General features: G+C 44.6%; 2 protein-coding genes across 4 annotated transcripts; one reads left to right on the forward strand and one right to left on the reverse strand.

Moving 5' to 3' along the window:
* Positions 1-6,474: 6,474 nt before the first annotated feature.
* Positions 6,475-44,966, reverse strand: LOC120924335 (ADP-ribosyl cyclase/cyclic ADP-ribose hydrolase 2-like). Of its 2 annotated transcripts, XM_040335223.1 has the most exons (9): positions 44,815-44,966; positions 35,396-35,603; positions 30,297-30,426; positions 27,073-27,208; positions 19,158-19,240; positions 17,057-17,133; positions 10,579-10,671; positions 8,869-8,955; positions 6,475-6,672 (listed from the first exon to the last, which is right to left on the reverse strand). In XM_040335223.1, the coding sequence occupies exons 2-9, from the start codon at positions 35,566-35,568 to the stop codon at positions 6,525-6,527; spliced, it is 927 nt and encodes a 308-aa protein (XP_040191157.1). In that variant the 5' UTR covers positions 35,569-35,603; positions 44,815-44,966; the 3' UTR covers positions 6,475-6,524. The 2 variants fall into 2 exon arrangements, with proteins under 2 accessions (XP_040191157.1, XP_040191158.1); XM_040335224.1 differs by lacking the exon at positions 35,396-35,603.
* A 13,142-nt stretch (positions 44,967-58,108) lies between these two features.
* FBXL5 (F-box and leucine rich repeat protein 5) lies at positions 58,109-104,939 on the forward strand. 2 transcript variants are annotated; one of them, XM_040335225.1, is made up of 12 exons: positions 58,109-58,346; positions 71,995-72,210; positions 75,437-75,532; positions 76,827-77,013; positions 78,601-78,603; positions 78,859-79,041; positions 83,843-83,968; positions 86,193-86,347; positions 86,430-86,512; positions 88,331-89,008; positions 97,330-97,478; positions 104,678-104,939. In XM_040335225.1, the coding sequence occupies exons 1-12, from the start codon at positions 58,263-58,265 to the stop codon at positions 104,752-104,754; spliced, it is 2,037 nt and encodes a 678-aa protein (XP_040191159.1). In that variant the 5' UTR covers positions 58,109-58,262; the 3' UTR covers positions 104,755-104,939. The 2 variants fall into 2 exon arrangements, with proteins under 2 accessions (XP_040191159.1, XP_040191160.1); XM_040335226.1 differs by lacking the exon at positions 78,601-78,603.
* Positions 104,940-124,959: the final 20,020 nt, after the last annotated feature.

Raw genomic sequence — 124,959 nt, forward strand, 5'->3', positions numbered from 1 at the left:
TCAATGGCGCGGTAAGGAACAGGTTAAACATACAGAACACTGTTTTCTGAAGTCATTTGGCCGTTTCACGCCTTTATTTCAACATGTTTCGCCAAAAGGCTTTTTCAGGAAATGGCTTATAATCAAAGCTACTGAACAGATAAAGAAGCACATGTCAAAGATAATTGTACACTAAGCTTGATTACAAACAAGTTTTAACCACATTTATCATAAAACAGCAAACATAACAATGCATCCTCCCATTCAGACAAAAGATTCCCCCATATAGCGGCTTCCTACCTCAATCGATGAAGAGGTGGAGCCACTTAGCAACAAGTGAAAGTAAAGGAGTCCATACGTGATGGCCCAGCACATCCAGTCACTCACATATTGATTGTCCACATGAGCCAGAAGTTCCCCAAACAGGGATATATGGTGATAAAGGCAGAAAAAGGAATAGAAGCGCCGGGCAAATCCTAGTGCAGCATTTTGTTATTTATATTTACAATATAAATTGACAGTATAAGGTGCACTTACAAAGTTACAGCTCTCATCCAGTACTCTAGACGGCGGAGATACAGAGGTAACGTGTCACCCAAAACAAACCAGCAGCTCCTTCGGGGGTAGTGCTACACCTTTCAAATGGACCTCTGTGCAGCTTGTGTTTCTTGAACCACTTAGGTTTTTTTATAGCCCTGGTTCTCCATAATATCTTTAAAATCAAAGAAAACAGCAGCCTAGCGTAATACCTTTGCGACCATTTATTGTTTAACCACTTAAGACCTGGACCTTTAGGCAGCTAAAGGACCCGGACAGTTTTTGCAATTCGGCACTGCGTCGCTTTAACTGACAATTGCGCAGTCGTGCGACGTGGCTCCCAAACAAAATTGGCATCCTTTTTTTCCCACAAATAGAGCTTTCTTTTGGTTGTATTTGATCACCTCTGCGGTTTTTATTTTTTGCCCTATAAACAAAAATAGAGCGACAATTTTGAAAAAAAATCAATATTTTTTACTTTTTGCTATAATAAATATCCCCCAAAAATATATATATATATATATAAAAAAATGTCCTCAGTTTAGGCCGATATGTATTCTTCTACCTATTTTTGGTAAAAAAAATCGCAATAAGCGTTTATCGGTTGGTTTGCACCAAATTTATAGCATTTACAAAATAGGGGATAGTTTTGATGCATTTGTATTATTTTTTTTTGTTTTACTACTAATTGCGGCGATCAGCGATTTTTTTTCGTGACTGTGACATTATGGCGGACACTTCGGACAATTTTGACACATTTTTGGGACCATTGTCATTTTCACAGCAAAAAATGCATTAAAAATGCATTGTTTACTGTGAAAATTACAATTGCAGTTTGGGAGTTAACCACAAGGGGGCACTGAAGGAGTTATGTGTGACCTCATGTCTGTTTCTAACTGTAGGGGGGTGTGGCTGTAGGTGTGACATCATCGATTGTGTTTCCCTATAAAAGGGAACACACGATCGATCACGGCGCCACAGTGAATAATGGGGAAGCTGTGTTTACACACAGCTCTCCCCGTTCTTCAGCTCCGGGAACCGATCGCGGGACTCCAGAGGCAATCGTGTCCGCGGGTCCTGCGGTCATGGTCACAGAGCTTTGGCGCGACCCACAGCTTTGGCGCGTACCCACAGCTGGGCACTTAAAGAGGACGTACCTGTATGTGCTTGTGCCCAGCCGTGCCATTCTGCCGACGTAAATGTGCAGGAGGCGGTCTTTAAGTGGTTAAAATGTGTACATTATACTCACATTTAAAAGGCATATGTCAAGCAAAATATTAAATCCACCAGATGCACCATTCATCAAGGTCCGTTGATGGTATTGTCAGTGCTTTAAGTGGGCCAAAAGAGGTGCCGGTACTCTATTAGGCGCCGGTGCTTCCCCCCCCCCCCAATACTGAACATGAAAATATATATATTTTACAAACCCTCTCTTAGACAAAACCTAACATTTGATTTTGCTGCTAAAATTACATAAACCAGCTGATGATGTCAGAAACTAAAAAAAGAGAAGATAAAATGGGCACAAAGCATGACAAGGGACAGACACCACAGAAAATAGATAGAATAATGGATGTTATTCATCAGTCTGAGCAGTCCATGTGCAAGCTTGCAACAATAATCATACAATGAACATCTTCCTACTTTTCAAGACAAAACCGAGAAAATAAACATAAAAGGAAAATAACAGGGCAAGTCTGCATGGCTGTCTGAAACGAGCCATGATAAATTGCAGAGTTCCTAATCTCTATAGGAGGAGACGCTGTGAGATGTCATTCCCCATCACCTCTTCATCCTTCTGGTGTAATACACAGGTACCATGCCATGTATATTACAATCCTGTGAGATGTCATTCCCCATCACCTCTCCATCCTTCTGGTGTAATACACAGGTGAGTCCATGCCATGTATATTACAATCCTAACCGTTGACATCTCACAGGATTGAGGCAATGTCCCCATCAGCATAGCAATGTCCCCATCAGCCATCAATGTCCCCATCAGCCATCAATGTCCCCATCAGCATAGCAATGTCCCCATCAGCCATCAATGTCCCCATCAGCATAGCAATGTCCCCATCAGCCATCAATGTCCCCATCAGCACACCAATGTCCCCATCAGCCATCAATATCCCCATCAGCATTGTGCAGCACATTTACCTCCTCTCATCAGCACATCAATGTCCCCATCAGCACATCAATGTCCCCATCAGCCTTCAATGTCCCCATCAGCACACCAATGTCCCCATCAGCACACCAATGTCCCCATCAGCCATCAATGTCCCCATCAGCACACCAATGTCCCCATCAGCACACCAATGTCCCCATCAGCACACCAATGTCCCCATCAGCCATCAATGTCCCCATCAGCCATCAATGTTCCCATCAGCACACAAATGTCCCCATCAGCACACCAATGTCCCCATCAGCCATCAATGTCCCCATCAGCCATCAATGTCCCCATCAGCATAGCAATGTCCCCATCAGCCATCAATGTCCCCATCAGCCGTCTAGTGCGGAGGCAGGAGGTAAATGTGCTGCACAACGCTGATGGGGACATTGATGGCTGATGGGGACATTAATGGCTGATGGGGACATTAATGGCTGATGGGGACATTGATGGCTGATGGGGACATTGATGGCTGATGGGGACATTGATGGCTGATGGGGACATTGGTGTGCTGATGGGGACATTGGTGTGCTGATGGGGACATTGCTGTGCTGATGGGGACATTGAAGGCTAATGGGGACATTGCTGTGCTGATGGGGACATTGAAGGCTGATGGGGACATTGATGGCTGATGGGGACATTGCTGTGCTGATGGGGACATTGAAGGCTGATGGGGACATTGCTGTGCTGATGGGGACATTGAAGGCTGATGGGGACATTGCTGTGCTGATGGGGACATTGAAGGCTGATGGGGACATTGCTGTGCTGATGGGGACATTGCTGTGCTGATGGGGACATTGAAGGCTGATGGGGACATTGAAGGCTGATGGGGACATTGATGTGCTGATGGGGACATTGATGTGCTGATGAGAGGAGGTAAATGTGCTGCACAATGCTGATGGGGACATTGATGGCTGATGGGGACATTGGTGTGCTGATGGGGACCATCAGCACACCAATGTCCCCATCAGCCATCAATGTCCCCATCAGCATTGTGCAGCACATTTACCTCCTCTCATCAGCACATCAATGTCCCCATCAGCCTTCAATGTCCCCATCAGCACAGCAATGTCCCCATCAGCACAGCAATGTCCCCATCAGCACAGCAATGTCCCCATCAGCCTTCAATGTCCCCATCAGCACAGCAATGTCCCCATCAGCCTTCAATGTCCCCATCAGCACAGCAATGTCCCCATCAGCCTTCAATGTCCCCATCAGCACAGCAATGTCCCCATCAGCCATCAATGTCCCCATCAGCCTTCAATGTCCCCATCAGCACAGCAATGTCCCCATTAGCCTTCAATGTCCCCATCAGCACAGCAATGTCCCCATCAGCACAGCAATGTCCCCATCAGCACACCAATGTCCCCATCAGCCATCAATGTCCCCATCAGCCATCAATGTCCCCATCAGCCATCAATGTCCCCATCAGCCATTAATGTCCCCATCAGCCATCAATGTCCCCATCAGCGTTGTGCAGCACATTTACCTCCTGCCTCCGCACTAGACGACTTCAGCTGTTCTGTAACTCCTGACTCCCGCCCGCTGCTACACACGCAAAGGATCATTATTTCAAACAGCGGGCGGGAAGAGGGGAGTGATGTCACTGGTTGCCGGGACATCGGCGGTGACGGTCCCAGCAGCCAATCCAAAAGCACGGCCTGGCAGCATGGGCGGGTGTGCGGCTTTGTTTGCAGGACCTGTCAGCTGTGTGCGGGCGGGCGGATAAAGCACACGAGCGGGCCGGGGGTTTGGAGACCCCTGCCATAGACTAGTCCTCCTGCGTCCAGGCTGCTCTCCCCCAGACACTGCCACACTCCTACCGACCGGGCAAGCTACATGACTCGTCTCACCTGCTCTTCCTCCTGCACACGATATACGCTGCCTGGATGAAGTGCGTTCCGGTACGGGAAACCCACATACTCTGCGCACGGAGAGGTGCTGGTACTCTCCAGGGCCATTAAAAAGCACAGGCCCAGTTAAAGCACTGGTATTGGTCATAAAATAAAAGTCCTAAGTGTTTGGATTTTTATTCCACGACTAATACCATCAGTGGACCTTGCTGAATTTGCTATTCTTTTTTTGTGTTGTCTCCATAATATCTTGTAATTATGGAGACAACACAAACTTTGTAATTTTATTTTTTTACCTTCACACAGATGAACAGAGCTCACCGTGTTTGATCCTCCTCAGCATTCTATAAGAAGAGATAGGGGAATTGTGTTCTTTTTAAAGATTAGCCCTGATGCATAGCCCCCATAAATCAGAATGTGAGTCTGTTCTTTCTCACTGTCCAAAATAGAGATTACAGTGCCTATATGGACCTCAGGTTTTGACTAAGCTTTGTAAAATAAATACTGTACATTGTTACATAGTTAGGTTGAAAAAAAAACACAAGTCCATCTACTGTAGTTCAACCAGAAAAACAAGATAACCTCCATATGCACAATCCTATACCCACAGTTGATCCAGAGGAAGGAAAAAATAAAAACAATAAAGCATGATCCAATTTGCTCCAGTGGGGAAAAAACTATTTCCTGATCCCTATAGGAAGTAATCAGATATTCCCTAGATCAACTACCCCTAGAGGTGTTACTTATAAATGTTATTATCCACATATAATATCAGAAATTAAAAATTTGGAATGAATTGAAACAATTTTATTTGTGGACTTGGGAATAGTCCAGAGGCCTGGCTCGAGAGGAGTCCAGGGGTCTGGATCGGTAAGAATTCTAGAGGTGCAGCTCAGAGGAAGGCAAGGCTTGTAAAGAGCAGATGGGCCCAGCTCGGGCAGGCAAAGAGTCACCTTATAATGAGTCCAGGTGTTCAGATTGGTGGAAGATGACTGACTTTTTACGAGTTGAGGGACCTGTCTCTGGAGCATGCAAAAGATCAGGCTCAAGAAGAGTCCAGGACCAGGTTCAGGGGCAGACAAGGGGTCGAGTTTGGGATATGTTCTGGGGCCCTGTCCAGGGACTAGCAAGTGATCCAGCTCAGGGAAAAGTAAAGGTCCCTGGCTCAGGATGAGACCAGGGGCTTGTCTCAAGATGAGTTCAAGGACCCAGCTCAGTGGGAGTTAAGCAACCCAGCTCAGACAGAGTACAAATGGCCCAGTTCAGTACATGTTCAGGGATCTGGCTTCTGGGGCATGCAAGGGCTCAGTTGCAGTTAATGAACCCAATTCCATAGCAGTCCAGGGGCCTGGCTGGGTAGCAGTCCATTAGCTTTCTTGCTAATGACTGGTGACTTGATGACTAATGGTGTAATGCAGGGCTGTCCTAATGAGAGGGCACACCTGGGCATTGCCCAGGGGCCCCAGCTGCATGGGGGGGGGCCCTGCACTTTCCCCAAAGCAGCTGGTCGTGAGCCCACACTGCCCCGAAACTGGGGGCCCCATAATGGCACTGAGAGTGATAGATAGCCAGGAGAGACAGTCTCCCTCCTACTTACCTGATGTTTGTTTACCTGCACTATCATCATTGTAGGGGCCCCAGAGCATTACTTTGCCCAGGGGCCCATAATGCTATTTAGACGGTCCTGGTGTAATGAAGAAGTATCTGGAGAGGTGAAGGAAGACGCATTCATAACCACAGAACCAGCTAGCGACGTATGCAGGCAGTAAATTCTGAACACCGAATTAGCATGTGTTGTCCGGATCATAGGCTATCATGCGGAAGCTATTGTCTCATCATGATAGCCAGGCAACTAACATTTTAAGAAAGGTTTGCAGATGCACCCCCCCCATAGTTCTTCCAGCACAGGTTAAAAAGTTCAAATGCTGAAACGCACAGTAACAGTTTTATTACTGGAAGCTTTATTATTGGCTGAAGAAGAAGAATTTTTAATGACAAAAAATATCGACATGATTGAAAATTAAGGTGATAAAAGAGAGAGTCATCATCATCCACGATGAGGCGGTAAACATGCTCCTATTTGTTGTACAATCCGGGTGATCAGGGAAGTCCACACACTGCAAAATCCTGACTGGTCTGCGGGCAAGAAAGAGCAGCGTTACTATAACAGGAGCATATCTGTTCCCAAGAGGTACATTAACCACTTGCCGATCAGCCGCCACAGTTTTACTGCGGCAGCATGGCATGGCTGGGCCCTGTGGCCACTAGGGGCGTGTGCGCGCCGCTGGAGGCACGCTTGTGCGCCTGATGCTTGCCCCTGGAGCGGATGCTAGTGCCCGGCGGGTGCAATGACCGCTAGTGACACAGCGAGAATCGGATCTGTGTGTGTAAACACACAGATCCCGGTTCTTTGAGGGGAGAAGAGACTGATCTTGTGTTCATACAATGTATGAACACCAATCTCTCTCTTCCCCTAGCAAGTCCCATCCCCTACAGTTAGAACACAGAGATGGAACACATTTAACCCCTAGTGTTAACTCCTTCCCTGCCAGTGACATTTTTACAGTAATCAGTAAACAGACAAAATATAGAGGTACAAGTTTAGACATAGTATGCGTCAGGGGTCAAGTCCTGGGGAAAAAAGTGTGGGAACTCCCACCCAAGATCCACTCCCCCACCAAAAAAAAAAAATGATACGCTCATATGCATAATTACTAAACCGCATTTTTTTTTTTTTTTAAGCAAGTTCTTTCTATATCCCGCGATAACTCGCGGTAGACCCCTGCAATGTCTCCTGGGAACAATGACAAAAAGCTCCCAGGAGACATTGCGGCATCGAGGAAGTGACGGAATACCCGCACACTACCCGATGAATCCATATACAGGAAGCGGCCAGTAACATAAAGGATTACTAAGGTTCGCCTGCCCCTGACAGTGACTCGAGCTGGGCATCGCCGCTCAGTGAAGGATTGGCTCGGGCGGCTCGGCTGCTCTAGTCCTGCAAAGGGAACTGCATTCCTGTTGTGAAAAAAGTGCAGGAACTCCGTTCCCACGCGTTCCCGCAGGACTTGAGCCCTGATATGCGTGCCATGTCAACAACCCACTGTATAAATACTCATGAAAACACCACATAGTAATGCCCCCAACCCACTCTATATGTTTCTCTGGAAACATATATTTACATTATGTATATATTCAGTTTTTCCCCCCTCCACCTATATCCCTCAACCAACCTTACTCCTTTAATTTCAACATACAGTATTTACATCCAACGACCTGAATCTGGACGCCAACTGAAGACAGCACATATTGCTTTGCTAATTGAAGCTTTTGAAATGAATGTCAATGTAATGACTGGGGAAATTTGTGACCCCAGTCATAACATTTTCCATGGCATCTCTTTTCTTTGAATAAGATTATATAAGAAACACAAACGTTTGCACTTATAATTGAATGTGTTTTGTGACCTAGTGGCAAATGAGAAGAGATACCATGCTCCGTTCCATTGCTTGCTCCTGTACATCCTGCAGCTGCCACAGATCACCACTGATAGTGGAGTGGGAGAAGGGTAAATGGAAATGGACTTCACAGGAGAGTTGCACCAAAGTATTTGAAGTTAGATTCATTAAAATGGGCCAAATGTGATGCGTGGGATCTGGTTGGTAGGAGCATCTCAGGCTTTTTAGGCTAATTCTTCTAAAGCCCTGTACACACGATCGGTTTGTCTGATGAAAACGGACCGATGGACCGTTTTCATCGGACGAACCGATCGTGTGTGGGCCCCATCGTTTTTTTTTTCCATCTGTGAAAAAAAATAGAACCTGTTTTAAATTGTTCCTATGGTTAAAAAAACGATAGAAAAAAAACAATCGTCTGTGTGGAAGTCCATCGGTCAAAAATCCACGCATGCTCAGAATCAAGTCGACGCATGCTCGGAAGCATTGAACTTAATTTTTCTTAGCACGTTGTAGTGTTTTACGTCACCGCGTTGGACACGATCGGATTTTTAACCGATGGTGTGTAGGCTAGACTGATGAAAGCCAGCTTCATCGGATATCCGATGAAAAAATTCATTGGATTAGATTCCATCAGATATCCGATCGTGTGTACAGGTGCTTTTTGCATTTTGCAGATTTGCACTACAGAACGTGTTCCATAGGAAACCATGGTAAATGGACTGTAGTGCAAATCTGCAAAATGCAAAAAGCACTAAATTTGCATAGGTGTGAATCCAGTCTTACACAGAATGCCGGGTGTTATATTTTCTGTGTGTACTACATACTTACACAGTATTTCACATAATAAATGCTGTGTATTGCTATTGTTACTTGCCTGTAATTGTCGACACACTTGTATGGAAAATGTCTTGACATTAAAATAGACTCCAGTATCGCTGTACTGTTCTTTCCACACGAGTCTCTGAAACACATAATAAACAGTGTAGGTTCACCTTCTCGGAAAAAAATGAAAAGATGAGCTACTGTAACATCGTAAATACCTGAAAGTTTACATTCGTACTCTATCAGAATGGAAGTTCTCCATAGGTTTGCATGGTGATTGGGGCATGCATGTAAGAGCAAAGTGCCAGAATTGGCCCGGATGGGAAGTGTTTAACAGACCCAAATGCTCCTTATAAGGCAGCAAATCTTTATTTATTGAATTTAGATTCACTTTATCCATTCTACACTGGACATGAGGCCCTTAACCACTTGGGACCCACGCTGTAGATGAAAGGCGTCCACAGCGCGGCTCTCAAGTGCCGGGTGGACGTCCCTGGACGTCCTGTTGTTTACATTCCCTGTGCGCGCCGCTGGGGGCGTGCAGCGGGGAAACACTGTGCCCGGCGCATTGCTGGGAAGCAGATGCGAGTGCCTGGCGGCCGCGATGTCCACCACGTACCCGCGATCGGCAGTGACAGCAGGGACGTGGAGCTCTGTGTGTAAACACAGAGCTCCACGTCCTGTCAGGGAGAGAGGAGACCGATCTGTGTCCCTTGTACATAGGGACACAGCATCGGTCACCTCCCCCAGTCAGTCCCCCTCCACACACAGTTATCCTGGGTGTGCCCAGGATGCACATTTAACCCCTTCCTTACCCCCTAGTGTTAACCCCTTCCCTGACAGTCACATTTATACAGTAATTAGTGCATTTTTATAGCACTGATCGCTGTATAAATATGAATGGTCCCAAAATTGTGTCAAAAGTGTCCGATATATCCGCTACAGTATCGCAGGCCTGACAAAAAAAAAAAAAAAAAAAACGCAAATCGCCGCCATTACTAGTAAAAAAATTAAAAATAAAACCAGAAATCTATCCCCTATTTTGTAGGCGCTATAACTTTTTCGCAAACCAATCAATATACGCTTATTGTGATTTTTTTTAACAAAAATATGTAGAAGAATGCGTTTTGGCCTAAACCGAGGAAAAAAATATATAAAAAAAAAATTGGGGATATAATTATAACAAAAAGTAAAAAATTTTGTTATTTTTTTCAAAATTTTCTGTCTTTTTTTGTATATAGCGCAAAAAATAAAAACCACAGAGGTGATCAAATACCACCAAAAGAAAGCTCTATTTGTGGGGAAAAAAACGATAAAAATATAATTCGGGTACAGTGTTGTATGACCGCGCAATTGTCATTCAAAATGCGTCAGGGCTGAAAGCTGAAAATTGGTCTGGGCACAAAAGGGGTTTAAGTGCCCAGTAATGAAGTGGTTAATAACTGCAAACAGTCGTAATTTTGAAACGTTTGCCTCCTCTGAGAGGTCACAGTCACTCACAAAATGCACCTGGAATATGAAAACTGCAACCTGCATAAGTGTGAACCAGGCATAATGGGTGACTTGACTGGTTTTGAGGAATGCAGTCTTGCAGTTATAAGGAGTCATAAAGGTCATTACTTTTTAGTGTATAGGTCGTGGGAAAATTCAAGTTGTTTTGTTATTTTTTTTGTAGTGTGGACACATAATTGTACCTTTGTGCGAGTGACACATACATAAAGGTCAATACTACTCAGCATACTTGCTAAAATTTGCTACTTACACATCAACTCCGCCAATGTCATCCATCACCCAGATGTTCATTTTGGTTACCTTGTCATCTTGAAAATTGGGAATTTCATATTCTGATAAAAAGCTAAAAAAAAAGACTTACATAAACTATCATGACATCGGCTGTGAGTAATAAATACATCCCGTATGCCGTAGACTTGGCCAATGAAGATGATTGACCGCCTGTTCTTTCGGGCCGCACCTGCGTCTTGTGTACTCTCTTATGCCACAGCTGCTGAGCTCCTCATAGGTAACTAGGGAGTGTACACACTGAGCATGTGCAGCCCAAAAAATGGTGTAGCGCTCCCTCCCCGTGGAACTAGGGGGTACTGAGCCCAACAGCTTCTCTGTCCTCACAATGAATTCGAACAGAGCCATCACAGGCTTAAAGGGATTTTAAAAAGCCTATTTTAAAAGCATTTTTGGATTACATTCTATAAACAGAAAGGGAGCCCTGGCTGGTAGGTTGGATTAGCACACCATACTGCCATACCCATATGGGAAAGCCCACCTTTTTACTTACACACACAGATGTGTTGGGTAGGGTAATAGTAGATCTAAAGAAGAGTATAAAATCAGATTGTATAGTGTATGGTCAATGTACACTTTCATAGATTATTAGATTTAGGGGTCTTCCCAAATAGATTTCAAACACTATTCCAGGAAGTGAGACCTTAAAGCGTGAGTTCACCCCCAAATCAACTTTCTGACATTAGTTCCAGCATACTGCTAACATCTGCAGTATGCTGTTTTTTTTTATTTTTTTTTTCGCTACTTATCGTTTTATGAGCCCTTGTTATCCGGCTCCGAGCGGGGAATCCTGCGGGGAGTAGGCGTTCCTAAGCGAAGAGGAGTTGATTGACGGGCTGCTAAAGCGCGTCACGGCTTCCGAAAATACCCAAAGTGACACTCGGGTGTTTACGGCGTTAAACAGCGCCTGCGCCTGCCGTGTAGAGCTGACTGCGCAGGCGCTGTAAACACCGAGTGTCACTTCGGGTATTTTCGGAAGCCGTGACGCGCTTTAGCCGACCGTCAATCAACTCCTCTTCGCTTAGGCTGCATTCACACCTAGGCGTACAAAATCGCAGCGTTTTGTCCCGCGAATTGCGGCGACAAATTGCGGCGTTTTGTATCGCGATTTGCGGCGACAAAACGCCGCGATTGTGAATGCAGCCTCACCCCCTCTATGGAGATGGTTCACATCTCCTATGCCGAACGCCGAAAGCCGCCTGAAAAAAAGGTCCGGGACTTTTTTTCAGGCGGCAGGCGTTCGGCGTGGAGATGTGAACCATCTCCTTAGAGGGCAATGTGTTTTCATCCCTCCAGCGTCTCGGGGCTGCTGCGGCGTCACACTATAGGTGACAAAACGCCTAGGTGTGAATGGGGGCTTTCGAACGCCTATACCCGGAAGCGATCCCCGCTCGGAGACGGATAACAAGGGCTCATAAAACGATAAGTAGCGAGAAAAAAACCCCCAGCATACTGCAGATGTTAGCAGTATGCTGGAACTAATGTCAGAAAGTTGATTTGGGGGTGAACTCCGCTTTAAGGTGGTTAAAGTCCAACACCAAGAAATGTGAAAATTCATCCTGGCAGTGGTGTGGATCCCGCACTCAGGGCCAGGACAAGGGGTAGGCAGGAGGGGAAGCTGCCCTGGGCACTGTGGTATCATGTGAGGTGGAGGGGGGGCACAAGGAGATAGGGGAAAAAGGGATTTGTGTTGAAAGGGGGGATTTGAAGGGCAGCAAGGTGTATTGTTCTAGGATGGGAAATTTGGGGGGGGGGGGGTGCTAAGAGTGGTAATTTAGAGGATATGTGTTGGGAGGGGGGTGGAGGGAAGATTTGTGCATGGAGGGGGGGGTTGGGAGGAATTTGTGCTGGGAAGGGGGATTTTAAGTTGGGGAGAAGATGTGTACCTCTCCTATCCTATGGAACTCCCTACCACAATCTGTCCGACTATCTCCTACTCTGTCCACTTTTAGACAATCCCAGAAATCCCTCCTGTTCAGAGAAGCCTATTCTGCCCCTACAAAATAACTGTACTTATATTTTAAGTTGGGGAGAAGATGTGTACTAGGAGAGGAGACACATAATAGGACACTGGAGGGGAGAGGGGGGGAGGAATCACTGGAGTGGGGGGGGTCAGGACACAACCCTGGAGCGGCGGCAAAAGAACACTTTAGCGAAGAGCTGGAAACAGGACACAGTAATAGGAGGAGAGAGAGGACACAACATATTCGGACAGATTGTGGTAGGGAGTTCCATAGGATAGGAGAGGCTTGGGAAAAGTCCTGTGACAAGGGAGCTAGAGAGCAGGAGGTCTTGGGAGGAACAAAGGAATGAAGAGAATGAGTAGATTAGTAGTTTGAGACTAGGTTAGTGATGTAGCTGGGGGCTAAGTTGTGGGTGGCTTTGTAAACTGTTGTTAGTATTTTGAATTTAATTCATTGGGTAAGTGGAAACCAGGGGAGGGATTGGCAGAGATGAGTGGTGGACACTGAAGGGTTGGACAGGTTAATTTGGTCGGTTGGCAGACTGGTTGGAGAGTTGGGCTATACTCAACTATAGCTCAGCTATAGCTCAACTCACCAACCAGTCTGCCAACCGACCAAATTAACCTGTCCAACCGTTCAGTGTCCACTACTCCTCTCTGCCAATCCCTCCACTGGCTTGCACTTACCCAATGAATTAAATTCAAAATACTAACAACAGCTTACAAAGCCACCCACAACTTAGCCCCCAGCTACATCACTAACCTAGTCTCAAATTACCAATCTGTTCTAGTGTACTCTGTTTTAGTGTACTAGCCTAGAGGCTAGTACACTGCTGGGTTCTGATGAAGAAGCCTTGAGCTTTGAAAAGGGTCAGCCGGTAGTGGTCCTCATCACATCCTCCATGATCTTTCGGAGTGTCGTTTGAGTTCTAGATGCGGCAGCCATTTGAGGATACTTTGTACTGCTAATATTTCTACTACAATTGTGAGTAGTTTTTTTATCTTCTATTTTAATAAAATGTATCCTAACAGTAATACACTAGGCTGGTGCGCCTTTGTTGTCTTCGTTAGGCCAGTGTCTTCGTTATCGATCATGCTTGACAACCCACTCATGCGCAGGAGCGTTTGTTTTTTGCCATTTGTTTGTTACTGGTGTAAATATGGTCCGGGGACACGCTGCCACTGTGTGATGTGCGTCCAGTGTGCTCCTGCAGGCCCACCTGCCCCTCATCTATCCATTTAATGCATGTGCTTCCATTGTGGAGACGCTCATAAATTCAGTAGCGTTAGGACTGCAAACGATACACAGGGTGCCGTGAAGAGGCCTTGCAGCTTATGCATGCGTTTGCAGATGTGTGCTACTGCTAAATAAACCCCGGTTATAACGCAGACTGTTGGACAGGTTCATTTGGTCGTTTGGCAGACTGGTTGGTGAGTTGAGATATGGAATGTTCTGTTTTTGTCTTTCAGTGGTTTAGGATAGTTTTTATAAAAGTTGTTCTTTATATTATGCTCACTGAAATACAGACTGTTCTAAACACTCTATAGCAGTGGTCTCAAAGTACCGGCCCGCGGGCCATTTGCGGCCCGCGGACCGGTTATAAATGGCCCGCAGGCAGGGTGGAAGTGAGGGGAGCAAAAAAAAAAAAAAAAAAAAATTTTTTTTTTTTTTTTTTTTTTTTTTTTGAGCTGGAGCCATCTGGTGGTGAGCCGTTGGTATTACAAGTTATTACCACCAGATGTGAGCTGGTGCCATCTGGTGGTGGCCGTTGGTATTACAAGTTAAGCATTACAAGTTAAACAGCAATTCTAATGTCATTTTACACTATTTTCACTGCCATATTCTTCCCTCTAATTAGAACCCCCAAACATTATATATATTTTTTATCCTAACACCCTAGAGAATAAAATAGCGATCGTTGCAATACTTTCTGTTACGCCGTATTTGCGCAGCGGTCTTACAAGCGCACTTTTTTGGGAAAAAATTACACTTTTTTAATTAAAAAATAAGACAACAGTAAAGTTATCCCCATTTTTTTTAATATTATGAAAGATAATGTTACGCCGAGTAAATTCATACCCAACATGTCACGCTTCAAAATTGTGTCCGCTTGTGGAATGCCGACAAACTTTTTTACCCTTTAAAATCTTCATAGGCGACGTTTAAAAAAATCTACAGGTTGCATGTTTTAAGTTACAGAGGAGCTAGAATTATTGCTCTCACTCTACCAATCGCGGCGATACCTCACATGTGTGGTTTGAACACCGTTTACATATGCGGGCGCTGCTCACGTATGTGTTCGCTTCTGCGCGCAAGCTCGTCGGGACGGGGTGCGTTTTCTGGCTCCTAACTTTTTTAGCTGGCTCCTAGATTCCAAGCAAATTTGTCAAACCCTGACTTACACCAGTGCTGGTGGTAATAATGCGCTCGCTGACACCAGTGCTGGGGGTTAATAATGTGTTCGCTGACACCAGTACTGTTGTTTTTGAAGTTTGAAAGTTTGCATGCGGCCCCCCATGGCATATGAAAACTTGTCTTGTGGCCCTCAGGTAATTTGAGTTTGAGACCCCTGCTCTATAGGATATTACACGTGCATTAAGACTTGATCCCACCTAGTGCATTGAGTTCTGTTGATCAATGCAGGCTTAACGCAAAGACACAGCAAATACAGTTGCTGTCTATGGGGCAGATCCACATACAATTAGATGGGCGCAGCCATGGGCGTCTGCTGAAATGTTTTCAGGGAGGGGCGCTTCGACAGCAGCAATACACAGTTGCATTTAACCCTTTCTTTAAACGCTAGCGGGGGTTAAAAGCACCGCGCTAGCGTCAAAATAGCGCAGCTAAAACGATGGTAAAGAGCCGCTTTACCGATAATATGGCCAGCTGGCAGTGTGATATAGCTCTTAAGATAATTCATCTTCACTCCATGCCCATATAAATATAGCCTAGAGAATGTACAGACCCCCCTTCAGCACAGACCCCTCCATTCAGCACAGATGGACCCCCCTTCAGCACAGACCCCCCATTCTGCACAAACCCCTCCATTCAGCACAGATGGACCCCCCTTCAGCACGGACCCCCCCCATTCTGCACACACCCCTTCATTCATCACAGACCCCCCTTCAGCACAGATGGACCCCCTTTAAGCACAGACCCCCCCCTTCAGCACAGATGAACCCCTCCTTCAGCACATACCCCCCTTCAATACAGACCCCAATTTCAGCACAAACCCCCCTTCAGCACTGACAGACCCCCCTCCCCCATCCCATTCAGTACCTCAGATCAGTCATCAGCACTGCACAGGCACAGCAGGTTCCCTGGAGGGGAGACGGATTCACTCTGCTCGCTGTGCCTGTGTGACATCCGGCCCGGGACCGCTCAGACAACCCGCGGCTGCAAAACTCTTCAACACCTTCTCGATTTTCCAGGGGGGGTAAATTGCCCCCCCTTGCCCTATGGAGCGGACACCCATGGGCGCAGCGTATGTGAGATACGCTACGCCGCTGTAACTTACTTTTGGCAGCTTTGAATCCACAAAGAATTTGCGTCGTAAGTTACGGCGGCGTAGTGTATCTCTCGCGGCGTAACGGCTCCTAATTCAAATCGGCGAGTAGGGGGGTGTGTTTCATTTAAATGAAGCGTGTCCCCGCGCCAAACGAACTGCGCATGCGCCGTCCCTAAATTTCCCGCCGTGCATTGCGCGAAATGACGTCGCAAGGACGTCATTGTTTTGACTTGGATGTAAATTACGTCCATCCCACGATTCACGGACGACTTACGCAAACGAAAAAAAAAATTCAAATTAAACGCAGGAACGACGGCCAAACTTAACATAGCAGGTCTAACTATACGCCACGAAACAGCAGCTTTAACTATACGCCGGAAAGAGCCGACTAGAGACGATGTAAAAGAATGCGACGGCCGCTCGTACATTCGTGGATCGTTGGAAATAGCTAATTTGCATACTCAACGCGGAAAACGACAGGAACGCCACCCAGCGGATGCCGAAGAATTGCATCTTAGATCCAAAGGCGTACGAAGATGTACGCCTGTCGGATCTAACCCAGATGCCGTCGTATTTTGTTTTGAGGATTCAAAACAACGATATGACGCGGGAAATTTGAAAGTACGCCGGCGTATCAGTAGATACGCCGGCATACTCTCTCTGTGGATCTGCCCCTATGTGTCCAGTTCACACCATTGCATTTCGTTGGTGTGCGCTGAGAAAAAAATCTATACAAAAATTGTCTATACATGCTGCATTATTTTGCAACACACAAAAATGCTTTACAACACACATTAGCACATCAAAATGCTCTGCTGTGCATAGAGTTAAAGTAAGTGTAGGTTCAATTTTCTTCCTCACACAAGCCAATGTGGTTGCAAAAGCAATCTGATGCAACTCAACAGCAACTGCAAGCTAGTTGCGCCTGTGTACATAACAGAATGACTGATAAAGTTACTTATTTATACCTGGGCACAGGGAAAGCACCTCCTGGTGTGGATCCATTGAGCAGGATCTGGATTTCCCCAGAGCTTCCTCTGGCATACTACAAATTGCAACAAAACATTCACATATTACATCAGCAGCATGGACATCAAAACAAATATTTCTAATAATTCTTCATGCATTTTTAAGCTGAGTGTCACGACGTGGATCACTTGCTGATGGCACTGTGCATCCCAGAGTGGGAGGTTGTAGTTCCCATGTCCACCAGCAGGTGTCTCCCAGCAGCCAGCAGATTCCAGTAATCAGTCTGCACCTCATGTTGGCTGCTGGGAGGGTATTTAGTCCCTCCTCTACTATTACACTTTGTTCAGGGCTAGGTAACACCACATGCATTCCAGTGGGGGTTTTTTCTACATCCAAAATGCATTGAATGTAGGCTACATGGTTTTCAGTGGCATAGTTCACACCCATGTTTGCCGTTCCAGTTATTCCAGTTCCAGGAAAAAAAAGGTGAACATTCTGCATTTTTCCTGCACAGAACTGTACTGGTATTTTGCTTGCTTGCCATATATCTTGCTCCTGTCAATTATCCTGTACCCTGCTGCCACTTATCTGCTCCCCTTCTTCCTGATCACAGTCCTGGTTCCCCCTTCCTATCTGTTCCCTGCGTCTGCAGTTTACCCTGTTGATCCGTGTTATGCTTTTTGATCCCAAGCTGAGCTGTCAGCCGTAGCTTCGTTGTGTAGGCGGGTGCAGAGGACACATTTGTCAACATAAGCCCCATAGTAAGTCTATGGGTGACGTCACTTCCCATTTATTTCATTGCCATTGTTGGACATTTCCTCTGCAGAGCTTCCGCCGCTGGAGATCGGAAAGGATTGCCTGCAGACAAGTTATGTATACTATTTTTTTCTTTTCAGGGCAAGATAGGTCAGTGTAAGAATGTTGGTGGCTATAGATGCAGGGATTTTAGTTTTAGCCTCTAACTTTCCGGTCACTTCTGCACTGAAATTGTAGGCAGCATCATTAGCCCTCCGTGAGTACTCTGTTAAAGTTATGTTTATCCAAAACACTTTTTTTATTGTTGTTTTTCGGGTGTAACTGCTACTACTACTTTTACTACTACAATGGGGGATATGGGGGGGATTTGTGCTGGGAGGGGGTATAAGGAAGTGACAATTTGTGCTGGGAGTGGGAGATTGAGGGTAAGGTTTTTGCTGAGAGGGGTAAATTGTGCTTGTAGGGGGGATTTAGCGGAGGGTGGGGGGTTTAAGAGATTTGTGCTGAGGGGGGCTTGGGGGGTATAAGAGAATTTGTGTAAAAAGGAGGGGTTTGGGGAAAATGTATGCTTAAAGGATTAATATTGGGAAATGTTGCTGAGAACGGGGGATCTGTCCTGGGAGGGGGTGGTGTGAGGGATTATTAATGCTGAGAGGGGGGATTGGGGGTGTAAGAGAATTTATATAAAATGGAGGGGCTTGGGGGATTTATGCTGGAAGGAGGGATATGAGGGTATTTTTTGCTGACAGGGGGGTTTGTGCTGTGAGGGAGTATAAGAGGATAAGAGGGTGACAATTTGTGCTGAAAGGGGGTATTTTTGCTGGAAGGGGGAGATTGAAGGGAAGGTTTGTGCTGAGAGGGGGGGGGTTTGTGCAGGAGGAGGGGATATATGGGGCTATTTTGTTGAGAGGGGGGATATGGGTGGGGGGTTGTGCTGTGAGGGGTGATTTAAGTGAGTAAAACGATTTGTTCTAGAAGTAGGTTTTGGAGAGGAGGAGGATTTATACTTGAAATGAAGATTGGGGGAGGGATTTGTGCTGGGAGGGGAAGTCCTCTACCTGCCAAGGTGACCCCCAGCACATACACGAAGACTGGGTTGTTTTTAACCATGCCCATTAAGCCCCTCCCCCTGAAATATTTGGCCACACCCATTTTGCCATAGCAGGCTAAGTGCGCTGCAGGCTTCTACCTCCCTCAAGTGTCATCTATTCTAAAGTTTGCAAGCTAGGAGGTATGCACAACGTGGTATGTCTGGGCCCCCATCTGTACAGATGACCACTGTGAGCTGTTCATCCGACCAATGCATTGATCATGGAATAAAGCAGTTTCTCTGAATCAACTTACAGCTACAGAAGCGATTCTCCAGAAGGACTCCTCTGCATTGTGCTCACATTCTGCTGTAGTGGGACAGGAGACGTAGTCAATCCCTGAACACAGAGAGGAGAATCAGCATTAAGAAAGAACACATCACAGCCAACTCCATGTTCTGGCCCATCTGTCCAACGCTATAATCTCTCTTCACCAATGATATCACCCCCCCCCCCCCCCCCAATGATATAATCTATCTCCAATAATATAATCACTCCTCCAATAAAATATCTATTTGCGTTCATATTATCTCTCCCAATCAATAATATAAACTCTTTCCAATGATGTAATCTCTCCACCAATGACATAGGGCCAGATTCACAGATATCTGCGGCGGCGTAATGTATCGTCTTTACGTTACCCCGCTGCAAGTTTTCAGCGCAAGTGCCTGATTCACCAAGCACTTGCGTGTAAACTTACGGCGGTGTAACGTAAAGCCGTCCGGCGCAAGCCCGCCTAATTCAAATGGGGCGTGTACCATTTAAATTAGGCGCGTTCCCGCGCCGAACGTTCTGCGCATGCTCCGTTAGGAATTTTCCCGCCGTGCTTTGCGCGAAATTACGGCGCCCCGACGTGTTTTTTGAACGGCGACGTGCGTAATGTAATTTCGTATTCCCGAGCGTCTTACGGAAAAAAAAAAATTGAAATTCGATGCGGGAATGACGGCCATACTTTAACATGGCTGTTCTAAATGTAAGCCATGAAAAAGCAGCCTTAGTTTTGCGATGGGAAAAATCGACTAGCGACGACGTAAGAGATTGCGACGAACGCGCGTATCTTCGTGGATCGCCGTAATCAGCTAATTTGCATACCCAACGCTGGAAAACGACGCGAACTCCACCCAGCGGCCGCCGGAGAATTACACCTAAGATCCGAAGGTGTACGAAGCCGTACGCCTGTCGGATCTTAGCCAAAAGCCGTCGCATCTTTGTTTGTGAATTACAAATAAAGATACGACGCGGAATATTTGAAAGTACGCCAGGGGTATCAGCAGATACTCCGGCGTACTAGTAGAGGCGGGGCCTCTAGTAATTTGGGGGGCCCTTCCCAGCTTTGCGGGGCCCTAAGCGGCTTGCATAGTGAGCCTATAGGGTGGATCGGCCCTGCAAGGCACCATATACAATCTGGGTTTAGGATCAAAGGGGCACAGAGATTCATTTAAGACTAATATGGGCCCTTACATGCATAACTAGGTATCTGCACTTCTGCAAAATAGTTTAACATGGCGGATCATTAAAGGCACAACACAAACCTACAGTTAAAATCTTATGCCGCGTACACGCGACCATTTTTCATGATGAGAAAAATGCAATTTTTTTTAAATTGGTCATTAAAAACTATCGTGTGTGGGCTCCAGAGCATTTTTCTCAACATGAAAAATGGGCATTAAAAATTTAGAACATGCTCTAATTTTTCACGTCGTCGTTTTTCACGTCAAGAAAAACGGTCGTGTGTAGGTTTTATTGATGAGAAAAAATGAGCATGCTCAGAAGCAAGTTATGAGACGAGAGCACTCGTTCTGGTAAAACTAGCGTTTGTAATGGAGATAGCACATTCGTCACGCTGTAACAGACTGAAAAGCAGGAAGACTGAAAAGCGCGAATCGTCTCTCACCAAACTTTTACTAACACAAAATTAGCAAAAGCAGCCCAAAGGGTGGCACCATCCGAATGGAACTTCCCCTTTATAGTGCCGTCGTACGTGTTGTACGTCACCGCGCTTTGCTCAAGCATTTTTTTTTTCACGATCGTGTGTATGCAAGGAAGGCTTAACAAGAATCACATCGAGAAAAACATAGTTTTTTCCATGACATTAAAAACGGTTGTGTGTACACGGCATTAAAGTTTATTGTACTTTAACAAAATTACTCATTGAAAGCAGTCTCATATTGGATATAGGTTTAAATTTTCCATGAAAAATAGACCTCTTTTCATGAAAGGATCCCAGTTAGAATACATATGTGTATAGTCCAACATTTCACAAAATCAAACTAGCATGTTAAAATATTCTTCTCCGTATACTCAATAGACATGTGCGGTTCGTTTCATACGACTCGAAAATTTCAGATCCAAATTTTTAGTTTTTCTTCTGCTGCTGAGTGAGGGTTGGGAGTGGGAGACTGGTACTGGTAGTCGATGGGAGATTCAGAATCAGACATGGTGGGAGCCTCTCATAATAAACACAGCAGGGGCAAAGCCCCAGGAGGAAGTCAGCACAGCACAGGGATGATGGGAGCCCCTCATAATGAGCACAGCACAGGGATGGTGGGAGCCTCTCATAATGAGAGTCGACGACTGCCATATTGAGAAAGGTATTGAGAAAGGTATTGTAGCCCCGCTATTTTTTACTTTTTACCATAATAATTATCCCCCAAAAATATATAAAAAAACTATTTTTTTCCTCAGTTTAGGCCGATATGTATTCTTCTACATATTTTTCATAAAAAAATCGCAATAAACGTTTATTGATTGGTTTGCGCAAAAGTTATAGCGTTTACAAAATAGGGGGTAGTTTTATGGCATTTTTATTAATATTTTTTTTTTACTACAAATGGCGGCGATCAGCGATTTTTTTTTTGGTACTGTGACATTATGGCGGACACTTCGGACACTTTTGACACATTTTTTGGGACCATTGCTATAAAAATGCATTGATTACTATAAAAATGTCACTGGCAGGGAAGGGGTTAATACTAGGGGGCGGGGAAGGGGTTAAGTATGTTCCCTGGGTGTGTTCTAACTGTAGGGGGGGTGGACTCACTAGGGGAAATGACTGATCGCTGTTCATACATTGTATGAACAGACGGTCAGGCATTTCTCCCCTGACAGGACTGGGAGCTGTGTGTTTACACACACAGCTCCCGGTTCTCGCTCTGTAACGAGCGATCGCGGGTGCCCGGCGGTGATCGCGACCGCCGGGCACGCGCGCGAGAGTCAGGAGCGAGTGGGCAGCAGGCACGCGCCCCTAGTGGCCGCTTCACGAGGTGACGTAGAGCTACGGGCTCTCGCACAGGAGAGCCAACCTGCCGCCGCAGTTCTAGAACTGCGGCGGCTGGTCGGCATGTTAAAAAGATTTTGAAGAGGCGAAAGTACCTACCGCTCAAAAGTACATACCGCTCGCGTCGTTAAGCTGTATTACCATTTTGAGCCGTAGGTACTTTTGCCTCTTCACTTGTAATCTCCTAGGCTCTTAGACTATAGTTTAATCATGGAGTGATCTTTGAAGTTCCTTCTATTCGTTTTATTTTTATTTTTACTTTTAAAGGTCCCATAGAGATCTGATTGGTGGGCCTTTGAAAACATACTGAAAGAAATAGGTATAGGAGAATTTTATGGGATTTTTTAGGGTGCAAAATTAGGTACAGTAATCTCAAGAGATAATGTAAAAAGTTTTATTCAAAGACAAATAAAAAATTGTTTAAAAACAATTATGGCAAGTATGTAAGACACAGTTTTATGGATACAGCACTTTTGAATGGAATTCCAAACATGTTTCGCCCATATTCCGGGCTTCTTCAGGGAATGCTGTCCATTTGAGGTACAAGCTTTCCAGGTCTCTTGAAATATTGTATACGATGATCAAGCAACTATATGGGTCTGCCAGCATCAAGGAGACCAAAAGCTATAGATGACCCTAGGGAGCATTCAATGGCCAGCTGGTGTACTGCAGTAGCATATATGTCCCTGTGGATCCGACAGCCTGTGGTCTTATGATCAATGTGCATTTACTACTTATTTCTCTGAAGCCTGCAGAGCATTGCACTCACGATGTGTTATGGATGCAATGTACAGGGACTATCAATTTCTACCTCCATCCAGGGCCTTTTTTTAATACATATCTGCTGTTATGAGACTGTGGGGCTAAAGGATATGCAGCTGTGTACTACAGGAGGTATTATGTGGTGACATTAATGGCTGTGTGTTGAGTTATTTTGAGGGGACTGCAAATTTACACTGTTATACAAGCTGTACACTCACTAATTTACATTGTAGCAAAGTGTCATTTCTTCAGTGTTGTCACATGAAAAGATATAATAAAATATATATAATAAAATATATATAAAAATATATATAAAATCATAGTTTGTAGACTCTATACCTTTAACAAAAACGAAATAATATACACTGATTTGGGTATTTTTTTACTAAAGAAATGTAGTAGAATACATTTTGCCCTGAATTTATGAAGAAATATGTTTGCAAAATATAACAGAAACGAATGCTTTTTCAAAATTTTCTGTCCTTTCGCATTTAAATATCAAAAAATAAAAAGCGCAGTGGTGATTAAATACCACCAAAAGAAAGTTCTATCTGTCTTTAAAAAAAAATGATAAAAATGTAATTTGGTTACAGTGTTGCATGACTAATTAATGAGTAATTGTCATTTAAAATGTGACAGCGCTGAAATTTGAAACATGGCCTGTTCATGAATGGGGAAAAAGGGTTTAGTCTTGAAGTGATTAACAACTAGGAAAAAAATCTTTGCAAAAAGATGGTGTACCTAATTTATAAACATATGTACTACATTTTTTTTTATTTCAGATAGGTGTCCTTGTTAGAGATGGTGGAGGACTTATTTTAGAATGGTGCAATGCTAGATCTGGCCACCAGATGGAGACAATTTACAAGAAAAGCTGCAAGGCAGAAGTAAATACATCCCAACTTTGGAGACTGAGGGGGGATTTCTTGTACATTCACAATCCTAAACTGTTGGAATACATTGCTCATTTTTACATAAAAGAAAAATAGTTAATGTAATAAAATTGGGAAGCTTTGTTATCTTAAGTTCTACACTCTTGGGCCCAGATTCACAAAGCACTTACGCCGACGTAAGTGCCAATATGCGCCGGCGTATGTGTGCAGCAGACCCACGAACCAACATGCGCCTAAAAATAGGCTACACCTAGCCGGCGTATCTTGCACAGCGCATGGTACGCGAGATGCGCGTAAGTTGTATGTCCGGCGTAAAGTTATTCCCCATACATGAGGTGCAACCCGGCAACAGACATGCACAGGTCTGCATCAGGGAACACAAGCCGGCGTATTGTGCGTTGGACGTGTGTCTGACTGGGCGTACGTTATGTTCACGGCGTACGTGGTGATCCGACGTAGCTTAGGCAGTTGTGCCGGCGTGGTTGTGAGCAGGCGCAGGTGGGTGATGTGTATGCGTCCACGTCACGGCGCATGCGCAGTTCGTGATACGTACCTGTCTGGCGCACGGCCCATCATTTGCATGGGGTCACGCCCACTTCCACCTATGCCGGTGTGCGCCTTCGAAACCTATGCCACTCTGGTGCAGCGTTGGGAGCACTGGCATGCTGAATGCTATGCTTGCCTCTCTGCGCTACGTTGGCGTGGCATACAGTGTTTGCTCTATGGCGGCGTAATGTGCGCCTTGCTCTCTGTGAATCTGGGCCTATGACTTCTGTGAATGAAAGGTGAACAATGTAACCATTGAAATTGTTCTTTAATGCAATTATTTATTTAGAGATTTATTATTTTTAGTATGTTTTGAAGAACCCTTTCTTTTATTCATCTGCAACAGTTTTATTCAGTCATTAGTGCTTTAACGTTGGGCCCAAAATGGCTGTATCCTCAGAGATGCTTAGTAGCATTATGAAAACAGCTGATCAAAAAGGATTCTAAAAATGGGAACCTTCTGTTGTACCTAGAGGATGGGGAGGTTCACAGCACTTACATCATGTTAATTGATAATGCATGCTCACACTAAATCTACTGACATCAAAGGCTGGTAGTATACTTCTAGTTCTGTCAATAGTGTTATGCCTTGTACGCACAACCGTTTTTTAAGACGAGAAAACTGCAATTTTTTATATTGGTCGTGAAAACCGGTCGTGTGTATGCTCCCTATCAGTTTTCTTGACGAAAGAACTGCCCGCAAAAAATTTAAATCAGCTCTCTTTTTTTCTCGTTGTGTTTCCCGTTATTTTTTTTCTCATCACGAAAAATGGTTGTGTGTATGCTTTTCTGAGGGGAAATAAAACGCGCATGCTCAGAATCAAGTATGCAGCCCAAAAGCAGCCCAAATGGTGACGCCATTTGAAAGGAACTTCCGCTTTATAGTCTCGTCGTACGTGTTGTCGGACGATTTTTCGCATGAACGTGTGTGTGTGCATAGCGCTTCGGCAGCAGCGCTTTGCGGACATATGTAACCCATTATTCGCCCACTAGCAGGGGTTAAAAGCGCCCCGCTTACGGCTGAAAAGCCCTGCTATTACAGTGGTAAAACGCTGCTATAATTAACAGCACTTTACCGCTAACGCCCCCCGCCCCAGTGTGAAAGTAGCCTAATGGCCCGTACACACAATGAGAATATTGTATGAAAAATGTCGTCCGAGGAAGAATCGTACGATAATCAGATCGTTAGTACAGGGCTTCTGTGAGCCGATCATGACAGTTCATCCGATATTATTTTATCGGACATGCACGAACATTTTCCTTGTACGATACCAGATCGTACGATTTTTGTTTAGTCAGTACAGTTGCCGTCCGAAAATACAACACAAATACATTACAACACATGACATCACTTCCGATTTTTTTTTTCTGTCGTACGAGAATTTTCGTGACTTTAGTAACCTATTCAATTTCTACTTGCGACTAGTAAACGAAAAAAGTTGGACGATCTGTGTCAGCTATAAGTCGCTGTTTGCCACCATTACTAGTAAAAAAATAAATAAAAATACCCCATAGTTTGTAGACGCTATGGCCCGGATTCACGTAGAATGGCCTATCTTTGTGCGGGTGTAACGTATCCTTTTTACGTTACGCCTCCGCAACTTTTACAGGCAAGTGCCGTATTCTCAAACGAAAGTTGCGGCGGCATAGCGTAAATAGGCCGGCGTAAGCCCGCCTAATTCAAATGTGGTAGATGTGGGCGTGTGTTATGTAAATTTAATGTCACCCCACGTAAATGATGCTTTTTACGAACGGCGCATGCGCCGTCAATGAAAGTATCCTAGTGCGCATGCTCCAAATTAACCCGCAAGAAGCCAATGCTTTCGACGTGAACGTAAATGACGCCCAGCCCTAATCGTGAACGACTTACGCAAACAACGTAAAATTTTCAAAATTTGACGCGGGAACGACGTCCATACTTAACATTGGTACGCCGCATCTACGCCTCATATAGCAGGGGTAACTTTACGCCGGGAAAAGCCTAACGTAAACGGCGTATCTGTACTGCGTCGGCCGGGCGTACGTTCGTGAATTCGCGTATCTAGCTGATTTACATATTTCTAGGCGTAAATCAGCGTACACGCCCCTAGCGTAAATTCTAGGCGTAAATATGCAGTTAAGATACGATGGCGTAAGAGACTTACGCCGGTCGGATCTAATACAAATCTATGCATATCTGATTCTAAGAATCAGGCGCATAGATACGACGGCTCGGACTCAGAGTTACGCCGGCGTATCTGGAGATACGCCGGCGTAACTCGTACGAGAATCCGGGCCTATAACTTTTGCACAAATCACTATATACGCTTATTGGGATTTTTTTTACCAAAAATATGTAGCAGAATACATAGTGGCCTAAAAATTTAAAGAAATTCGATTTTCTTTTTAAAAATTTTTATTGGATGTGTTTTGGAGCAGAAAGTAAACATAGTTTTAGTTTTATTTTTTCAGAGTTGTCGGACGTTCTTTGTTTATAGGGCAAAAAAATAAGAAACACAGAGGTGATCAAATACCACCAAAAGAAATCTCTATTTGTGGGGAAAAAAAGAACGTAAATTTTGTTTGGGTACAGTGTCGTATCGCAAAAAATGGCCCGGTCAGGAAGGGGGGTAAACCTTCCGGAGGTGAAGTGGATATATAGTAAAATAAATATAAAATTCACACTACATATTATTCTACATCCCACAGCTCACCTGTCCCAGTGAGTGATCCACAGAAGCTGAGATCATCTGCCACCCATCCACTTAGCGTGTCACCAAGGCCCATGTACCGCTTGGTCTTGTCTGTGTATTTGTTCACCAAGCCTTTGTTGTTTTCCCAGAAAAGTGACTATGATAGATAAAGAAAATAACTTAGGATAATTATATTTTTGCATACAAAATATGTAAAAAAGCACTATATCTGGGTACAGTACACCACCCCTGCCCAAACACCAACACATACCCTAAAATCATATTTTAATACAAGGGCCTGGATTCAGAAACGAGATACGAGGCGTATCTCCGGATACGCCGTCGTATCTCTGAGTGTACGGGGTCGTATCTATGCGACTGATTCAGAGAATCAGTTACGCATTGATTTCCCTAAGATCGTATCTTAGGCTGCATATTTACGCTGGCCGCTAGGTGACGCTTCCGTATAGTTACGCAAGGAATATGCTAATTAGGTATTTACGCCGATTTAGAAACGTACGTCCGGCCGGTGCATTTTTTACGTTGTTTACGTTAGGCTTTTTCCGGTGTAAAGTTACCCCTGCTATATGAGGCATAGCTAATGTTAAGTATGGACGTCGTTCCCGCGCCGAGTTTTGAAAATGTTACGTCGTTTGCATAAGTCGTTCGCGAATAGGGCTGTGGCGTAATTTCGGCGTAATTTCGAGCATGCGCACTGGGATTTTTTCACGAACGTCGCATTCGCCGTTCGGAAAATACATCAAATACGTGGGGTCACAGTGAATTAACATAAAACACGCCCACATCATCCCCATTTGAATTAGGCGGGCTTACGCCGCCACAAATAAGTTCTGCTGCCGTAACTAAGGGCGCAAGTTCTTTCTGCATACAGAACTTGCGCCCTAAGTTACGACGGCGTACCGTATCTGACATACGTTACGCCGCGCCTGCAGATACTGCAATGTATCTGAATCCGGTCCAAAGTGTGTAAATACAGATCATGGGGCCCCATTGCAAAAAAAATGATGGGGCAGCCTGGTGTCCTCTCTCTGTGGCACTTGGCAGTGTCACCTGTGACAATACTGTCACTGAACTTAAAGAATGATTAAATTAGGGACAAACATCAGGAGAGAGGTCAGCATAGTCGGTACACTACTAGGGACCAGTACTATACGTTTTTGGGTAATAGATGGCAGCAGTGAAAGGAATTAACTTTTCATTTTTCAGCAAACTACTCAGTCAGTACTCAGTAGTTCCCAATGTTTTTGAAGACACAAATCTAAGATCTCATGAACTTAGTGTAAACTCAATTGCCCTCCAACCCCCAAAGCAAGCAAGTGCAAGTTCTCCTCTCTGTTCCAACTGTTATTCTAAGGGCTAGTTTACACTTGCTTCAAAACATGGCTTCGGACACTCTTTGTTAAAGCTCTCTGAATGCCAGTCAAAGCTCCTGTCACTAAATAAAATGGTTAGTTTACAGTCCCGTTTACACCTTGCTTTTTCTTGGTGCTTCCATGAGGCTTTGGTAGGGCTACGATGAGGCTTTGTTGGGGCTTCAGTGAGACTTCAAGTGAGCTTTGCCATAGACTTCTATGGAGGCTTTGAAGAAGCTTTGAAGCACTGCTAAAGCTACATGGGGTATCATTTTTGAAGCGAAGCTGAAGAAAAGCAAAGCAAAAGCAAGGTGTAAACAGGACTTTAAGCTAACCATTTTATATAGTTCTCATTTAGACTTACTTTGGCTTCAACACACATTAACGGCTAGTTTGCACTTGCTTCAAAACATGGCTTCAGACACGCTTTGTTAAAGCTCTCTGAGCGCCAGACAAAGTCCTTGTCACTAAATAAAATAGTTAGCTTACAGTCTTGTTTACACATTGCTTTTGCTTTGCTTCAGCTTTGCTTCAAAAATTATACTCCATGTAGCTTTAGTGATGCTTCAAAGCATCTTCAAAGCCACCATAGAAGTCTATGGCAAAGCTCGCTTGAAGCCCCACAAAGCCTCACTGAAGCCCCACCAATGCCCCACCAAAGGCTCATCGAAGCCCCATCGAAGTTCCACCAAAGTCTCATTGAAGCACCAAGCAAAAGCAAGGTGTAAACATGACTATAAGCTAACCATTTTATTTAGTTACAGGAGCTTTGACTGGTGTTCAGATAGCTTTAACAAATTGTGTCCAAAGCCATGTTTTGAAGTAAGTGTAAACTATAAAAACATAGGGCCAGATTCAGGTAGAAGTGTGGCGGCGTAACGTATCGTAGATACGTTACACCGCCGCAAGTTTTCATCGCAAGTGCCTGATTCACAAAGCACTTGCGATGAAAACTATGCCGACGGCCTACGGCGTAAGCCCGCGTAATTTAAATGGGCGTGTGCCATTTAAATTAGGCGCGCTCCCGCGCCGGACCTACTGCGCATGCTCCGTTTCGTAACTCCCGCGTGCTTTGCGCGAAGTGACGTAATTTCTTCGAATGGCGACGCGCATAGCGTAATTCCGTATTCCCGGACGGCTTACGCAAACGACGTGAATTTTTAAATTTCGACGCGGGAACGACAGCCATACTTTATACAGCAATACGTTTGCTGTGTAAAGTTAAGGCACCAAAAACGACGACTAACTTTGCGACGGGAAACTAGACTAGCGGCGATGTAGCGAACGCGAAAATCCATCGTGGATCGCCGTAACTCCTAATTTGCATACACAACGCTGGTTTACGACGCAAACTCCCCCCAGCGGCGGCCGCGGTACTGCATCCTAAGATCCGACAGTGTAAAACAATTACACCTGTCGGATCTTAGGGCTATCTATGCGTAACTGATTCTATGAATCAGTCGCATAGATACTCTGAGAGATACGACGGAGTATCTGAGATACTCCGTCGTATCTCCGCTGTGAATCTGGCCCATAGGTATTACCCATATGGACTTTATATGAGGTGTGCACAATTGGCCAATGAAATTGACAAATATAAATACAATAAAAATATTTATTACAGAAATTATCAATTTTGTTTTGCCCATACACATGGAAGTCTTGGAAGCCTAGGGATCTGCATTCTCTTAATTCAAATCATCACAAAATTTCTCCATACGTATGTATAACTGAAATAACTCTTTTCTCCAGTAAATTATCAATTCCACTGATTTTCTTAAATGCTGGAAATTTGCAACCAGCTCAAATGTTGTTTTATGTACTTGATCATTTCCATATTGCTATCACAGTTACAAATAAAACATAATGTACCTTATCTGTTGGGATATCATGGTGTGTCATGTTGATAAAGAGCTCATAATCAGATGGAATGATAGAACAGGGATCCTTGCTGGCAAAGGCACTCTTAAAAGCGGCCCATATAGCAGAGCAGTTTTTATCACTGTAACAACAAAAAAGTATAATTAATCTGTGATCTAAATATAAACTTTATCGTTTTTAGTTACAGAGTTGATAAGATCTCAGAATATATCTACAGACATAAATTGTCTCAGTGATAGTGATGCTCCAAAATAATTGAAGGCATTCTCTACTGGAAGCCAAGCCAGTGCAAGAGGGTTTCAGAGCCTAGGGCCTGATGGATGTTCAGGGGCCCATCCACAACCTTCATCCTACTGCAGTAAACCGCGGGAATAGTTCAACTGATCAAAGTTGTGCACTTGTAGGCATTTGGCATCTGATGGGGAGGGCCATGCCAGTACATAAAATAAAAATAAATAACTGTGCAAACCAAGTGAACCTCAAATTAATTTCAGCGTGGCAGCCAACATTAAGAATGTGTCCTCACAAATGGATATATAAAAATAATGAATGTGGCGCTAACTCAGTAGGTATAAAAAAGTGTGTAGTGAAAAAACATGAAATAACAAAATCAATAAACAACAAATCCATAAATAGTCCAAGATATCATTAATGTGTACAAAAGTGCATGTGCAAAGGTGAATAAGTATCCACACTCTTTAATATCATCTAGACATATGGAAGTAAACGGTGCAGTGATCAAGTGCAGGAAAGTTCATCCAATCCTAAATGTATAATCACACTCTATTCCACCATTCGTGATCCACAAAAGGCTCTTGAGAAAGTTACGTGATCTGTGACGCAACGCGTCGGAAGGAGTCGCATGACGTTTTACTTCCAGTTGCGGCTGAGATCGGAAGTCCTTAGGGTTGATTTACTAAAGGTAAATCCACTTTGCACTACAAGTGCACGTGGAAGTGCAGTCGCTGTAAATCTGAGGGGGGCATGCAAGGAAAATAAATAAATTGCATTTTTGCCTGTAAACGATTGGATGAAAAAAATCAGCAGAGCTTCCCCTCATTTCAGATCTTTCCCTCAGATCTACAGCGATTGCACTTCCAAGTGCACTTGTAGTGCAAAGTGGATTTTCCTTTAGTAAATAAACCCCCTTGTGTTTATCTTTGCTGAATACTCTGGGCCAAATCCTCAAAAGGGATACGCAGGCGGAACTGCTGTTCAGCCTGCGTATCCCTGTGCCTATCTTTGGAACTGATCCTCAGAAGCAGTTTTCCAAAGATAGGCAGAAGATCCGACATCTGTAAGAGACTTACACTGTCGGATCTTAGGATGCAGTACCGCATCCGCCGCTGGGGGCATTTCGTGTCGAAATGCCGCCTAGCGTATGCAAATGAGGACTTACGGAGATCCACAAAGCTTTTCAGCTTTGTGTTTTCTGCGTAAGTTTACGTTTGCATACGTAAAATTAGTTCTGCTTTTACAAAGTGTAAACTAGTAACACCTTGTAAAAACAGACCTTTTTTTCGATCGCCGCGATTTTTTTTAAATTTTGAATTTTTTTTCCCGGCGTGTAACTTTTTTTTTACCCGACGCAACTTTATTGTCCCGTCGCAATTCACAAAGCCCGACGTAACGTAATTTCGCGCGCTGCCCGTCAGGAAAATGACGTCACGAGCATGCGCAGTACGGCCGGCGCGGGAGCGCGCCTCATTTAAATTGTCATCGCCCCCTGCAGAAGAGGACCGCCTTGCGCCGGAGACATTTAAGTTACACGGCCTGAAATTTCTAGGTAAGTGCTTTGTGGATCGGGCACTTAGGTAGAAATTTTAAGTCAGTGTAACTTAAATGGGAAAAGTTAAGTTAGGCAGGATTTTTGAGGATTTGGCCCAAAGATTTTAAATGTAAGTTGCTGCTTTGAAATAAATCTTTTTTTACTGAATTACTACACCGTGAAGATTTCTTTTTTCTTCTATGAGTTTTATATAGAGAGAGTAGAGGAGTTTAAAGGGGTTCTAAAGGTATAAAAAAAAATCCCTAAATAGCTTCCTTTACCTTAGTGCAGTCCTCCTTCACTTACCTCATCCTTCCATTTTGCTTTTAAATGTCCTTATTTCTTCTGAGAAATCCTCACTTCCTGTTCTTCTGTCTGTAACTACACACAGTAATGCAGGGCTTTCTCCCTGGTGTGGAGAAAGCCTCTTGAGGGGGGAGGGGGCAAGCAGGAGTGTCAGGACGCCCACTAACACACAGCTCCTTCTCTATCTGCAAAGTAGAGAGCGTCCTGACCTTACAGAAGAGAATTTCTCTTCCTAGGGGTAGATTTCCTCTCACTTCCTGTTGTCTCCTTCCGTTTGCAAGTAGGAGTCGTTTGTAAGTTGGATGTTTGAAAGTAGGGGCCTGCCGTATATACTCTGCAGAAATTTGGGCCCTACGTGTTGGTGTTGCCACAACACTGTAAGCCCTCACAGTTAGTCTTGGTGGGCGCTGGAACACCCTGCTGTGTGAACTATTATATCAAGAACTGTAATTACATGCCATTGTTGAACAGTGGTAGAAAAATTGGGCCTTAGGCACTGGTGCCACAACACTGCAACCCCTCACAGATACTCTTGCTGGGCGCAGGAATGGGCCCTGCTGTGAAATATTAGATCAAGAATTGTAATTACATGCCCCTGTTGAACAGGGGCAGAAAAATTGGGCCTTTGTTGGTGGTGGTGGTGGTGCTGGTACCACAACACTGCAACCCCTCACAGATACTCTAGTTGGAGCGCAGGAATGAGCCCATCCCTTCACTATAGACCAGTTTTATTAACGAGAATGTAGCCTATCCCTTCACTATAGACCAGTTTCATCAAAGAGAATGTAGCTTATCCCTTCACTATAGACCAGTGACATCAATGAGAAATTCTCATTGATGTCTAGGGCTAGGGAAGGAGTGAGTGATGCCATTGAGCAGAGGGAAGAGGCCACGTTGGCAGCTGCTTTGCTAGACAAAGTACCCTGAGCCTGGGTGAGAGGATGAGGAGGATGAGGACAGCTTGGTCATTCACTCTACCATATCTTCGGCATGTTGCGGCTCAACACGGCCAGCTGCTGAAAAAAAGGACGAGCGTGTCCCACGGCCACGTGCTGATGAGGATGCACCGTGTCCACGACAAGCACTGTTGCCTCTAGACGCAGAGCCTGCTTGCCCTCTTTTATCGGCTCGTGACTCTCTGCCTCTCCTTGTTGTCCTTCCAGACATACTAATGGCCTGCAGAGGACACAGATAGTACACCACCTGAAAGTACTTGCAGCAATATCCCCTGCCTGTAGTATTATTATGAGCAGATCCCTGCTTCTAGGAGTAAATATGAGAAACACCAGCTTTTCGTTAGGTGCACAATGTGCAGAGAACAGACAGTACACACACCACGTAGCTTTAGGTGCACACTGCAGAGGACACAGACAGTACACACACCACGTAGCTTTAGGTGCACACTGCAGAGGACACAGACAGTACATACACCATGTAGCTTTAGGTGCACACTGCAGAGGACACAGACAGTACACCACGTGAAAGTACTTGCAGCAATATACCATGCCTGTAGCATTAATATGAGAAGATCTCTGCTTCTAGGAGTAAATATGAGAAACACCAGCTTTATGTTAGGTGCACAATGTGCAGAGGACATGGACAGTACACACAACACGTAGCTTTAGGTGCACACTGCAGAGGGCACAGACAGTACACCACGTGAAAGTACTTGCAGCAATATACCCTGCCTGTAGTATTAATATGAGCAGATCCCTGCTTCTAGGAGTAAATATGAGAAACACCAGCTTTACGTTAGGTGCACAATGTGCAGAGGACACAGACAGTACACACACCATGTAGCTTTAGGTGCACACTGCAGAGGACACAGACAGTACACACACCACATAGCTTTAGGTGCACACTGCAGAGGACACAGACAGTACACACACCACGTATCTTTAGGTGCACACTGCAGAGGACACAGACAGTACACACACCACGTAGCATTAGGTGCACACTGCAGAGGGCACAGACAGTACACACACCACGTAGCTTTAGGTGCACACTGCAGAGGACACAGAGAGTACACCACGTGAAAGTACTTGCAGCAATATACCCTGCCTGTAGCATTAATATGAGAAGATCTCTGCTTCTAGGAGTAAATATGAGAAACACCAGCTTTACGTTAGGTGCACAATGTGCAGAGGACACGGACAGTACACACACCACGTAGCTTTAGGTGCACACTGCAGAGGACACAGGCAGTACACCACGTGAGAATACTGCAGCTGGCACAATCACTTGCCTGCCTGTCAGTAAATTAGGAAGAGCAGATCTAGCTAAACTATACAGTGTATTAATATATACAGGTATACAACACCTGGGATGCATATATATCCTCTACACACTGTAACTATAACTGACTAGCCTGCCTGCTCTATCTACCTGCAATAAATGACACTCTCTCTCTGTCATCTTTTAACCACCGCAACACACTACACAAGGCCGATCCTGCAGGCGGCCTTATATAGTGTGGGGCGTGTACTAAACCCCCTGAGCCATAATTGGCCAAAGCCACCCTGGTTTTGGCCAATTATGGCTCTCCGTTTTTTGCAAGCTGTAATTGGCCAAGCATGCGGGTCATAGTGCATGCTTGGCCAATCATCATGCCGCAGTGAATTATGGGCCGTGACACGCCACTCAAATTTGGTGCAAACGGCCCGTAACGTTCGTATTTCGATGAACTGTCGAACATACGATGTTCGAGTCGAACGTGAGTTCGACTAGAACACGAAGCTCATCCCTGCATGCCAGTACATACAATGCAGATTGGGGGTTTCTCTATGCCTATTGCAAATCCTTATTAATATCAATGGTAAGGATGAGGAAAACCAAACCTAAGGCTCCATTCTGCCTGTCCCTGGATACTACATGCTGTACTTTGCGTGCTGGTGTCTACAGTTATTCTAAATAAGCCAATAAGTGCTCTAAAAAAATTTGAACACATGCTTTCAACTTAGATCTCTGTATTTTATGCACTTGAGCTCATTCAGAACAGTTAGATGACAGTGCTTACCCCACAGAAGGATTCACTATTGCAATGTAATCAGAACACCGGCCAATAATAATATCTTCTAGGTTGGGGGTGGTACCTCGCCCCTTCCATTTTTTCTCTGCAGCTCCATTCAGCTGAATCAGATAAAATATATTCAACAGCAAACTTCCAAGAACACACTGCGAAATCTGCATTCTGGATCTTCGGTGACACAGAAATATAGGACCACCTGAAGAACACAAAATGCTTCAATGTGCTATTACAGGATACTGCATGTGTCATTACCAATGAAAAAAAAATTACATATTATAAATCATGTATATATTATTTAGAAATCTATATTTAGAATGTCTATGCATAGACTGCATGTGGCACCATAAGAACTCTATTGCCGCGTACACACGCTCGGAATTTCCGACAACAAAAGTTCGATGAGAGCTTTTGGTCGGAAATTCTGACCGTGTGTAGGCCCTATCGGACATTTTCTGTCGGAACTTCCGGCAACAAAAATTTGAGAGCTGGTTCTCAAATTTTCCAACAACAAAATCCGTTCTTGTAAATTCCGAGCGTGTGTAGACAATTCCGACGCACAAAATTCCACACATGCTCTGAATCAAGTACGAGACGGAAGCGCTCGTTCTGGTAAAACTAGCGTTCCTAATGGAGATAGCACATTCGTCACGCTGTAACAGACTGAAAAGCACATAGTTGAAAAACGCGAATCGTCTCTCACCAAACTTCTACTAACACGAGATTAGCAGAAGGAGCCCAAAGGGTGGCACACTTGCTATGGAACTTCTGTTTTATTGTGCCTTCGTACGTGTTGTAGGTGACCGCGTTCTTGACGGTCGCAATTTCCGACAACATTTGTGCAACCGTGTGTATGCAAGACAAGTTTGAGCCAACATTCCGTCGGAAATGTATGCACGGTTTTGTTGTCGGAATGTCTGATCGTGTGTTTGCGGCATTCGAGTGGGTGTGCTATATCTGAAGATCAGCGCACAGTAAGTGCAACGATTAGCATCACACTTATGCAACAAGTCCAACAAGTGACTAAGACATACCAATTTCATTCCCTGCACTCCATTCTCTAAGGCCCCATACTCACGAGCAAACATGTCTGCTGAAACTGGCCCGCAGGCCAGTTTCAGCAGACATGTTTGGTCGTGTGTGGGCGCGAGCGGGCCGAATTCCAGCAAACATTTGCCCGCCGGGCCTTTTCCCAGCGGACAAATATTCCTGGACTTGTTTTAAAACAGTCCGCTGGAATCCTGCCCGCTCGGACATGTACGGTCGTCAGTACAGACCTACCGTACATGTCCAGGCGCCCGCCGTCCCTCGCATGCGTCGAATGACTTCGACGCATGCTTGGAAGCATTTTAAAGGCGGGCCGCCCACGTCGCCGCGTCATTGTCGCGGCGACACCGCGTCATCGACGCGGCGACACCGCGGACACGCCCCGCGTATTGTTTACGCGCGGACTTCTGTACGATGGTGTGTACAACCATCGTACAGAAGCCCTCTGGCAGACATGTATGGTGAAAACGGTCCGACGGACCGCTTTCACCATACATGTTTGGTCGTGAGTACCCGGCCTTTCCGTTCTGAATTAGTTATTGGCTCCATATAAAGGCGACTTGCCTGAGAAACTTGGAGCTGCAATGCAGACTGCCAGGGTGATTTGCACTAGCTAGGCAACCTAATGATGAATCAGGAGTATGGAGGCAAGTGGAATACAGATCATTACACTTACTGTGGCCTGCCAGCTCAATTTCTTTAAAATATTGGGATGTACACCTTATGTTGCCTTAAAATGTAGAGTGTACAATTTTGTGGCATCTGGAGAGAGCGGCTCGCACTGAGTTTGATGTAGCATGTATTATTCACCAGTGTCCTCACTCGATCTGGTCCTATGAAATCCAATTGGTGTACCAACTGAGAATATACTGTATATATTATATGTGATACACATTGGCTGTGCGGCGCTGATGGGGCTGCACAGCTGACTATAAGACCGGGAGGGATGGAGGGCCGGAGGCTACAAAATAAGTACGAATAAAAGACATAAAAAAAATTATTAAACAAAAATAAGTGTGCATGTCCCCTTTAAATGCAGTCAGAAAGTGAAACAAAACCCCAAAAACATCATTATAAATAATAAAAGCAAAGCATAAATACATATGTGCCTAAAAGTCCAAACATAATATCAAAAGTCAACTAGTGACTCAAGGTGCTTTAAGTCAATATAAGTGCTTCCAGTGTTCAATGGGAGGTGTTTCTAACTGTATGGGAGATGGGCTGTCTGGGAGAAGAGAGAGATCGCTGTTCCTGATTACTAGGAACAGCGATTCTCTCTCTCCTCTGTCAGAACAGGAATCTGCCCTTGATCGCCCCCTGGTGTTAACCCCTTCCCTGTCATTGCCATTTTTATAGCACTGATCACTGTATTGGTGTCACTGGTCCCCAAAAAGTCTCACTAAGGGTCAGATTTGTCTGCTGCAATGTTGCAGTCCCGCTATAAATCGCCGCCATTACCAGTAAAAACAATAAAATGTCCCTAAATCTTTCCCCTATTTTATAGATGCTATAACTTTTGCACAAACCAATCAATATACGCTTATTGCAATTTTTGTTACCAATAATATTTAGAAAACTACATATTGGCCTAAACTGATGAATATTTTTAATTTTTTATAGCAGAAAGTAAAAAATATTGTTTGTTTTTTTCAAAATTGTCGCGATTTTTTTGTTTATAGAGCAAAAAATAAAAACCACAGAGGTGATTAAATACCACCAGGAGAAATCTCTAGTTTTAGGGGAAAAAAAGGACATACATTTTGTTTGGCTACAACGTCACACAACCGTACAATTGTCAGTTAAAGCGACGCAGTGTCGTGTCACAAAAAATGGCCTGGTCAGGAAGGGGGTAAATCCTTCTGGGGCTGAAGTGTTTAAAGCCGAATTACACTAGGGCGACTTTGCACTCTCTTTTGTGTTTTATTCCCCCTTCAACACTGTGTTGATGGTGAAATTGAGCGATTTGGTGGAAGGAAAAAAAATTGAGTAATCTATGGTCAGCCCTACAGATAAACAAGCATTTTTTTGTCTCTCCTGCATGGCACTCAGGGCTAAACTTCATGGATTATTATTAGTCATGTTAGCACTAATCGTGCACTTGACAGCAGATTATCACCAACATACACCTGCATACACCTGGTATGAATTTAGGGAGTTTTTTTTAAAGAGTAACTGCAGTCTGCTTACATAATTTGTAATAAAAACATCTTTGCTAACTGTGGGCAACCATTTTAACTGTGGGCAACTGAAGCTGCTGCCTGTTCACTTATTGAATTTACACAGACAGAGGCACACCTCCAGCTCTGCAGCCCTGCAGCTCTCATTGGCCCTCTTATGTCTCACCCCCCTCCCTTCCTGGCAAACACTCAGGCGAGATAGAGCTGTGCATGATGTCATAAGCCAATGCTTTTTACCAGACAAGAAACAAGAAGTGGGCTGTATAAGGCATTTACTGGCAGAAAAAAAATGTTTTACTATCCAAAGTTTAACCACTTGCCGACGGCTGGATGTCTAAAGACATCCAGGGCTTTGTGGTGGTATATCTGAATGATGCCTGCAGCGACGTTTTCAACCAGCGATTTCCTACACCATAAGAATGATCATAGCGGCTGGTCAGCCACTTGATTGCGCTTACCGGCGGCATTCCCGTTTTCCGCCGCCCTCCAGTGCTTCTACCGACTCACCTTTCCGCCGGCCCCGGATGTCCACCATAGAGATTTGCGGTGGACCAGATGGTCACCAGAGTCTCTATGATAGTCGGAGGCCGGGCGCGATGTTATGACATCACACCCGGCCTCTGTATTGAAAAAAATTGCACCGCCTTGGCTGGGAAGCTCAGATAGTTTTTTTTTTTTTTTTTCAGGCTTCCTAGCCTAGATTGTATTTTCTAGGGTCTCTGCTAAAAAAAACATATAATGTTTGGGGCTTCTATGCAATTTTCTAGCAAAAAAATAATGGCCCAGATTCTCAAAAGAGATACGACGGCGCATCTCCAGATACGCCGTCGTATCTCTGTCTAGCACTGTCGTATCTATGCGACTGATTCTTAGAATCAGTTACGCATAGATATTCATTAGATCCGACAGGCATAAGTCTCTTACGCCGTCGGATCTTAAATGCAATTTTTTTTTTGCCCGCTAGGTCGCGCTTCCGTCGATTTCCCCGTCGAGTATGCAAATTAGCTAGATACGTGAATTCCCGAACGTACCCGTGGCCGACGCAGTAAAGTTACGACGTTTACGTTAGGCTTTTCCCGGCGTAAAGTTGCCCCTGGGTCTATGAGGCGCAGCCAGTGTTAAGTATGGCCTTCGTTCCCGCGTCGAAAATTAAAAAATTTACGTCGTTTGCGTAAGTCGTCCGTGAATGGGGCTGGACGTCATTTACTCTCATGTCAAAACCAATGACGTCCTTGCGACGTCATTTGGAGCAATGCACACTGGGATATTTGACGGACGGCGCATGCGCAGTTCGTTCGGCGCGGGGACGCGCTTCATTTAAATGAAACACGCCCCCTACCCGCCGAATTTAAATTCCGCCGGGTGATTTACGCTACGCCGCCGCAACTTTACAGGCAAGTACTTTGTGAATAAAGCACTTGCCTGAAAAACTTGCGGCGGCGTAACGTAAATGAGATACGTTACGCCCGCACATTTTTTCGCCCATCTACGTGAATCTGGGCCTATGAATTTTACATGTAGGAGAGAAATGTCACAATTGGCCTGGTTGGCAAGTGGTTAAAAAAACAAAGGCAGAAGATTTAATAGATGGAAAGTTGAAAAAATGACTAAAGGTCCGCTTTAACTTGAATGGGTAAGAAAAGGGCAGGGCTTTTTTTCAGGGGGAACTTGGGGGAACTCAGTTCCACCACCTCTGGCTCAGACCCTTTGGTGCCTGCTTACCACAATCACTTGAAAAAACACAAAAGTCTGATTTCTGTGTTTACAAGTGACAGCTCTGCACTCTGTGTGTAATGCAATCCTGGTATTTAATGCCCCTTTAAGACCCTTCTACTGTTTTTGAAATTTGAACGGGGTCGTGGTTGAGTTCCTGCACCTATTTTCTGAGAAAAAAAACTCTGGAAAAGGGTATAGGAGAACTTTCTTTGGAAGTTGTTATGTTTAAGGCCCCGCTCACACTAGAATGCAAAGCACAAAAGCCACATTCCCGCGCACCTTCCCACACCATATTCCAATTGCCCTGCCCTTGTGATCTACTGTAGGGGGTCAGTGCACAGTTCATGATACCCAAAACGCAGATGATCGCAAATGCAGTGTGTTAGCCCGCACTGGCCTGCACCGGATTGCATGGTGCATGCACTACTTTTGGTGAGGTGTGATTTCAGCCCATTCAAAATCAATAGGGCTGAAATCGCACTGCACAGTTCTGCATGTAAATCGCAACAAGACATGCATTTTCTAGTGTGAATGGGCCCTTAAAGTGTATCTATTGCCAAAGCATTTTTGATTTGTTTGTAGTTTTGGATAGAGTACAGACATAGGTGTGTGCAGCCTATTGCATTAGGGTGTGCACCCCAAAGCACCCCAAAGCTCTGTGCTGCACAGGGTGATGAGGGTGTATCTGGGAACACCCGACACACCCTGTGCACACGCCTATAAGTACAGAACAGCCATTATGAACAAGGGTTTCTCAGAAGGTTGATTGACCTTCATTTTGATAATGCCTGCATACTCCCATGGGCCAACTACACTTGTCACAGTCAGAGGCACGACACCAATGATCTTTAGTGATGGCATTCTGACCACAAACTGTAGGGCCTTCTTCTAACCAGCAATGTAAGGGGCAGTTTTTCCCACTGACTCCCAAGGAATTGGTTTTAGCAAAAGGGTTCCCCCGAGACCTAAACATTTTTCCTTTAGAGTAGGAGTCTCCAAACTATGGCCGAGGGTCAGATGTGGCCCTTTGCTAGCCTTTATCCAGCCCTTGGGGCACTATTCCTCCCACTAATATGAGGCACTATTGCTCCCACTGACACCAAAAATGGGGCACTATATTAATTCCACCGATACCAATGATTCCCTTTATTCCTTTTATTGATAGGGACACTACTCTTACTCCTATTGACCTCCAATCTTAAGGCCATATTTATTCTCACTCATGCCGGCCCTGTGACATTTTCTGCCCCTGCTGGCCACAATCCAGCCCTCTTAGTGGAGGTTCACCCAAAAAGTTAATTTTTAACATTAGATTGAGGCTCGTTTTGTCAAGGGAAATCAGGTGGTTTTTTTTTAAATTGAAGCAGTACTTACCGTTTTAGAGAGAGATCTTCTCCGCCGCTTCTGGGTATGGGCTGCGGGACTGGGCATTCCTATTTGATTGACAGGCTTCCGACGGTTGCATACATTGCGTCACGATTTTCCGAAAGTAGCCGAACGTCGGTGCGCAGGCGCCATATAGAGCCGCACCGACGTTCGGCTTCTTTCGGCTACTCGTAAAGCGATGTATGCGACCGTCGGAAGCCTGTCGGAAGCCTGTCAATCAAATAGGAACGCCCAGTCCCGAAGACCATACCAGGAAGCGGCGGAGAAGATCTATCTCTAAAACGGTAAGTACTGCTTCGATTTAAAAAAAAAAACACCCGATTCCCCTTGACAAAATGAGCATCAATCTAATGTTAAAAATCTTTTTTCGGGTGAACTCCCACTTTAAGCCTGTAGGCCCTTTGCTTGAAAAGTTTGGAGACCCCTGCTTTACAGTAAAAAGGATGAGAAAGGCTGGTAGAGAAAAAACAGAGACTATTTTAGGTGTTTACTGATCTTTGTCCCCACTGGGGAGGATCAGGAATTGTATGGTGTCAGTGGAACAAGAAGTAAGGGGAATTCTACCAATGAAGACATCCATTCCAACAACTGTCTAAAATGTGAAATCCCTTCTTTGGGGAGACTTGCTTTCAGAAAAGGTGAGGTGAAAGAAAATCCCCCCAAAAGGGACAATAAAAGTGACAGGGGTTGTATCCATTCCCTACTCCATCTATGCTAATAGAAAGATCTATAATTTATACTTTAAATATTTTATTCAGATTTCTGTATAACTTTGTTAATGACTCAACTACTCTAAAGCCCTGTACACACGATCGGATTTCTGATGTTCCCCTGAATCTGATGTTCAGGGGACCTACGTCCGGGGAGCACCAATTTCTCAAATCCGGGCACCCCTTTCTATAGACTCCCATGTTAAACGGTAATTTCTCCGGTGACTTTGGGGACCCGGTACCGGCCGGTTATAGGTCCTCTGGATTTGGAACTTGGCACACATGTAGACCCATTTCTCTACAAGTGTGCAAAGTTTGTTGTCTGGTGGACCTACGGCTGGGGAGCTTATACTCGATTCAATATGCTTTCCCCGATGGATCGGATTTCTGATGGAATCAAATCCAATGTAAAGGACTACGACGAGCCGAAAAAAATCAATGCTTCCCAGCATGCGTCGACTTGATTCTGAGCATGCATGGATTTTTCTCCGATGGAGTTCCACACAGACAATCGGAATTTCCTATTGTTTTTTTTATCCATAGGAAAAATTTAAAACATGTTCTATTTTTTTTACACCGATAGAAAAAAGACCGATGAGGCCCACACACAATCGGTTTGTCTGATGAAAACAGTCCATCTGTCTTTTTTCATCGGACAAACCGATCGTGTGTACACGGCTTAAGAGATAAAAGTATGAATGCGGTAATATGTAATATGTGTCTGATACCATTTAGAAGTGTGCTTTGAGCTGAGAGCTTAGGCCAGGAATTTCCAAGAGAACGTCACCCACATCCTGGCGTGTGTCACGCCCAGCCTCCTACTGCCGGTCTAGTTTGGCATGGCAGCTGGGTTTTAGAATTTTGTTTCGCTCCAGAGCGCTTTGATAGAACTTTGAGAAAATGATTTTGGCGTCTTTGCTCGTCGCGCAGTTACAGTAGTTATCAGAACACAGTTTGACATGATAAGGGGAAAGTTAAGAACATAATCCCTTGTTATTTGGACTAGGTAAAATGTTCGCTTTACCATTGGGGAAGGGGTGGGGGTGAAGAGGCGGAAGTTCAAGTGAGGTTAATCTTTAGGAATGTCGGTAATCCTATTATTTGTTCTGAAGCTATACTCAGTGTTATCCACCTTCACAGGCAAGGTTTTATTTCCAGGATGGGATGTATATCAATAAGTGTCACTCATTCATCTAATTCCGAATCTTTGTTCTAACAGAGATTTATTGCCCCAATGAGACATGATCTCTCTTGTGCTCTTCTTTGTTACCCATTAATTGTCACATGTTCACACTTATTATTAAGGAACTGTTCCTGTGGGATTTTTTAGTGTTGTTGTGGTATCCAAAGGTAACATGTTAGCTCTTGTATAGTTTATTCGCTAAGATGCAGCATATAAATTCATGTTGGATCTTAGGCTGTTTCCTAGAAAAAGGCACCATTTATCTTTTTATTACCATATATACTCGAGTATAAGCTCAGTTTTTCAGCACATTTTTTTGTGCTGAAAATGCCCCCCTCGGCTTATCCTCGAGTCACCTTTTTGTGCCTGATCTCCCGGATTTTGGGGTCGTAAGTCCCCTGGACCCCAAACTTGGCACACATGTAGCCCCACTCTTCCTCTACAAGTGAGCAAAGTTTTTTGTCCAGGGGACCTACGTCTGGGGAGCACCGATTTCTCAAATCCGGGCACCCCTTTCTCTAGACTCCCATGTTAAACGGTAATTTCTCCGGTGACTTTGGGGACCCGGTACTGGCCGGTCATAGGTCCTCTGGATTTGGAACTTGGCACACATGTAGACCCATTTCTCTACAAGTGTGCAAAGTTTGTTGTCTGGTGGACCTACGGCTGGGAGCACCGATTTTTCAAATCCGGGCACCCCTTCAATAGACTCCCATGTCAGTCTAGTCATGGGCAGAGTGAGGCATGGGCAGAGTGAGGCATAGGCACAGTGAGGCATGGGCACAGTGAGGCATGGACACAGTGTGGCATGTACACAGTGAGGCATGCACATGGACACAGTGAGGCAAAGTGAGGCACAGTGAGGCATGCAGATGGACACCCTAGGCTTATACTCGAGTCAATAAGTTTTCCCATTTTTTTGTGGTAAAATGAGGTGCCTCGGCTTATATTCGGGTCGGCTTATATTCAGGTCGGCTTATACTCAAGTATATACGGTAACTAGATTCTGTTTTGTAAGACTGATGCTAAGATGCTTGGCAAAAAAAAAAGCAGTTGAATGTGCATTGACAATGCACAACATGATATGTATGATTTACAAGATAAATGTCAGTACACACCGATAAACAGCAATAGGTTACAATTAGAGCAGAATTAAACCCAAAAGGAAACATTTATTATATTGGACCTTACCAATTATTCAATGAGATTGCTGTATCAGTGTCCTTTTTTCGACTTTCTTTCTTCTCTTTTTATCTGGTGATCCAGCCAGCAAGTATATTGTTTTTTAAAAGCACCAGCTCTTCAGCAGAATGTATCAGTTTACATGGGTGAGACAAATCATTTAACACTGGAAGAGGTAATTAAAATTATCAGCTTTCATTTATTCATGTACAAGCTTTATCCCAAAAGAAAAAAAAAACAGTTTGCTGTAACTGATTATAATGCGTGAGCTGGGATTTGTCTTCAATTTGTTAGTGAATCTAAATCTGCTTGTACATCTAAAGCCCAACACACGGGCACAATTTTGGGAGTCATTGGCCGGTTAAAAGAAAAAAACAGCCCGATATTCAGCCGGTGTGTATGCCACCCTGTCCGGTAGAAGCCGTTTGGCCGGCTTCTGTCAGACAAGCATGCTGGTAAACCAGCAACCAAACGACAATTAGCACTCCCAGCCAAATGGCGAAGAGCACTGTTTGGAGTGTTCTGGTGGGGGGCCGTCCCCATGTCAGAACACAACAGCTTAGCAGGGGAGATCGCTGTACTACCTTTGCTTAGTTACTACAGCGGCTCAGAACAGAGTTGACCTAATCCCCTAATCCTCCCAGCACAAGACCAGTCTGGCGCCCCCGCTCACCAGCGGTCGTAAATTGTTAACTAGGAACAGTCCACTGCTGGACTATGGGGGAGCTCTGTTTTCCAGTGGAATGAAGGATCAGGTGAGTATCAGCTTTCTCCTCCCCCTTGCTAAAACAAGCAGTTGCCCCGTGCAGTGCAGGCACAGCCCGAACTGCATGGGAAAACTTTTTTTTTTTGCCCAGAGTTGGGCTTTAACTCTAGTTTAGAACATCTTATTTCTGTGAATCAGGACTTAGAAAGTGTAAGCTATGCTTTTGCCTAGAATGATACAAAGCACTGAGCATCCAAACGTCTGACTTTATGTGATTAGACCAATCTGCACTCCACACTGAGTTTCTCTAACCTAATAATGTAAAAACAATACATTACGACAGATCTAAAAGTAGAGCACAATAGAATGTCTTGCTAGAAAAGTGACACTCACCCTCACCACTGGGATTCTTGGGAAACTTTCACGCAGCTCCACGTAGTTAATAATGACTATCATTGCACTTTGATCCTTTGGTCTGGTAAACTGGCTGTATCTTTAGAGGTTGTCTTTAAATTCACATTCATAAGGATTTGACATTTACTTATCAGCTTTATTGCTTTTATAACGTTTCCTAACAAGAATGACAAATATGAAATAAATGTATTTTCCTCTTGATTTGCAGTGCTCCCTGTGTTGCTAAACCAGCTCCTGCCACATAGCCTACAGTACATTTTCAGTAATGGAGGTTCCCAGACTTGGTAATGAAATAACCACTTCTGTTCTGTTCATTTAGGCCACGCTGGAAAACACCCGTACAAACACAATAAGAGGGACACCTCTGTTTCACCTGGGCTTACGTTACATAGGAGTTCCAGGGTACTGCCACGTGGCATTACAGGGCGAACCTATTTATCACTGTCAGATAGGTCTCCTTCACCAGACTGTAGCTGGCCAGCTAAGACCTGTCCTAGGTTGCTAATGTGACTTACATGCATATACAGCTAGACCTGATAATAACCTTAATACAGTTCATATGCTCATATGTGAGAGATAAAAGAGTTATTTACTGTGACTTTATATATGGATGTCATGAAACAGTTGTATATTGTGTTCACAGAAGCAAAAGAGAGAATATGCCTTTTAAGATTTGTTGTGTGACTGTAAGGTAAGATCAATGACCCAGCAGAATTGAAACCAGAAAGCATAGAGTTAAGCTTTTGTTATTCAGCAGGAGTCTTGGCCAATCGCAGCCAATCTCACATTGAGCAGGGGTATTGGCCAATCACACCCAGCCTTACACTCATTCTGTCTGGAAAGTTCCCAGCAGACTAGAAGTCATTACACCAGAGAGAGAGAAGATCTGAACAGACACACACCACTTAGGCCCCATACACACGGGAGGATTTATCCGCGGATACGGTCCAGCGGACCGTTTCCGCGGATAAATCCTCTCGAGGATTTCAGCAGATTATAATGCGATGGAGTGTACTCACCATCGCATTCAAATCCGCGCCGAAATCCTCTGGCGATGACGTGTCGCGCCGTCGCCGCGATTATGACGCGGCGACGTGCGCGACGCTGTCATATAAGGAATTCCATGCATGCGTTGAATCATTACGACGCATGCGGGGGATCCCTTCGGACGGATGGATCCGGTGAGTCTATACAGACCAGCGGATCCATCCGTTGGGATGGACTCCAGCAGATGGATATGCATGTCAGCGAATATTCGATCTGCTGGAATCCATGCCAGGGGAGATATATCCGCGGAAACAGATCCGCTGGCGTGTACACACCATAGGATCTATCCGCTGAAACCCATTTGCTGGGATTTATCTGCGGATGGATTCTATGGTGTGTACGGGGCCTTAGAGTTCAGTTTTATTGAAGCAAGTGGCCAAAATAGGTATTTAATACAGTTATATATGTTCCTATTGTTAATAGTGTGATTAACTGCAATAGCAAACAGTCCAGCAAACAGCAATATAGAGTGACTGAGTAAAACTATTGAATAAACTTCAGAGAGATCATAAAGTGTTTAAATAACTTAAATTGAGAGTACAGATATTGAAGAAAGAAATATATCTACCATTTTATGCAGAATGACAAGATTGAACAGTTGAACTGCCATTTGTTATACTTTATTCAACACATGTTTGTACATGGACTGCCTGCTGCGGAAATGTCAGTGTTATATATGAAGAAAAGTTGAAGTTAATAAAGAAGTTATCTCAAGAGTTTGGTGTGCTCTTTAAACCTACTGCTTCCATAGAACGACGCTAGAGGAATTATAGAGTAACAGATAGTCTTGTTTGGACTGAAAAATCTGAGAAATCAAAATTCTAATGCCACAGCGCATAAAGGCACTTCATAGTGCTGCGTCTGCCACACAGACCTCCACCCATTTTCCAACTGAGTCAGTCCACATCCTCATTTAAATCCTCTTTGCTGTTTGGAAATCTGCATAACATCAGTTATCAGGCAAATATTATTCCATCTTGCATGGATAGCCAAGTCTAGAAATCCACAAACAAGGGTTTCTTTTGTTGGTAACCTCAAACTATCCTGGGGGTTCTCACGTGGGAGAGAATCAGGGGCTTTTCTTAGGTGGGTCCAGGGTCGCCAACTGTCAGTAAATTTACAAACAGTTTCTAAAATCCATAACTTTAACCTATGTCCGTGACTGTTATAGACATGCAGACTGCATGTCTGAGTGGACATTCATGGACAGATGCAAAAATTACAGATTTTACAAACTGTAAATTTACTGACAGTTGGCAACCCTGGGTGAGCCTTAGTGCCCATTCACACCTGAGCGTTTTGTCGCCTGAAGCGCGACGCTCCAAAACACTAGAGGGGAAAAAATACATTATTCTCAATGGAGATGGTTCACATCTCCACTCCAAAACGCCTGACGCTGAACGCCTGAAGCTCAAACAAGTTCCGGACCCTTTTTTATCGCGCAAATGGGGCGGTTTGGGCGTTTTTGAGCGTTTGTATTTCCCATAGAAAGTAATGGAAACGCTTGATTCAAGCGACTAGCGCGACAACGGGCGTTTGCTACTGGCGTTTTGTCGCTTTAATCAATAGAACATTTCACCCAGGCAGAAGATAAAAAAAATCTACCAACATAGCAACAAGTGGTGAAAAGATGATAATTTTTCCTATTGGCTAAAATAAAAAACGTCGAAGTACAAAAACGTCGGACGACGCTGTATGCAAACGCGCAAATACACATGAATACGCACGACAAAACGCCGGAAAAAAACGCCCAAAAAAAGAACCAAATAAGCTACGCTCAGGTGTGAATGCAGCCTAATACATTATCATGGCCAGGCCCCAATTTTCCCATAGCGCTCAATCCAGACTTTCCATCTTAAAAAGCTGATGACTAGTCTCTTACTCTACCCAGTGCCCAGGACTAGTAGGCTTTGTACAGTGGATTTGGCTCGTCTAGGGATGAACTTTGGGATTAGACTGAAGCCAGGTTCAGTCCAAATTTTACATGTTTGGGAGTTTAGCCAAAACTCACGAAGCAAACGCAGAGGCTCGTTCTTTTTGGATAATATATTGCTCCCAGAATTGCCTCCAGAGCACAGAGACCATTTAGACTCTGATCTCACTCTATATGAATAGAAGCCCTGTGACTTCAGACCAATCATTTCCCAAAGACAAGGGAAATTATATATATATATACTGTATATATATATATATATATATATTTTTTTTTTAATAAAGAGGAAAATAAAAGAGTAAAGGGAAAGTAATTCAAGGGAGGGAAAATAGTATTAAAAGAATTCCTGATTAGGCCAACCTACCTATCTTACATTGATCCCTTGGGTTTGGTGGCAGAGACTGAGATGCTAACTATGCAACCTCCTTACTTCCTCCGGTCCTTCCGCAATTTTGCCCCCCCCCCTTTTTTTTCTCTTTCTCCCTCTCCTTTCTCTCTCTCTCTCTTCATATTTCCCTCTCTCTCTCTCCCCATGTATAGGAATTATATCATGACCTACATCTAATAGTGATTGATTCTATGATATTCCAATGCTCGACTGGCCTAACCATACGACATACAGTCGAAGATTTACGTCCAGAATCAGTTGTTACCATGCTAAGTTTTTATCCCCCACCTTGATTCAGAGATTGCTACCTAACCTCTATTAGCACCAGACAGAAATAGTATTCGTATGGTAAACACTATAAACTAGCAAACCTAGTACAATCATACAGTATCTCTCTTGCAGAGATCCACTCTGTATTCTTGGTTTTGAAATATTTTGTAATTGATGTTACTTGCTTCGCTGTAAGATAGTATGTTATTACTAGTGTATTGTAATTATTACAAAAGTGGAAAAAATACTGCGCTGGTCACAAACAGTGTGAAATTGAATAATGACACTGCTATAAAACAAAACAAAACAAAACGTGCTGCAGCAGCAAAAATGTCAGATAGAAACATTGGATGCCATAAAAATTATATAAGCTGCGCTGCACAAATCATATAAAAGCAAGTGAATTAAACACCATATAATTGTGTATAAAACCTGTACAAGGTGAATAAAATAAGTATTCAAACTTATAAAATCGCAAATAAATAGTTCATAGAAAATTGTCCAAATTTCTGTGATGTCCAAAAAGTATTTATCTTGTGAAATACATGCAAAAAGCAAATCCAGGAGCCCGGTGCAAGAAAGTAGGATAGATGAGACCTCCACCTCTTATTTCTAATCTGCTTACAGACTCAAAAGAGATTAAAGGCATATAAGGCTAACAGCCCTGGTGTATTTCCATGGACCCCTTGTTCATTGATCTCCTATACGTTCCACCTTTATGTTCACATCAAGGTTTTCTCATTGGAGATGACCCAAAAGAAAGAAGGTACTGACATAGCGTGATAACGTCTAAAAGGGTTTATTTAGGTAAAAGCAAAGGTTGCACTCACATGACAATCGAATAAAAAGTAGAGTGTAAAAATTTGCTGAAGCTCACTATCCGCCCGCCCTTCCGGATAGCAGCGAAGTAAACTGTGGTGACGTCAGCATGCCGCTCCTCCCTACGCCGTTTCGTCAAACAACTGACTTCTTCCAGGGGCACTTTTTTTGTATTGTAATTATTGCCTTACGCACTTTGTTTGTAAACATGTAATCTTTTTTCTCTTTACAAATAAAATTTTGTGGGGGAAAAAAAGAAGCCCTTGTCTCTTTGTCCTCAAACAAAACTCCTGGTGCAGATGGTCTTCCAGCAGAGGTCTATCTCCCAGCCATACTCTCCTACTCTCTACATACACTCAGCAAAGCATCCTATCAGTAGCTATATATGAAGCAATTATAGTGGCCATTCCAAAGCCAGATCAGGTCCCCCTCCAGCTAGACTTCTACCAACCAATTTCACTGCTGACTACATACTGTATATTAAAGTATAGCTAAAACTTTAGCCCTTTGTTTATCTAAAGTTGTATCTAAATTAGTAGCCTACTTTTAATCAGGATGTATTCCCAACAGGATTGAAGGCAATGAATATTCAAAGGGTTTTCATTAACATTCAATATACCCTGCAAAATATGGGATCAGAGAGATGCTCTTCTTCAATGCTGCCAAAAGATTTACCATCGTCAAATGGGACTATATGTAGGAGGTACTCTGAAAACTGGGAATTGGCCCGAAATTCATTAAATGGGTACAGATTATGCCCATGGCTAGAGTTCACCTTTTCATTTTTTTCTGAAAAGCTGAACTATCCCTTTAAGTGTACAAGCTAAACCTAGAAACTGAATGATTACTAAGTGACATATCAGCACAGATGTCACGCCACTTCTTCAAACTAAGGTAGGGTGACCAGACATCCCCGGTTTCTGGGAACAGTCCCCGGACAAAGTCTGTCCCCTGTTTTGTCCCCGGATTGGATTTGAACAGGGGCTGGGTCAATTTCAAAGACAGTCAGTGCAGAATAAAAAAAAAAAAAATCTGAATTATTATATATTTTTTTCCATTATCTGTGCCCCTTTCTGATGATCATATGCTGGTCGGAGCGGAGGGAATTTTTCAACAGTTTCAGGTGCATGCCCATTCAGCTGCGCTCGCATGTTCTTCTGCCTTGGCTCAAGTCCCGGCCAGCTGCCTGCCTGCTTATCTTCTTGCCTTCCCTTGCGGAGTAATCTTCCTCCATTCCCCACCCAGTAGTAGCCGAGGCCTGGAGAGTGAGACTTGACAGGCTGTGAGGCAGGCGGCGTTGGCGGCGATGGGCAGAGAGTCGCTGATTGCCGCCGTTACTAGTAAAAAAAAAAAATATGTCCCCGGATTTCATTTAAAAAATCTGGTTACCTTAAACTAGGGGTGCAACGGATCGAAAAACTCACGGATCGGATCGATCCTCGGATCAGGAGTCACGGATCGGATCATTTTTCGGATCAGCAAAAAATAAAAAAAAAAGACTAATCTTGTTACACCCAACAGAGTTTTAGATTCAGTTATTTTCAACACAAAATATAGTTTACATGTTAAATTTTAAAAGCCGCAGCAAACCTTACATGTTTGAAAATCAGAGGTGTTCTGTCACATTAGCAAACATGTAAGGTTTGCTGCGGCTTTTAAAATTTAACATGTAAACAGTATATACGTATGTGAGATTTTATATAAATATACACAGTTTTTTTTTTTTTTTGCAAATTTGTAAACTTAATTTTCTTTTAAAAAAATTGCCCAAAACCTTTTATGGCTTCATTTCAAGCTCTATAACTGCTCCTGGGCTACATCACTGACCTGTGCCATCCTTCCTATCCACCTGGTCTGTTTGCAGGAGAAGTTTAATCAGTGTGCAGGCAGATTGCATGGAGTGTGCGTCACAGTGTATTTTACAGTGGAAGCCAAGGCACCGGAATGAAGACACATGTCAGCAGAGATGATTCCCAGAGCGCGCCAAGTAAGCCAGCCAATCCGGGCAGCTCATCACGCGGGCCAATCAGGTGCAGAGACCGGACATCCCATCCAACCAATCACAGCCGATCTGTGATTGGTTGGGGTGGAGCAAGAAGCTCCGGAGCTAGGCCGAAGCCGGGGACTTTCCTACGGCCGAGGCTCCGGAGCACTCCGCGGATCGCCTAGTGTGCCGATCCGAACGGGGTGACCCGTTCGGATCACGGATCGGTGACGATCCGTTGCACCCCTACCTTAAACTAAGGGAACTTTCACACTGAGGCGCTTGGGCATCAGCAGTAAAGCTATAATCACTTTAGCATTAGGTGACCAGATTTTAAAATGGAATTCGGGGACATATTTTTTTTTTTTACTAGTAATGGCGGCATTCAGCTACTCTCTGCCTGTCGCCGCCGCTGCCCGCCTGACAGCCTGTCAAATCTTACTCTAGGTGGGGAGCAGAGGAAGATCACTCCACCAGGGAAGGCAAGGAGATAAGCAGGCAGGCAGGTGGCCGGGACTTGAGCCAAGGTAGAAGAACATGCAAGCGGAGCTGAATGGGCATGCACCCGAAAATGAAGAAATATTCCCTCCGCTCCGACCAGCACATGATCATCAGAAAGGGGCACAGATAATGGAAAAAAATACACCCCCCTAAGCTAGTTGGAACGGCGGAGCGGGGGGTGTGTAATTCAGAATCATATTTTTTTTTCTGCACTGACTGTCTTTGAAATTGCCCCAGCCTCTGTGCATATCCAATCCAGGGACAAAACCGTGGACAGACTTGGTTCGGGGACAGTGTCCTCAATCCAGGGACTGTGTCCTCAATCCGGGGACTGTCCCCTAAAACCGGGGATGTCTGGTCACCCTACTTTAGCAGCACTTTTCGGCCACTAGCGGGGCACGTTTAACCCCTGCTAGCGATCGAAAAAGGGTAAAAGGTGCCCGCAAAGCACCGCTGCAGCGGCGCTTTGCCCGCGCTTCAGTGGCTCTGCCATTGATTTCAATGGGCAGGGGCGCTGTAGGAGCGGTGTACAGTGTTGCTCATCTTACTTTTAAAAAGTAATTAGTTACAGTTACAAATTACTTCTCTGAAAAAGTAATTGCGTTAGTGACTCAGTTACTACATTGAAAAAGTAATAGTTACTCAGCAAAGTAACTGTGACTTTTTTTATGAATGACATGAGGAGGTCAGTACCGCGGACAGCGCTGACAGAAGCAATTAAAAAACAGACCCCTATATGGCGCTACAACAATGTGATTCGAGATACAGTCCAACCTGTGAAATAAAAGACATACAATACTCGGTGCAGCTGCCAACCACTGGAAGATGGACACAAGAACAAAAGAAGCAGCGCCATAGTAAAGTCTATGGCCCCGTACACACCTCCGAGAAACTCGACGGGCAAAACACATCGTTTTGCTCGTCGAGTTCCTTGTGAAGCCGCCGAGGATCTCGGCGAGCCAACTTTTCCCATTGACTAACGAGGAAATAGAGAACATGTTCTCTTTTTGGCCCGACGAGATCCTCGTCGGTTTCCTCTGCGAAAAGTGTACACATGACCGGTTTTCTCGGCAGAATACGTCTCCCATCGAGTTTCTTGCTGAATTCTGCCAAGAAAACCAGTCGTGTGTACGGGCCTATGAGTAAAGTTGTGTAACTTTATAGTCTATTGAAATTAAAATAACATGGGTATAGACACACACAAAAATAATGTACAAATTCATGTATAGAAGGTATAAAACAGTGAATCCAATAGGGTGCGACTGAGAGGAGTCCTGTGATGGAATGGTTAGTGAACACCAGTACATCTTACTATACCGCTGAAAAGATGGTACGATACTACACCCAGGATGGATGTAAACCACTGGTGGAGTAGCTGCAGTCAGTACCTCAGAAAGTCAGGTGGCCTGCGAAGACAGGAATGGCTGTTGTGAAGGGCCCAATGCAGGAGGTGACCAGTAGGGACAGAGCTCCACGGGAGATAACGACGAGCACCGCCGCTGTATGTACAGGGTGGACAGGCCTCACCGGGAAGCCGATGAACCGATGACCCCGCCGCACTGCCGCGTCAGATGGTCACGTGCAGCGTCACAGGGGGAGGAGGAGAACTGACGTCTGGGCTCCGGCTCCCAGTGATGATGTGACGGCAAAGGACCGGATCGGGTCCTTTCTTTTGTTCTTGGGCAGAAGCAATTACTCTGCTGCCATCTAGTGGCGGTAGATGTAATTGCGGTAACGCCGCCCAAGTATTGGGAACGGCGTTACCATGAGGGGAAGAGTAATCAGGTAGATTACTCGTTACCTTCAAAAGGGGCTGCGTTAGGTAACGGCGTTTATTTTAACCCCGTTGCTTACAACACTGGCGGTGTATACACCGCTCCTAAAGTGCCTCATCCTGCCAGCGCACCGCTCCAGTGTGAAAGCCCTCAGGCTGGCTTTCACACTGGAGTGACAGGAGTGGTGCTTTACAGGCACTATTTTTAGCGCTATAGAGCCTGTAAATCACCTCAGTGTGAAAATAGCCTAACTCCTTCTAAAACCAAATGTAGAGCCCCAGTAAGCTACTTTTGTTTAAATTTCGTTTTTAGCCTCCTTGTAGTCAGGGAGAGCAGCAATTGTTTAACTACTTGCCTACTAGCCACCCTCGTTATACGGCGGCAGTTTGGCTCCCCTGCGTGTATCACCGTAGGTGTATGGCACCGCTTTAAGGGGTATAGGGGGTGTCGTGCTCGCCACGTGACATAGGAGCCGATGCACATGCTTGGCAGCTGCGATGTCCACTGGCCACCCGCAATCGCTCCTGACAGAGACAGAATGGAGATCTGTCAATGTAAACAGTCCGATCACCGTTCTGTCAGGGGAGTAGAGAGTGATTGTCCGTTCCTAGTAATTAGGAACAGCGATCGGTCTCCTCCACCCGGTCGGTCCCTTTCACCCACAGTTAGAACACACACTGAGGGAACACATTTAAGCCCTTGATCACCCCCTAGTGTTAACCCTTCCCTGCCAGTGACATTTATACAGTAATCAGTGGCTGTTTTTAGCTCCGATCGCTGCATAAATGTCAGTGGTTCCAAAAAAGTGTCAAGTGTCAAAAACAAAAATTACATAAATCTATCCCATATTTTGTAGACGTTATAATTTTTGCTCAAACCAATCAAAATATGCTTATTGCGATTTTAACAAAAATATATAGCAGCCTAAACTGATGAAGAAATTTTCTTTTTGCTTTTTTAATTTGGGGCTATTTATCATAGCAAAAAGTAAAAAATATTGTGTTTTTTTCAAAATTGTTGCTCTTTTTTTGTGTAAAATATAAAAACCGCAGAGGTGATCAAATACCACCAAAAGAAAGCTCTATTTGTGGGAAAAAGGGACATAACTTTTGATTGGGTACAGCGTCACACGACCATTCAACTGTCAGTTAAATCGACGTAGTGCTGTATCGCAAATAATAGCCTGGTCATTAACCTCTTAAGCCCCGGACCAAAATGCAGCTAAAGGCCCAGGCCAGGTTTTGCGATTTGGCACTGCGTCGCTTTAACAGACAATTGCGTGGTTGCGTGACGTGGCTCCCTAACAAAATTGACGTCCTTTTTTTCCCACAAATAGAGCTTTCTTTTGGTGGTATTTGATCACCTCTGCGGTTTTTATTTTTTGCGCTATAAACAAAAATAGAGCGACAGTTTTGAAAAAAATGCAATATTTTTTACTTTTTTCTATAATAAATATCCCCCAAAAATATATAAAAAAACATTTTTTTTCCTCAGTTTAGGCCGATACGTAATCTTCTACATATTTTTAGTAAAAAAAATCGCAATAAGCGTTTATTGGTTAGTTTGCGCAAAATCTATAGCGTTTACAAAATAGGGGATAGTTTTATTGATTTTTTTTTTTTTTTTACTACTAATGGCGGCGATCAGCGATTTTTTTTGTGACTGCGACATTATGGCGGACACTTTTGACAATTTTGACACATTTTTGGGACCATTGTCATTTTCACAGCAAAAAATGCATTTAAATTGCATTGTTTATTGTGAAAATGACAGTTGCAGTTTGGGAGTTAACCACAGGGGGCGCTGAAGGAGTTATGTTTCACCTAGTGTGTGTTTACAACTGTAGGGGGGGTGTGGCTGTAGGTGTGACGTCATCGATTGTGTCTCCCTATAAAAGGGATGACACATTCAATGCAGCCGCCACAGTGAAGCACGGGGAAGCCGTGTTTACATACGGCTCTCCCCGTTCTTTAGCTCCGGGGAGCGATCGCGAGGGGGTGGCTAGAAACGAATAGCCGCCCCTCATCCCGGATCGCTCCCAGACGATTTCCGACCGCCGCATATACCGGGGGGGACCCCCGACCCATGTCTAGGCAGGGACGTACGGGTACGTCTATCTGCCTGTACGTCCCTGCCAGTGACATTTATACAGTAATCAGTGGCTGTTTTTAGCTCCGATCGCTGCATAAATATCAGTGGTTCCAAAAAAGTGTCAAAAGTGTCTGATCTGTCCGCCGCAATGTCGCAGTCCCGATAAAAATCGCAGATTGCCATTACCAACAAAACAAAAGTTACATAAATCTATCCCATATTTTGTAAACGTTATAATTTTTGCGCAAACCAATCAAAATATGCTTATTGCGATTTTAACAAAAATATATAGCAGCCTAAACTGATGAAGAAGTTTTCTTTTTGTTTTTTTAATTTGGGGCTATTTATCATAGCAAAAAGTAAAAAATATTGTGTTTTTTTCAAAATTGTTGCTCTTTTTTTGTTTATAGTGTAAAATATAAAAACCGCAGAGGTGACCAAAAGAAAGCTCTATTTGTGGGAAAAAGGGACATAACTTTTGATTGGGTACAGCGTCACACGACCGTTCAACTGTCAGTTAAAGCGACGTATTGCTGTATCGCAAAAAATAGCCTGGTCATTAAGGGGGTAAATTCTTCCAGGGCTGAAGTGGCTAAAAAAGAACTCCAGGTTTTTACACAATTTACATCACTAAGAATAAGAATTGTGAGGTTTTTTGTATTTAATAGTCTTATTTTTTAATTGATATTTTAATCCATAATAGGTTTCTTGTTTGCAACCACACATATCCAGATCAATCACAAAAAGTAAAACATGCAGCATTTTTCCTGCACGGGGATGCAGTAAAATGCAACATAAAGCGCACCAGAATGCACTGGCACGCATTGAAAACATACTGAAGTGCGGTGAAAAAAAAAGCACATGGAGTGTTTTTGTGCTGTGATCCAGCCTTTATAGATGATTGTTCCAATCAGCACCTCATATTTGAACATTCAGCCATCATTTGTCTATGGTCAGGGTTAGGCACTGTGCTCAGCACTCTGTGCCCCACCAACACCAGGGATGATGGCACAGCAAGCGCGCGGTACAGTAAAACAGCACGCATGCGCACTACAGACCACAGCCAGCACGTCACGTGGGCGAGGCAGAAGGAGCTGACCAGCACGATGCCAGAGAGAGTCGCATGCGTGGTAAAGCGATTGGAGGCGACGCTTTAGCGACCACTCACAGGGCGCATGCGCCATGAAATGTAAACCGATGTTTCGTCAGATTAGGCGGCCCATCAGAATTTGTAACGGAAGTGACGTTTCGTCGCCGCCATCTTTCTACACCCCACACTCGTCCACAGTAACGATACACTGAGAAGGCGGTAAGCGGACACCTTGTTACACCCACCGGAGTCTTGCATTTCACACTTGTGAGGTGGGGAGGGAGGGCTGCGCGTGCGCAGAGTGTGTTAGGCCGTAGTTGCGCACTTGTAATGAGGAGGAGGGTTGTTGCTGTTGGCAGATTCCTGTGAGCATCGCTGGAGCCTTCGGTGGGCCGCCTGAGGACTCCGGACGCGCAGAGCTCTGTATGGAGAGTGGAGAATGGCTCCTTTCCCGGAAGAGGTGGATGTGTTCACCGGGCCGCACTGGAGGATGAAGCAGCTGGTCGGGCGCTACTGTGACAAGGTGAGGGAGCGTTGCTGGGTACGGGGGAGGTGTGTGGGATGGTGCAGGCCATAGGTGGCTCTCAGGTCATCATATCATCTGTAAAGGTGTATATAAGGTGACCATACACTGTACAATCTCCTCTCTATCTACCAGCTGTGCGATCTAGTCCTGCTGCGATCTAGTCCTAGGCTAGTCCTGCTGCGATCTAGTCCTAGGCTAGTCCTGCTGCGATCTAGTCCTAGGCTAGTCCTGCTGTGATCTAGTCCTGCCGCGATCTAGTCTCGGGCTCGCACTGGTGCGATCTAGTCCTGGTGCGATCTAGACCCGGGCTCGCACTGGTGCGATCTAGTCCCGCTGCGATCTAGTCCTGGTGCGATCTAGTCTCGGGCTCGCACTGGTGCGATCTAGTCCTGGTGCGATCTAGACCCGGGCTCGCACTGGTGCGATCTAGACCCGGGCTCGCACTGGTGCGATCTAGTCCCGCTGTGATCTAGTCCCGGGCTCGCACTGGTGCGATCTAGTCCCGCTGTGATCTAGTCCCGGGCTCGCACTGGTGCGATCTAGTCCCGCTGTGATCTAGTCCCGGGCTCGCACTGGTGCGATCTAGTCCCGGGCTCGCACTGGTGCGATCTAGTCCCGGGCTCGCACTGGTGCGATCTAGTCCCGCTGTGATCTAGTCCCGGGCTCGCACTGGTGCGATCTAGTCCCGCTGTGATCTAGTCCCGGGCTCGCACTGGTGCGATCTAGTCCCGGGCTCGCACTGGTGCGATCTAGTCCCGGGCTCGCACTGGTGCGATCTAGTCCCGGGCTCGCACTGGTGCGATCTAGTCCCGGGCTCGCACTGGTGCGATCTAGTCCCGGTGCGATCTAGTCCCGGGCTCGCACTGCTGCGATCTAGTCCCGCTGCGATCTGGTCCCGGGCTCGCACTGCTGCGATCTAGTCCTGAGCTAGGACTTCAGATCTAGTTGCACCCCCTTCCCCCTGGTATGACAGATACCCGGGTAAGAATGATTAAGATATTTGCCAGCACACCACAGATCATCAAGTTGAGTCCAAGGAGGTGTTTTTATTGAAGCAAGATCACATCATAATAAAGTCAGTGCAACGTTTCAGAGCCATGCAGGACCCCTTTGTCAGGTATGTGATCACATCGTTGCATACCTGATGAAGGGGTCCTGCATGGCTCTGAAACGTTCCACTGACTTTATTATGATGTGATCTTGCTTCAATAAAAACACCTCCTTGGACTCAACTTGATGATTCGTAGTGTGCTGGCAAATATCTTCATTGTGGCTTTCTGATCCAGTCTTCAGCTGGTGGTTGCTATAGCACCCAAAACTCCAAAGCGATGGGAATGTAGCGTATCACTTCCAGGTGAGATTACCGCAGCAAGGTATGTGTGGCCCACCCCCTCTGTCTTCTGGGACACGCACAGATTCACTGCCGCTTTCCCTTAGACCCTGTTCCCACTGGGTCGTTTTGCAGGCGCTATTGTGCTAAAAATAGCGCCTGCAAACCGACCTGAAACAGCCACTGCTGTCTCTCCAGTGTGAAAGCCCCGAGGGCTTTCACACTGGAGCGGCGCGCTAGCAGGACGGTAAAAAAGTCCTGCTAGCATCTTTGTAGCGATGTGTATACCGCTCCTGCCCATTGAAATCAATGGGACACCATGGCTATACCGCCGGCAAAGTGCCTCTGCAGAGTCGCTTTGCGGTGGTTTTTAACCCTTTCTCGGCCGATAGCGGGGGTAAAACTGCCCCGCTAGTGGCCAAATAGCGCCACAAAATTGGTGGTAAAGCGCTGATAAAAATAGCGCCACTTTACCGCCGACACTAATCCCGCCCCAGTGTGAAAGGGGCCTTGGCAAAAGATGCAGGCTCCTGCACCAAATTGAAGAATTGGCTTGGGTGAGGACATCGCTGGATTCCTGGACATGTAAGTGTCCTAATAAAAGTCAGTGGTTACAGTATTTGTAGTGGCTGACTTTTTGTTTGTTTAGGGGCAGACTGGAGCTCCCCTTTAAGGCTGCTTTCACACTGGGGTGGGCATTGATGGTAAAACGCTGATAGTTTTAGCGACGCTTTACCGTAGTTTTAGCGGCGCTAGTGGGGCGCCCATGTGATGCTGCTGCCTAAGCGCTTTGCAGGCACTTCAGCATTGGTGTCCATTCACTGTATAAACTAGGGTTGTCCCGATACTAGTATCGGGACCGATACTGAGCATTTGCGCGAGTACTCGTACTCGCGCAAATGCTCCCGATGCTCACCCGATACTTTTTTTTTTTCTAGAGAGCGGGCGGAGAACGGAGCAGAGCATTCCTGAAAGAGAAAGCCAAGCCCCCCCCCAGCTTTCATTTGAATAGCTGTGTGTTCCCCGCCTTGTCATATATAGCCCCTCCCCCTTGTCCGGGCACTTTGATAGACAGATCACCCATCCATTAGATGGGTAATCTGTCTATCAAAGTGCCTGGACAAGGGGGAGGGGCTATATATGACAAGGCGCGGCGTGGAACACACAGGTTCTCTTCCAGGTTCAGGCAGCCTGAGTCCTGATGGCACATTGCAAGGTTCCTCCTCCTCGTGCTGCTGTGTTGACATTCATATCCCAAGTGACTGTAGGAGACCTAAGTATCGCCTGAGCAAGAATGGAGGCAGGGGGTGGGGTGGAAAAAAATGTAAACATAAAAAATTGCATGCATCTTGGAGGGGGATAGATTTCAATAAGGTGAGAGTCCACTTTAAGTAAGCACACTTCAACAATCCTCACTCATGATCCACTGATTGCAGGCTCCTGTATGTTGCTGTTCCTGCAAAAATGTCAAGTAAACTTTGCCTTTAAACACTTCATTACTGGGCACTTAAACCCCCTTCGTGCCCAGACCAATTTTTAGCTTTCAGTGCTGACGCATTTTGAATGACAATTGCGCGGTCATACAACACTACCCAAATTATATTTTTATCATTTTTTTCCCACAAATAGAGATTTCTTTTGGTGGTATTTGATCATCTCTGCGATTTTTATTTTTTGCGCTATAAACAAAAAAAGACAGAAAATTTGGGGAAAAAAACACTATTTTTTTACTTTTTGTTATAATAATAATATCCCAATTTTTTTTAAAAAATATATATTTTTTTCCTCGGTTTAGGCCGATACGTATTCTTCTACATATTTTTGTTAAAAAAAAATCCCAATAAGCGTATTTGATCGGTTTGCGCAAAAGTTATAGCACCTACAAAATAGGGGATAGATTTATGATAATTTTTTTTTTATTAGTAATGGCGGCGATCTGCGTTTTTTTTTTTTTGTCAGGCCTGCGATATTGCGACGGACACATTGGACACTTTTGACACAAATTTGGGACCATTCAGATTTATACAGCGATCAGTGCTATAAAAATGAACTAATTACTGTATAAACGTGACTGGCAGGGAAGGGGTTAACACTAGGGGGTGAGGAATGGGTTAAATGTATTCCCTGGGTGTGTTCTAACTGTGTGGGGGGGAGGGGACTGACTGGGGGGGTGACCGATGCTGTGTCCCTATGTACAAGGGACACAGATCGGTCTCCTCTCCCTAACAGGACGTGGAGCTCTGTGTTTACACACAGAGCTCCACGTCACCGCCGATCGCGTGTACCCGGCGGAAATCGCGGCCGGCAGGTACACGCATCGGCTTCCCAGCGATGTGCCGGCACAGTGTTTACTCGCTGCGCACCCCCCAGCGGCGCACGCGGGTAATGCACAGAAAAAGACATCCACTCAGCACTTGAGAGCCGCGCTGTGGACGTCTTTTGTCTATAGCGTGGATCTCAAGTGGTTAATGCAGTTGGATTGTGCCCTCTATGGTCATTTTAACTTGCATATTCAGTCATAGAAATGCATGTTTAGGGTTTTTCAGTACATCTCAGTCAGAAATCCACTCGTGCTGATTCATCCTCCGCCATCACACAAGAATGACTGTAGACATCGTGATCACTGACGACATGCTCTGCTGAAATGGACAAGATCAGGTGACTGCCTTCAGTAATACTGTGTCAGTCACAATGACTAGTTGCAATGGGGTCAGATAGCTTCCAGAAGGTCAAGGAGTGCTGTCAGTGAGCCTTTGTTTGTGTTTTTTTTTGTTTTTTTGTTTGCATAGCCTTGTATGAGAATGCAGTCATTGACACATGTAGTGGAAGTTGCACTTTTTAGGGCTTGATTACACTTCAAAACAAGGCTCCAGACATGCTTTGTTAAAGCTCTCTGAATGCCAGTCAAAGTGCCTGTCCCTAAATAAAATGGTTAGCTAACAAGCCTGTTCGCACCTTTCGTTTGCTTTAAAAATTGTATCCCATGTTGCTTTGGTGCTTCAAAACCTCCATAGAAGCCTATGGAAAAGCTCGCTTGAAGCATCTGCAGCTTTCAAGATGGTTTAAAGGGGATGTAAAGGCAATTTTTATTTTCTAAATAACAAACATGTTATACTTCCACTGTGCAGCCAGTTTTGCACAGAGTGGCCCCGATCCTGGTCTTCTGGGGTCCCTCGGCGGCTGTCTCGGCTCTTCCCCGCAAAAACTAACCACCTTCATGGGAGCGCTCTCACATGGGTGTTAGTTCTTGTGAGCGTGCTCCCGTGATACAGCCGGCGGCTATAGCCACTCGCTGTATCACTCGGCGCCAGTGCGCTGCGTCATTGGATGTGAATGACAGCAACGCGAGCCAATGGCTGTGCTGCTTTTAATCCATCCACTCTAGCCAATCACGGCTAGGCTGAGCGGCGAAGACGACATCGGGGGTGAGCGCAGCAGGTGAACGGGCTCAGGTAAGTAAAACTGGGGGGGCCGGTATTGTCGGATGTTTTTTTCACCTTAATGCATAGGATGCATTAAGGTGAAAAGACATGGACCTTTAGTTTGCCTTTAATTCAGCTCCACCGAAGCATTACAGAAGCATGTTGAAGTGGTAGGTGCTTTAATGTGTGTAGGAGTCAAAGCAATTGTAAATGAGCCCTTAGAGTAGCTACCATGTTTTTTTCTTGATCAATTACTTTTATTTTTTTTGTCATTATTCGTTTCAGCTTTTTTGAAGTTGGCAGGTAACCATATTTTTGGTTGGTGCATTCTCTTAAAGTGGTGGTAAAGTTAGAGTGAAAGCTACAAAAATGGGCCCCCCCGCAGGTACCTAGTATGCACTGCATACTAGTACATTATGATAGACTTTTCGAAAAACTCTTCCATGTTCATTCATTCTTCTGGGTTTTGGATGCTTGATTGGCCGTGGTGATGCCACTATCACGCATGTGTATGGGAGTCACATTGCTAAGGCACAGAGAGCAGGCCGTAAATGTGAGCTATGCATGAGCACGGCTTAAATTGGACCTGAAACGGTGAACCAGCACGCACCGGTGAACCGAGCCTTAAAGAGACGACCCTTTTCTGACCCTTGCTGCTTACACGTTAAAATCAAGAACCCCCGGTCAACGAGGAGATGAACTGCACACATGGTGGTCTTGCCCCTATCTTGTAAGATTTTGGTCAAGGGTCTTTGGCCTACTATCCTCCCTATTTCATGTTCCCTTCCGTAAGGACCCCAAATTTGCATTACTCCATTGCCCGATCCCGGGCCTTTTCTCTCACCAGCAGAAACTAGCCATATACTTATTATGATCCATGAAAAAATATCCAGTGTCCCCCACGACTCCCATGCAAAATTCCTTAAGGTATGGGCCCCGTGGTGGTCCTATACACTCCCTAATCCACACCCTACTAGTCTAGGACTCTAAATTTAATTTGACCCCATCTCCAGCCTAGGGGACTCTCCTTTCTCTTTCCCACTCCTTCTTTGCTTCTGGGCCTTTTGCTCGCTGCTTCTTTTTTTTTTGTTTCTTCATTATTATTTTATTTCCCCCCCCCCCCCTCCCCCTGTTCTGCGGTCAACTCCGCTCCCCCTTGTCTGCCTTGGCCCCTGGGTCTTATGGCTCAGGCATAACGCAGTGACCCCCGGCCCTGGCTGGTGGGTCTGTGTCAGTTTATAATCTATACCCTTATAATATATTTATCATGTACTTTTACATGTATCTGTTTCTCCTTTTTTCATATTTCAATAAAAACATTGTACCAGAAAATCAAGAACCCCCAAACATAATAAAATATATATAATGCATCAATGTGAAAAAACATGAGACTTTACAACCCCTTTAAAGCGGATGTCCGCTGAAAAAAAGTAAATATTAAAAGCCAGCAGCTACAAATACTGCAGTTGCTGACTTTTAATATTAGGACACTTACCTGTCCTGGAGTCCAGCGCCGTCCGCAGCAGAGGATGAGCGATTGCTCGTCACTCTGCTGCGCCCCCCCGCCATCCACGGTGAGGGAACCAGGAAGTAAAGCGCTCCGGCTTCACTGCCCGGTTCCCTACGGCGCATGCGCGAGTCGCGCTGCGCCATGCTGACTGGCTCCCGCTGTGTTCTGGGAGCCAAGTGTTTCCCAGAATACACTGGGGGGGGGGGGATATGACATTTTGCCCGCAGACTGTGTGGCCGGAAGTGGGTGCAAATACCTGTCTTTAGACAGGTATCTGCCCCCCCTCCCCCTGAAAGGTTTCAAATGTGACACCGGAGGGGGATGGGGGAGGGTTCCGATCAGCTGGAGTTCCACTTAAGGGTGGAGCTCCGTTTTAAGGCCAATTTTTTTAGCAGAGACCCTAGAGAATAAAATGGCGGGCATTGCAATATTTTTGTCACACCATACATGCTCATGTAACATGCTCCCAAGGGTAAACTTATCCGCACACTGCTGAAAATATAGCTAGTAGTAGTGACATTTGAAATGAATTTGTTCTGTATTGCTGAAGACATTTCTCATCTTCTCTAAGCCGCTTCTTGCTTTACTGTTTTGCATAAACTATGAAACGACTTCAACATTATACAATTTCAGTTCAGCGTGTTAATCCATAGACCTAGATAAATAAGAACTTTTACTGACCGCTGCAAGTGATACGAAGTCCAAGGAAACATTTATGGGAAATGTCACATTGTACAAAATTGAGACATCGGAAGGAAGTGATGACTAATGTTTTCAAATGCCAAAACCCGTATGTCTTGAACTACCTCAGGAAAACAAATCTATCAGAACCAACTTGGTAATGTTTTTTCAGTAAAGTTTATATACGGATACTGCAGAATGAAAGCATGTGTCGTTGGCACAGCCTTGTGCGTTCTGTAAAGTGCCCCAAGTTGAACAGGGTAATGGTACACAATAGTAAAAGCCAGAAAGTTTTCATGAACGGGGTGTATGCAACACATCTGAGGAGGAAGACCTTGGATAGCTGTGGCCACCATGCAAATGCATTGCAATGAAAGGGTGTCAGCGGCCACAGCTATTCATGGCTGCTCGTATGACCAGCCTATACCTGTGGTGATTGAAGCTGGATGCAGTGTTTTCAGGCTTCATTTGGCTGCTTGCTTGTCCTAGGAAATTGAATAACTTAAAGTAGAAGTTTGGTCTAAACTTGTCTAATCTTAAACCTGCTTCCACTCCCATTCTAAGTCCTATACTAACAAGCCTGTGTATACTTATCTATTTCCTGGGCACTCCGCTCTGGTCATGTGATCTTCCCAGTGGCTGGCATCCGGGGAGAGGAGAGATTGGTGACTGGCTGCAGTGCCTGGGTGGCGAGGTCACCAATAGGCTTACTATAGGGCATCTGTTGTCGGCTGCCACTCTTCCCCTGAACCCAGCGCTGGGAGCTGATCACATGACCGGCTAAGAGCTCCCTTAGAATAGATAAGTATACACATCTTTCATCTACAACAGTGGTTCTCAACCTTCTAGTGCCGTGGCCCCTTGATAAAATTTCCCAAGTTGTGGGGACCCCTAACAGTAAAATTATTTGAATAGCGTGGGTTGTCAGCACCCAACCCACGGACATTTAGCGCTCCCTGATCTCTTCCCCTCGTAATTTATTAAAACATCTTATGGTACATTTTAGGATGTACCTCTCTCTTCTCCTTTTTTTCCCTTTCAGCTCTCTCATTCCTGATTTCTTGTTTTTCCCCCCCATCCCTCTCTCTAGCCATCTTTCTTGTTCTTCTTTTTTTTACCCTTTTTTTTGTTCCCCCCCCCCCTCTTTTCCTCTCCCTTCCATGTATTGTTTATTTTATTTCTTCTCTTACTCCTTGGTGGGGGCAATGGGATGAGTGGCAGTGCTGGTGGGGGCAATGGGATGAGTGGCAGTGCTGGTGGGGGCAATGGGATGAGTGGCAGTGCTGGTGGGGGCAATGGGATGAGTGGCAGTGCTGGTGGGGGCAATGGGATGAGTGGCAGTGCTGGTGGGGGCAATGGGATTAGTGGCAGTGCTGGTGGGAGGTGGGATGAGTGGCAGTGCTGGGGGAAGTTCTGATCAGCCAACTCAGGTTCTCTTGATCAAGGTCATCTGCTGATCTGAGAACTGTAGTGGGGACTTTTAATGGGCAACTATAATCACAGGTAGCGTTACTCACTGTGTCTCCGACTTGGTGGTGTCTCGTAGCAGTGACACCTATGCTGAAATCAGGAGACAGGGTGTCCTCCAGCCCCTCACATTTCACATTCCTCACCAGTCAGCTGACCTCTAGTCTCTGCCCCCCAGCCATGTGGTGAACTGAATGGGCGGCTGCGGGCTCCAGGAACAGTCCTGCTGGGCGGAAGCAAAAAGGTGGGCAGAGCAGTGTGGGCTTCAGGAACAGGTCAGGTGACCCCTGGCAAATCATCATTCGACCCCCAAAGGGGTCCCGACCCCCAGGTTGAGAACCACTGATCTACAAGCTTGTTTAGTATAGGACTTAACATGGGGGTGGGAGCAGGTTTATAATTAGATTAGATTTAGACTGGACTTCTACTTTATGGCCTTGGAAAGTTCATAACCTGAAGATATAGTGCAGCAACCTCTATATTTCATGTAGAATGTAGCAAACACCACCTGTGCCAAGCTGTCAACCCAACATCCACTAATCAAAAGGTTGGCACCAGGGTGTGCAATCCACATACAATCTTCTTTATTTTATACCCATAGGGATCCAAAAGGATCCAATATTTTTATTCACAGGTTCCCTTTAAACAGAATTAGTTTAATGTTTACAGTTTTAATCTGACCAGGCATAATGGCTTGGCACACCCAGATAAAATGTCTTTCTGTTTTGTAATATGCATGCCATTGCGTGTGAATTCCGGTTAGGGCCTTGTTGTTTTATGCTTTTCGCAATAGCTGTCATCGGCATTTTTATGCACAGCACTGATTTCCTGCGTATTTGTAACACGCGTACTAGTTTGAGCTTGGTTGATGTGTTACTGTAAAGCTTGTTCCTTTTCTGTGCGCTTAGCCTCCACCTTCATGAACGTTCATTACACTTTGTACAGCTTGTGTGTGGTCTGTTTTTTTCTCCCCTCCTGCGTTCTATTTTTGTAATATTTATAATTTTCTTTAAAAGGTGTTTATGTGCATTGATGCATAATAAATACATCAATCATGCAGGGCTTGACAAATTCACTCTGAAGCTAGGAGCCAGCTAAAAAGTTAGGAGCCAGTTTTTTATTTGGTATGACTCCATGATGAGCCCACTCAGAACAGTCAGGTTCAACATCTGGGTCATATATTGTCCTTGTGGAAAAGGCTGCACATAGAGGCGGGCGGCAGCAATAGGCAGGTGGTGGCACGTTTAGGGGGAAGCCTTCTATCTGAAGACTGCCCAGAATCAGTATCGGACAACTTATGTACAGGGCTGTACCCCACGCTGCCCTACATGGGGCTTACATTGTGTTAAGAGAGGAAATCCTGCGCTACTGGGTATCGGCAGCCCCGTGAAAAAATACAAGCATTTAAATTAAATAAAAAGGATAAGGGAACAGCTCCTATCCTGTTATTTGATAACATCAAAAATTCTTAAAATGGGGAAAAAAAGAGGGGGAGCGCTAATTGCATCTTTTAGTGGTTTGCAAGACTTGATATTTTTTTACATGAAAATAGTTGGACTTTATAATTGGAAAATATATCGCACACACACACACACACACACACACACACACACACACACACACACACACACACACACACACGTGAATTAAGAATTATTGTGTTTTTTGCACATGAATTAAGTAATATTTGATGCATTGCACAGGTTATGGGTGATTTATATTTGCTGCAAAAGGAGAATTTACAAATGAACTATGTAATAAAAACAAAATATAGAATATGATAAAGCAGACATTTATAAACTCTGCATCCAGTTGATGATAAAAAAAAAAAAAAAACACAATTTAGTGTGTGCCCGGGCTGGACACGTTGGCAGGCAGGTGATTACCTCCTCACGGCTTTCCAGCATTTCTATGAACTGCTCCCGGCTCAGCCTCTCCTCCAGCTAGAAGAGCAGGGCGCTCTGGTGCTGGGATCCTACCGTGTTCCTGAATCGGGCCGCCGCCTTTCTGAACTTGGCCACCACCTCCCGCAATACTCTGCGGGAGGACGGCAGCAGCAGTGGGGATGACAGGCCGCTGGGGATCCCCAGCTGGACTAAACTCTGTTGGCTGCTTGCTGTTCCTGTGACTGTTGCTGCGCTCTCTCCCTGCTTCATCCCCGCTACCACCGCTAATTGCGGTACCAGACAGTGCTCTGTGTCCAGAGGGCCTACGAAGTCCCAGGTTCACCTCCACTTTCCCGGCCAAGAACCTGCCCTGTAGCAGAGGCGCCTGTCACTGACAAAAGCAAAGGTGCCAGGGCACAATTTCTAGTCGCAACGACAACCTGGCGCCTGGGATTTGTCGAGCCCTGCATCAATGCACTTTATATACAGTTAGAAATACGTGCTCCATTCTCAGCAGTGGGGACTGGTGTTTTTTTTTGGGGGGGGGCAGCCGCGAGAGGCAGAACGGTGATCTGCCAGTGTAAACAAGGCGGATCCCTGTTCTGACGGAAGTAGAGAGAGCTCAGCTGTTCCTAGTGATAGGGAACAGCGATATTTTCTCTGTCAGTCTCCCATACAGTTGGAAACGCCTCCCTAGCGAACACTTAACCCCTTCCCTGACCAATGCCATTCATACAGTGATCAGTGCATTTTTCTAGCACTGATCGCTGTATTGGTGTCGCTTGAGGTCATATTTATCTGCTGCAACGCTGCTAAATATCGCAAACCACCACCTCCTACTAGTAAAAGCAATAAAAAAAAATAAAGTCCCTAAATCTTTCCCCTATTTTTGAAAACGATATATCTTTTGCACAAATCAATATACGCTTATTGCGATTTTACCAAAAATATGTAGCAGAATATGTATTGGCCTAAACTGATTATTTTTATATGTTTTATAGCAGAATATTTTTTTTCCAAATTTGTTATCTTTTTGTTTATAGCGCAAAAAATAAAAACCGCGGAGGTGCTGAAATACAACCAAAGGGAAGCTCCATTTGTGGGGAAAAAAGGATGTACATTTTGTTGGGTACAATGTTGCCCCTCTGCAATTGTCAGTTAAAGTGACGCAGTGCCGTATCGAAAAAAAATCGTGCATGTTGGAGAAGAGCTAAAATCTTTCTCCTGTATATGTAAAGGGGACCACCACGTTTGCTCATTATAGTAGCCTTTATCAATGTTTTCACCAAGATTGGCACAACGTTTACCCATTTTCCACGTGAGAAATGAATACATTTATAAATGGGCCCCATACATGGTATGTTGGCTACTTCACATGTGTTCAGAGGCCTGTACAGCGTGCAAGAGCCTTTTGTGTCTGGAGCAGCATGCAGGAAGCTTATGTTGGTCAATGAAGATGCAGCGACTGTACAAAGTCACCTGCACTTCCAAGGATGACCGGCATAGAGGGACAGGTACATGACACCGGATGCATACTCTTAGCATTTGGGGCATGCCAGTCAAACTCTATTGAGTGCCCCCCATACAGCTGCTGCATCTCCACTGACTTCCATAGCAGATTTGCATGCCATATGGGCCTATGTGTCAGTGTCAGGCTTTATTGATTGTGTTCTACCGTTCCTCTGTCAACACTAGACTGACAAAGTAGTGCAGACTCTAGCTGTGGTACTTGTCTCTATCTTGACCAGTACTAAAACAAAAGTACAAATTGTGTTTAGTATATTGCGGGATGATGTGTGTATGAAGTTGAGTGTCTTGCTCCCCTGATGATTAAATGGCAGATCTTGGGAGATGGTGAGAATATAAATGGAATCACTTTGCCTTTTATTATTCTAGAATCCTTAAGCTGGCAATAAATTACACCGTATTTTTCGTTCTGCCAGGCAGCTGAATGAAAACAACTGAGCTGATTTACCCATCCACACATTTGAGGGGGGTGAGAAAATCACACCTACTGTGTTATTGTTAACAGAATACAATGATCAGTGCTGCCGCCCATTGGCTGCATGTGCTGATTGAGAAAAATGTTTCTAACAAGCCTGTTCATGAAAAGTTGATCACACACATATAGGGATATCTATCCTATCTATCCTATCTATCTATCCTATCTATCTATCCTATCTATCTATCTATCTATCTATCTATCTATCTATCTATCTATCTATCTATCTATCTATCTATCTAATAAAATTATCGAACATGTCATTTTGCTGTTTTCCCCGAACCAGATCAGCTGGCTGAGTCTTCCAATTGTGCTGACATCTATAGACCTAAAGACTGTATTTTATAGAGCTGATATAAATAAGGAATAAAGGGACTTTTTGGCATCTTTAGTGTGCACCCACCACTTCTTCATCCCATATCCTTTGCGCTGCAGAGTTTTGCACCCGTGGGAGGAGACACTTTCCCAGCACTTTCCTGTGCGGTGCTGTACCGATTTCAAAAAGTAGTTTCTGTACTGCTTTTTGCGATTTCTGCTCATGATTTACAGAAACCTGCACAGATGTCTCTAATCGCGGCCGCAATCGGGACTGCCGGCGGGAGTGAAATTGTGCGAGTTCAACTGAACTTGCACAGGTACATTCCTGCAGCCCAGTGTGAACCTGGGCTGTACCTTTTACTTTGTAAAAGTAGTCATGCGGGCAGAGCTAGACATCGGCTTTTCATTTTAGTACATTGCTGCAATCATGTCACCAAGTTCCTCATGTTGCAATGTCATTGGCTGTTCTTGCTGAACTCCTGGAATTAAGCCATGCATCACAGGTGCTGGGACTTTATAACCAATGACATGTTACCTATGAGAGCTTGGCCTTCTAAATGTTGACAGTATTCATGCCTGCATTTTTTTTAATGTCTCCAAACAGTACAGATTTGATTTAGGGGAAGAGTGCTGAAAACATTTTGTTGGTCTGCTGGATTGCAATTTCAGGTTGTTGGTCTGTTCACGGTTCTGCCCTCTGTGTCCTGCACTGTAATTTCTCCATACTAAGGCTATTCAGAGAGTCAGGAGATGCACAGGGTGCAGTAACCTGTAACAATTCTATTTCAGTTTACTGTGGCCACATACATTTCATACAGGGTGTGGTTGGGATACTATTAAACATTCGGAATTTAAATGTTTGGTATTAATAAAGAACTACCGCTTCATCAAATTCTATAAATCACGCATTTCTTTGTACACATTTCTGTTGTATAAACTTTTAAAAGCGTCTGACATATAATGTACTCCTAACTTGTGAGATGACCTGTTTGAACAGAATTAATCTGTTTGTTCTATTTCCTCTTGCAGCTTTCCAAGACCAACTTTTCCAACAACAATGACTTCCGAGCTCTTCTGCAGTCCCTTTATGAGACCTTCAAGGAGTTTAAGATGCATGAGCAGATTGAGAATGAGTGCATCATTGGCCTGCTGCAGCAACGTAGCCGGACCGTGTACAATGTACACTCTGACAACAAGCTGTCTGAAATGCTCGTTCTGTTTGAGAGGGGTCTGAAAAACATTAAGGTAAACTATGCGTTAGGAATGCTTGAGGTCGCCATTACCTAGGATGGATTGAACAGCTGATAAAATACACACCTACTGATGGTTAAGGGGTCAAAAAAGAAAAAGAAAATACATTTGTGCAGACACAGGTGTGCTTTAGCCTAGGTTCACATCAATGCGATTTGACATGCCAAATCAGCGGCAATGGCACCATCCTGATCAGTGCATTGCAGCACCGATTCCCAAAAGTAGTTTGTGTACTACCTTTGGCGACTTCAGAGTTCAGCTGAACTCACACAATTTCAATCCCGCTGTCAGTGTGAACCTAGGCTCACAGATATTTATAGCAGAAAGTGCTCATTATAAATGCCCCCCCTAACTAGTTTTATTGCTGGTATACAATAAGATCTAGAAACTATAATTGTCACCATAAAGGATAAGTTCACCTTTGTGAACATGTTGCATCCATATTTGTGGTGTAACTTGTACAGCATCTGCCTGCTCTTTAAAAAGAGCTCCGCCTACACGGCTGCATCATTCATTCAGTGTTCTGGGAATTAATGAACTACTAGTACCATCGACCTTTGTGGTTGTTGGCTTGTAGTTTTCAATGAACTACCATGGCGCTGGTGAGCACTCTAGGTAGTTCATTGATCATCCTGTAATTCAGTAACTACCTACCTGCATGGGAGATCTGGGCATACAGCTACACAGTCTGCAGGAGCCTGAGATTGCGCCAGTGATTTTTTTTTTTTTTTTTTTTTTCCTGGTGAACTAATCTTTTAAAGGAAAGCAGAATAATACCTATGGCATACCAGCAGACATACTGCTGTTAAAGATAGAAGGGGCTAATGAAACCCTTAAAGCAGTAATCCATTTGAAACTTTTTATTTTACTTTTCTTTCCTCCTAGTGGAAAATTGCCATGCTCTAGTTACCTTTTGTTAAGCTCCAGTACTTCCTTCTCGGCTCCGTTCCATCAGTCGTCTTTGGGCACAATGACGTCATTGTCTGTCTTCTTATTTCCTGAGCCCAGTCTGTGGTTGCATCATAATGCAGCCTGAGCTCACAGGACTCTAGTATTAAAGTGGTTGTTAACCCAGTACAATTCTCCATCCCCTCTGTAACATAACAATATGTGTGCCTGTGTTATACAAAAATGCTGCCAATCTGTACCTATATCAGAGCTTCTTTTGGCGCTCACGTGACTCTGCTCTCTCTCCTCCACTATAGTGGTCAGCTGGGCAGAGAAAACATGGTCTGTTTACAGGGGGAGGGTATAGCCAGGCAGGATCAGCCAGGTTTTTTGGGTTGTAGAAGGGGCAAAATAACACAAGCACTGTGCTGTTCATGCTTTTAGGGTAACAAACAATTTAACCACTTCGCCTATTTTTAAAACTTGCCGTTTACAAGTTAAAAAATAGTTTTGCTAGAAAATTTCTTGGAACCCCCAAACATATTATAGAGATATAAAAATTCTAACACCCTAGAGAATAAAATGGCGGTCGTTGCAATACTTTCTGTCACACCGTATTTGCACAGCGGTCTTACAAGCGCACTTTTTTGGGGGAAAATACTTTTTTGAATTAAATAAGACAACAGTAAAGTTAGCCCAAAAGATGATACGCTGAGTAAATTAATACCCAACATGTCACGCTTCAAAATTGTGCGTGCTCGTGGAATGGCGACAAACTTTTACCCTTGGGGAAAAAAAAATCTCCCATAGGCATGTTTTGAGTTAGAGGAGGTCTAGGGCTAGAATTATTGCTCTCGCTCCAACCATCGTAGCGATACCTCACGTGTGGTTTGAACACCGTTTGCATATTCGGGCGCTACTCGCATACAGTTTGTGTTTAATCAGTACAGTTGTCGTCCGTAAATACAACAGAAATACACTACAACACATGACATCACTTCCAAATTTTTTATTTATTCTCGGTCGTACGAGAATTTTTGTCACTTTAGTAACTTAGTCTTTTTAATGGTGTTTTGTTCGGCTACAATCGCACAGCATATCTGCAGATAGCTTTCTGCATTTGGAGATGGCTAAACACCTCAAGCTGCAACTGGCAGGCAGTGTTTACAATTACAATCTACTAATTCTACTGGCAGCTGCCATTTGGCCATGTGAATGTGGGTTTAAATTGTAGGGCCTTCTAGAAATTGGGTATATTTTGAGGTCACAAAACATTTTATTGGCACACCGTGGATTCCATTGAACTAAATGTGAATCTTAAAAAAGCAATTGGTTGCTCTACAGCTAATTTACAGGTTTATCAGAATATCTGCTGTTCAGAACTTTTGTATTTCTGCCTCTTGCACATTATAGATTATTTTGAACAGATCTGACATTCAGTCCCAATTGCATAACTTTTTATTAATTTGAAGATGTAAGGCCACAGAACATGGGCGCATACAAGGGGGTGATGACTACATTATGAATGGCATTTTAAATAAGGAGTATATAGAAGGATCTGGCAGAATAAATAATTTAAACTAGCTCAGTAGTGTGTTTATCTTCTAAGCCCAGAATAAAAAGGCTGCATGTAATCGGAATTCACAGCAGTTTTCTAGTATCTCCATGTCTAGTTCCATCCTAAATCCTCTCCTTTTGCTTCTTACTCTTAGGCTGCCACCTCAGCATTTTGAATCGCAGGCAGATTTTCCGCAGTTTCAAAGCGCCAAGGTGTGAATAACAAATTGCAGAACGTAGCTCCTGAACTTTTTTTGGGCGACAAGCTTTTTGTGATGCGGGTTTCTGCGATTGCAGCGCGACAATTGCGGCAGAACCGCACCGGGATTTTAGGTGCTATTCAAATGAATGGCATCTCAAATGAGTGTTCTGTGATTTTTGTCATTCGCATCTCGGCTCTTTGAAAGCTGGGGCAGAATCGCAGAAAATCTGCCCATAATTTAAAATGCTGAGGTTTAAATGCAGCCTTGGCCATCTCCTTTTTAGAATGGTTTCATGTGAATAGAATTGGGAGGTGTTTATTTATTGTGTTTTGATACTAAAGAGTTAATGGCAATTTGCATTTTACTAGAAGTGTTTAAGGAACTCTGAGATTATAGGAAGTTGTGACATTGCTCATGTGAAAAATCTTTATATGACACTTATGAATTCTTTAGGAAGATAATTGCTTTCTGGTCTCCCTTCTCAGTCCTATTTTGCTAGCCTGGTGGTTTAAAGGCTTGGTTTACCAGTTTTAAAATGGCACACCTTAAACATTATGGTTCTTTGTTCTCAGGATGAATATGAACAGCTGAACTATGCCCAGCAACTGAAGGAGAGGCTGGAGGCTTTTACCAGTGACTTCATTCCGCATATGAAGGAAGAGGAGGAGGTGGGTGGAATGTTCCATTATCTACTGCTTGGCTTGCCTGATCTACCAAGAGTTCCTCTTTGTGCTTTTACTGATTTGCTTTGCCCTGACATTCCTTCAATTAATATTGATCAGCAATTTTTAGCACAGTTTTCATCAATTTTTTTTTTTTTTTTTTATAGCTTTGATTAAATTACTGATTTTAGAGCATTTTTGTTTAATTCCTGCTGGTGTATATATGGGGCGCTTCTAATTTTCTGTTGCACCAGCAGCCAAAGAACACAATTTTTTTTTCCTTAGTCTTGTAATGTGCTGGTTTAATGGAAGGTCCTAAACATGGTGGTCCAGTCCTAGTGGTTATTAGACCCCTTTCACACAGGGTCATTTTGCAGGCGCTATTGCAGTAAAAATAGCGCCTGCAAACCGACCCTAAACAGGCCGAATAGCGCTGCGAAATCGGCGGTAAAAGACGATAAAAATAGTGGCACTTTACTGCTGACGCCACCCCCGCCCCAGTGTAAAAGGGGCCTTAGTGTGACCAGTGCTTATGGTCAACTGTTTACTTTGCAGACCCTCTTCAGCACAGATGCATAAACCCTAAGGCTGAGTAGTAGATTCAGAGTAGCTAATTTATTAATGGGGGATAGGGGGAAAGATACTTTGTAAGTCTGGCCAGATCCCGCCGTTTTCCGCGTCGAGTATGCAAATTAGCTATTTCCGACGATCAACGAGCGTCCGTCGCATTCTTTTACGTCGTCTCGTCGGCTTTTTTCGGCGTATAGTTAAAGCTGCTATCTGGTGGCGTATGCAATGTTAAGTATGGCCGTCGTTCCCGCGTATAATTTTAAAAATTGAATTTTGTTTGCGTAAGTCATCCGTGAAGCGGGCTGGACGTAATTGGCGGGCTGGACGGCGCATGCGCAGTTTGTTCGTCGCGGGGACGCGCTTCATTTAAATGAAACGCGCCCCCAACTCGCCGCATTTGAATTGCGCCGCGAGAGATAGACCAAGCCGCCGTAACTTACGGCGTGAATTCTTTCTGGATTCGAAACAAACACAAGTAAGTTATAGCGGCGTATCTCAGATACGCTGCGCCGGGGCAGATCTTTGTGGATCTGCCCCTATGTCTTTATATTTAATACAAATAGATTGTGTGTGTGTGTGTGTGTGTGTGTGTGTGTGTGTATGTGTGTGTGTGTGTAAAATTTATATATATATCTATATCTCACACACCCCATATATACTCTATGCTTTTGTTGTATAAATATTTCTTAATGTCTAGATGTTTAATGGAGACATAATTGATTTTTCTCAGGTATTTCAGCCAATGTTGATGGAATATTTTACCTATGATGAGCTGAAGGACATTAAAAAGATGGTGATTGCCCAGCACTGCTCTCAGAAAGACCCATCCGAGCTCCTCAGAGGTCTCAGCCTTTGGAATGAGGCTGAAGAGCTGCAGAAAGTGCTCAAGTATTCAGTGGATGAGAAAGCAGAGGAGGGTAAGATGTTACCTACCTAGTTGAGCAGATTGGAAAGCCCAGCGATTTAAAATCGGATACTTATGATAAATCCAGAATCTTTATTAGCTGGGTTTCCTGATCTGCATACAACTGTCAAATGTATAAATTATTGCAACTGAGATTTTTGAATTGCAAGATGTTCCGAATGAATTGAGGTTTTCATTGTTAAGTATTTAATATTGATAGTTCATAAATGGAATGTATGATTTTGAATTTAAATGATTGTAAATGCAGTTGGAGCATCCCTCCTGTCCAATTGTAAACAGTGACATTTTAGAGCTGCCTTTTTAAATAGAGAAGTATGGTATTTTTTTTTTTATCCCATAATCATACTTGCCTTGGTGGATGCAGCATCGGTCCCCACCTCCTCTTCACTGAGAACCGAGCCACCGCAGATGGCTCACCTCCCCGAGCCGATAGCTGCTGCCTGTCAATCGGCAGCTCTCCTCCTCCTCCATGCTAATTGGAGGGGCGGGGAGCAGTGTCTCAGCTGAGAGGTTGAGATGCCTATCAGTCCAGGCACCTGGCGGATCCAGACTTGGTGTCTGGAATGACGCGGTGCCTAGACTGATCTTGGTGAAGTCAGCAGAGAGCGCAAAACTAATGCCACTCCTGTGACCCATAGGAGAAGCCCATCCGAATGAGCTCAGGCTGGACTTCTCCTTTAAATACTGGCATAGACACACCATTCCATATGTCCACAGAGCCCCCCGTGTCAGCAGGTGAACCTTTTTGCTTAAAGCGGTTCTCCACCCTAAAGTGGAGTCCCGCTGATCAGGACCCGCCCCCCCTCCGGTGTCACATTTGACACCTTTCAGGGGGGAGGGGGGTGCAGATACCTGTCTAAAGACAGGTATTTGCACCCACTTCCGGCCACACGCTACGGGCGAAAGACGGGTTTTTCTGACTTCCCGTCTGTCGCCCGTTGTGTGCTGGGAACACTCGGCTCCCAGCACACAGCGTGTGAGCCAATCGGCGGGCGCAGCGCGACTCGCGCATGCGCCGTAGGGAACCGGGCAGTGAAGCTGCAGCGCTTCACTTCCTGGTTCCCTCAGCGTGGATGGTGGGGGGAGCAGCAGAGAGACGAGCGATCGCTCGTGCTCTGCTGCGATCAGCGCTGGACTCCAGGACAGGTAAGTGTCCTAATGTTAAAAGTCAGCAGCTGCAGTATTTGTAGCTGCTGGCTTTTAATATTTTTTCCCCATGGCACATCCGCTTTAAGTTCTATAAAAAGCTAATTTTGTAAGTCTTTAAAGTGATTATAAAGGATCGTTTAAAAATAACAAACATATACTTGCCTCCACTCTGCAGCTCGTTTTTGCACAGAGTGGCCCCGAACACTGACTTCTGGGGTCTCCCGGCAGCTCTTGTGGCTCCTCACTTCAGATAACCCCTCTAGGAGAAGCGCTCTCCTTTTATCTTACGGGTGTGCTCCCGGGTCCAGCATTCTGCATTTATAGACACGAATGTCGGGCTCGGCCCGGCGCTCGCGTCATTGGATTTGACAGCAGCAGGAACCAATGGCTGCGCTGCTATCTTTCTATCCAATCGAGACACCAGCTACAGATGGTGTGCTCGTTCCCGAACAGAGGATGACAGCGTTCAGATAAGTAAAATGGGGGGCTACAGCACTAAAACAAGTTTTTCACCTTTTTAATGCATAGAGTGCATTGAGGTGTATGACCATGAGTGTTTACAACCCCTTTTTAAAAAAAACACAGATTTATCAGTGGAATGGAGTTTATTTAACTTGCAGTACATATGTTTTTCCTTCTATGTTCTGAAGTGTGTGTATTTTTTTTTTTCCCCCTCCCTTTCCCACAGAAATCACAGCTAAGCCAAGCACTGTATCTATTTCCCATCTTCCTCCAGAGGTAATGCTGAACATATTCAGTTACCTTAATCCACAGGAGCTGTGTCGCTGTAGTCAAGTAAACAGCAAATGGGCACAGCTGGCAAAAACTGGATCTCTTTGGAAGCATCTTTACCCAGTGCTGTGGGCCAGAGGTGAGTTATCTGTTAGATTTTGTTTTTCAAACCTAAAAAAAAAAAAAAAAAATATGTGAGCTATCCCTATAGCATAGCTCCAGTGCAATTTCAGACAAATACACTTTTAAAGCAGAACATCTTTATATGTCCGACCTTCACTGAATACATCTTCTGGTTCACTAGGTACTTGATTTGAAATGGCCGATTGATTTTCAAATGAAACCGTTAATGCTCTTTGGTTTCCTGTTTGTAAGACCAGTGGCTGCTATGCCTCCTATTGCCCCAGCCACTGGTCCTGGCACATCCCTTCTGTAGTTCTTTCTGTAGGTTGCAGTGATGAAATGCAGCCCCACTTGCTGTGGTGGGCAGACTAGAACCCTCACACATTCAACATGTACAGACCTGGTGCAAGTGGGACCACAGGGACTTGATCCACCTACTGTGGAGATGCCCGAAACTTCACCCTTATTGGAAGGGGGTGGTGGACACCATAAATAGGGCGTTCCAGATTATATTGCCTACGGACCCGAAGCAATGCCTACTTTATGTACTGGATGAGTTTGAGTGGGAGGAAGGTACAAAGGTGGCAGTAATTAGATCTTTGTTTTTGGCTCGAAAGCTGATAATGACTCGTTGGATAGCGGAGGACTCTCCTACCCTTAAAGAATGGATTAATACAATGGGGGATATGCTCAGGAAAGAAAAGATAATATACCAACACAGGGGTTGTGCCCAGAAGTTTGAGAAGCTGTGGGGACCGTGGCTGGATGTACCGAGCTTGGCCCCCGGTGGATATGGTCACAGGAAGATTACTAGGCCTAGGTACTTGAGCGGGATTTGTGTTTTGCATATGGGTTTCATGTGGGGGGATTTGACAGCCCATCAAGGTGTGGGAGGGGTGTGGTAGAGCAGGGATTGGTTTGAGATTTATTTATGGAATGTGCAGTAGTATGGTTTATTTTGTTTGGATTTGTATCTGATTGTTTGTGAAGCTTTGATGTATACTCTGTTCTGTACTTGTTCTTCAATAAACTTTTTCCTGGATAAAAAAAAAAAAAAACAAACATGTACAGACCTAGTATACCTGCCCAGTGTGCCCACATTCACTAGCAAAATTGTGGTTGATGGGGAACTGTAGTTTCCTTTTACTAAGGAGGGTATATGGCATCCCTGCTGTTATATATCCTCCTTGACAGAGAAGATGATGTTATCCTTTGAATTACAGAGATACAGTCATGAAAATAAATGTAATCTTTAGTTTGGGGGTGCTCCTTTTAAGGTAGCTTATGGTTTGATTCATTATACCTGTAAGGCCCTGTTTGGACCTTTCTGCAACATTGTACTTGTAGTGCATTACCAGGCCTTGGGATAGAGCAGCTCATTAATTGTGAATAAGCTGCCAATGCATGGCAATGCAGCTCACTGTGTTGTTACCATTCATTGCAGTAAGGAGCAGTGAAATTCACATTGTACTGTATGTTGCCCTACAGCACAAATATGAATATGGCCCAACAGTCGAACTTGTGGTGGGAAGGAGGTGTGTGTGTGTTATGAAAATGTTATGATGGGGGTTGGCAAGTGCACATCATAGTTGTGACCCACTGACTTGCAAAAATCTCAGTCTATTCTATGTCTTGTTCACCACTTTGAACAGCTACAGCTGTAAACATAGTGGTTTACTCACACGGTGTAGTACAGTGGTGGCTCTATTAAAGTATAACTAAAGGGGTGAAAAATGTTTTTTTGGGGAGAGGGATTAGAACACCTGTCAGGTTTTTGTTGCTGTCTGTGATCACAGTAAGGAGATTCACCCTCTTTATTTGCCCTGTTTGCCATTATCATTGAAAGTAAAAGAAAATCCCAAATTTTGGGTTGTCCCCAGAAAAGTAAGAGGAGAAATCTTCCAGTGGGGACACTAATCCCCAAGGAATTCCCTTAATTTGCAGGTATTTCCTCTCACTTCCTGTTTGGCTATGGGACAGAAAGTGAACTGTTATTATTTAGGCTTTAGCTGGAAATCTACTTTTAAAGTGTTACTAAACCCAGTAATATAAAAAATATTGCCACTATATACCTTTTTGGATGATGTGTATACAACAGTAGGGTTTCTTCAGTGCTGAGCGTTCAGGAGGTGGAGATTTTCTCACTGCAGCCTGTATACACGCCCACATGTTTAAAGCCAATATCATGTGACCTGGCTAGCTCTGAGAACAAGAAACGACAACTGTTTTTCTCCAGCATAAAATACAGGTTGAGGTTGACTACCTTGCCTGTTTTTTCCAAGGTAGACATTGCAGGAAGGGGGGGAGGATCTATGCCTACAGGATAAAACAGCCTTCTCACACAATGCAGAAGATAACCCCTAAAGTTCCGCAGTGAGTATAACAATGCTGCATATACTGACTGATTTTACTGTTGTGGGATTAGTAACGCTTTAAGCCGCTACACAATACTTATTTCAATTTAAAACAGTTATAAATGTTCTGCTGCTGATACCACAGATTTTTTGCTTGATCATGCTTTTTATTGTTTGCAGTATCTCTTTATCTGTGAAATATTTTACAGGATATAGGGCCATTTCCTGGATACTTTGGCTAACACTGTATGAGAAATGTATTATTAGTATATTATAGTATAATGTTATGTATTGGTATAGAGCAGTCAAGCCAATCACAAATTAACCCGCAGTGGACAGTTAATGGGTAACGCCACTTTCTTGGGAATAAAATGGCAAATTAAAAGATATGTTGCTACCAAAGCCATGTTGTAAATGAATGTTATTAAAAATGACCTTTCCCATCTGCAGAACTGTAATTTTCTGTAAAATTCAATGCAATATGGAGGTGTTCTGTAAACCTCCAAAAATGTACCGTCAATTAGGACTGCAACTAACGATTATTTTCATAATCGATTAGTTGGCCGATTTTTTTTTCTTCGATTAATCGGATAATGGCCTTTAAAAAAAAAAAATTGCATTTTAAAAAATTTTTTGGGCCAATTTGTTGTTGGGCAGATTACGAAACACAAATTGCCGCAAAAACACATTACATGCTTTTCTGCAGCTTCTCCATTGAAGTATATTGAACCAAAAAAACAAAATGGCACCGTTTGGCATTAAGTCCTTGCCCTTTCCAAATACGCAGCAGCTGAAAAAAAATCATGGATGTGAATGTGTCCCATAGGAAAACATGTAAATGAACTATAGTGTGTTTCTGCCAAAAGCACCAAAAAACAGAGGTGTGAACCCAGGCCTGAGATGTTTAGTAACATAATGGGGTTAAAAAAACAAACATAAGTACAAAAAGAGCAAATAATTGCTACTGCATTCACACCGGAGCGTTTTGTCGCCTGAAGCATGAAGCTCCAAAACGCTAGAGGGGAAAAAATACATTATTCTCAATGGAGATGGTTCACATCTCCACTCCAGAACGCCTGAAGGTCAAACAAGTTCTGGACCCTTTTTTGTCGCTCGAATTGAGCGTATTTGGGCGTTTTTCTGTTTTTAACATTGGTGACCCTAGACCTGTCCAAAATCGCGGCAAAACGCCATGCTCAGGTGTGAATGCAGCCTAAGGGGTTAATTTTTTTTTTTTTTACTGTGGGACAGTGAAAGTAATATTTACAGTAGCGATTTGCTTTTTATAAATGGTTAATTTTTTTTTTTTTTAACCCCATTATGTTACTGGCCGATTAATCGATTTATGAAAATTGTAATCGATTTCATAATCGATTAGTTGTCGATTTATTCGATTAGTTGTTTCGGCCCTACCGTATATACTCGAGTATAAGCAGAGTTTTTGCAGCACATTTCTTTTTGTGCTGAAAATGCCCCCAGGGCTTATACTCGAGTCACCTTTTTGCGCTTGATCTTCGGGGCTTTGGGGAACCGGTGCCGGCTGTAGGTCCCCTAGACCCCTTGGCACACATGTCGCCCCTCTTTTCCTCTACAAGTGTGCAAAGTTTGTTGTCCGGGGGACCTACGGCCGGGCAGCACTTCCCCCCCCCCCCCCCAAAGCCGGGCACCCCTTCCATAGACTCTGATGTTAAACGGTAATTTCTCCGGTGAATTTGGGGACCCGGTACCGGCCGGTTGTAGGTCCAATGGACCCGGAACTTGGCACACATGTAGCCCCATTTCTTCTCTACAATTGTGCAAAGTTTGTTGTATGGGGAGCACCGATTTTTCAAAGCCGAGCACCCCTTCTCTAGACTCCCACGTTAAATGTCAGTCTAGTCATGGACACAGTGAGGCATGCAGATGGACACCCTAGGCTTATACTCGAGTCAACAAGTTTTCCCAGTTTTTTGTGGTAAAATTGGGTGCCTCGGCTTATATTCGGGTCAGCTTATACTCGAGCATATATAGTAATTTCCTGCTTGTGACAATGGCTTACTAATTTTCCCAGAAGTCTGCACTTAGATGCACGTCTTTTTAGGCATCCTTTGCAACAAAATTTTTATTTTTGGTGAGATACTCCCAAAGAGTTCATTATTTGGATGATTTGAATACTGCAATTTTCCTTATTGGAACCTCCTGCGCGTTTGAAAATTGCTGTGCAAATACCGTACAAGATAAACTTGCAACGACTGCCATTTTATGCTCTTGGGTCTCTGCTAAAGAAAAAAAAATGTTTGGTGGATTCTGTGTAATTTTTCTAGCAAAAAATATTTTTTACATGTAGGAGATGAATGTCAGAATTGGCCTGGTAGGCAACTGTTTAAACAATGAAACCTTTTAGCTGGTTTCTATATAAGAAAGTGAAGTTTTTCATCAATCTTTGAGAAAACAAGACCAGACTTATAAATGTGCATCTTTTAGGATATTGGTACAATGGAGAGCCTACAGACCTTGACACAGAACCGAATGAGGAATGGATTTCCGGAAGGAAGGAGGAAAGTCGTGCATATCAAGAGTGGGATGAAGATGCGGATATTGACGAATCTGGTAAGATTTTATGGTTTGACTAGTGGTAAGATTTATCTGGGACCCCAGAGACCCAGAAAAACCAAGGGAAATGGGCAAGGGCTATTGGACTATGTCGGTACTTGGGTAAATCGGTTATCAATAGAGTATGATAGAGGTAAAAAAGTTCAATTTATTAAAACATAAATAACTTGAGAAATACACAGTGTTTTAAAATTAGAGATGGTAGTGTAGAACAATTGATTATACGACCAGCCAACACCTAATGAAGATGGTATAACGGGCCCTAGTTTGCGGGCAACGATCAGGCGGAGGGGGTCATATAGATCAGGCTCTCAACTAGTTTCGCTACTCAAAGGTAGCTTCGTCAGGAGATTTGTGTCTGTGAATACAGATTCACTCCTTTGGAGGAGCCTAGGCCCCACGTAGAGACAAAGTCTCACGTAGGTTGTGGATGGTGGAAACGCCCCCAGCAAGGTGAAGATCTGTATTGACTGTATATAATGTCAAAAAACTTATGTGCCCTGGGACTTAATTAGTAGTGGGCGAGGACCAACCAAAGGAGCCGCCAAGAAAAACAATTCTGGGAGAGCCCAGTTAAGGGATGCCAGCAATGGAGGTAGAAAGTTAGGACCACTTGAATGGGTAGATCAAGCAGCGTGTCCCAGGGCCTGGTGTGATACACACCCGGCCCTGGGACCCCCTGGGGTCCCAGATAAATCTTACCTTTATTCAAATTATGATAGGATGATGGTACTTTTATGTTATGCTTTTCTTTCTTTACTGAGAGGTTTCCTTATAAATCATTAAGATTTTATGGTGTCCAGTGACCAATTCCTTTAATAAAAACATTTTTTTAGAAACCGTTTCTGATCGCCTAAAAATGCTATTAATCCTGGTCATTCAGTGGCCTTGGTATTTATTGTTGCTTATCTGAAAAAAAGATGGACTTGGGCCTCATCCAACAGAATGCACACACGAATTTAGGAAATTACCGGAGTGAAAGCCCCAGTACCCTACAATAACGAACTATACCGGCTACGGAAAGGAGACCTGTTTAAATAAAATCATTACTTTTTTTAGGGTTAAGACTAGTTTCAAATATTTTGAAAAAAGTTGTAGTACCCCAGCCGGGGCTATACATATCCTTTTTAGTGTGTTTTTTTCTTCCTGCTGGGGTACTACAACTTTTTGGAAATATTTTAAACTAGTCTTAAATATGTAATGATTTTATTTAACATGTCTCCCTTCTTTGGCCGGTATAGTCAGTCATTGTAGGGCACTGCGGTTTACTCCGTAAATTTCTTTAATTTGCTTATCTGAAGTTCAGCAGTTTTTGGGGTGTGTTTTTTTTTCTTTTTTTTTTTAATTTTTTTTTCCTTTGAGGTCCAGCTCCCCCACAAAAAATAAAATTAAGCAGCTTCAAATACTGCAGCTGCTGACTTTTTAATATATGGACACTTACCTGTCTAGGAAGCCCGCAATGTCGGCACCCCAGCTAATCTTTCGGCCGGATGCAGCCGCCATCATTCCTGGTAAGGGAACCTGGCAGTGAAGCCTTTCCCTACTGCGCATGTGCAAAGCGCGTTGTGCTTTCTACTTTCTCCGGTGGAATGAGGAGTAGGGGGCCTAACTTATGGGAGACAGTGCCGCGGCCTCGTCTCCCGGAAGCAGGGAACGATACCTGTCAAAAACAGGTACCCGTTTCCCTCCCACTGAAAGGTGCAAAATGTGGCACAGGAGGGAGGAGACGGATTAATAATAATCAACCAATGTAAATTTGATGTTGATTAGACTTTAATGGCGCAAGTTTATAAATAAGTCCAACTCCAGCGCTCTTAGTTGAAAATTCTCATGTGCTTTATCCTTTTTTTTTTTTTTAAACCATAAAGATACTCGCTTGTAAAAGTGTACTAGTTTGGCGCAAAGAAGTGACGTGTATACAACTTTAAGGACTGAACACTGTTGCAAGTAGCGCTGCTCGGCCTGGTGCCTGCTCACTTCCGGTACAGCGTGATATCACTGGCCCTGCACTGATGCGTTTTGTCATGGACACATGACTTTCTCAAGATACTTGAGTGATGTTGTCATGTTGTACCTAAAGTGAGCAGGCACCAGGCTGAGTGTCCTAGAAGACTGGCATAGTGTTACATAAGGTATGTTTGAGGAATAATAGCCAATGATACATAATGACACATTGTATGGATCGTGGTAGACATCAATTTCTTCTTTTTTTGTATTCTAGAGGAGACAGAAGATGATGGTTATTCCTCCTCTATCTGCGTGGCTCAGCAAGAAAAAGAATTCCTGTATGGCATCATTCATAATGTTCTCCCCTATGTTGGACACTCAGTGAAAACACTTGTTCTTGCCTACAGCTCAGTAGCTAGCAGCAAAATGGTGAGCACTATATTCCTCTTTCCCAGTCCAATATAATATATGATACAGAGATGTTAGTAACATAATCTGTCACTTTATATAGATACGTCAGATGCTTGAGTTTTGTCCCAACTTGGAACATCTGGATCTTACTCAGACAGACCTTTCTGATTCGGCATTTGATGGGTATGCATTGCATTATTTTTACTTTGTGATAAAGCTGTCCTTCTCCTTTTTTTTTTTTTTTTACCTTGTATATTCTTCCCAATCTTTAGGGGGGGACGGGGGTTATATCCAGAAAAATATGCACACACTCTCAATATCATTGTGACATCAATCTGGCTCTGAAAAGAGCCCAACCTTATGGTTGACATCCACCCAGCAGCCTGGACCTTCTGCGAGACTGATCCAGCCCAGCACTCCAGTGAGTGCTGGAGGGGAAGAGCAGAGATAGTGGAGACTTGCAGTCCCAGCTCTCTGCTCAGGCGGAGGGGGAGAACTGAGCGATCAGCAGTGTTTGATTGTTTTAGTTCTCACTGCAGAGCCGATGAGGGGTAAATGCTGCATCAGATCGCTGCTGCGTCCACTTTCTGATGACTTGCATTGTTTTCATTTATAAATAACAGGCTGATTGTGTTTTTAGTATTGACAAAATATTGTATAGTTCAGGAGCCAGATGGTCATTGACCTGAACAAAAACTGCCACAATGGATGAATTAATAAAGTGTTAGCCCAAAAAGAGGAAAAAAAAAATCCTGCTCCTTTTAAAGCATGCTATACTGCACAGTGCTTGTGCTGTCATTTTGGCCCCCTGTATCACCTGAAATATCTGACTGATCCTGCAAGTTTCTACACCCCCCCCCCCCTGTAAACTGACCACGATATATCAGGGCTGCTGGGCCCTGACACTGGGGTCAGAGTATGTGCCTCCCTCATCCGCTGCTTTCTGCAGCTCTCCTCTGTCCCCCCCCCCTCCCCTCCCTGCCTGTCGGCTCTTACTAGCTCTGATCCTCTCCCTGCTGCTTCAAACCATTTCATCTTTCTGTCATCCTCTCTAAGATAAAATGCATTCTAGTGCCTGGGCTTTATTAAAAATAAATAAAAAACAAGGCTGATCTCTACCTGTTTAACAGCATCTCCCAGCGATCACGTGACTCCAGGCTCTCTTCTCGGCCCTGCCCGCTGGAGATATCCGACTGGGAGAGCAGAGAGCCTGGAGTCATGTGATCGCTGGGAGATGCTCTTAAAACAGGTAGAATTTATTTTTTCTAAAACAGAATCTAGAACATGGCTTTTTGTCTGACAGAAGGGGATGATGTAAAGATGAGATGTTGGCTTAACAAACACTTTAAGGTCCATGGGGAGTATTCTTGATGATCCTGGTCTGCTTCAATGAAGATTGCATGTACATATTGATGAGGATCAGCAAACTGATTCCTCTTTCCAATATTAGGGCCTGTTCACACCACATGCCGTCCAGTACGTTTTTGTTTTGTTGTTTTTTGCAACAAAAACGCATGAAAAGTAGGCAAAGGATTTTTAATGGCATAGTTCCAGTGGGTCATAAAACCAGTGCTTCCAGTTCCAGAAAAAAAGAACATGCTGCATTTTTCCTGCACTGTACTGGAACACTGTAAAATGCACTGGAACGCACATGTTCTTAAAGTTAAAGAGGGGGGGGGGGGAATGCACCAATAACACTGGCCTGTGTCAAAAACGCACATGCAGAATGCATCCGAATTGCGTTCCTATGGTGTGAACAGTCCCTAAGGTTTGCTGACCTGCCAACAACTGCAAATCGGTTTGCTTATTCCTTATGCCACAGCTTAGGAGCTAGCAATAGTCTTGGGGCATTGGCCATCTGGCTCTTGGAACTTGTCCAGCCTTGATGTCATATATTTTTTATAATGTATGAATAAAACATGCATGCATTTTTTTTTTTTTTTTTTCCCTTGCTCTGTCCATTTAAGTAACATTTGCATATTTTCTGGCCTTGTTTTCCAGATGGTGTTTTGGCCATTGCCGGAATCTTCAGCATGTTGATTTGTCTGGATGTGAGAAAATTACAGACCTAGCCTTGAAAAGACTGTCCCTTGCTCTAGGCATCCTACCATCGTACAAGAAAGGCTTGCTGAAATGTCACCAGAACAGTAAAAATTCTAAAACCTGGGGAAGCCGAGACATGAGTCAAAGGATGAGGACTAGCAATGTTCAGTGTATTGGGGGCCAGTGTGTATTACTTTATGGCGGGGATTACACCACTTCACCTGTGTGGATCCTGGATTCTGAGCGCCTGGCCGACATTGAAGATGCAGCAGACTGGAAGTATAAACACAATGGACTCTGTGTTTTGGACTTGGCATCCAGTCGTAATTGTTTTAATGGTGGTAGCTGCGTCAGGAAGCAGATACCTGGATTGAGGACTAGTGTCAGCTGGCAGCAGCAGTGCTACTCCAGTAGTTATACTAATTGTGGCCATTCGTTCTGCTCAGCTGGTGCTAAGCTAAGGACTATACAAGCTCTCCCAGAGTCCTCTGTACTGTGCAAAATAGGAAAAAGGACTCCTCAGTCAGAGGTCAGAGACTCCTACTCTGGGAGCGCAGAAACTGAATCTAGTGCTGCACGTGTTTTACAATTTCTCAGTCTTTCTGGATGTCATCAGATCACAGACCGTGGTCTCAGGTGGGTGGCTTGCACTTTTTATATATATATATATATATATATATATATATATATATATATATATATATATATATATATATATATATATATAAAAATTATATATTCTTTTTATTTTACATTTTAAAGTGGATGTAAACCCAAAATTGATATATTTTTTTCACAATGTAGAGTATAAGATTTCCTATCATCTGTGCCCAGTCTTGCCACACAGAGTTAATCCAGCTCTGAGCAATCCTCCTTTATTTTTTTTTTTCAGTGAGATAAACGGACAAACAGAAAACTTTTGTCCGTTCTTCTCCCCTTGCTGTGAATGACAGGTTTACATATCTCATGCACTAGCCTGAGACGGGCATTATTTTTTAATTCACACCACCACTACTTTTCTGAAGTCATGTGGTTACTTTTCTGGATTTTGACTGGATGTTAGTGATCATAGCAGAATTTAGTGTAATGCCGCGTACACACCATCACTTTATGTGATGAAAAAAAACGACATTTTTAAAAACTTCCATTTAAACGACCGTGTGTGGGGGAAAACGTTGTTTTATGTCTTGTGAAAAACGACAAAAAAAAATTGAAGCATGCTTCAATTTTATGTGTCGTTTTTTGTTTCACAGAAATTGACCGCGTGTAGCAAAAAACTAAGTTTAAAACGACGTTTTTAAACCCGCGCATGCCCAGAAGCTAGTTATGAAGTGAGCTTCAATGGAAAAAAATGGTGAACGTAACCTCGCTTTGCTAGAGCATTGTGAAAAAACGATGGTGTGTAGGCAACGTCGTTTTTGAAAATTGAAGTTTCAAAAACGTCGTTTTTTACTTAACAGAAAATTTCGTTTTTTCCCATCACATAAAGTGATGGTGTGTACGCGGCATTAGGAATACACAGGAGAGACAATTCATGTTGACAAGGGGAGTAGAGCTGCACGATTAATCGTAAGAAAATCGCGATTCAAAACGGAGCTTATGTGGTTAAATACAGTATATGTAAATATGACTTGTGCTTGCTAATGTGACAGAACACCTCTGATTTTCACATTTAGTTAAATGTGAAAATCAGAGGTGTTCTTTCACATTAGCAACCATGTAAGGTCAGCAGGTTTGCAACGGCTTTTAAAATTTAACATGTAAACAGTCCGTCATATTTACATATACTGGGCCAGATTCAGGTAGAATCGCCCTACGCTGCGGCAGCGTAACGTATTACATTTATGTTACACCGCCGCAAGTTTTCAGCGTAAGTGCTTGATTCACAAAGCACTTGCCTGTAAACTTGCGGCGGCGTAGCGTAAATCCGCCCGGCGCAAGCCCGCCTAATTCAAATGGGGGCAGGGACCATTTAAATTAGGCGCGTTCCCGCGCCGAACGTACTGCGCATGCTCCATCCCTAAAATTTCCCGACGTGCATTGCGCTAAATGAAGTTGCAAGGACGTCATTGGTTTCGACGTTAACGTAAATGGCGTCCAGCGCCATTCATGGACGACTTGCGCAAACGACGTGAAATTTCAAATTTCGACGCGGGAACGACGGCCATACTTAACATTGGCTAGACCACCTAGAGGGCAGGTTTAGTTTTACGCCGCGTATCTCTACGGAAACTACGGAAATTTACAGCGACGGGCAAAGCGTACATTCGTGAATCAGCGTAACTAGTCATTTGTCATTTGCATATTCTACGCCGACCGCAATGGAATCGCCACCTAGCGGCCGGCGGGGAATTGAAGCCTAAGATCCGACGGTGTAAGTCACTTACACCTGTCGGATCTTAGGGATATCTATGCGTAACCTGATTCTATGAATCGGGCGCATAGATACGACAATCGTATCTCAGAGATACGACGGCGTATCGGGAGATACGCCGTCGTATCTTTTATGAATCTGGCCCACTGTATTTAACCACATAAGCTCTGTTTTGTGTTGAAAATAACTTTAAATAAATACAATTTTGAGAATCGCGAGAGAATCGTGATCTTCATTTTATACAAAAGAATTGCAATTCTCATTTTTCCCAGAATCGTGCAGCTCTAAAGGGGAGTGTAGAGGTGGGCGGGGAGTCTACTGACATCACGACTCCACCCACCGAGCTCCAGACAACCGATCCACCCACAGAATCTGCAGTTTTTCAGTTCTTATAACAGAGAGAGGGGAGACATTTGACAGGTAAGGATACATGCAGGAGACATGTATATCCTTATAGATCAGCACTATGGCTGTAGTTTAGAAAGGATGAGAGTGGCTTTACACCCACTTTAAGCCATACAAAACGGTGGACAGAAAAAGGATAAAGGGAAAGGGAAGGCAGAATTCACCAAGGACACACACAGGAGAATTTCACAGGCTGCCTTGGATGGAGGAGGTGGGGCGAGCGCCGTGCACACAGGGGGAGTATTTTACACTAAAGCCTCTGTAATAGAAAGTCCCGTCTCCGGCGCTGCCATTGGACGTTCTGTCCATCAAAGGAGGCGGAACTTTCTATTAAAGAGGCCCCTATGTATTCTCTTGTAGGTAATCTTTGGTCCTGGCAATGGTGGGTGCTGCATTCCTGGCAATGATGGGTCTGCAGATGGGCACTTGTGAGGCTGCAGATGGGCACTGACCCGTATTTGCCTCACAGTTCTTTATTAAAAAAAAAAAAAATTCCCCTGAAACTTCACTCTTAAAGTGAAGGTGCGTGTTATACGCCAATAAATACAGTATATCCAAATAATTACACCCAAGCTCAGCTCTTTACTCACACAAAAGGCAAGAGAATTCTTGTTGGGCAGTGTATCAGTGCTCAAACAAACACACACATTTTAATGGTTCAAAGAATGTCAGGTAAAATGGTCGGCCCTCACGCATATTCACTTCAACAAATCTGGCCCTCTTTGAAAAAAGTTTGGACACCCCTGGTTTATGGGATATGACTAGACTAGGAACACCAATTATAGTTCTGTGTCTGGTTCTGAACCTGATTCAGGTTCTGGTTCGCCTGGACAAGTTGCCCAAATGCAAGATCCGCTAATGTTAGCAAAGCAAACTGGACTAGAGGAAACTGGAGCCTGTCCAGAGGTATGATTCCGCCACAAGGCCCAGATTAGGTTGAATCACTCACGAGTTCCCTTGCATGTGGCCACCCATTTCTGTGGCCACCCATTCCTGTAAGTGTTGCTTAACTGACACACAGAAAAATCTGTTTTTGTGCCCTGTAGGGCATGACTTTGCTGTGTGCCAGGGCTGTGTAAACCTCAAAGCTAGATGGACAGAAAGGCCCAAACCCCTTGACACGTATACGTTTTTTTTTTTTTTTTTTTTTCTGTGCATATAGCAGTTTGTCTGGAGTTCTGCTTGAAGTAAAGTCTTTAGTCATTAATTTGAGTGATCCATTCCACCATGGACTGTGACATTTTAGCCAGAGTCTCACATCAGAAAATGTCTGGTTGTGGGGGAGCACCTTTTTCAGGATGACGTGTGGAAAGGAGAGCAAGTAAGGAGGCATTTCGAGGGGAGAGCCTCTTGTTATAGATCAGGGGTGGGGAACCTTTTTTCTGCCAAGGGCCATTTGGATTTTTGTAACATCATTCGGGGGCCGTACAAAATTATCAACTTAAAAATTAGCCTGTTATATTTGGTCAAACATTTTTTCAGGGGGGGCGCTTCGGCAGCAACGATACACAGTCGCATTTAACCCTTTCTTCGACCGCTAGCGGGGATTAAACGTGCCCCCCCTTGCATCACTGGACCCCTTTACATTACACAGCACCCTGCATCACTGGACCCCTTTACATTACACAGCACCCTGCATCACTGGACCCTTTACATTACACAGCACCCTGCATCACTGGACCCCTTTACATTACACAGCACCTTGCACCCCTTTACATTACACAGCACCCTGCATCACTGCACCCCTTTACATTACACAGCACCCTGCATCACTGGACCCCTTTACATTACACAGCACCCTGCATCACCGGACCCCTTTACATTACACAGCACCCTGCATCACTGGCCCCCTTTACATTACACAGCACCCTGCACCTCTGCACCCCTTTACATTACACAGCACCCTGCATCACTGGACCCCTTTACATTACACAGCACCCTGCACCCCTTTACATTACACAGCACCCTGCATCACTGCACCCCTTTACATTACACAGCACCCTGCATCACTGCACCCCTTTACATTACACAGCACCCTGCATCACTGCACCCCTTTACATTACACAGCACCCTGCATCACCGGATCCCTTTACATTACACAGCACCCTGCATCACTGGCCCCCTTTACATTACACAGCACCCTGCACCTCTGGACCCATTTACATTACACAGCACCCTGCATCACTGGACCCCTTTACATTACACAGCACCCTGCATCACTGGACCCCTTTACATTACATAGCACTTTGCACCTCTGGACCCCTTTACATTACACAGCACTCTGCATCACTGGACCCTTTTACATTACACAGCACCCTGCATCACTGGACCCCTTTATATTACACAGCACCCTGCACCTCTGGACCCCTTTATATTACACAGCACCCTGCATCACTGGACCCCTTTATATTACACAGCACCCTGCATCACTGGACCCTTTTACATTACACAGCACCCTGCATCACTGGACCCCTTTATATTACACAGCACCCTGCATCACTGGACCCTTTTACATTACACAGCACCCTGCATCACTGGACCCCTTTATATTACACAGCACCCTGCACCTCTGGACCCCTTTATATTACACAGCACCCTGCATCACTGGACCCCTTTATATTACACAGCACCCTGCATCACTGGACCCTTTTACATTACACAGCACCCTGCATCACTGGACCCCTTTATATTACACAGCACCCTGCATCACTGGACCCCTTTATATTACACAGCACCCTGCATCACTGGACCCATTTACATTACACAGCACCCTGCATCACTGGACCCCTTTACATTACACAGCACCCTGCATCACTGGACCCCTTTACATTACATAGCACTTTGCACCTCTGGACCCCTTTACATTACACAGCACTCTGCATCACTGGACCCTTTTACATTACACAGCACCCTGCATCACTGGACCCCTTTATATTACACAGCACCCTGCACCTCTGGACCCCTTTATATTACACAGCACCCTGCATCACTGGACCCCTTTATATTACACAGCACCCTGCATCACTGGACCCTTTTACATTACACAGCACCCTGCATCACTGGACCCCTTTATATTACACAGCACCCTGCATCACTGGACCCCTTTATATTACACAGCACCCTGCATCACTGGACCCCTTTATATTACACAGCACCCTGTACCTAGGGACCCTTTACATTACACAGCACCCTGCATCACTGGACCCTTTACACTACACAGCACCCTGCATCACTAGACCCCTTTACATTACACAGCACCCTGCACTGTGCAGGACATTAATACATGAGTTACCATGATCATTGACCAGTGCAGGACATTTACCTAGGGTTGCCACCTGTACAGGATTGACCCGGACAGTACGTGGTTTGAATCATGTGTCCGGGTCTCCTTCCGCCTTCAACCCGGACACATGATTCAAACTGTACTGTGGCTTAGCTGGTGGAGGAACACTAGTAGTTAAAGTTGGTAGGGGACTGTTCTTATCCTTATACAGCAGTTCGGACAATTTAATCTGAGCCCCAATGTCCTCTTCTATACAGATACACTGAGTAATGTAATTGCCGGGATCAGCAGCACAAGGACTATTTGATGATTTTCGGGCTCAGGCGGAGTAATCCTTGTGCAGAGGTTCTCGGCAATTACATTACTCAGACAGGGTATCTGTATAGAAGAGGATGTGGGGAGATTAGATTGTCGGGACTCGGAACTGCTGAATAAAGATAAGAACTTTCCCCTAATGACATTGTGATTTTTTTTTTAATATGCAGCATGGGGGGAGGGGGTAAATGTCCTGCACTGGTCATGGTAACTCACACTGCAGGACATTAATACATGAGTTACTATGACCAGTGCAACTGTGTAGGTAGGACATTTACCCTCTCCCCCCGCCGCCATGCTGAATATTAAATAAATCACAGAAAGTCATCACAGTTAATAGTCTTTAGACTGCATACAGAATGATGCAGTCTGAAGATTATTAACTCTGATTTTTTTAATATGCAGCATAGCGGCGGGGGGAGGGGGTAAATGTCCTGCACAGGACATTAATACATAAGTTACCATGACCAGTGCAGAACATTTACCCCCCCCGACATGCTGCATTTTTTAATATGCAGCATGTGGGGGGGGGGTAAATGTCATGCACTGGTCATGGTAACTTATGTATTAATGTCCTGTGCACTGTGCAGGACATTTACCCCCTCCCCCCGCCGCTATGCTGCATATTAAAAAAAAAATACGCCGTATGTCATGATCCGGTCAGCATATTTATGGCTTACTTGCTGCTGTAGAAATGGTTCCTCGTCGGTGGCGCTGGCTCGTCCTCTCTATGCTCCTCCCAGCCATGAATGGTAATCCCCGCCTGCCGTGAGTGACGTCACGCCGCCAGGACGGGCGCCGCCGCCGGGCTGGGCTGTAAACCAAGGGGAGCAGCTCATCAGCTGCAGTGCAATCATCCTATTGGCTGGAGGCTGGCGCCAGCTAACGGGGGCGGGCCGCAGGAGCGGAGTAAATGTATTGCTAAACACACCGACAATGAATGAATGATCGCCATGATCATTCATTCATTGTCAGTGTGTTTAGCAATACATTTACTCCGCTCCTGCGGCCCGCCCCCGTTAGCCGGCGCCAGCCTCCAGCCAATAGGATGTGACAATCGGCGGCGCTGTTTTACAAACCCATGGGGGGCCGGATGGAATGGTTTCGCGGGCCGCAAGCGGCCCGCGGGCCGCAGGTTCCCCACCCCTGTTATAGATGAATGAAGAAAGTCATTTAGATTAGAATATTTTCCACTAATGTGCAGCATTATGTTATCGGAGTATGAACAGTTTTTGCATGATTTTATTTATATTTCTGCTTTCCAGAAAGCAGTGTGGTGGTACTCAGAAATTGACTGACTATAGTGATTGAAAAAAAATGTCCAATCCCTCCACCAGTTTTGGGTGTAAATACATTTATTGTAATTGCACTGCCAACCTCATTGAGTCCGGGTGTGATTTATTAAACGCATCTTTTGCTTGTGTTAAAGGTGAAGTATAGCCAAACATTTTTGGGCTGTGCTTCTATTATGTATCACAAGAGCGTGCAGTTCTGCACTCCTGTGACCTGTTTTCAGTGGACGTCACAGAGCCGGTCCAGGCTTTTAAAATATCCCGACGGTGTGGTCTGGATGCACCCAGATGCCTGGACCGGCACCTGGCTCAGCCTCTCAGCATGGGAACACAACCCTCAGCAAAGCATTGTTTTCAGTAGAGTGGGCATGAATTGAAACCCTTTAGGTTGTTGTCTGTCTTTTAAACTAGTGGTGGTAACTGCCCTCTCACGTCCACCCAGCTTCTCTGGGTTCAGATGCTGATCTTCCCTGCACAGTCTTTAAAGTAATTATTTTTTTAAATGACAAACCTGTTATACATACTTGCTCTGTGTAATGGTGCCCCAAAAGCAAGCTGCAAAGTGTAGCATAGGGTGCCCCTATAGCAAGGTAAAAAACTTCTGCCTTTAGAACCACTCCGTTCATGCCCAGGACTGTATGTAGCTGAGCCCCATCTCTGTCTAGCGATGTCCACGGTTTCCTAGCCCGTCCAGGAGTTGTATAGTCAGAGGGTGTCCTGTGTGTAGCAGCCACTCCAGCACTCCCTAATACTTAAGCCTTTTCTCGGTTCAGCGATGTCCACGAGTGTCTCGGCCTTTCTGGGACTTTCCTCCTGATAGGCTGGGGCACAAAGTCAGTTAGCCAGTCGAGAGAGAGGACTGGGTCGGGGTGGGGGCTCCCTTTTTGAATGGACACACGGAGCTGTGGCTCGGGTGCCCCCATAGCAAGCTGCTGGTCTATAGGGGCACTCGTCGGGAAGGAGGGGCCTGGAGCAGTGAAGAGGGACACAAGAGGAGGCCTAAGGCTACTCTGTGCAAAACCAACTGTAGAGAGGAGATAAGTATAACATGATTTTTTTTTTTTTTTTTTTAAAGCGAGACTTTAATTACTTGTAATTATGTTGCCTAATTTTCTGTCTGATTTATCCACTGGGCCTTTAAATGATCCTTTGTTTAAAGCTCAGGTCTACATTTGCATTCTGCTCTTTTTTGACTGACCTACATTTGCATTTAGGTCAGTAGGACAATAAATTGTCATCTGTGAAATGCCATCACTTAATAATTTAGGTGTTTTGTTTACTGTTGCAGGGCGTTGACTTTTGGTGGAGGATTACCATACCTGGAACATCTAAACCTTTCTGGATGTCTCAATGTGACTGCGTCAGGCTTACAGGATCTGGTGTCGGCATGTCCCTCTCTTAATGATGAACACTTCTACTACTGCGACAACATTAATGGTAATGTGTGTGTTCTACTCAGTTTGAAAAACTGCACATGATCCTAAATGAGGTCACAATGACTCACTGAGAAGCAGGTCGGAGGCATTCTGATCATGTACTTGTCTGCACCTCCTGTGTGTGATTTGTAGTTGGCTTGAAAAGTGCACTTCCGTGGCTTAACAGAAAAGCCTTTTGCTTTGCCTTAATTTTATTATAAGTCTAGTTTAGGACCTGTCAGTCAGGTTGCTGGAATCAAAAATGATTCCAGTATGTAACACTTCAGTTATTAAAGTAGGTTTTTTACATTCATGCATGAAGGTAAAGAACCTTCTGTGTGCAGTTCCCTGCTGCTGTCTGTCAATCAGACGGTGAGGATAGAGTGGGGGGTGGTGCTGAGCCCAGTTTTATGTGTCAATGGACTTAGAGTGGGGCTCGGAGTGAGCGTGCATGAGTGCCCCCAAGCAGATTGCTATGGGGGCACTCAGCAGGGGGGGGGGGTACCCGAGGAGAGGAGCATCAAGGCTGCTCTATGCAAAATCGCTACACAGAGCAGGTAAGTGTGAGGGTTTTTTTCTTTTTTTTTAGTATCACTTTAAGCATGTTGTGTTGCAGGTGAGCCTGATTTATATTTTCATACTCGATAGCAGAAAATAGTTGGCAATTCATTGTTCTGTGGTAGAACAAATAAAAATTGCCAGTATTTCTAGAATGTAAATCCTGGGTTTGCTTAGATTTGTGAACAACTAATAGATGACCTGTGAGGTTAGAAATGTGGCATCTGTCTTTTGTCAATCATCCTACAGGCTTGCTTTAGGTCAGCGATCCACTAGGTCAGGGGTCTTCAAACTACGGCCCTCCAGTTGTTTAGGAACTACAATTCCCATCATGCCTAGTCATGTCTGTGAATAAATGTCAGAGTTTTACAATGCCTCATGGGATGTGTAGTTCCGCAACAGCTGGAGGGCCGTAGTTTGAAGATCCCTGCACTAGGTGGTGGAGCCAGGTTTGGGTTGACTGATCTAGAACCAGCTCCCATATTTCTGTCCTCACAGGTATTCTTTTAGGGCTAATCCACACAGACCTAACAGAAGCTTCACATCTACACTCATCCTGAAGTAGAGGTATGGGGAGTCATTGAGTCTAAAACCCAGAAATCTATGTGTACATGTACCCAGGCTGACATGGTAGTGATTCTTTTATATACATGCTTTCCTAATAAAATGGCCAGTTCTAAACGGACAGGTAAGTTTTTCAAATTTCATAACACGGTGCAGGTAAGCAGATCCTGCCCTATCCAGGAGTATATAACCTACTTCATCTGTCTGGAGTATGTGCAAAACATGAATACTTGGCTAAAAAGTATCCTGCCGGATATTGAAGAAATATGGTGGAAAATCTGTCTCACCAGTGTTGACATGTGTCGGTGTATGTGGACATTGTATGGCTTCATCCATTGCCCCTCTTTTTTATTATAGTTCAGCTCTTAAGCAAAGTATTGAGATCTAAATGACAACGGTCTACCAGTGCTCCGATCTAGTGACTGTGTACTCAAAATGATACTCGTGGTAATATGAAACCTCGACCAATCGCTGCTACACGCAGTATATATGGGTATTCTGGTGGCTTCTACTGATGTTATACTGGATGCCTATTGAACCAGTGAGTGTAGCTGTAAAAATCTCTGCCCACAAGTTAGACTTGTAAGTTCATTTTTGGTGCTGTAGTTCCTGGTGAAAAAAGGGGTCCTTGACCATAAACTAAATCAGAATATCAATTACCCTATCCTACCAGATACCTTCATATTTCTAACCCTTGAACCTGGCATTAATATTTACACCTCATCCTAGCACCTAACCTAACTTTTAATAGAATCCTTTCTGGACCATTGCGGACTTATTTGTGTGCATCAGGGAGTTTTTTCTCAGACAATAGGTGCAGGAACTCCCCCATTCCGAGTTACCCCTTTTCCCCACCACCTACCCACCTCCCAGTACCGTCCCTTTTAGACAATATAGAACCAAGTATCATTTTGTGGTGCTAAGTAATTTGTATGGAATTTGGTAATGATATCAAGAAAAGCAGTAAAATGGATCCCCTGCAGCCAGCTGCAATAGATCCCATAACAATGGACCACCCACAACAAAATTTCCCCCACCGGCAACAATAGACTCTCGGGAGAATCAACAGATCTCCGCACAGCCAGCATTAATAGACTGTCTGGCTGCCATCGACAATAGACCCCCCCAACAGTAGATCTTTCAGCAACAACTGGCCCTCCAGCAACATAAGACCCCCCCCTGCAAAAATAGATCCCCCAGCAGTGAGCATCAATACCTGCAGCATACCCCAGCACCCCTTGCCATTACATACAGTCAGTCCAGGAGGTGCCAGAACTGTGTTCTCCCTGGGAAAAAAAAGCCCTGGTGTGCATGCTGCAATACTTGTAATCTTCCTTTTTACTACGTGGTGAATCTCTGACCTAAAACGAGCATGCGTTTTTTTTTTTAGGTGTTTAAGAACCCACTCTATTTGGCTACTTGTGTCCCAAACAGTGCATTGAGACGTGGGCGAAGTGTGGCACACACTTACACACCATACACACAAGTGCCATGTTTTTCTCATGGCATATCAGTAAGGCAGACAAATGTTTGAAGCCTGCTTCATACTTTAACAGTGCGTCACTGAACTTGTGTTATGGCGGCCCATTTATTTTTAATAGGCTACCAATGCATATTTGCGCACCCCAAACTGCACCTGATCCTTTTTTGATGCTGCAAAGCAACACAGTCTGTTAAATCTGTTGTTTTGTTCAAATAGAATGGCACATCTGTGCAATGCATTCACACTTCAAGTAGAAGTAAAGTCAGAAGGTTTTTTAACTTAATGCATTTTATGCATTAAGATAAAAAGCCTTGTGTGCGCATCAGCCGCCCCAGCACCCTCTAATACTTGAGCACCATCTGTGTCCAGCGATGTCCACGAGTTCCTCGGCCGTGCCCCCATAGCAAGCTGCTTGCTGTGGGGGCACTCGACAGGGAGGGGCCGGGAGCAGCAAGAAGGATCAGGGCTGTTTTGTGCAAAACCACTGAACAGAGCAGGTAAGTATGTAGGTTATTAAAAGACAAAAAAAAAAAAAAGACGTTACAATCACTTTAAATGAGAAGTGCAGGAACCAAAAAAATACTTGCCTATATGGTTGCAGCATCTGTGTGATGACCCAGCTCTACCCCACTGGCTGTAAGCCAGAGGACTGAGCGATCACATGACCGCTGATCACTCAGTTCTTGGGTCCTCTAACTGTTGGTCACCACTCTGCGCTTCCCCTCCAGCGCTCACTGGAGCACTGGGCAGGAGAGCAGCTGGCTTCAGCGACATTGTCAGGATGCACCCAGGAACTGGAGTGGCTCAGTGATGTCAGACGAAAATGGGCTTTAACTCATTCTGGGTCGCAGCAGTGCACTCCTGTGATCCTCAAGAGAAGTATGGCCAAAAAAAAAAAAGCTTTCACCATTCTTCGCTTTTAAGGCCATACCTGGACAAATTCAGCTGGTTCATCAAGGATTGTCCAAATTTCAATCCACGTCGTATGGGCGCTGTGATTGTGCAGAAGTCGATCTACCAATCAACTTTACAACCGCCATGTTGGATTTTCTTTGCTTGATCAGCGCTGCTGGCTATAGCCTGCAACCCTGATTAGTGTATTCTGAAACGGGGAAGTCTCCTCACTGTCGGAATACAATCGTTGAGGGAGGGAGGATTCCCCCCCATCCATATCGAGTGTGGGGGAATCAAGCCCGTTTTTTTTATTCAACCTGCTTGTGAAATGAAAAAAATAAATAAAAATGGACCCCTCCTATGGCCTGCGTAACACATGCATGGAGCGTTATGCTTTGCGATAAGTTGTAACTGGTAAAGGAAAGGAAGGTAAAGCGTGTATTTCTTGTTTAGGCGTGATTGACAGCCTGTACTGCCCGCAGACTCCTGGAATTTGAGCGTCATATATCTCCAGAAGTCTTTAGGCAACTCCAAGAATGCTGAAACCACATGTATCACCAGTCCTGTGCATGCAAACCCAGACAAAAATTGGATTGTTTACACATTGCCATAGTATTGGCAATATGCAAACAAAACAAATTTCCCTACTTAAGGAATACTTTTATCCAGGTAGTTTAACTTTTCAGACATGTCCAAGCAGGATTACAAAGAAAGGATTACAGATTAGTTTTCAAATTTTTACTAGATCATCCCATTCCCCTCCACCCAAAAGGGGAAGCTCTCGCTTAGGCCATTCACAAAGCGCAGCACGCCTGCGCAGTAGGGGATCAGCTGAACCTGCAAGGCTTCACTGCCGGTTCACCTTAGCTGAGGTGGCAGCACCCGAAAGCCAATTAAAAATCGACTAGGGTGAGGACGCCACTGGATTCGTGGACAAGTAAGTACCTTAATATTGAACGTCAGCAGCAGTATTTGTAGCTGCTGACTTTAAAAAAAAAGAAATTCTGAAGGAGCCTGTAGCTCCTCTTTAATTCCATTTTGTAATGCGTTGTGTGCGTTTAGGGCCGATTGTGGTCTGAGACGTTCTCTGTAGTATGCTGTCCTGAGATGGTGTGAGTGATGGAGAGACCACATAGATACCTGTTCTGTGTATCTCTTGATGGCACATCCTATCTGGGCACTGCATTTCTCAGCTAAGGGCCTTCAGTACAGCAGTCGCTTATGAATAAGCAGAAACTGTAAGGCTAACCATACACATTACAATCTGACAATGCAAATTCTTTCAAATCCACTTTAGATCTGCCAAAACTGTAATGAGGATCTACTTTAAAGCGGTTTTAAAGGTAAAAAAAAAGTTCCCCTAAATAGCTTCCTTTACCTTAGTGCAGTCCTCCTTCACTTACCTCATCCTTTGATTTTTGCATTTAAATGTCCTTATTTCTTCTGAGAAATCCTCACTTTCTGTTCTATCTGTAACTCCACACTGTAATGCAAGGCTTTCTCCTTGGTTTGGAGTGTCGCGCTCCCCCCAAGGAGAGTCAGAACGCCCACTAACACACAGCTCCTTTCTCTATCTGCAATGTAGAGAGAGTCCTGACTCTCCTGCTCGCCCCCTCAAGGGACGAGCACGACACTCCACACCAGGGAGAAAGCCTCGCATTACGATGTGTAGTTACAGGCAGAAGAACAGGAAGTGAGGATTTCTCAGAAGAAATAAGGACATTTAAAAGCAAAAAACAGAAGGTGCAATCGGCGCAAAAATAATACAGAAGAAAAAAAACCCTTATGCAAGCTGAACACTATTAGAATAACACAAAATTCTAGTGGCAAAAGTATAAAGAAAGAAGTGCAGCGCAAAATATAAAACGTTGAAATTTAATCTAGACGTGAAAAATCACGACATAAATAGACATATAATAATAAGTGAAGTCCATAAATCGGGTATGTGCAAGATAAGCATGTAGCAAGTGAAAAAGTCCATAGAAGATGATAAACCAGTGTAAAGGTCCACAAAAAGTGACAATCCCTCCACCACAAGTCTCTCTAGGTACTCTCACCTCCAGGTATAGACCCCTGAATTACCAGGAAGTCATACAAAGCAGACAATAAGACCGATCAAATCCTCATAAGAAATTGCTTAAAACTCCACAGAGACAGCTAGTTTTCCTCTAGGCTCAGCAGGCAGAGTATATAAACAGGAAACGGAGGGAATAATCTAAGTGCTCACCGTTTGATAAAAAGACATGGGCATTTATTTTAAATACAAGCTACTCGCAAACAGATCAGCATAAACAGCGTGTAGTAAACTCGTGGACAATACAGCAGAGCGGTTGACGTCATGAGCAGCTGCTAAACCCCCGGACGCGTTACGTTCACATAGAACTTCCTCAGCAGGGCACTTCTTTCTTTATACATTCAAAAACAAAATGGAAGGATGAGGTAAGTGAAGGAGGACTGCACTAAGGTAAAGGAAGCTATTTAGGGGAGTTTTTTTTTTACCTTTACAAACCCTTTAAGCTATCCAATCAGGCAGGCCCTTGCACTAAATGCTGTTTGGTAGATCTAAAGGAGGTTGTTCAATCTGATTGTAACGTGTGCAGTGAACGTAAAGGGAGACCTGTTGAAATATAAGTAATGAAGCTGTCCTTGTCTACTTGTTTTTATAAACGTGCAGGTTCCAGGACTGTCCTCCTAATTTTAGCTTTACTAACTAGCATTTCTTTAACCACCAGAAAAAGTATGCAGGCAGTGAAGTTTTATATTTTTTGTTGTTTGTTACAGGTCAGGGGCTCGCTATGTAGTGAAGACACAGATCAGGATGACCGCTCTGAGCAAACAGCAGTGGCAGCTTTCCTTATTTCTGTCTTCTCAGGACTAAGGATGAGCTCCGGCGTGTTCCCACAGTGCACGTGCGGAGCCCGCCAGGAAGTCAGAACCATGCTGCGCTAATCACAGGCAGTGAGACATTGTCCCGATGCTCGGCTGCAATGTCTCACTGTCTGTGGTTAGCGCAGCATGGTTCTGACTTCCTGGCGGGCTCCGCGTGAACACGCCGGAGCTCATCCTTACTCAGGACCCCTAAGGGTCAGCTCACTTAATACTGATCATATGTTTGCATTGTTTCCATCAAGTTTGTCGCATGCTAGCTTTTTAGGCCATTTTCACACTAGTGTGTGTGGTGGGGGGGGGGGGTTGCCTAATACCACAGAAGCAGTGCAGTGTACCCATGTGTTTGGAGCATGTTAGCTGCACTTTCTCATAATTAAATTGTGTCCTGCGTATTTGTTTTTCCTGCTTTTTTTGGTGCGCTTTCTAAAAGTGCACCATAGATTCAGAATGCAGGAGTTTGGTGCTCTTTCGGAATGTGCACCAAAACTACGGGACATAAGGCAGCTAACCAGCTCCACACAGGTGGGTAAGATTCACTAGTAGTGAGATTTCCTGGTCATCCCATTCTGTGTTCTATCCAGCAAAAGGCTAGATGACCGTGTCATGCTCCTCATGATCTAGGTGGAAGATATGGTAGGAATATGTGATAGGAAGCTGGCAGAGCCCACACGAAACTGAAATGATGTACATTTTAATGGAAATACAGAGCTGGCTTTGAACTAATTTCTGCACAACCTTTTTAAAGTGTATGCAATACTAAAATGAGTAGTGAGGTATACAATACAAGTGTGTCTTTTCTATTTGTGTGTTCACCTGATTATGTTCTTGTGCAGGTCCCCATGCTGAAACCGCCAGTGGATGCCAGAACCTGCAGTGTGGTTTTCGGGCCTGCTGCCGATCTGGTGAATGACCTCTCCTACCTCCCCCACTCATCTGAGCAGCCATTCTTTCATGCACTTTACCCTTTCTAGCACATGTTGTGTGTTCAGGAATCCTTCTGGAGTTTTTCCTTCTGAGTTGCATTCATCATATAGTCTTTGAGCAAACTGTCAAGCGTAGTAACAGTTTTCGCTTAATAAAATCTTCATTCCCCAAGCTGTTTGTTTCTTTCTTGGACCGCTCTTCTTTTACATTTTTTTTTCTTAAGGTAACCTTATTGTTTTGAAAAAGACAAAAAAAGGTAATACAAAACTACAGAAACGGCACTCGACAAGAAACGGTGAGCAACATAAGTGTGCATTCAACATATCGATAGCTAACATGGAAAGATCACATACTCAATAACAAGGGGTCACAATTATGTATACTGTACTTGGAAAATGTAAAGGTCAAACAGTTCAAGTACAATCACAATAATGTCTAAAAGTCATAAATTGCAGAAACAGGATATGTAATTGAAATAATCAAGGTGAAAACAAGAATTTAATGACGAGATACAAAATGTAATCATCAGATAATTTAGTTCAGAGTCTACGCATAGGGACCAGACTTTGTGGAATTTCCTAGGACAACTTCTAGCTTTGTAGGTAAGTTTTTATACATTGGTATGACCTGGTTTACTAAGGCAAGCCATGAAGTGATTTGGGTGGGGGCTGTGATTGCCATTGCATGGTTGTATAATTAAAAACGAAGCACAAAAAAAAGCTGTATACTCCATGGAATACTTTAATCAATATAGCCCAGGAGACACCTTATGGCAGAGGTCTCAAATTGGCAGCCCTCCAGCTGTTGCGAAACTACAAGTCCCATCACGCCTCTGCCTGTGGGAGCCATCCTTGTAACGGTCATCCTTGCAATGCCTCATGGGACTTTATTAGGTTACTGCGTAAGTGAGCTTAAGAAAGCCGTAACTTAAGGCACGAATAGGTGGACATTCATATCATATGGAAATCATATGGAAAAATGTACCATCTGCAACTGAGCAGTTGGCAAGCAGCAGGGGGTCATTTACAGAGGTGGAAAAGAAGACAAGTAGTGTAAGATGATCAATCCAAGAATTTTGTTTGTAAAACCTTATCCGTAGATAAGATGACCATAGGAACCTGTATGGTAAGGATTCTCTGCACACTGTTTGAGATCCGGAATATCTGCTCTCCACAGAATTTCAGTACTTTGTAGATGGTCAGTTTTGAAGTGAAAAAAAAAACAAGAAATAATGTTTAGAGTGTGTTGGGTCATGCAACAAGTTTTCCGGAGCAGAGGGTTGCATGGGGACATTAGTCAAACCAAATTGGGCCCAGTGGCACATGTGTGTCACATTTGCAAATATCGGAAATGGGCAGTAGAGTAAAGTTTGTGCTCCATTTTTGAAATTCCAAAAAAAGGGGCACAGCGAAAATAAATAGAAGTTTCACCCCATATTTAGTCCAGAGCAATCCATCAGTATGTTGATAGAACTCCTGCAAGCGTGGATTGTGCCAGAGAGTTTTAGCGGGAAAATACGGCACTGAAAAAGGGTTAAAAGTGCTGCTGCCAAAGCGCTTTGGGGGGTGTTTTAGGAGCGGTTTATACACTCTCCTAAAGCACCTTTAAAGATGCTGCTTGCAGGACTAGTGTGAAAGTGTCCTAAATCAGTGGTGCAGGTAGACTAGAGTGAACAATTCTGAACAAACCCTCATTTGCTTCTGTAGTTGCATGCTGTATGGTCAGAATCATTTTCAAACTCACAAGTGAGGCACTGACACATGGTCGGACCGAACCGATGAGAATGAACCGAAGGTCAGTTTCATCGGACCGAACCGACCGTGTGTATAGGCCATCGGTCTGTTTTCCTTCGGTCCAAAATTTTAAAACATGCCTCAAAACCAAACCGATGGACCGCTGCCCGATCCCACCAAACCGATGGTTAGTACAGAAAAGCATGCTCAGAATCAAGTCGACGCATGCTTGGAAGCATTGAAATTCGTTTTATTCAACATGTCGTGTGTTTGACGTCACCGCGTTCTGACCCGATCGTTTTTTGGAACGATGGTGTGTACGCATCATCAGGCCACTTCAGCGGTGAACCGATGAAAACGGTCCGTCGGACCATTCTCATCGGTTTTGTCCGACCGTGTGTACGGGGCCTAAGATTTTTATTTATATAACAGTGGTTCATGAAGGAAAGTTTTGTGTGTATGGGGGAGGAGACGCAGGCAGTAAACCTGTTACTATGCAGTGCATGGGCAAAGCACAGGCTCTCCTTTACTGTGTGTTTAAAAAGGGGGGGGGGGGAACTCCCAGGGACCACAATGATACAAAAGATCAATAAGGTCATTGCAATATATTCTGTGAATTAATCTGACCGTATATGTGTGTAAAATTGCCAATGGATCTATAGCCAAACAATAATATTACATGATAAATTGTGGAATTGGTAAGTACTGGACTGGGTGGAGCTTTTTTTTTTTTGGTGGTCCAGCGGGTGGCATGATTGATCTACATTGGGAAACGTGTTGGGTTTTTTTTTGTTTTAAATAAAGGACTTGTCAAGCGTGTGTCTTTATTCTTGTTTACGCTTTTTTTTTTTTTTTTTTGGTGAATGGGTAGGGGTACAATGTATGCATTCACATGGGCCTTATTAAATGGGGGCTTCCATATTCTGATAAATCTGCAGTCCACCTCAGCACAGGGTTGTGGGGGAAAGGCCCTTGTCCCCATCAATATGTGGCCTAGTATGGTTCAGGAGGGGGTGCGCTCGATCATGTCTCCCCCCCCCCCCCCCCCTTTCCTGACGGCCTGCATGCTTGGATAAGGGTCTGGTATGGATTTTTTTTTATTTATTCTTAAATTTGGTGTGGGGTTCCCCTTAAAATCCATACCAGGCCCGATGGGTTTTTCTGTTTACTTTTTTTATTGCTGGCGTGCCCCCCCCCCCCCCTCTTCCTTTCGTCTCTCTTTGTTTATAAAAACAACGGCCATGGACAACAGAGAAAAGGATTTTACGGTGAGTACAAAAAAAAAATATTTTCTCCTTTCGTCCATGGACGGACACAGCTTCCTTAAATCTTGACTTGTTAGACGTCCCCAAGCAGTGTCAAAAAAACGAGGTGTGGGAACAGCAACAAAAACTAACTTCACTCCAAACAAGCAGAGCTCCTCAACGGAGGAGGTGCTACTTTAAACAGCCACCTGCAAAACCTTACGGCTGAAGGAAGTATCCGAAGATGCACTCACATCAATCTTGTAAAATTGAAAGAATGTGATCGGACGACCAAGTCGCCGCATTACACACCTGTGAGACAGATGCTTGATGTTGGAAAGCCCAGGAGGTACCAATTGCCCTGGTCGAATGCGCCGTGACAGGAAAGGGAGGTGCCTGCCCCTTAAGGGCATAGGCCTGAATGACGGTCTGCCTGATCCACCAAGAAATGCTAGCCGATGAGACTGCCAAGCCCTTCTGTGGACCAGACACGACCACAAACCGTGAGTCTGACCTCCGGAACGGAGCTGTAGCAGACAGATGCATCCGCAGAGCACGTACCATGTCCAAAGTATGTAACGCAGCCTTTGGGATGCGACAGTCGAGGACACAAGGAAGGAAGTACGATGTCCTCAGTCATGTGAAACAATGAAACTACCTTCTGAAGAAAAGAAGGTTGTGGGCGTAGCACTGCTTTATCTTTATGGAGGACCAAGTATGGTGGCTTGCATGACAAGACCGCCAACTCAGAAACCCGTCTGACAGATGTTATGGCCACTAGAAAGACCACCTTCTGAGATAGTGTCGAGAGGAATTTCTCTGATGTTCTCAAAGGGAGGTTCCTGAAGAGCCGAGAGCACCAGATTCAAATCCCATGGAGGAAGCAGTGGTGTAATTGGGGGAATCGCACGTCGAACCTCCTGTACAAACGTACCCACCAGTGAATGGGTCATTGAAAGAAAACAGCCAAGGCTGAAATCTGTCCCTTAATGGTGCTTAAGGCAAGTTTCTGATCCACTCTACGCTGTAAAAACAGCAGGACCCTGAAAACCGAATATGCCTGTGGACACCACTCCATCTCTTTGCACATAGAGATGTAGGCCTTCTAAGTGTGATGATCGATCTTCCGTGCCCTCAGCATGGTTTAAATGACCGAATCTGACAGACCTTGGTCCCTTAGTACCTGACTTTCAATAGCCATCCTGTTAAAGCTAGCGACTGTAAAGCAGGATGAAGTATGGGACCTTGAGACAGAAGGTCCTCCCGCATTGGCCACTAGGCGCACAAGGTCGGCATACCAGGGACTCTGGGGCAATTAGAATCACCAAATTTCCTCAGCCTACACTCTGCGGAGCAGATGAGGAAGCAACTTCAGTGGGGGAAATGCCTAAGTTAGTCGATACTGACCCCACGGGGCCACCAACACGTCTGTCCAGGGATTTCTAGGACCTGGCCACGAACCTTGACACCTTGCGATTGAGTTGAGAGACCCGGAGATCACGTGCGGCGTGCCCCCACCCCTGGCAAAGGAGTTGGAACACCTCCGGATGCAACGACCATTCTCCTTGGTCCAGCATCTGGCGACTCAGTCCTGCCAGTTTTCTACGCCCAGAATGTAAACGGCCAATAGAGCCGGAACACTCCTTTCCGCCCACCTTAGGATGTGAGCAACCTCCGACGCCGCAGCCGAGCTCTGTGTTCCTCCCTGATGGTTGACATAAGCCACCGCCGTGGCATTGTCCGGATGGATCCTGATTGGACGCCCTTGCAGTCTCTGCGACCACGAGGGGAGACGCAGCCTGATCCCTTGAAGCTCTAGTACATTGATTGACAGGTTGGATTCGTCGGGAGTCCAGCGACCCTGGGCCGACAGGACTCCCCCCCCCCCCCCCCAACCTGCGAGGCTGGCGTCCGTCGTGTTCACAGTCCACTGGAAGGGAAGGAACGACTTCCTGGACTGAAGAGCCGGGAATCTCGGCCACCAACTCAGAGAGGCCCTGACCAGGTGACTTACCTGAATCTGACGATCCAGAGACAATGGAGATCTGTTCCATTTGGACAGGATCTTCTTCTGAAAAGCTTGAGTGTGGAATTGGGCATTTGGTACTGTCTCGAAGGAGGCTACCATGAGACCCAGGACACGCATACAAAAACGGAGAGACAAGCATTTGCAAGAAGTTAACAACTTCACTGCCGTCTGGAGTGTCTGCAATTTTTCTAAAGGAAGGAAGACTTTTGCCTCCAAGGAGTCCAGAATCAATCCTAGGTACTCCAGACGCTGAGTCGGTACCAGGACCAACTTCTGAATGTTCAACACCCAACCAAATTCCTGGAGGTTCTGACTGGCTATAGACAGGTCGTCCTCTAATTCTGAGCCAGAAGCAGCTCTCAGAAGGAGATTGTCTAAATAGCCCACGACAGAAATGCCTCGCTGTCTCAGCAAAGCCAGAATCGGGGCAAGCACCTTGGTGAAAACTCTTGGTGCTGACGCTAGGCCAAAGGGAAAAGCCACAAATTGATAGTGCTCTTCGTTGATCGCAAATCACAGAAACCTCTGATGCCTGGCGCAGATGGGGACATGCAAGTATGCGTCCTTGATGTCCAGGGATGCCAGAAAGTCCCCCGGATGGAGCGCAGCAACCACCGAACGAATTGATTCCTTTCTGAACCTTCGCACCCTCACAAAGGCATTGAGGGCCTTGAGATCCAAGATTGGGTGGACTCCATCCTTCTTTAGGACTACAAACAGATTTGAATAGAATCCCCGAAATCTTTCCTCCAGTGGTACAGGTAAAATTACCCCGCACCTGAGCAAGTCTTGTACTGCTCCCATTAAGGCAGACCGACGAGCCGGAAGGAGAAGATTTGAGGGAAAGAATCTGTTTGGCGGAGAAGAAAGAAACACGATCTTGTACCCTGAAGTTGACCACCTCGCAGACCCACTGGTCTGCAAACCCGTGAAGCCACCCCACCCCCACCCTTGAGTCGGGCAGGGGAAAAACTTCATGCGGTAGCAGTCTCGTTAGGCTTGCGCACCCAGGGATGCTTCTGTCCCCCTGCTGGACCTTTGTCAACCTGGGAGGATCTGCCGACTGACCCTGACTGATGAATATACCGCTTCTGCGCGGAATAGGAGGGCCCTGGCTTATGGCGTGGCTCCTTCCCCTTAGAGGACTGAGGGAGAAGTGTGCTCTTACCTCCAGTGACATCCTTAATAATGTCGTCCAGCGATCTGCCAGAGCTTTTTTGGATGCTTGGTCAGCGGACCAGCATTTCAGCCAAATCAGGCGGCGCAATACCACCGCCAATACAGAGGCGCTGGAGATCAAGGGGTCCACATCCAGAGTGGCATCACAGACATGCACAAGGCCCTGTACCAACTGGTTGGCCAGCCTTACACACTCAGGGGGGAGCTGATGCTCCTCCACTGTCTGGCGCAAAATCTTTGCCCATTTAGTAAGTGTCTGAGACGCCAACGTTGCAGCCAAGATAGGCCGCAACGCAGACCCCAGCATGGTGAACATGGAACTGCTCACCGCTTCGGACTTCCTAGCAGTAGGGTCCTTAAATGCAGGGCTCCCCTCTCCTGGGAGAGTGGTTACTTTATTTAGCTGAGAGACCGGGGGTCCACAACTGGAGGAGATGTCCATTTTTTTTCAAAAGGCTCTCCTCAAAAGAATAACGGACCGCCATACGTTGAGGGATCACAAAGGACTTCTGTGGCCATTCCCATTCCTTATCTATGAACTTATCAAAGACAGTAACATAAGGAAAAACTTTACCATAGCGGTTCGATTTGTGTGAGACAGACCCCTCTGTGGAAGTCCCAGGTGCATCCTCACAGCATCAATAAGTGCACTCACAAGTGCCCTGTCTTGCGCTGACCTGGACGAGGGGTCCTCCTTACCAGGGAGGTCCTGGTCTGCATCCTCTGTCATACCAGAACTGGGGTCCTGAGCTGCAGCCAAGCCTGAGTCTGAGTCAGAGCATTCCCCAGAAGATAGTGGGGGGAGGGAACGCTTTTTACCCCCCCCCCCCTTACGCCTGTATGCTGCTTCCACACTGGCAACAAAGGGCTCCAGGACTGCTGACAAAGTATCCATGGGAACCGCAGGTTCAGGGGCACCGGTTGCTTCCTCTGGCATGTTTGGGAAATAAAGGCCAGATACTGATTCCATAATCACCCACTGACAGCCCTCAGGGTCTAAAGTGAAAACACTCAATAAGTCCACCCTCCTTGCTGCACCAACTGGGGGGGTTACCCAGGGGACTCACCCCTAGAGGGAGACCACTCAGCGCCGCTGCCCGCCTTCCGTCTGTACACAGCGTGTGTCTGAGGAAAACTGAGGTGATTGTGCTGTGTGCTGTTTAGGAAGCCAGTGCTAGAGGCCAAAACCCACTCCAAAATGGCCACCAGACAACTCAGAGAAAATGGCGCGGACCACAAGAAAATGGCCGCCTGCAATGCCGCCCTGCGTCACAGCGCGGCCACGGTAAAATAGCCACCAATGGAAAATTCAATAGAGAAAAGCAGGCACACTAAAAATGGCGTCAGCGCTGCAAAAATGGCGCCTGAGCACCGCGATGTGGATGAGAAGGCCGTGGCAGAGACTTCCCAGGAGACAGACCACCCCCCACAGAAAGTGGGCCCGACACCCCACAGTCCCCAACTGGACCCGGAGTCCCCCCCATAGGCACATCCCAGTCACAGTGACCCATAGGGCAGAAGGGGAAAGGGTGACAGAGAGCAGTGAAAGGGAGTACAGGAGAACCTCTTATTCCCGGGAATGCCCAGCTGTTCCATCCTGCCGAGGCAGGAGGAACCATACTTACCCGTCCTTGCGAGGACTTGCTGGCGCATCCCTGACAGGCCTACAACCAAGTGGTACGGAGTAGCTGTCGGCCCGGTCCACTGTAAGTGAGACAGCAGCAGCCCAGTCATATGTGGACCCCGAAGCATATGCTCACTGGCCACTCCTGGAGCCATGGGGCATGTCTTGGCCGACCCAGCGCGTAGCTAAGGTCTGCTCACGCTCGATGGCCAGACTGGGGGGACTACAAGGGTATATAACGGATATGCAATTAGCGGGCCTCCAGCTGTTGCAGAACTACAATTCCCATGAGGCATTGCAAGACTCTGACAGCCACAAGCATGACACCCAGAGGCATGATGGGACTTGTAGTTTTGCAACAGCTGGAAGTCCGCTAATTGCATATCCCTGGTATGTAATATCCAGCCTGTGTAGAGTGGTACTACAGCGCTACTACTAAATAATAAGCAGGAAAAAACACAACAAAAATAACCAAATGGTAAAAGCTGCATACAAAAAAGGTGTACAAAACCAAATAAAGTGAAGAAATGGTAGTAATGCACTAATACCAACATTTGCTGCTGTTAATATATAGTGTACAACATGTGCCAATGATACCAAATAGACACCCAAAAATATATATAAATGAGGTATCAATCAAATGCAATGTGAAACAAATTGAAGTGTCAAACCATTATGTGAGCAGACAAAGAAACATAAAAAAAAAACACATCCCCCTTCCACACACAGATCAGTACAATTAACTAGAAATGAGAAGGAACAGTCCTATGGTGTGCTGGGAGTTTTCACAGTGCTTGTTTGGCTCAGGCTGGCGCTCTGATAGTTCAGGGTGACACAGCTCATGAAAAAAAGGAAAAAACTAAGTCGGTGTTAGCAATACACTCACGAATCCCCAGATCAAAAACAGCTTGTTAGATGTAGCCTTTCATGCCGCTCAGTGCGGTGATCTCCTCATACAAACAGGTGTCCGTCGATTGCATCACTAGGCTCCTCCCCCACGCGTTGCGTCACTCGGCACGTGACTTAGTCATGGGTTGTCGGGTAACAGCAGCAGCTGAGCTTTTATCTGAGCTGACGGTGGAAAAAACGGAGGGGATTCCTATCACATCATTGCCGGCAAATAGCAAAATAAGGCTACACATACCCAATGTGAGCACTGTTTAGATAAAATTGAACAACTTTTATTACAACATTAATTTGATATAAAAATAAAAGCGTGTATCTGCTACCGCAAGTAAATCCTTATGCACCATAGGGAAGTGTTGCTGCCTCCAGTGGCCAGCAATGGTCATACACACATAATCTTATGAACATGGCCATAACAGACCTCTAGTGTGTACATGAATACATCTATTTGGATAGAATAACTTCATAAAACTGTAGAAAACTACATACATTTAAAATTAAGAAATAAAAATATGTATATGTAAAATAAAAAAGATACCATATACCCATGATTAGTAATCCAAAATAAAGCAGTTTAAGTCAAAATCAATATTTAGGCCATTAGGCGCTAAAGTACCTATCTCGTGTATCCATCTGGATTCACTTTTGCTTAATTCTCGTACTTTATGGCTTCCCCTCCAGTGGGGTGTATACTTGTCTATAGCCCAAAATTTCTAATCTTTCGGATTTTTTTGATGACATTGTGCAAAATGACGTGAAACATGCATAGGGAACCCCTTTTCAATGTTCTGCACATGTTCCCTAATGTGTTTCCATAAGGGTCTTTTTGTACGCCCTATATACTGTAGTGAGCAGGAGCATTGAAGGACATTTACCACACCCTCTGTTCTGCATGTTATGAGATTTTTAATTTCGTATTCTTTTTGGGTTACATTTGATACGAATTTGGAACATTTTTGACCATTTAAAATTTGTTTTTTTGCAGGCATAGCTTAGTTTGCAGGGAAAAAAACCCTTTTGTCCTGATAGAAGGTCAGAATACTGGATTTGCTTGGAGGATCCGCAACATTTTTTGCCACCAAATCCCTCAACGTAGGGGCTCTTCTGTAGATTACCCTAGGTAGACTGGGCAATATGCTTTGTTATTGTCTGTCTGCTTTCAGGATGGGCCAGTGTTTTCTAAAGATCGATTCTAATTGTTTGTGCTGAACATTAAAATTCAAGATAATGGGGAGTTCTTGGTCCAATTTATTTGTCTTCTCTTTGTCTTGTATAAGAGTGCTTCTTGGGATTTCATAGATATTCTTGATCTGTGCTTGTATAAATTCTTCATTATAGCCCTTTCTGGTGAACTTCGTGCCAATCACACTTGCTTGTTCTAAAAATACCTGGGAGTCTGAACAATTTCTCCTGATCCTCATCAGCTGGCCCTTTGGTATGTTGATCAACCAGGGATCAAAGTGGCAGCTATCCACTGGTATATAACTGTTTCTTTCTACTGGGTTAAAGTAGGTTTGCGTAGTAATTTGTTGTGCCTCCAATGAGATTTCCAAATCTAAGAACTGAATGTTTTTTTTCACTAATTGTGTATGTCAATTTGATGTTCTTCTGATTCTCATTGAGCTTATCAAAGAATTGTGTCAGAGAGGTGACGTCACCTTCCCAATCCACTATGCAGTCATCAATGTACCTTCTATACAGTACCAGCTGTTCAGGTGTGTTGGTATAGATAGCTGACTCTTCCCACTCAGACATAAAAACATTGGCTACGCTTGGCGCGTACTTCGCTCCCATCCCGATTCCATTTAGTTGTCCAAAATACTGTCACCCAGCTGCCAGTTGATAGAAGAATCTCAAAAATAAATAAAAAGTTCTTCAGGACTCTGGGCCCAATGGGAGCCAGGTCCTACTCCTCTACTAGGCAAAAAAAAAATGAGCTGCAGGGTGACCGGAAGGTCTGCCCCCTGGGCAGGGCTGTTCAACTGTTAAATGTACATGTATTTAAATATCTAACATGTCTGCCTAGTCCTCTCCTAATAGACGGAAGGAACATAACCCACGAGTCAAGATTTAAGGAAGCTGTGTCCGTCAATGGACAAAAAGAGAAAGAGCTTTCTTTTGGTGGTATTTGATCACCTCTGTGTTTTTTTTTTTGTTTTTTTTTTGCGGGATTGCTGTGGACAGATCTGACCCTAAGTGATATTTTTCGGGGACCAGTGACACCAATACAGTGATCAGTGGTAAGAAAAATAATAATGCACTAATCGCTGTATAAATGACACTGGCAGGGAAAGGGTTAACATCAGGGGCGATCAAAGGGTTAAGTGTGTTCCCTGCAAGTGTTTTATAACTGTGCGGGGGCTGGACTGACAGGAAAAACACAAAGATCTCTGTGTATCCTGTCAGAACGGGGATCTGCCTTGTTTACATAGGCAGATCCCCGTTCTTCTGTGGAGCGATTGCAGGTGGCCGGCGGACATGCTTATTGGTTCCCCCGCCATGCAGCAGGCGCGCACACACAGTATCTATTGAATGAAACTACTTACAGGTATGTTTCACGCAATAGAGAGGTTCTGCTGCAGTATATAGGCAGTAGGTGGTTTTTACCCAGTTGTCGACTGAACCATAGCGGAATTGCCGGCTACAGCGCCATTGGATAACTCATGGAGGCTGTCATATGGCGTCCTCGCAGAATCACGCACCCGGGAGTATTGGTGACCGTCGGGTCTTCAAGACCCGGCCCATCACGGATCGGAGTAAAGAGCTAATGACAGCGGCCCTTTACCATGTGATCACATGGGAGCAGGTGTCCACAGCGCTCATTTATGCTCATCCGTGAATAAATAATGCTGTCTGCGCTGTGTGACTCAAAGGGGTGAAAAGGACGGTGCGACTGATGGGCGCACTAGTAATGTGAAACACAATAAACCTTTGAAATACACAATATAAAGCAATACTAAAACAAAGAACATCAAAAAATCTCCGAAAACCATACAATGTGAATAAAAACAACATACGTGAAAAAATGACATGCGTGAAAAAATAAATCAAACGTGACTCATAAAGTGACAGATGTGATAAAGTATATGAGCCAAAAATATGGCAGACAACTCAAATACATTTTACAGAAAAGTCTCTATGGGGTAATCCCAAAGCCAGGTACAAGTGTTGGATGGAGAAAAACTCTTAAGTGCAAACACCTCTTGTGCTTCCTAGCAGCTCAACTCACAGCTGTAGCACGGACAGCCCAAATAATCCTCAAAAATACACTCAGTAGATGGTGCAATAAGCTAATATGTAGCTAAAGGACTCAGAGCCAGATGTCACATGTGGGAAAACAGCAAGGGAATATATAGCATAACTCTGTGAGAACAATACTGTGATAAATACAAATCGCACAGCAATGCACTCACTCATAGAAAAATGATAGTGGGCATATCTCCAATGAACACCAAGTTCATAAAAGCCTCCTGTGTGCCTCTGCTTATTCCTCCCTGTCTTCCAGTAACATCAGGCTATAGCTCAGAAGATGGTGGTAAAATGCAAAGAAGGAAGACACATCGCATAACCCCGCAAGGTAAATTGCATTTAATAATAAATATATTATAAAAAAACTCACATAAATAGCAGATTGACAGTTTAAATCCTTCACGAGCGACGAGCTTGTCTCCTACCGTCAGGTAATGCTTAATCTAGTGCTCCAATCCCGACGCGTATCGTCATCACGTGACTTCATGAGGGGATGCTCATCCATGCTGCACCCATCCCCATCTCTGGCTCATCCATCCTCATTCATTCCCATCTCTGGCTCATTCGTTCTCATCCATCCCCATCCATTGCTCATTCATGCTCACCCATCCCCATCCATGGCCCATCGATCCTCATTCATGCTCATCCATCCCCATCCAAAGCTCATTCATGCTGCATCAATCCCTTGCTCATCTATGATTTATCCATCCCCATCCATGATTCATTTATTCTCAACCATCCCCATCCATGGCTCATTTTTGCTCCATCCATGACTCATCCATCCCCAGCTATGCTAATCCATTCCCATCCATTCTCATTCATGGCTCACCCATCCCCAGCTATGCTCATCCATCCCCATCAATGGCTAAGTTATGCTCATCCATTCTCATTAATGGCTCACCCATCCCCATTAATGGCTCATCCGTGCCACATCAGTGATCATCCATGCTACATCAGTGATCATCCATGCCACTACAGTGCACATCAGTGCCACTATAGTGCCTCACAAAAGTGTAATAGCTAGTCAAATTAGATTTGAAATTTTTGTCCCTAGAAGACCTGTTGGTGCTCCCTGCATGTTGGCCCTCTTTATGTGGCCACGCTGTGTGAAAGTCTCACACATGTGGTATTGCCATACTCAGGGGGAGTAGGAGAATGTGTTTTGAGGTGTAATTTGTGGTATGCATATGCTGTGTGAGAAAAAAACCTGTTAATATGATCATTTTGTGAAAAAAGACAAGAAAAATCTTAACTTTGCAAAGAATTGTAGGAAAAAATTACAACTGCAAAAAAATCACCTTGGACTGTCCAAAAATGTGTGATTTGGGGGGTATTTGTACTTTCCTGTTTTGTTAGTGTGTAGTGTCTCAAGAAATGAGATAGGCCAAACAATTTGCACTGATTTGTTTTTGTTTTTACCAAAGATATGTAGCAGTATAATTTTTGGCAAAAATTTATGGAGAAAAATTACTAATTTGCAAAATTTTATAACAGAAACAAAGAAAAATTCATTTTTTTTTACAATTTTTTTTCATTTATAGCGCAAAAAATAAAAAACCCAGTGGTTATCAACTACCACAAAAAAAGAGCTCTATTTGTGTGAAAAAAAAAAGACACATGTTTCATATGGGTACAGTGTTGCAGGACTGAGTAATTGTCATTCAAAATGTGAGAGCACCGAAAGCTCAAAATTGGTCTGGTTAGGAAGGGGGTCTAAGTGCCCAGTGGGCAAGTGGTTAAACAAAAAAAAAAAAAATCTTATTCCTGCAAAAGAGGGGTGGAAAGGCGGGATCATCAGCAGGAGCCTAAATGTCCGCTTTATTATTTTTGTTTTTCTTTCTTCCTTTACTTTTTTTTTTTTTTTCCTCAGCAGTAATGGAAAACCAAACATTACACCTCGGAGTTTGCTACAATTTTGTTCTGCTGTGTCTTTGCATTGCCCTTGTAATCATGGGAGTAAGCCATGTTATTTGCGTCCTGTTCACCACTGCTTACGCATCCACAAGATCCATCTCCAATAGAAAATGAAAGTCAGCTTGCAAAAAGCCTGGAGTTCTGCTTTAGTCCATATCTACATTAAGTGCTTCTATGGTCAGGATATATTCATTTACAGTGCATCTGAAAAGTATTCACAGCGCTTCACTTTTTCCAATTTATGTTACGGCCTTATTCCAAAATGGATTTAATTAATTTTTGTCCTCAAAATTCTACAAACAATAACCCATATTGACAACGTAAAATAGGTTTGTTTGAAATCTTTGCAAATTTATTAACAAAAAAAATGAAAAAAAATCACATGTACATACAGGTGAAACTCGAAAAATTTGAATATGATGCAAAAGTTCATTTATTTCATTAATGCAACTTAAAAGGTGAAACTAATATATGAGATAGATTCATTACATGCAAAGCGAGATAGTTTAAGCCGGGATTTGTCATAATTGTCATAATTGTGATGATTATGGCTTACAGCTCATGAAAACCCCAAATCCACAATCTCAGAAAATTAGAATATTACATTCAATCAATAAAACAAGGATTGTACATAGAACAATATCGGACCTCTGAAAGTATAAACATGCATATGTACCCAGTACTCAGAAAGTACAAATACCCCCCAAATGAAAGTAGACAGTCCAAGGAGAGTTTTTTGCAGTTGTAATTTTTTCCTACAATTCTTTTCAAAATGAAGACTTTTCTTTTCTTTTTTTCACAAAATAATCATATTAACAGTTTTTTTCTCTCACACAGCATATGTATGCCACAAATTACACATGGGACTGTATGCAGAATTAAACCTATTCCATTAACGACCAAGAGACATGTGGTGGGTTAAACTTGGCCGCAGGCCTTTATTACTGGTATCAACATTTTATTAATTCATCAACTTTATTACTCATACAACCATTGTATGTACAACCAACAAAACACTCGTTAACTTGAACCACCAACAGTCATCAACCTAGCCATACGGCTCAGGTTGGGTATTAACTCATTATTATAAACCAACCCCAGTTGTTTATTCACAAAACCAACCGGAAACCACGTAATAATTAGGCCGCGACAAGGGAGGGGGGGAGGGAGTTAAAAAAAAATGTAATGGCTCCTGAAGCACTGGTGCCCACGCTTGCTCGCTCCTGCCTTAAATAAACTACCTTCCTTCCAGAAAGTTCCCTGTGTCCTTGTGACCTACGGCCCGCCTATCATTGGTCCCTGGCTACCTGTACTAAAGCCCCTTACCTTACAGGTGTGCTAGGGAGGGAGGAACCACCCCCCTATCAGACCGGGACACGCCCTTCTAATTCCCACAGGTGTGCAGCATGCAGCACCAAGGGTACCTAGAAACTCCCTCTGCCACCATTCCCATGTGCTCGGGGAGCTTAAAACAGCTAACTCCGCATTCATGGGACTGTATGCAGAATTAAACCTATTCCATTAACGACCAAGAGACATGTGGTGGGTTAAACTTGGCCGCAGGCCTTTATTACTGGTATCAACATTTTATTAATTCATCAACTTTATTACTCATACAACCATTGTATGTACAACCAACAAAACACTCGTTAACTTGAACCACCAACAGTCATCAACCTAGCCATACGGCTCAGGTTGGGTATTAACTCATTATTATAAACCAACCCCACTAGCCGGACCCGTTTCTTGGTAGCACCCTAGAAACGACACCGGCCCAACCACCCAACCTCGCGGCCAACTCCACCATGCTCTGCAAATCATTGTTAAATATGTCGAGCCCAACCTCTGAGAGATGAATCCATTCTATCCTGAAAAGGCCAACCAACCCACCTTCTAAATCTACATGACGGAAGGATAACCCCCCAATTTCGGGCATGAACTTAGCTATCGCTCTGTTTATTCTCTTTCTAACTCTTTCCAAAGGGGAGTTCAGCCAAATAAGTCTTGGGGCTATCTCTGAGAAAACCAACTGAACCTCAGGAAAGGAAAGTTTAAATTGACTTAAATCATATTTGATCTGAAGAATCAGATCCAGGGTTTTCCTTTGCCCTATGTCATTTCAACCGAGGTGGAGAATCAAAACGTCCGGGATTGGCATTGACCGAAACAATAAACTTAATTCATCAAATAGGTTACGCCATACCATACCCCTTCTTCCGTGCCAACAAATGTTCACCCACTTGGGGTCAAAATTTAAGCTTCCGGTATAGACTCGTCGCGAAGCTCTTCTTTCCGCCCAAAATATGTAGGAGTGGCCTACAATCCATACTGATAAAGCTTGACCTAGAAATTAAATTAGACAGTGAGGGCGAATGTACAGCTTATTGGCATCTGACTGCCATCTACCAATGCGCTTAATGCTAACGACATCCAAACCAAGCCTAGCTGCCTCTGTGGCCGCACCTATCCTAAAGGAATGTGACGAGAGAGGAAACCCCCCCATGTCTAGTGTAGACAAGCATTTCCGAAAAACCGCGTTGAACTGGTACACGGACAATGGGGTGCCATTGTCGTGAATAAAAAATGACCCCGCTTCTGCCCCTCTAACTTGCAAGAACTGCTCGACTAGTTTGACCGGGCAGATAGGAGACTCTGGAAATGCGTGCAGCGTTAGCCAGGCCCCTTTTCCCATCTGGTCAGTCTTTGACCTCGGTACAAATATAGAAAAACGCGAAATACCCCAAATCATATGTTCAAATTTAAAGTTGGACTCCGATTTCTTATTGGGAGCGACTAGCTCCGATATCCTGAACGCTCCGAAAAAAAGAAGAGAAAAAAGAGCACGAAAAAGAGACGCTTCGTAGCGAGAAAAACATATAGACCCGACCGCCGAGCATAATTTGGTAAGCAAGGGAGGAGTAACCGCCATTCTATTGTCCCTATTCTGGGAGCCTTTCTTGTAGCCTTTTAATGCCTGATGAACCGAAAAGAAAGAGGAGCAAGGGGGAAAGTTATTAAATTTGCTGAAAAAAGAGATCCCGGCCAGGATTTTATTCACCTGGGACCATGATAGGTTACTGGCCATTAATTTGTTCAGAAAGGATAGCACCAATTTTTCGGAAAATGCCAGCTGATGTTCACCCATCGAGGCCAAATGGGCCAACCACAACCTCCATGCTGAGGAATATGCAGACATTGTAGCTGGGGCGATGGATTTTACTATATTCATACGCACAAAGTCTATATCAGATCCCACAGATGTGCTGGGCACTGGATCCCCTCTCGTCCGCGGCTGGGAACAGAGACCTGAATCTCTCCATCTGTAACCGGGAGAGAGAGTCCGCTATATCATTCAGCTTACCTGGAATATGACGGGCTTTAATCCGAATGTTTAAACTCAAACACTTAAACACTAGGTAACGAATCAGGGAGATTACCGGGGGGGGGGGGGGGGGGATTTGGACTATAAACAATTTATTGCGAAAAGCACCCCTTTATTGTTCCTGAAATGGTTGCCCCATATCTCTAGTGCGACCACAATAGGAAAGAGCTCCAAAATTACTATGTTTTTTGTATGCCCTTTCCTTCGCCAGCAAGGATGCCACAATGAAGCGCACCAATGGGTTTTCCACAGGGCTGAAAAACCCACTGAACTTGCTGCGTCCTTAAACAAACTGTAATCCTGATCGGTCACAAATTCAGACTGGAAAACTGCTCTTCCATTGAATTTTTCTAAAAACTGTGACCATACCAGGAGATCCTCTCTTATCTCCGAAGAGATTCTGATGTGAGACGTGGGGGATTTGAAACCCGAAATGGCCAGGTAGAGACGCCTTGAAAAAATCCGACCGACGGGAAGAACCCTCGATGCAAACGCCAGCATCCCTAGCAATTTTTGAACTTCCTTCAGAATGACCTTCTTTTTTCTAATCATTCTGAACAAATTGTCCCTTAACTGAGACACCTTTTCAGCTGGAAGCTCAAACTCCATTGCTACGGTGTCAATTGTTATTCCCAAAAAAACTAACCGCGTTGACGGCTACAGCGTCTTCTCGTGCGCTAAAGGGATATTGAATGCCCTACATATTTCCAAAAAAGAATTCAGTACCTTCGTGCAGTCAGCAAACGACATCCCAAGGAAAAGAAAATCATCTAGGTAGTGAACCAGGAAGGTTGAGCCAGAGTGTTTCTGCACTACCCATTCCAGGAATGTGGCAAATGACTCGAAATAGCTGCAGGAGAGGGAGCAGCCCATTGGGAGGCAACGGTCAAAGAAAAAACAGCCGTCAAAAACAAAACCTAATGAATTGAAGGACAAAGGGTTAATTGGTAATAAACGAAAAGCAGATTGAATGTCTGCCTTAGCCAGGAAAGAACCCTTACCCAGCAAGCGTAGTTTTTTCAAAGCGTCATCGAATGTTAAATAATTCACTGATGACATTTCTTCGCTAATTTGATCGTTAAGGGAATCACCCGCCGGGGAGGACAGGTGGTGGATCAACCTGAAGGACCCTACTTCTTTTTTGGGGACCACCCCAAGAGGGGAGACCCTGAAGTCCTTAAACGGGGAGTGCAGAAAAGGGCCTGAAATTCTACCTTCCCTGAGCTCTTTGAAAAATTTTTCCCTAACTACTTCAGGGAAGTCTGTTGCTGACTTTAAATTTCTTCCAACTATACAACCCTGCCCTTCAAAAGGGGGGAGTCTAAAACCTTCCTTGAAACCTTCACATAGTAGCTGGGCCGTCTGCCTGTCTGTGTAGATTAGGAGCCACGGGAGCATTTCTTGTAACTTCACCGGGGATACCGCTCTTCGGAAAGGACTCCCTGTATTGTGGCTGGTTGGCAACTGCCATTTTTTTAAAACATTTAGCAACTGGGTGAGTCCCCCCGCAAAATGCGCACTCATGTCTATACCTGCAAGTGCCAGGGAACTTACACTGGGAATCGTTAAAGGAAAAACATATTCCTTTTCTATAAGAGGCGGCTGGCGCGCCCGAATTTGGTGACTGGGGCCTGGGGGTGAACCCTCTCTGAGGCAGAAAAAGGTTCAGCCACAAACCAATGTCTTTTGATCCCCATTGCAGATTGGGGTGAACAGATAATTTTTGTCTAAACGACTCATCGTATGAGAACCATGAGACACCACCAAAATTCTTATACGCCTCCAAAACTATATCCATATGTTGCATCAAACCCACACTCTTATCAGGGTACTTCTCGCATATTACACTAGAGTAAATCAGAAATGCCTGTAACCAGTTATTAAAGGTTCTTGCCACTGGCCTGCGCCTGTCCCCTTCCCTCTCCTCCGTTTTTTCCCTGAACACTGACTCCTTTGCTGAAGGTAAGAGTGACAAAAGGTCAACAAAATCACCCTTGACAATTTTATCTTTTGTGGCTGCGGATAGGTGGTAGCCTAAAGGTGACAGTGTGCAAGGCAAAGCTTCCCTAGCACAAGTTTCAGGTACATTCACTGGTATATCCATCCCACTGACATGTAAAGGTTGTGATACACCTCCACCTATCCCCAGGCCGCTCCTACCCTCCTCTTGGCTGGCCCAAACAGTGGCTGCAGAACAGTTCTGAGGAACAGGTAAGTTAGGAGGCATACCAGCAATGATAGAAGACAATGAAGCAGTGAGGGAAGTTAATAGCTGTAACTGAGACAGATTTTCATTACCTGGACCTGACGCAGGAACCGTCTGGGCACATATCACTGGGATTTGCTGTGGTTCAAATGCTGTCTGTGTGCTGGGTGCTCCCATGGACCCAGTTGTGTTCCATGTCCTGTTGATGCCGCTGCCGGAAGCAGCCAGCAGCATGGGTCTTCCTGTGTCTGCAGCGAGTGCCGCCTGTGCTGGAACCTGTTGAGAAAAAACACTGGGTGCTGCGCTATCGTTAGGAGGGGGGCCCGACTTCTTGGCGCGGCCCCCCCGCTGTCCTCCTCCGTTTTTTCCTCTCTGTGACCCCTTGGCCGGAGGTGCCATAGCGTCCGCCTTGGCAGCGGGAAGTCTGTTAGACTTCCTACGCTTCTGTGGTGAAGGTTCTGCTCCGTCCGTGTGGGCTGGGGAGGCCGCTGGCGCCTCCTCTTCCATGCTGCCTATGTGTGTGCCAGCCAGCTGACTGACACTGCCAATGTCCAATCCCCATGAGCCCGCTGCTGAACCGTCCAATAGGTGCGGAAAATAGCATGGGGAGGATCTCACTGGTGCGGTAAGTCCGGAGGCAGAGCCAGCTGACGTGCTCCGGTCTGCAGAGGCGAGTGTGCGCTGCGTGTCCTGGATGGGAGGTAGAGAGAGACACTGCTGCATCC

This window comes from Rana temporaria, chromosome 1 (genome assembly GCF_905171775.1).
Source record: "Rana temporaria chromosome 1, aRanTem1.1, whole genome shotgun sequence".
NCBI classification, from domain to species: domain Eukaryota; kingdom Metazoa; phylum Chordata; class Amphibia; order Anura; family Ranidae; genus Rana; species Rana temporaria.

What these genes read in the sequence shown, in the direction of transcription:
- LOC120924335 (XM_040335223.1), bottom strand. Translation starts at nt 35,568, where the DNA reads ATGCAGATTTCGCAGTGTGTTCTTGGAAGTTTGCTGTTGAATATATTT. An exon ending in ATAGTGAATCCTTCTGTGGG is followed by an intron (nt 30,427 to 35,395) that starts GTAAGCACTGTC and finishes TTGTTGTTACAG; the next exon opens with TGATAAAAACTGCTCTGCTA. An exon ending in AAGTGTGTCGACAATTACAG is followed by an intron (nt 6,673 to 8,868) that starts GCAAGTAACAAT and finishes TCTTGCCCGCAG; the next exon opens with ACCAGTCAGGATTTTGCAGT.
- FBXL5 (XM_040335225.1), top strand. Translation starts at nt 58,263, where the DNA reads ATGGCTCCTTTCCCGGAAGAGGTGGATGTGTTCACCGGGCCGCACTGG. An exon ending in CCCAGTGCTGTGGGCCAGAG is followed by an intron (nt 79,042 to 83,842) that starts GTGAGTTATCTG and finishes TGCATCTTTTAG; the next exon opens with GATATTGGTACAATGGAGAG. An exon ending in CAGTAGCTAGCAGCAAAATG is followed by an intron (nt 86,348 to 86,429) that starts GTGAGCACTATA and finishes CACTTTATATAG; the next exon opens with ATACGTCAGATGCTTGAGTT.